The sequence below is a fragment of the Myxocyprinus asiaticus genome, chromosome 30, assembly GCF_019703515.2.
Source record: "Myxocyprinus asiaticus isolate MX2 ecotype Aquarium Trade chromosome 30, UBuf_Myxa_2, whole genome shotgun sequence".
Taxonomy (NCBI): domain Eukaryota; kingdom Metazoa; phylum Chordata; class Actinopteri; order Cypriniformes; family Catostomidae; genus Myxocyprinus; species Myxocyprinus asiaticus.
In genome coordinates this window covers 15,826,052-15,945,529 of record NC_059373.1, presented here as the reverse complement: position 1 = coordinate 15,945,529, position 119,478 = coordinate 15,826,052, and the positions used below count along the sequence as shown (strand labels likewise).

Sequence of the window (119,478 nt, the reverse complement as noted above, 5' to 3'; positions counted from 1 at the left end):
TAAACTCATGCAGCCTTATTAAATCTAATTCAATATAATCAGGTGATGTTATATAGACTGTTTGTGTTTGCCAACCTTATGTCCTGATAATTCTGGAAATGGGATAGATTGAGCAATGTGTTTGCCAAATCACTGTCATTGATCTGACATCCACCATGTTGACCTAGCTGTACCCATCTTCTAGTGTTCAGAAGATAGCACTTTGGGTAATGACTATAAACCAGCCCTAAATACTGATGCAGGCTCAAATCCCCTGTAAATCAATCCTACATTGAAATATAACCCTCACAGCACCCACATTTTATCTGTACTTAAAACCAAACCAAACCAGCACCTGTGTACCTTTCAACACTGTTTCACATATTGGAGATCTGTAGGGGCTCCATGAATTATTCAAAGCTTTGCTACTTAATAAAAAATGCCAAAGGGCCGAGTCTGTGCACGTGGCTGTTCTTGGGTAAGATCTATCTCTGCCCGACGTGTAACCTGACGCAGGCTCGTATCTCGGTACCACTATGACACAGCAGTGGTGGAAACTTTCTATCACACATCACTAGAGATGACTGTCTAATGTCAGGCATGATAATGGGAAGAAAATACCACTGGAAATTTATGAAGAATCAGGAGACATTGACGACTGATAACAATTGACAGGCGCATTACTGGATAATCTAATCTGTTATGTGGTGTCAAAAGTGCATGAAAGTCAAACTAAATGTGGAGTATAGATAATTAGCCACTCATGAGTTAATGAAACTTAAGAAAACTGATAGTTGTTGTAATGTCCAGGGTTCCCAGGCCTGAAAAATTAATGGAAATTTCTATCAATATTAATTTTCAATATACATTTGTGCAGTTATGCTTTGCTCAAAAATGGTCCAGAAATTGCTCTTTGAGTGCTATCTCACTCTCACTCTCTCTCTCTCTCTCTCTCTCTCTCTCTCTCTCTCTCTACAGTGTATATGTATATATATATATATATATATATATATATATATATATATATATATATATATATATATACACACACACAGGCAACAAAAAGTTTGGAATAATGTACAGATTTTGCTCTTATGGAAAGAAATTGGAACTTTTATTCACCAAAGTGGCATTCAGCTGATCATAATACATAGTCAGGACATTAATAACGTGAAAAATTACTATTACGATTTGAAAAAAAAATTCAGAACTTCTTAAACTACTTCAAAGAGTTCTCATCAAAAAATCCTCCACATGCAGCAATGACAGCTTTGCAGATCCTTGGCATACTAGCTGTCAGTTTGTCCAGATACTCAGATGACATTTCACCCCACGCTTCCTGTAGCACTTGCCATAGATGTGGCTGTTTTGTCAGGCACTTCTCACGCACTTTACAGTCTAGCTGATCCCACAAAAGCTTAATTGAGTTAAGATCCATAACACTCTTTTCCAATTATCTGTTGTCCAATATGCTTCTTTGCCCACTCTAACCATTTCTTTTTGTTTTTCTGTTTCAAAAGTTGCTTTTTCTTTGCAATTCTTCCCATAAGGCCTGCACCCCTGAGTCTTCTCTGTACTGTTGTTCATGAAACTGGTGTTGAGTGGGTAGAATTCAATGAAGCTGTCAGCTGAGGACATGTGAGGCGTCTATTTCTCAAACTAGAGGCTCTGATGTACTTATCCTCTTGTTCAGTTGTATATCTGGGCGTTCTACATCTCTTTCTGTCCTTGTTAGAGCCAGTTGTCCTTTGTCTTTGAAGACTGTAGTGTACACCTTTGTATGAAGGTTTTTTTTTTTTTTTTTTTTTGGTAATTTCAAGCATTGTATAGCCTTCATTCCTCTAAACAATGATTGACTGACAAGTTTCTAAAGAAAGCTGTCTTTTTTTTTGTGTGCAAGTTTTGACCTAATATTGAGCTTAAGACATGCCAGTCTATTGCACACTGTGCAACTCAAAAACAAACACAAAGACAATGTTAAACTTCATTTAACGAACTAAATAGCTTTCAACTGTGTTTGATATAATGGCAAGTGATTTTCTAGTATCAGATTAGCAATTTAGCATGATTACTCACGGATAATGTGTTGGAGTGATGACTGCAAGAAATGGGGCCTGTCTAGATTTGATCAAAAATGACTTTTTTCAAATAGTGATGATGCTGTTTTTTTACATTAGTAATGTCCTGACTATACTTTATGATCAGTTGAATGCCACTTTGGTGAATTAAAGTACCAATTTCCAGTAATCATCATGTAGGACTGGAAAAGTTATGAAAATGCTTTGTTCAAAAGAATCAGAATCAGAATGAGCTTGGTGACAGAAGCTTCCAGTGCAAGAGAATGCAACGTATGTACATACATACATATATACATACATATACATTTAAACATATATACATATAGTGACATAAAAAAAAAAATAAATAAAAAAAAAAAAATATATATATATATATATATATATATATATATATATATATATATATATATATATATATATAATACGATATAACAGATAAAAAAAAGTGAAATATACAATAGCACAATACTGTTGTTAGAATATTTTATATACAGATATACAGTTATGTGCAGGTGATGTAATGTATTGAAGACAGGCAACAGTTTGAAGAGGAAGTGTGCTGGGTGAATGGGGTGGGAAACTAACAAAAGTACCAAAAAATACCATGGTATTACCAAGTTTTTGACATGTTACCATGGTAATACCTTGATATTTTGGCCATAATGTTCTTTGAGGTCCCTTGAAGTACCATGTAAATAGCATTGTACATTTATCATTCAGTACCACGGACCATAGTACAGTCTATATCAAAAAGTACCATGGTATTACTTTTTTTAGACATGGTACTATGGTAAGACCATGTTTTTGGACATGTTCTACATTAGTCCCATGTTGTTCTCTTAAGTATCTTAAATGTAAATGTAAATACCATGGTACATAAAAATATAGTAATAATTCAGCATCATGGTACAGCACATATCAAGTACCATTGCATTTACATCTGACACCATCACTTTACCATGGTGCTACTACAATACTTTTTTGTTAGAGATACATTTTGATTCCATTTTTATTGTAGTTTGTTACTGTTTTATTACATATAATATAAAGTACTTTTAAATTGAAAGCTTAGCTGTAATATAAAAGGCCTTTTGAAATGCATTCAATGACAGATATTTCTGTTTTTGCTGTTTTCAGTATAAATTTATCAAGACTTCTTAGAAAGCTTCTAAATCAAGCTGGCTTGCTTCACCAAATCGTTCTCTGATTCATCTTTGCCAAATATGGAAGTCCCGGAAGCGTGCTGACCGGATGCTCAGTTGAATGACAGCTGGGAGAGCTGGGACACCTGCATAGCCGGTCCACATCTTGCTTTTTCTAAAGAAAGCGTGAGAAAAAGACCAGGATCCCATGTCAGAGGTGTGTGTGTGTGTGTGTGTGTGTGTGTGTGTGTGTGTGTGTGGGTGTGTGGGTGGGGGTACTCATTGAAACGTGCATGTTTTTTTGTCTGTGAAAACACGCATTCGCTGTGCTGGCATAAATGTATAACACCACTGACAACAAAGGTTACCAGCAAACTAGCACCATTTTGTGTTTTCTGTGGTGTGTTGTGTCAGAGGGTAGTGTGCGCTATCTTTTCGCTGGATCTGTCAGTTGTCATATCAGTGCGTCCAGGCGTGTGCTGCTCGCGAAATAGGCTACAAACACGGCTATTTATTTATTTATTTTTTTACTTTAGCTGTGTGAGACAGACTCACACACTAAAGTTTAAGATGCTGTCTTGTAACCTTGCATTTTAAGTGTTACAGTTTGAAATTTATGGTAAAGTTGATGTTAAAATAAGTAAGGGTTGGCACAGTCATAGTCCACCTAGCCTATATATGTTTCTAGATTTTAAAATGGTCTTTTCATTTTTTATAACTATTTATTGTTATTATTATTATTATTATTATTAATAATAATAATTATTGTTATTAATAGTAATAGTTTATATATATATACTATCAAACTTATATATATACAGGTGCATCTCAATAAATTAGAATGTCGTGGAAAAGTTCATTTATTTCAGTAATTCAACTCAAATTGTGAAACTCGTGTATTAAATAAATTCAATGCACACAGACTGAAGTAGTTTAAGTCTTTGGTTCTTTTAATTGTGATGATTTTGGCTCACATTTAACAAAAACCCACCAATTCACTATCTCAAAAAATTAGAATATGGTGACATGCCAATCAGCTAATCAACTCAAAACACCTGCAAAGGTTTCCTGAGCCTTCAAAATGGTCTCTCAGTTTGGTTCACTAGGCTACACAATCATGGGGAAGACTGCTGATCTGACAGTTGTCCAGAAGACAATCATTGACACCCTTCACAAGGAGGGTAAGCCACAAACATTCATTGTCAAAGAAGCTGGCTGTTCACAGAGTGCTGTATCCAAGCATGTTAACAGAAAGTTGAGTGGAAGGAAAAAGTGTGGAAGAAAAAGATGCACAACCAACCGAGAGAACCGCAGCCTTACGATTGTCAAGCAAAATCGATTCAAGAATTTGGGTGAACTTCACAAGGAATGGACTGAGGCTGGGGTCAAAGCATCAAGAGCCACCACACACAGACATGTCAAGGAATTTGGCTACAGTTGTCGTATTCCTCTTGTTAAGCCACTCCTGAACCACGGACAACGTCAGAGGCGTCTTACCTGGGCTAAGGAGAAGAAGAACTGGACTGTTGCCCAGTGTTCCAAAGTCCTCTTTTCAGATGAGAGCAAGTTTTGTATTTCATTTGGAAACCAAGGTCCTAGAGTCTGGAGGAAGGGTGGAGAAGCTCATAGCCCAAGTTGCTTGAAGTCCAGTGTTAAGTTTCCACAGTCTGTGATGATTTGGGGTGCAATGTCATCTGCTGGTGTTGGTCCATTGTGTTTTTTAAAACCAAAGTCACTGCACCCGTTTACCAAGAAATTTTGGAGCACTTCATGCTTCCTTCTGCTGACCAGCTTTTTAAAGATGCTGATTTCATTTTCCAGCAGGATTTGGCACCTGCCCACACTGCCAAAAGCACCAAAAGTTGGTTAAATGACCATGGTGTTGGTGTGATTGACTGGCCAGCAAACTCACCAGACCTGAACCCCATAGAGAATCTATGGGGTATTGTCAAGAGGAAAATGAGAAACAAGAGACCAAAAAATGCAGATGAGCTGAAGGCCACTGTCAAAGAAACCTGGGCTTCCATACCACCTCAGCAGTGCCACAAACTGATCACCTCCATGCCACGCCGAATTGAGGCAATAATTAAAGCAAAAGGAGCCCCTACCAAGTATTGAGTACATATACAGTAAATGAACATACTTTCCAGAAGGCCAACAATTCACTAAAAATGTTTTTTTTATTGGTCTTATGATGTATTCTAATTTTTTGAGATAGTGAATTGGTGGGTTTTTGTTAAATGTGAGCCAAAATCATCACAATTAAAAGAACCAAAGACTTAAACTACTTCAGTCTGTGTGCACTGAATTTATTTAATACACGAGTTTCACAATTTGAGTTGAATTACTGAAATAAATGAACTTTTCCACGACATTCTAATTTATTGAGATGCACCTGTATATATATATATATATACACACACAGTACTGTGCAAAAGTCTTATGCACATAAGATGCTTTGCAAAAACATTTGTCTTAAGATGGTTATTTATATTGTCAGCTTTAGTGTGTCAATAGGAAATATAAATGTTAGACTCCCAAACATTACTTTTTCAAATAGAATAGAATAGAAGAACAGGGATCCCTGCAACAGATGGCATGGTCCCCACAGAGCTCCCCACTGAATATTGAGTCAGTCTGAAATTACATGAAGAGACAGAAGCAATTAAGACGAAATAGATGAATGTGGTGAATCCTCCAAGAAGCTTGGAACATCCTATCTGCCAACAACCAAGAAAAACTGTGTCCAGGTGTAAGTAGGAGAATTGGTGCTGTTTTGAAGGCAAATGTGGTCACACCAAATATTGATTTAGCTTTTATTTATGTTTACTGGACTTTGTATGATGTTAATTGATCAATGAAAACAATTTATGGCATTATTTTTGAAGACATCCTCACTATGCAACATTTTCCCCAAGTGCCTAAAACTTTTGCACAGTACTTTTATATATATATATATATATATATATATATATATATATATATATATATATATATATATTAGTTTGATAGTTTTGACCAGGGTTGTAATGACCATTGTAAAATTTATATATTTATCTCCCCACTTATAAAAAAGAAAAAAAGAAAATTGTCATCATTTAGTCATATTGTTTCAAAGCCATATGACTTTCTTTCTTCTGTAGAACACAAAAGAAGGCTTTAGGCAGAATGTTGGGGACTGACAGCTTTCAGTCACCATTCATTTTTATTGTGTGGAAAAAAGAGCAGCGTCAACATTCTTCAACATTTCTCCTCTGGTGTTCCATGGAAGAAAGAAAGTCATAAAGGTTTAGAACCATCAGGATACAATTAGGTTTTACAGTGATTTCCATTGAAATTGTATTTGGGTCAGTGAGGTGATGCTAATTTTTTGGTCCAGATCTATTAAATTATTCAAAAATACATTAAAAATGCAATTTACACAAAACAATTACTTGAATAATACACCTCTTCTATGATGAGCAGATTTTCAATTTCTGAATTGAAAGTCATTTTGATATTTTTTTCAGCGGCTTAAACTAAAAAATGTTATGTGGTGTTAAAAAAAAAAGCTGCAGATCTTGAAAAAAGAAATGTTGGCATAAGTAGTGCAGAATAACCTTTTATTATTACTTCTTAAAAAATAAGAAGTGAAACAGTTGTTTTAAAATATGAATGCTTTTGCCCACCAAATCAAGTCATGCGGTTTAACCATCATGTAGGTGTATAGAATTGGCATCACCTCTTTTTGTTCAATTTCATCAAAGGGAGAATTAGATAGCTTTCAGAAAATTTCAGATATATATGGTTTAAAAAAAATTTTTTTTTTACAAACCAGGACTTGTTTAAATAATGAGATAAGATCTATGGGGAAATGTGATACCAATTTAATCAACATATTTATTGACATGTATAAAAACAAGGACAATAGGAAACTTGTCTTAAAATTATACTCAACTATTCAATCCATTAAGAAACATTCAACAAATAAGGTTAGATTAAAATGGGAGAAAGAATCTGGTCAAGCCATATTGGAGGAAGACTGGTTGAATATGTGTTCTGTACAGTCTACTTCTACCAGCTCGGGCCTTTGGAGAGAATTCTGTTGGCAGAATTTGATCAGATATTTTGTAAACCCTAAGTTAAAACCTGTTCAGACGGACAAGACGGGAAGGGGTCTATGTTGGAGGAAATGTGGGGAACAGTTGGCAGATCATTTTCATATATTTTGGAGCTGCCCAGCCATTCGGTCAAACTGGCAGGAGGTAATACAAGTAATACATAGCTTTTTGGTGATGGAATTGACTGCTCTTTCTCCACAATCTATTTGGGAAACTTTGCAGCTCACAAATATCTATTAAAGATATTATTAGCAGCCAGCAAGAAAGCTGTAACACGAAAATGGCTACAGACCGAGCCTCCAACAAAGACTGACTGGATGGATATTGTGACCAATGTTCAAAGCTTAGAGAGAATGACTTTTTCACTAAATCTACGGGTGGATAAATATTTGTGATACTGGGAAAAATGGATTGTGTTTACGACGTCATGAGATGTTTACTGACCCATTATTGTATGATCTGACATATATTTCCATTAAAAAACCTTATGTATGGATTCATAGGTGACCAAACGTTTGTTCTATTAAGTTCTGTTGTTTTTTTAAATGTAAATAAAAAGAAAAAAAAAAAAGTTTAAAACAACAACAACAACAACAACAACAACAACAACAACAACATGTAGGTAGCCATTTTGTTGGTTATGTTGACAAAAACCATTAAACAGAGTGGACCCCTTTAGACCCTCAAGACTGAGCATGGAGTTTGAAAACAAAATCTGATATTTTTGGACATTTTGGACATATTTTTGGACATTTTGGACAGTCACCCCCTCTACCATGTGTCTGGGTGAAGCATTGCACTGCATTAAGAAGCTGAGAATAGATATTCAGAAATAGATAAGAGTGCCAAGTAACTGTAGGGAGTTCTGCATCACACCTGGAATATTTGTTCAGTACAGTTGTGCTGCTTATATATAATGGCAGACTACTAACCACAAACATAACGGCGGGTTCACACATCCTCCGTGAGCGAGGAGTGAGTGGCGCGTTTTCATTTTGGCACACATATTGACCAGATTACACCATTCCCTCTGCAAGCGTGAGTCGCGAGGTGTCGTGTCCCAGAAGTGTTCCAGATGTGGCAGTGAGCGGATAGTTTCGGCGTTGAGCCTATTTTTACCGCCGCGGCTCACGCTGAGCTCAGTGGCTCTGGGTGCAGTACAACACTAAAATAATCAGGAGATTATTGAAAAGACACAAAAGCAAATCAAAATTATTCAAACCGAACCTATAGTACACTACAGTTTATATGTCTGCATGCAAGTAAACCTGATAAAATAACTTAATAAAGGAAAGAATTAATAAACTGCCAGACCTTTTGCCATTCTGTGTATATAGGTGTACACAACATTAACCAATCACATCCAAGTGTGCTGATAAAGATGAAGTGCACATGACTGCCCGCTGTTTTCCTTGAAGCAGCAATAACCTCAGCTTATTATGACCTTATTAAAGAAAAAAATTGGCATAGGACCCCATAGATAACTTTATTTTCTGCGCAGAGGCGCTGCTGTTTCTCGCAGAAGAGACACGGCCACTGTGAACGTCCAAAGCGACCGCCCGCTCACACCCCGCTCACGGAGGATGTGTGAACCCAGCGTAAGCTTCTGGGTTTATGTGTTAGCCTACATTTAAGTTTGACAAAGATAAAGTAAATGGGTCACTTTTTTTTTGTTTTACCCATTTTTACCTTATCATTTGACCTTAAAGACACCATGAAATGGCTTGACGAGAAGTTTTCTTTCTTTTGTTGACATATTTCCTATTGAAATAGGAAGCTGGGGCGGGACATTTCAAAGGCTCATTCCTATTTTTTAAAATAGACAATAGGCTTTAGGTACGTCACAGTCATTAACAATGATTTGTAACTTGCTGGTTGTTTGCAAGGGGAGGAACATTCTCATTTTAGAGAGGATTTGATTGGACAAAAATGTGTGTAGTGCAACGTTAGTCAACAATGTTTTGGATGACTCACAATCAAAAACATCAGTATTTTCCAAAAGAGAAAGTTTGTGAATTTAAAATGCGTAAATGTGCTAAAGGACATTTTTTTCTTTTCTTTTAGAAATACATTAGCATACATATTTAAAGTGAATAGACATGGACTAAAAGGTGCAAAAGTCCAATTATAAAGCTGTGTGTAAAGTGTGTAATTTTTGGAATTGCAAAAACAATGGCAAACCCTCATGACTTTTTTTCTTTTGTTGAAAACCCAAGGAGATTTTAGGCAGAATAACAGTTTCAGTCACCATTCAGTTTCATTGTATGGAAAAAAGATGCAATGAAAGTGAATGGTGACTGAGGCTGTCATTCAGTCTAACATCTATTTTGTGTTCCACGGAAGAAAGAAAGTCATTTGGGTCTGCAACAACATGAGGGTGAGTAATTGATGACAGAATTGTTTTGGGGTGAACTGTCCCTTTAAGGGAGTCGCTTCATTTATAGAATGCGGTTGTCAATGTCTGTCATATCTGAACTGTGAATGAACAGAACTGTATTTTGAACTCCAAACAGGACAGACAACAGTATTCTGCTGCTGTGTGAATGTGTCACAAGCTCAGGGCTTATTCTGCCTCTCTGATAACGCCAACTGAGGCCCAGGTTAGGCATTTGGCAGGGCCTAGAGAATTCTCCAGTCTATAGAGATAACAAGATGACGTGAGCATTTCCACACTGGGTAACTATTAATTACTGCTGACATGTGTCAGAGAGAGAGAGAGAGATGTTCTTTTAGTAGCTACATGTTAAATGCAGCTCTTTTGTTATCTGTGCTCTCTTCAATGTGCAGGTGAATGAATCAGTGCTTGCCTCCATGTGGTTGTGGTGTGCTGTTAGCTACTCAGTGCTATTGTATGATATTGTATTGTGTGATGGTGCTCAAATTATAATCCAGCTTGTCCAGTGTTGCTTGTAGGATGATGTGAGCTCTATAGACTTTCCTTGCACTCTGTTTGTCATAAACACAGGTAATGACTCAATTCATGATCTTAACTTAGATTTGATAAAATATGGGGTTCAAAAGTCTGAGTTCACTTGTGAAATTTTTTTCTTTACAAATCAGCATAAAAACTTTAGTTAAGAGTTGAACTGAAAAATGTTCATGAGTTTCAGAATTCCTTAGCATTTGGCTTTTATGGCAGCATGCACTCGAGCTGGCATGGACTCCATCAGGTTTTTGTGCAAAACCTGATGAGCCATGTGATCCCAACATGATTTGAGAATGTTCCATAGTGTTTCAATGGAAGCAAGCAAATCTGAGCTTTCATACTAGAGTTAACATGGTCAATTTTACAAATGTGTTTATTTGTTTAGTGACCTAGAAATGCAGAGTTTTTTCCATGAATTTTATATAATAATGTTCAGGTTTAAATTAGAATTTTGAATCGCAAATTTCCAATGTGGACTTTTGAATCGATAAAGGCAATGCACACTGTACTTCACATATTTCATGGTGCACACTGCTGGGTTGCATATTACAGACTCTTTACTTTCACTCTTTTTCTCTTTCACTTCATTTTAACCTGCCAATACTTTGAGTTGAAACCTTAATAATTAAGAAAGAATTGTACTGGGGATGAGAGCCAAGATTACCATTTCTCATTGAACAGAGACAAGGGCAGTTTTGAGAACAGCACCAGTTCATATGATCAGAGAGATGGTTCGATAGATGAGATTATTGTTCAGTTACATAAATCATATCGGGTTATTACATTCCATTCCTTTCCTGGCATAAGAAAGTCATTCATTACATTGTTTCTAAATATCTAGCTAATGAATGTACACTGGCAGCCAAAAGTTTGGAATAATGTACAGATTTTGCTGTTTCGGATGGAAATTGGTACTTTAATTCATCAAAGTGGCATTCAACTGATCACAAAGTATAGTAAGGACATTACTGATGTAAAAAACAGCACCATCACTATTTGAAAAAAAGTCAATTTTGATCAAATCTAGACAGGCCCCATTTCCAGCAGTCATCACTCTAACACCTTATCCTTGAGTAATCATGCTAAATTGCTAATTTGGTACTAGAAAATCACTTGCCATTATATCAAACACAGTTGAAAGCTATTTGGTTTGTTAAATGAAGCTTAACATTGTCTTTGTGTTTGTTTTTGAGTTGCCACAGTGTGCAATAGACTGGCATGTCTTAAGGTCAATATTAGGTCAAAAATGGCAAAAAATAAACAGCTTTCTGTAGAAACTCATCAGTCAATCATTGTTTTGAGGAATGAAGGCTATGCAATGCTTGAAATTGCCAAAAAACTGAAGATTTCATACAAAGGTGTACACTACAGTCTTCAAAGACAAAGGACAACTGGCACAAACAAGGACAGAAAGAGATGTGAAAGGCCAGATGTACAACTAAACAAGAGGATAAGTACATCAAAGTCTGAAGTTTGAGAAATAGACGCCTCACATGTTCTCTGCTGACAGCTTCATTAAATTCTACCCGCTCAACACCAGTTTCATGTACAACAGTACAGAGAAGACTCAGGGGCGCAGGCCTTTTGGGAAGAATTGCAAAGAAAAAGCCACTTTTGAAACAGAAAAACAAAAAGAAAATGTTAGAGTGGGCAAAGAAACACAGACACTGAACAACAGATAATTGGAAAAGAGTGTTATGGATCTTAACCCCATTGAGCTTTTGTGGGATCAGCTAGACTGTAAGGTGTGTGAGAAGTGCCCGACAAGACAGCCACATCTATGGCAAGTGCTACAGGAATTGTGGGGTGAAATGTCACCTGAGTATCTGGACAGCTGATAGCTAGAATTCCAAGGATCTGCAAAGCTGTCATTGCTGCTCGTGGAGGATTTTATGATGAGAACTCTTTGAAGTACAGTTGTGCTCAAAAGTTTGCATACCCTGGCAGAAATTGTCTTTTATTTAAGGATAGGGATCATATGAAGCCATTTATTATCACATAGTTGTTTGGCTCCTTTTTAAATCATAATGATAACAGAAATCACCCAAATGGCCCTGATCAAAAGTTTACATACCCTTGAATGTTTGGCCTTGTTACAGACACACAAGGTGACACACACTGGTTTAAATGGCAATTAAAGGTTAATTTCCCACACCTGTGGCTTTTTAAATTGCAATTAGTGTCTGTGTATAAATAGTCAATGAGTTTGTTAGCTCTCACGTGAATGCACTGAGCAGGCTAGATACTGAGCCATGGGGAGCAGAAAAGAACTGTTAAAAGACCTGCGTAACAAGGTAATGGAACTTTATAAAGATGGAAAAGGATGTAAAAAGATATCCAAATCCTTGAAAATGCCAGTCAGTACTGTTCAATCACTTATTAAGAAGTGGAAAATTCAGGGATCTCTTGATACCAAGCCAAGGTCAGGTAGACCAAGAAAGATTTCAGCCACAACTGCCAGAAGAATTGTTCGGGATACAAAGAAAAACCCACAGGTAATCTCAGGAGAAATACAGGCTGCTCTGGAAAAAGACGGTGTGGTTGTTTCAAGGAGCACAATATGACGATACTTGAACAAAAATGAGCTGCATGGTCGAGTTGCCAGAAAGAAGCCTTTACTGCGCCAATGCCACAAAAAAGCCTGGTTACAATATGCCCGACAACACCTTGACATGCCTCACAGCTTCTGGCACACTGTAATTTGGAGTGATGAGACCAAAATAGAGCTTTATGGTCAAAACCATAAGCGCTATGTTTGGAGAGGGGTCAACAAGGCCTATAGTGAAAATAATACCATCCCCACTGTGAAGCATGGTGGTGGCTCACTGATGTTTTGGGGGTGTGTGAGCTCTAAAGGCACGGGGAATCTTGTGAAAATTGATGGCAAGATGAATGCAGCATGTTATCAGAAAATACTGGCAGACAATTTGCATTCTTCTGCACGAAAGCTGCGCATGGGACGCCCTTTGACTTTCCAACATGACAATGACCCTAAGCACAAAGCCAAGTTGACCCTCCAGTGGTTACAGCAGAAAAAGGTGAAGGTTCTGGAGTGGCCATCACAGTCTCCTGACCTTAATATCATTGAGCCACTCTGGGGAGATCTCAAACGTGCGGTTCATGCAAGACGACCAAAGACTTTGCATGACCTGGAGGCATTTTGCCTAGACGAATGGGCAGCTATACCACCTGCAAGAATTTGGGGTCTCATAGACAACTATTACAAAAGGCTGCATGCTGTCATTGATGCTAAATGGGGCAATACACAGTATTAAGAACTAAGGGTATGCAGACTTTTGAACAGGGGTCATTTAATTTTTTTTCTTTGTTGCCATGTTTTGTTTTATGATTGTGCCATTCTGTTATAACCTACAGTTGAATATGAATCCCATAAGAAATAAAAGAAATGTGTTTTGCCTGCTCACTCATGTTTTCTTTAAAAATGGTACATATATTACCAATTCTCCAAGGGTATGCAAACCTTTGAGCACAACTGTAGTTTAAGAAGTTCTGAACATTTTTTTCAAATTGTAATAGTAATTTTTCACTTTATTAATGTCCTGACTATACATATTGATCAGTTGAATGGCACTTTGGTGAATAAAAGTACCAATTTCTTTCCATAAGAGCAAAATCTGTACATTATTCCAAACTTTTGGCCACCAGTGTACATGTTTTTGAATTAACTGCATATTTGATGTCTGTCAGATTTCATCTATTTGATTATAGAAATGTTAATCTATAAATTAAATGTTAATCCATCAAGCCCAGCAGTTCAGCGCAATTTCACCATTCAACAAGACTCGTCAACAATCACACCATCCAAGACAGCCAGAAATCTTGGGGTTGTGTTTGACGATCAGCTAAACTTCATGGACCACATCGCAAGGACTGCCCGATCGTGCAGATTTACTCTGTACAACATCAGGAAAATTAGGCCCTTCCTATCTGAGCATGCCACACAACTCCTTGTCCAGGCACTTGTGCTATCCAAGCTGGACTACTGCAATGGTCTTCTGGCAGGCCTTCCTGCATGTACAGTCAAACCTCTGCAATTAATCCAGAATGTAGCTGCACGATTGGTCTTCAACAAGCCCAAAAGAGTGCATGTCATGCCTCTATTCATCAAACTGCACTGGCTGCCACAAGCTGCTCGCATTAAGTTCAAGGCATTGATGCTTGCTTACAGAACAACCACCGGCTCTGCACACCACAATCTACACTCACTACTTCAGGTCTACGTGCCCTCCAGTAGTTTGCGTTTGGTGGGTGAACGGCGCCTCATAGTGCCATCTCAAAGAAGCAAAAAATGACTGTCCAGTAGTAACACGCTACATTTACTCTGTTACATTTACTTGAGTAACTTTCTGAAGAAAAAAAAATAATTACTTTTAGAATAGGTTTAAAAGTGGGTACTTTTTACTCTCACTCAAATAAATTTCAAATGATTTTTTTTTACTTTTACTTCTTTACAATGGGGTCATTACATTACTGGGTTTAATTTTAGTTAATGTGTAACTTATTGAGAGATTACTGAATGGGACTTTTACGACAGCGGATGTTCACACAGCTGGGCACGCTGTCACAGACTGTCACTCAAGTCATCAATACTGCAGCATCAAACTCTTCAAAGTGAAACACTTTCTTTGCTCTGCACAGTGAAAAAAAGAATAGTTTCGTCATGCAATGCCTTCATTTAACACCAAGACAAGCTGATATTTCAAGATTAAAATCTCAGCTTCAATTTAAGGCAGCACGCTGAGGTAAGTTTTGGCTCCAATGCTAACACGGGCTTTTTTGTGTAATGTGATGGTCATTTTCAGGGTAATAATGTGACTGGGCTCTTATGACATTAGTTTTTAAGTGTACATTTTTAAATCAGTGCAGCAATATATCAGCGTGCTGCGTCCCGCATGTCATGAGCAGTATTTACGCATTTACTGTAAACTACTGCAGCTACTTCGGGCAGATTAACTGTATAAATCCATGTAAACATCCAAGATAAGTGTAAATGCCTTTTGCTCTGCCGTTCGCATGATTGACGACTGGAGTGCGAACAGACAGCATTTCTGCACGTGCACAGTGAAGGGCACGAAGCACACGCGTGAGAGGTGCGGGCACGAGGCGATCGTATGGTGAAGAGAGTGGCTGTGTCCAAAAGCATTCACTCATTCACTATTTCCTATATAGTGAATGGCAGTGAGTGAACGAAATGAGTGAGTGAATTCGGACGCTGACGTATACACCGAGTGTCGGAGTTCTGGGGCTGTCGCAGAAACAACGTCACATATGCACTTTTAAAATACTTGGGCCTTACTTGTTATTCTTATTAAATAATATATTAATACAATAAATCTTCATTCTGTTTGTCATATATTTAATATATACTGTATGTTAATATAAAGAGTAAACACATTTTATCAAATAAAGAGTACATTTTAAAATGTATCTGTATGTTTTGCCTCTCTATATGTTATGTTATTTTAATCAAGTAATGTCATTTTGTCAAAATGTAATTTAATACATTCAGCATGAAATAAAACATTGCAGGAGTGAAGGAAGCAGTAAACTCCCAGCTTGTACGTCTTGCCTGTGGTGTATTGTGGGCAATTAACCGTCGTCGAGTGCACATCAAATGTACACTCGAAATTAGAGTGCATTGTGGGTAAGAATGAGTGAGCAAAAGTAGGGAACGAGTGGCTCACTCAGAATTCAGACACTCCTACAAAGTGGTGGACACTCGAAATAGTGCACTATATAGTGGATAGGGGGCGGTTTCAGACACAGCGAGTGTTCCACGACCGGGGTTGGTGCCCTACGCACTAGGCTGCATACTCTGCATTTAGAGAGCGGTGGTACTGCTGTACAGAACTAATGATCTAAATTCTTTCGACACTGAAAACTGTAACTACACTGAAATAAGAATTCACGCAGGATTTTAAAAGCTATGAAATAGCAAAAGTAGGTATTAATAAAGAATGATCTTGCTTTGGTGTATATTTCTGCATTATATATAATGTCCTTGTGGGACATTTTAACGTTTTCACCGTAATAAATACTAGAAATGTTTCCAAACCTCTCTTCGTATTGACAAATTCATCCAGATCTGACAAGAGCCTTTAAAGGGATAGTTCTATATAATAGTATAATAATAATAATTCTGTAATACATGTTAAATGTGTATCATGTAATGGAATATATGGGAGTTAACATCCATTATGTCATTTGTGAAAGTAACGAGTTGCTACTTGAGTACCCTTTTAATTGGATACTTTCTTACTCTTACTCAAGTAATTATTTATGTTAGTGCTTTTACTTCTACTTGAGTAATTTTTTTTTTTTTTAAAGTAATTGTACTTTTACTTGAGTACAGTTTTTGGCTACTCTACCCACCTCTGCTGTCCAGGACTTTCACTTCAACTGTTCCTCGCTGGTGGAATGACTTGCCAAACTCCACCTAAGCAGCTGGTTCTCTAATATACTTCAAAAAGTATGTAAAGACCCAAAATCTTTAGTGCACTGTCTTCTTATTTATTTATTTTATTTAAAAAAAAGAAAATAATCTTGTCCTCCTTGCTAGGTGTACTTCTCTAAACAGTTTTGAAACTTGTATTACAGCACTTGTGTTACTACTGTCTCCCTAGGATGATTCGCTTCTGTTCTCCTTATTTGTAAGTCGCTTTGGATGAAAGCGTCTGCTAAATTAATAAAATATAAATGTAAAAATGTAAATTAGCTCAGATACAGCATAGTGGCACTGTGACTGGGCAAAAAAGTTAGATTAAATGAATGATTGACATTGCCTCCCATTTTGGAGGACTTTTAGAACTTTAAATCTAGACTTTATAATTATTTGAACTCACGGACTGATTTTATGTAATTTTGATTAATAATGAAGCTTAAGGGAATCTTATAACTGAAACATTCAACCTCTCAGAGATGTTGACATTTCAAAGCATGCTTCGGACTTAAACATTTCAAAGATTTACTAGGAATATGCATTTAAAAAAAAAATTGTTACCAGGAATATGTATTTCGTAGCCAAATACAAATTGGAGCTTTAAAGGCCTGGCCACCATTCACTTGCATTGCATGGAACAACAGAGCTGAATTATTCTTCTTAAAATCTTAATTTGTGTTCTGCAGAGGAAAGAAAGTCATACACATCTGGGAAGGCATCAGGGTAAGTAAATGATTAGAGAATTTTCATTTTTGGGTGAACTATCCCTTTAAGGAATATAAACTATAAACAAAAGAAATGTCCTCTCACTTTCAACTGCTTTTATTTTCAGCAAACTTAACATGTGAAAATATGTGTATGAACATAAAAAGAATCAACAACTAAAACATAAACTGAACAAGTTACACAGACATGTGACTAATAGAATTGGAATAATGTGTTCCTGAACAAAGGGGGGGGGGTCAAAATCAAAAGTAACAGTCAGTATCTGGTGAGGCCACCAGCTGCATTAAGTACTGCAGTGCATCTCCTCCTCATAGACTGCACCAGATTTGCCAGTTCTTGCTGTGAGATGTTACCCCACTCTTTCACCAAGGCACTTGCAAGTTCCCAGACATTTCTGGAGGGAATGGCTCTAGCCCTCACCCTCCAATCCAACAGGTCCTAGACGTGCTCAATGGTTTTGAGATCCGGGCTCTTCGCTGGCCATGGCAGAACACTGACATTCTTGTCTTGCAGGAAATCATGCACAGAATGAGCAGTATGGCTGGTGGCATTGTCAGGATGAGCCTGCAGGAAGGGTACCACATGAGGGAGGAGGATGTCTTCCCTGTAACGCACAGCGTTGAGATTGCCTGCAATGACAACAAGCTCAGTCCGATGATGCTGTGACACACTACCCCAGACCATTACGGACCCTCCACCTCCAAATCGATCCCGCTCCATAGTAAAGGCCTCAGTGTAATGCTCATTCCTTCGACGATAAACGCAAGTCCGACCATCACCCTTGGTGAGACAAAACCGTGACTCGTCAGTGAAGAGCACTTTTTGCCAGTCCTGTCAGGTCCAGCAAAGATGGGTTTGTGCCCATAGGCGACGTTGTCTGGTAAGGACCTGCCTTACAACAGGCTTACAAGCCCTCAGTCCAGCCTCTTTCAGCCTATTGCAGACAGTCTGAGCACTGATGGAGGGATTGTTCGTTCCTGGTGTAACTCGGGCAGTTGTTGTTGCCATCCTGTACCTGTCCCACAGGTGTGATATTCGGATTTACCGATCCTGTGCAGGTGTTGTTACACGTGGTCTGCCACTGCGAGGATGATCAGCTGTCCTTCCTGGCTCCCTGTAGCGCTGTCTTAGGCGTCTCACAGTACGGACATTACAATTTATTGCCCTGGCCACATCTGCAGTACTCATGCCTCCATGCTGCATGCCTAAGGCACGTTCACACAGATGAGCAGGGACCCTGGGCATCTTTCTTTTGGTGTTTTTCAGAGTCAGTAGAAAGGTCCCTTTAGTGTCCTAAGTTTTTATAACTGTAATCTTAATTGCCTACTGTCTGTAAGCTGTTAGTGTCTTAACGACCGTTCCACAAGTGCATGTTCATTAATTGTTTATGGTTCATTGAACAAGCATGGAAAACATTGTTTAAACCCTTTACAATAAAGATCTGTAAAGTTATTTGTATTTTTACAAAATTATCTTTAAAATACAGTGTCCTGAAAAAGGGACCTTTCTTTTTTTTTGCTGAGTTTAGATTAAGAATTATCATTAAATAAATCCTTCACCCAAAAAGGAACATTTTGTCATTGTTTACTCACCCTAATTTTGTTCAAAATTCATATGACTTTCTTCTGTGGAGCACAAAAGGAGATATTAGGCAAAAGGACAGCCTCAGTCACCATTCACATTCAATGTATGGAAAATAGATGCAATGTAAGTGAATGGTGACTGAAGCTGTCATTCTCTTTCATTCTGCCTAACATCTCCTTTTGTGTTCCATGGAAGAAAAAACGTCATGTGGGTTTGAAACAAAATTAGGGTGTGTAAATCATGTTTGGTTGAACTATCCCTTTAAGTAAACAAAAAGTATTGTTTGCAAGTAAATATTTTTTTTTTTTAAACTTTACCTCACCTTCACCTTAAAGAATTCACTCAAAATTCAATAAAACTTTCTTTAAAAGTACTTTAAAACACTGTTGTGTTTGTGACCGTTACAGAAAACTAAAAGTGGAAACTGTTCTATTGAACTGGCTGATACTCAGGTCATGAAGTCCCAACAAATCTAACAGCTTTCATGGGCCATAACGCCCAATTAGCACAGACCAAGAGTTTGATCTCTCTGTTTTCACAGGACTGTTGCTATGGAAGCACTGGTTGAGCGACTGGAACAGGCTGTGATTCATCTGGAGGCCATGGCCGTCAAATTGCAGAACTATCCTGTGGGTTTGGTCAGTGGTGACATCACCAACATAATGAATGGAGGTACCTTAATACATTAATAAAAAGCAGAGATTGCAACCTTGAGTCTGTATCATTGGAAAAAATACAACAGTCAAAATGGATCATGTGCACCTTGTAAGCCAATCACATAATAACCCATGTGTCATTGAAACACTTGAGTTTAATGACAGTCAGTCACTGTTCGTGGATACCATAGAAATTAATTTGTAGTACTGTAAATGTTTTTTGAGCAGAGGTTGTAGTCTTCCTCTGAGGGAGGGTCTCTGACAAAAAGCTTTTCTCAATGGAATTATGGGATTTATGAAATAGAGCTAATAAGTTAATAATCACTAAGTGAAATCTAGAGCACACAAACATGGCAGCTGCTGCGATCTATTCTATATACTACAATACTATTTTATTTACTGTACAAGGCCTTTCCTGAAAAAATGGTGTTCTGGCCTTATTTAATGAATGAACTGAGAATTGTTTGTAACTGAACAGATTATCACAGGGAGAAGACCTGTGACATTTAGGAATTTCTTTCTTCATGAGAACAGAATTCTCTTAGAAGAAGAACAACATTAGCCTCTGGAAAATACCCACAGATAATTGCACATTTACTCTGAATATGGATGACTATTAAAGTGATTGTTCACCCAAAAATGAAAATTCTCTCATGATTTACTCACTCTCATGCCATCCCAGATGTGTATGACTTTCATTCTTCTGCAAAACATAAACAAAGATTTTAAAAAGAATATTTCAGATCTGTAGGTCCATACAATGCAAGTGAATTGTGACTAGAACTTTGAAGGTCCAAAAGTCAGTATAAAAGTAATCCATATGACTCCAGTGGTTAAATCCATATCTTCAGAAGCAATATGATAGGTGTGGGTGAGAAACAGATCAATGTTGAATACATTTTTTAACTACTCTTTCACTTTCACATTCAACCACCTACTGGTTGGGGCTGGTCAAAGCTGGAGATTGATAGTAAAAAAGGACTTGAATATTGATCTGATTCTCACCCACAAATACAGGGTTCCCACAGATCCTTAAAAAGTCCTAAAATGTCTTAAATTCCATTTTCCAAAGTTTAAGGTCATAAAAAGTCTTAAATATCTAAATGATACAACAAAAGACTTCTTAAATTCTTAAAAGGTCTTAAATTCAGGGGCGGAAAGACAGGAATCATGATATGACCTAATGTGATTATCAAACTTCAAAAGAATAAGATTTAATTAAATAGATCCATGTGCAACGTCCTTCAGAGTGAAAACGCGGCACTGTTGTATTTTCTCCAAGCACGCGGGGGCTTGTGAGTGTTTTCAGCTGTTGCAGAGCAGTTCACAATCATTAGGCTATATCGGAAATTTATGACAAACTATCACTAAAGAACTGTTGATGATGATGTAGTGTTGATGAAATATGACAATGTTTACTTTTAATTGTTTATATTGTAATAAACAGGCTTGGGGAGTAACAAATTACTTGTAAAGGAGTTAGGTAATTAGGATACAAAAAATAGGTAACTGTAATCCATTACAGTTACAGAAAAACCATCGTAATCAGATTACAGTTACATTTAAAAAAATTAGATTACTGTCAATATTACAAGTTTTCATTTCTGACAAAAGAAATGAAAAGTGAATTTTCCTGACATAAAGTGATACAGACAGCTGTTTGTTTAGAGTGAGAGATGGTTTAGATCTCTTCGGGTTCTCTCTCATGACTCACTTGAGTCAGGAGCGCAAATAACACCTCTCTCATATCAGCACTCTGCTCTTGAGGCAAACAGCTGCTTCATCCCGTTGGCCAGGGGCAGACTAGCCATAGGGAGAACCGGGACTTTTCCCGGTGGGCCGGCCACGAAACAGGGCCGAACGAGCAGCCCCCCCTCCCCCCCCCACAACTTTTTGAGTTTTTATTTCAAATCCAGGGCCGATTTCTCTTCCCAGTCTGCCCTTGGTGATGGCCACAGAAGAACATGCATTATTTTCTTGGAAATTTCAACATTATTCACTCTTTAAAAGAGAAAAGCGAAACGAAAATAGTTCTGTGGAATTTATGCCTTCCAGCTGTGAAGATGCTCTCATTATCCAAGGACCTGAGAATTTGAAGGTAATAAGAGCCACACAGAAATCACATTAGCTAGGTTAGCTAAAATTAGTTAATATTAAAATGTGTTAAAATGAGTTAGCATTAGTGCTCAAAGAAATCCGTGGCCCTCATCATTTGGCGGGAGCTTGAATAGCTGCCAGTACTGAAACGATTTGCACATCATTGCTGGTGCAGCATAGAAATTCCCTGGTTTGCATGGTTGCAAATGCAAACTCTACTATATTAGCAAGGACATCCTGTATGTTGTTCTGTTCCGTACTGAAGCGGAAAAAGTACCCCTCCCCCAGATGAACGGTACTTAAACCTACATCATTTAAGAAAAGAAGTTTTGAATACAACAACAATACAAAAATCAACTGAAAGAATACCCCATGAAAACCTGCTATGACTTTCTGTCCTTTTACACCTCTCATGATTTTGCATCCCTGATAAATATTAACAAATCCAAATTGTACACATAAATAACAGATTAACTGAAAATGTGTTTTAAGTTCTTAGGAAAGAAAGTTTATCTGATTTTGATAAATTATTGTTGAGAACAGTTCAAATGTCTGGGTGAGGGAGACATTCTGACAAATGTAACATGTTCAACACTTATAATAATTAGGAATAAGTAATTGAAAAGACTAAACTAAAAGTAAAAGTACACTAAAAGTTTAAATCTGTTTTGATCTATTCTTTAAAACTAGATTTTGTTTTCTTTTTGGAGTCAAAACGTTTTTTCCCCTTTAAAATCCTCCTAGAAAACATAGAAATCAGACATAAACTGTTAGCTGGTGATGTTTGACTTTGGATCATGAGCAAGCAGAGGAAAGACACTCTCCAGCATTTAAATATGACAGTAATAACGATGATGATGATGATAACGTGATCAACCTATTGAATACAGTCTGAAGTTAATGAATAGTGCAAATTACAATTGCCTATACACACTAACTGCAATACATGGTAGAATTACACTTTGCAGTGTTTTTGAATCTGAGGTATATCCTGTCAGATTTAGTTTAATGTTAACCAAGACATAAATCTTTTCTGATTATATTTGCTTTATGAGAAATTTTCTTTTTCTGTAGCAGACAGAGAACACCTAATTTCTTTAAAAATACTGAGTTGTTCTACATTAACAGCTCATTTTCTGTTCCCTTTCGATTTCAGTCACATATATCGCACCGCTGACGCTTATGGGAAAAATTCCTTTTCTCCTATTTCTGAACTCCTATTGGATCACGGCAATTCAGATGCAACTGAATTGAGCCAATGGCGTTTGTGGCCACTCAGCCAACGACAATGAGTGCGCGGCGCTCAGCTTTCTATATAAGCGGGTGGCATAACGCCATCAGTCAGAATTTATCTCCTTCACTCCTGGATTTCACCGGCAAATCGCACTTACCTGCAGTGGACGGCGCTTCCCTTCCAGAAGACGACCGTTGCCCTGCCGTGCTCCAGTGAACTAAAAGAGTTAAATATTTCCACACTAGCGCTGACTGGACCGTCTTTTTCAAGATGCCATTGCAAGTGCAGATGTGGGAAACCTGTTCCCACATCTGACGGCCACAAGAGCTGCGTGTTCTGTCTGGGCCGTGCCCACGCAGAAGCAGCGCTGGTCGAGGCTGAATGCCCACACTGCGAATCAATGTGCCTCAAAATGCTCCACGCTCAGATAGCGCTATTTAAGTGCAATGACCCGACCTCTCTCACGCCGTTGCCTCCCCTGTCCCTCGAAGACCTGGGGAACGACGATGCTCAAGTTGAGGATATGGAGCAAACAGTTTGTGAGGCTGTACCGCCAGCTCAGGTCCCGCATGCACCCACACCCCTTCTTCCCCCGTCCTGTTCACTAAAAGTCTTCGCCTGCCCGCCCGACGGCGCATTCGTCCTCATGCAGTTCGGCAGCGGTGAACATGGAGAAGAGGAGAATGACGATGCCGTATCTCTTACGGCTTCAGACACTGTCACCTCGTCCGCGTCAATGGAGGATGCTGCTCACCACCCCCCCCCCTTAGAGGCGGAGACCTTTCTTCGATGGTGGATGCAGAGCTTGTCCGCATTCTCACTTAGGCTATAGACGAGCTGAAGCTCGAATGGTCACCTCCGTTAGAGCCAAATTGTTCTCGGCTGGACGAGTGGTTCTTCAGTACAGCAGCTTTCACATTCGTCGACCGCAGAGACCAAATGGGATACGGCTCGCTTCCCCTGTTGAACAGGCGGTAGCAGCTCACTTATGTCCCTTGACTAAAAACTGGCCTGAGATCCCGCCCACTGCTCCCGTCTAAGCCATGCCAGCTTACTTTGACACTAGCGGGACGCACCTATAATACAGCTGGGCCAGCTGGTGCCGCCTTGCACACGATGGCAGTGCTCCAGGTCTGCCAGGCCAGAATTCTTAAAAAAATGGATGAATCCGGTCCCGTCCCGCCCTTGTTAAGAGAAGTTCGCGTTGCGACCGATTTGGCGCTAAGAGCAACAGAGGCCTCTGCCGGAGCAATTGGGCGCTCCATGGGAAATGTGGTCATCCTAGACCATCACCTTTGGCTGATGCTGACCGACATGCATTATGGGGACAAGTCGGCCCTCCTCGACGTGCCGGTATCCCCCGCTGGTCTCTTCGGCAACGCAGTGGAAGCCCTATCGGAGCGCTTCCAGACAGCCCAAAAACAGCAGCAGGCTATGAAGCATTTCATGTAAAAAGGAGGCAGTACCGCCTCTCAGCCCAGCCGTTCATGCTCCGCTTCAGTCCAGTCTCCTCAGGGTCCATCTGAGCCAGCCGTTCACCTGAAAATGCCTTGGCCAAAGCAACGCTATCCGCAGCCACCGCACAAAGGGCCCCACCCATCGGGAAAACCTTCCTCTAATCAGCCTCAGTGTTCCTGACGACTTCAGCAGCGTGAAGAGGAGTCCGCGTTGTTCACCACGGGAAAGTCCTGCCCCCAAGCAGACGTGCACAGAATCCCTGTTCTCTCCTCCCGCCATTCCTGTTCGGGAGATTGTTCACAATTACTTATGTGTGCCAACAAAGTTTATAAAAAATTTGCACTCTACACATCTTGCCGGCAGTGCGAAAAGAGAAAAATACACAAACACTCAAGAAAAGTGCTATGTTCCTCTTCACGCACCCACACACATCCCACAAACTGTCAGCCCCGCCCCTGGGCCGGGCACCATGTTAAGCTCTTCAGTGATCTCACTATCCCCACTGTCCGAGTGAATAAAAGCATGGGAATCCCTTCCCGGCATATCAAATTGGGTGTTAACAACTCTAAAGCACGGTTACACACTTCAGTTTGCGAGATGGCCGCCACGCTTCAATGGCATGATGCCGTCCACAATGTCATCTCAAAATGCTCACATTCTGCGTACAGAAATCAGCAGCCTGCTAGCAGTACAGGCAATAGACCCTGTCCAGCTAAGCAAGCGTCAAAAGGGCCTTTACAGCCGTTATTTTCTTGTCCCGAAGAAAGACGGCGGGTTGCGTCCAATTCTGGACCTAAGGCTTCTGAATCGCACACTGTCAAAGCGCCCGTTCAAAATGTTGACACAAAAGCAGATCATAGCACACATACATCAGAACAACTGGTTTGTCTCAATAGATCTGAAAGATGCCTATTTTCATATCCAGATCGTTCCTCATCACAGACGCTTCTTGAGGTTCACATTCGAGGAGACGGCATATCAATTCACAGTCCTGCCGTTCGGCCTTTCCCTCGCTCTGCGCACATTCACGAAATGTGTGGATTCAGCTTTAGCCCCTCTGAAAGCGGAGGGGCTGCGCATATTCAATCACCTAGATGACTGGCTCATTTTAGCACAGTCAGAGATTGTGGTGCACTCGCACAGGGACAGGTTGCTCGCGCATTTGAATACACTCAGTCTACAGGTCAATGTGAGGAAGAGCTCATTAATTCCCAGTCAGGAAATATCCTTCCTGGGGTTGCGTTTGAACTCCGTAACAATGCGCGCTTCGCTCTCGACCAATAGAATTCACTCAATATGCAACACGGCAGCAAGTTTCAAATTGGACAGGGCTCTGCCTCTTTCAGAAACTCCTCGGGCTTATGGCAGCCACAGCAATGGTCTGTTACACATGAGACCTCTGCAATGCTGGCTCAACCGCCAAGTTCCTCAACGGGCATGTCGCTACAGGCACATCGCGTTGTAGTCACCAACCACTGTCTATCTGCGATAGCACCATGGACAGCTCCGGGGTTTTACCGGCCCGGGGGTAACTTAGATCAGGTTTCCAGATAGCAAAGTAGTTACTACAGATGTGTCCAACATGGGCTGGGGCGCATTATGCGACGGCCGCCCAGCATTCGGGGAATGGACGAATGTAAAACAGACCTGGCACATCAACCACTTGGACATGTTGGCAGTTATTTTAGCCCTAAAAGCAGGTCAGAGGTGATGGGGCATCATATTCTGATTTGCACTGACAACAAGTCGGTAGTGGCATACATCAATCACCAGGGTGGTTTGCGATCTCTAGCAATGGTGACACTCGCACGACAGCTCTTCTACAGTACTACTGATTGCGCTGAGGTCAACTGTGGTTTCCAGAAATAGTGGAGCTCCTTTATGCGCATCCATGGGAAATCCCACTAAGACAAGATCTTCTTTCTCAGGCTCGTGGCTCGATTTGGCATCCGTGGCCGGAGTTATTGAATCTACATGTGTGGCCGTTGAGCAGGTCTTGTCGGATGACGAAGACCTCTCACAGGCAATAAAGAATAAAATTTTGCACGCTAGAGCCCCATCTACGAGATGGCTCTATGCCTACAAATGGAATGTGTTTGTAAAATGGTGCAAAACGTGACGTGACGATCCCGTTAATTGCCCTATTTCTGTCATTTTGGAATTTTTACAGGAGCACTAAGAGGCAGGTCTTACTCTATCTACACTAAAAGTATAAGTAGCCGCTATTTCGGCAAATCATGCAGCTGTAGGGGGCATGCCAGTAGGTAGACACTGTTTCGTGGTCAGCTTTCTAAGAGGCACGAGGCGATTGAATCCAACCCACCCAGCAACAATCCCTATATGGGACCTGGCCTTGGGGCTGAATGCGCTGACTAAAGCCCCCTTTGAACTATCGATCTGCGTTCTCTTTCCTTTAAAACAGCTCTCTTACTCGCCCTGGCATCCGTTAAGAGGGTGAGTGATCTGCAGGCATTCTCAATGCACAGCTCCTGTTTGGAATTCGGTCAGAGCGAATCTAGAGCCACACTGTGACCGAAAAAAGGTTATATTCCCAAAGTGCTCTCTACCCCCTTTAAGGCGCAGGTAGTCACTTCACAAGCATTTTACCCCCCTCCCTTCCAGTCGGAAGAGCAACGCTCCCTCCATACGCTCTGTCCAGTCAGAGCGCTACACACCTATGTGTCCTGCACGAGCCAATTCAGACAAACGGACCAGCTTTTTGTCTGTTTCGGAGGTCGCTCGAAAGGCATGCCAGTCTCAAAGCAGAGACTGTCACATTGGATTGTTGACGCTATAACATTGGCCCACTCAACGAGAGGTATGGCCACCACTTGGGCATGGGAAAATGGTGTTTCCATACAAGAAATCTGCCTGGCGGCGGGTTTTGCTTTGCCCAGCACCTTTGCACGATTTTACAACCTTGACATGCATTCGGTGGTTTCACAGATATTGTTTGTGCAGCAGCATTAATTCATTGTGTTCTAAGGTCCGCTTCGAGAACTCAGTGAATTCACTTCGCTCCCGGACCGCACGCGCCTGTTCTCTCCTAGGTCTGCTTAGCATTTTCTATTCAAAAATGCAATACTCGGCCCTTCATGATAAGCACCATCATATTTCGTTTATACTGCCTAATTACACTACATGCATTATCTCTTATGTCTCAGCTGTGCTTTAGACATTCGAATGTAAAGCGGTGCCGCACTCGGACCATACCGCTTATATTTACTGTGTTTCCCACACAAATACATTAATATACTTGTGTCTCGGTCACGCCTTAGACACTCAGTCTCTGGTTAAAAAATAGATATGTGCTGTGTTTCCCTTATTGGAACTCTGTTTCACTACCGGACTGTGCACCTGGCTGTGCTCTACTAGGTCTGCTTGGAGCTCTCTTAAAGGCAAAGCATCCTGCTACTGAGCGATGCGAATGTGCTTGTTATCTCGCCCCCTCAGAACTGTCAGGGCGAGGTTGATTTCTTATACGCTTCCTATAAGCTAAGCGTTGTATCTGTACAACACAATCTCATGTCCTGCCCCTTCTATACACTCGGGGTAGTTACAACGAGATTCACTCTTGAGTGTTACGTGTCCTTTGTCCAGTACCGCGGCGTGATCGTACACGTCCCATAAGCATCAGCGACGCGATGTAAGTGCCCGAAATCGAAAGGGAATGTCTCCGGTTATGTATGTAACCTCTTTTCCCTGAGATTTAGGGAACGAGACATCGTGTAGCTAGACGTGCTTTCGGACATCACTATCAGGCGGCTCAGCTGCCGCTTTCAGTCGATAAATTCTGACTGATGGCGTTATGCCGCCCACTTATGTAGAAAGCTGAGCACCGCATGCTCAATGTCATTGGCTGAGCGGGCGCGAACGCCATTGGCTCAATTCAGTTGCATCTGAATTGGCGTGATCTAATAGGAGTTCAGAAATTGGAGAAAAGGAGTTTTTCCCATAAGCGTCAGTAACGCGATGTCTCGTTCCCTACATCTCAGGGAACCAAGGTTACATACGTAACCGGAGACGTTTCTTTTCCTTAGATATAATAACAGATACAACACTACTTATAATATTACTCAAAAATGTTTTCAAGGCTTTACAGGTCATATTGATTTAATCTTGACTTTATTTACATATGTGCCCTTGTGGTAATCCAAAAGTAATGGAAGGTAATCTGATTACATTACTACAATATTGCTGTAATTGGATTACATTACTGATTACATTTATTGTTAAGTAATCTGTCTATAACAAATTACATAAAAAAAGTAACCCTCCCAACACTGGTAATACGTTGTGGATTATTGTAGGAGTGCACATTTTATATCCCATTTGTTTGAATGAGCAGTGAAGCACAAGCTTTTCAAAATAAGAATCTCTGGTGTATTTCAATGTTAAAGTGCCTTCCACACTATTAATCAAATATGCCCCCCCCCCCCCAACCATAAAGTGCATCTGGAATTTAATTACATTTGGACTCTTGTAGCCTCTGTCTGGCCCTCCCCATCACAGGAAGAAAAGAATAAGAACATTTAATATAGGCTACAATTTAACAAAAACTATTGCCAGATTAACTGGCTTTCTTTCAACATATTGAATCAGCACAATCCAGTATTGGTCGACCTCTAATTTGAATCTATTTATGTAATGGTACGTAAACCAATTATAATGTGATATATATGTGGAAAACATGCCTTGAGTATTTTGAACTTGCATATAGCCTACCCTGTTTTACCAATGAGCATTGTTAATGCCATGTTGATTGTGTGCCCCTGCCTGTTTAAGTAAGATTCTGTGATACATAATTTATTTTGAGATTGTGTTGGTTTGTTTTGGTATGGGGATACGGTATTAATTTTATTTGTTCAGGTCTTGAAATTCTTAAAAAGTCTTACATTTGATTTTAAAAACCCTGCAGCAACCCTGAACTATCATATTGCTTCAGAAGATATGGATTTAAACACTGGAGTATTATGGATTACTTTAATGCCTCCTTTATGTCATATTTGGAGCTTCAAAGTTCTGGTCACCAGTCACTTGCATTGTATGGACCTACAGAGCTGAGATATTCTTCAAAAATCTTCATTTGTTTTCTGCAGAAGAAAAAAAGTCATACACATCTGGGATGGCATGAGGGTGAGTAAGTGATGAGAGAATTTTCATTTTTGGGTGAACTATCCCTTTAATGCCGTTTTATAAATTCTTACACAACAAAGTGTTGTATGGGGGAGACTATTTGTGATTATTTTGGGGGTGCTAGCTGTCACACAGGGAAATTGTCAAAAGGGCTGTATCTCGGTATAACGATAAGTTGGAGTCAAAAGTCCAATACACAAATGTATTATTCTCTAGCAGGGGTTTTCAAGACATGAGTACATTTCATATGTCAGCCAAGTTGTCATTGTGTTTAAATTTACACAATGTATTTATTACAGTATTTGTTGGCCAAAACAATGGTTTGATTTTTTTGTTGTTTCATGTGTTGTTTTGCGTTTCATAATAGTTTTATCTTTTATATTTTGCTGAATAGCCTAGACACAAATCGACTTTCAAAAATAAACCTACCCTAAGAAATATTCACTGGAGTAAAAAGTGTGACAACTTACCCTATTCAGCAATGCCACAGTAGTACATTACTCCTTTGTGTTTCTCTCAGGTGAATCCGAGTGCATGGAGGCCTTCGACCAGTTGCTAAATGGGCCAGTGTCTGAATACATAAAGACCAGTACAGCTGTTGGTGGAGATGTGGCAAAACATGTAAGTGTGTGTACTTGTGAATTTATGTAGGGCTTTACCGGTTGTTTAGATCAGTGTTACTATCAGAAATAATTAATAATTATTTCTGTAGTTATTAATTAATATTTAAATTAATTAATTGGATCTAACTCATTAAAACCTCATATGGGACTCCAGTAAATGTAGTGTGCTATGTTTAGGAGCAAGTTTGGTTATTAGCAATAATTAATAATTATCAAAGATAATTACTAATTATTAAAATCAATAGAACATTGATGAGAATCAATGTTAGCTTTTTTAATCCTTTAAAATCAACAATTATCAAAGATAATCGTAAATTTTTAACATCGATGAAACATTAATTAAAATTAACACTAGCTTATTGATCATTCAAATTCAACAATCATCAAAGATAATTATCAATTATCAAAAATCAATAGAATATTAATAAGGATTAACATTGACGGGGCACCACCCTGGAATCAGGGACTAATAACCGAATATTAAAACAGTCTCAATATTAGATTGTTTTCTTAGGAAAATTGACATCCAAAGAATATCAATTTTCGGGAAAAAAACAATGAATGAAGGTTTGAATCTGAGCACTGACATCCCGTCAGCATGACACAGGCGTATGCAAAACAAACCAAAACACTTCTCTTTGTAATATAAACAAAGTTTATTTATGCAGTAATATCAATTAATAATTAATACAATGCAGTCAATAAACTTCCGACTTACAACTACAAACTAAACAATGACATGATTAGATATGGAAATAAAACTAATCCTATAACACATAAGGTGTGTGTGTGACAGTGTGTGTGTGTGTGTGTCAGTGTGGTTAGTGAGAGAGAGAGAGAGAGAGAGATTATTAAGTGACAGCCCGAAAGCTGATTTCGCGATAGCTGGAGAGAAAGCAGCCGTGTTCATCACTCAGAGACGCGGTTTTACGAGCGGGGCTCGTAAAAGTCCTGCGTTATTTGACTCTAATGGATGAACTCAGATTCTGTCTCACCCGCGATGGCGAAAATGCACAACAATCCAATTTGGTTGGACCACAATACAGCAAAACAAATTTGTGATAATTAATACCCTGAGTATTAATAATGAGCGGACATGGCGGTCTGTAAACTGTACAAGCAAAAACCTTGAAACACAAGAATAACACGCTATAATATTCTATCTCTGCCCAGACGTAACCTCTTACTTGAATCGCATGAGGACACAGGTAGAATGTGTTTTCCTCTGTCCTTTAACTTTGACCCGGTTCCTTGAGGCTCGGGTGATGACGGGAGGCCGTTTCCTTGCTCTGTCGGCGGGCGGTACGGCTGTTGATTCTCGGCGGGCTGGCGGAGAACTCAGAAATGTCGACTTGATTGAAGATGGAAGAGAAATCTTTAATGTCTTCACTTCTGTAGGCAAACGGATGAAGATGCGAATTGCTCGGCAGTCTCCTTCGGATCCGGTAGAGTGTTTGGTTGAACACAGAGTAATCTCAACTCGTCCAGCGAGATGGAGATTGTATGGCTACAGTTTCAAGTCGGACATTACTCCCTTGTGCCACGAGGTTGCACCGGAGAGCAGCAAAAGCTACGTCTTTATTCGGTGAACGAAGTCGCTGGAAGCAACTCTGGAAGCATTTCAGAATTATTTGAACTCCTGATGATGTCATGTTTGAGGGACGTTCTGTTGTGTGCCTCATCCAATAGGAGTTGAGAGATCGATCCTTTAGTGAGCAAGGCTTAATGGATTTGTAGTCTGTTTTGGACTCCCTTTGTTTGATTTTGGTGCGATTTTTATCAGTATAATTTACGACATGGAATGGGTGGGGGCTGAGTTAGGTTTTACAACTGTTAGGCCTGCCTTTGTCTTCTATCTGAATACATGAGGCCCAACATTCCCCCCTTTGTTCTGAAGAGTTGGTTGTTGTCCAGCATCTTTAGAGCAACTGAAGGGCCAAACAGTTCTTGTTGGTTCACAGTAACCTGTGGGTTACGCCATCCATGTATTCCTAATAGGAAAGAGAAATGGTTGCACAGTCCATACAGTTCATTAGAGTTCACAGAGGCTTTATCGTCTGGACAGAGATAGAGGCACATCTGGGCATAGAACTTCTAGCTAATTCTAAAACTACATTCATCACACATAAACATTTCAAGTTATTGGAAGGCACAGCATTAACCATAACACAATCCTTTGTTGTTCTTTGGTCATAACACAAAATCAAAGTAGAACCTGACATTGGTTACTAGGAACAAAATGTTAGAGGAAAGGAGGGTTAAAGGTTAAAAAGGCTTATCCTTGGAAATGATGGGGTTAACCTGTGGGATGGGCTCAGACTGGTGTGTAAAACACGGCTGTATGAGAAGTGAGTCCAGTCTGGCCTGTAGGTGTTGAATGTACCTATACATGGCGTGTGCAATAATTGCGATGATGATCCAACCACTAAGGAGGGCAACCAAACTGATAGGGTGTTCTCGGTAAGATGACGATCTGCTTATGTGACTATGAAATATAGTGGTCAAGCCAGTCGGTTTGAGACTGAACTTCACTAATTCCATCCCTTCAGCCTGAAGCTGCTGTTGAAGGGTGTCATCAATGGTGAGGCTGTGACCTCTAAATGCGTCCATGATCTCAATTTCTGCGTCATGTTTGTTGACGTTGAGATGATGGAGGACAATATCGTCAGTGTGCACGATGGCTCTTTGGGGAACCATCAAGAACACCGTTTGGTTTGGTAGCCTTAGTTTAGTGGCCTTAGCTTAGTGGCTGTATCATGGCAGTCGTATGACTTCGGTGGCTGGTCTGTTAACGAGCCAGCGACTGCCTGCTCGCTCTACCTTTATCTCTGTTCCTTCATCTTTGATGGACATGCTATCATGACACTTGTTCATGGAATTCGGCTCTTTGGCCGCAGAGGTAGTTAGTCACCTCTCTAACAAAGGGGTTGCATTTTGACAAACCCAATGAATGTACTTTGTCTTGGTACACATGTTTAGGTTAGAGATAAGGTAGAGCGAGGGGTCCTCATCATGGTAGGCAAGTGTTGGTGGTGTTTTGAGGTGAATGTGTGCATTACCTCTCTGAAAACCAACATTAAATACAGATTTTAGTCTATATATATTCTGCCTATGACGGTAGATTGAGGATAAATCCTATTTTGAGGCTCTGAGGATTTACATGGATTGGAATTTCAATGCCAAAACTATATGCCAAGTGTATCTGTGAAGGTTGCACAACGGAGATATTTGCAGATCTAAGGATTTGTTCGACAAGGTCTAGGGAGACCAGGTAAGCTGGAATCCTTCCACCACTCAGACTGTTGACTGAGGAGCTAATTTCCCTGAGGTCCTGCATTAGATCTCTAACGATACATGCATAAGTTGTTTTCTCTGACAAAATCCCTAAAGTGTGCAAAGTGTTATTGATAAGAACGGATTGCAAATTTACAGTGACTATAGTACCCTGAAGGGTTTTACCCAGGCCCTGTAATTGTTCTTATTGGAGTCATCGTCTCTGCTGGATTTTTGGACGATGGCGACATGTGTATCTGAAGCTGGCGAACTGTTTTCTGGACCAAGTGGTCTCGGTATGTCCACCTGAGCCCACATGTGTCCACGACAGCAGTCAATGAGCGGAGCCAATCGGTTCAGTAGGTCCTGGCCAACTAACAGTGGTTCTGTATTAATGGGACATATGTAAACAGGGTGTACTAGCGTCATCCCTTGAAAGGTGTCAATCCAGGCCTGTTTTATGATAGACGACCTATCTTGTGTGTAGCTTGTGATGCTTACGTTGCAGGTCTCGGTCTATAACGGTTTGCCAAGGGAGAGCTTTGCTCTAGCCACCTCTGCGAAGGTGTTGGAACCCATTAGACTATTTCGGAACTGGTGTCGAGTAGTGCGTGGGAGCGGAATGACCCATGTGTCAGGCGTTGCCCTTATGGTACAGATCGCCCAAGAAGGTCAGAAAAGGAGGGTGTGGCATGTTAGGAGTAACTGTTTTGGGGAGCAACTTGGACACTGTTCCCCTTTTCCTGACCTACAAAGTAAACTTTGGCGTTAACGAGAGGGGGTACATCGTCTAGTCATACTGACGAGGTTTCAGCGCCGTGTTCCTTTGAGGAGGTCGACGGACCTGGTGAACAACGGAGCACGTCAAGCTTAGTTACTAACTCAGTCAAGCGTCTCCTAATATCCTCCATTTCCTCTCTCAAATCTTGTTCTCTGAGGGGATTTGAAACCTTTCCTACCCACTCACCTTCTTGTTTGGGTTTTCGTTCGAAACGTGCATTTATTTTCAGCCGGCGAACGTTTTATTGTTTAGGCCTGGCATGACCCTGGGGGTGTGTCTGGTTACCACCCCCTGGTTCTGTTGCCTACCCTGCTGGCAGGGTGATCGGCGCCTCTGGGGTCCGGTTCTAGCATTCACCTTAACGTGAGGCATTTTGTTGCCTTCAAGCGCTAGGTCTGCATATGAGGCTTGGATCCCCAGGGCTCTGGCGTCGCCTTCATGCCCTCGGGCAGGGCGCACGCGTGTCTCCCATGCCAGTTGCGCGTACTTTCTGATTTCCTGCATGGTGGGGTTGCCCATTCTGCAGTGCATCGTGACGTCATATCGCACGCACTCGTGGAGGTTGTGAAGGAAAAGAGACTTGAAAGCTCGTTCCTCCTCTAGACCTGGTTCGTTACTTCCTTGGAAGTACGTGGTTCTCAGGCGTCTATAATACTCACGCGGAGGCTCGTGCCTCTTCTGGGTGATGGTGAAAGCAGCTATGGTAGCGGAGGCTTCGTGGATATACAGCGAATACTCCTCGTGTAGGGCTTTACACAGAGCCGAGTAGTGGTTTCGTGTACCAGTCGGTAGCGTTTCCATGAACGCATGGACACTCCTTACCGTGGTCTTCCATATTAGCTTGAGTTTTTCATGCGACGAAGCGTAAGGCAAGTCAATCAGGCAGTGCTCAATTTCCCTAAGATAATTGTCGATGTTTGAATCTCAATTACTTGGGTCAAAGCGTTCTATGTCCCCTGCGAGGGACTCGAGTTGTCGGATGCGCAAGCGTTGGTGTCGGTATGACCACGGGTTGTCCGAGTCATCCAAAACATTATAGTCACTCGGATCACTATAGCGATGAGGATGACTTCCTCCCCTTCGTGGTGGGGAAGGAGTCCAGTCGACGCATGGGGGTGGATCCCGGGTTGCGTACAGCTCCCTGGCTAATGGGATCTTTGAGCCGCTTACATCACTCTGGGCTTGAAAATAATTGTCCCCCCTTCGTGGTGTGGAATCAATCGGTTTGAAACGCAAGGTGGCGTGACTGAAAACTGACTGAGGAGGGCAACTATAAGGAGGGGCACCTGCATCCAACCAGCGGGCCGCTGGAGGATTTTGAAAGGTGTCTTGGAGGACGAAGTCAGAGACTGTAACACTAGGGGCAGCTTGGCTCCTAGCATGTGTCCCTGGGTTTCTCAGTGGCACATTCCTACGCGTATCGCTAAAAAGGGAGCCCTCTTCTATGTCAGATGTCGTGCGGTGCGTTTCAGCTGCACTTTCTGACTCTACTTTTAACTGGGAAGCTTGAAGCTGCCTGCGCAGGGTTTCGTTTTACTCCTGCATCTGGGCATTATCTTCCTGTGCCTGGACTTTCTCAGCTTGGGTGCACCTAATTTCTTGGTGCAGGCTGAGATTTTCCCTCTGCACCGCATTGTAGCTGCTCTGCAGCTGGGCGAGCTGGGCCTGGTGCTCGGCGGTTTGCAGTTGGGTTTTGCGGTGATGAAGAAGGAACATTTGGCCCACAAGGTCCAGGATTGTGCGCATTGGCTTCCCGACCGGGTTGTTGACATAATCAACTAGTTCCTGCAATGCTTCATCACAATGACTAACATTGTAGTCGTTAAGGTTATCCCTCTCCTCTATGGAGAGACGGAGGACAGCAGCAACTACATCTTGCAGTGCTGGGTCGACTAACCTCTGTGGAGCTTTAGCTCCAGTCACGCAGGGCGATTGGTGACTCATTTTACTGGGGCCGTAAAAATTCTTGTGATAGTGGCTCTGACAGCTTGTTGTTTTACAGTTGATATAATGCTAGCATAAAAGCACAGTTGAGAGGCTTCGACCTGTGGCTTACAGTCTACTGTTATGTAATGTGCAAATTTCACTGTGTTCTCTCTTTGGTGGACATCAATGAAGTGACTTGGCACCTCTCTGTAACATTTAGATGAAAGCGTTAGGAGTTAAATAACAACAACAGCAGGTTTTAAGCAGACTATAGTAAATTTACCAACCCCTAATTCACTCTTAAGAGCACTTTCACACCACACTGGCTTATGTCAAACAGAACCAAACTTTGAAGTAATGATTCAAATTATTACTTTGGATTCTTTTGCATACACGCTGTGACAGAACTGGCACATAGGATGCCTCACACGGGGCACCAATTATTATGTAGGGCTTTACCGGTTGTTTAGATCAGTGTTACTATCAGAAATAATTAATAATTATTTCTGTAGTTATTAATTAATATTTAAATTAATTAATTGGATCTAACTCATTAAAACCTCATATGGGACTCCAGTAAATGTAGTGTGCTATGTTTAGGAGCAAGTTTGGTTATTAGCAATAATTAATAATTATCAAAGATAATTACTAATTATTAAAATCAATAGAACATTGATGAGAATCAATGTTAGCTTTTTTTTAATCCTTTAAAATCAACAATTATCAAAGATAATCGTCAATTGTTAACATCGATGAAACATTAATTAAAATTAACACTAGCTTATTGATCATTCAAATTCAACAATCATCAAAGATAATTATCAATTATCAAAAAAAAAATAGAATATTAATAAGGATTAACATTGACGGGGCACTACCCTGGAATCAGGGACTAATAACCGAATATTAAAACAGTCTCAATATTAGATTGTTTTCTTAGGAAAATCGACATCCGAAGAATATCGATTTTCGGGAAGTAAACAATGAATGAAGGTTTGAATCCGAGCACTGACATCCCGTCAGCATGACACAGGTGTATGCAAAACAAACCAAAACACTTCTCTTTGTAATATAAACAAAGTTTATTTATGCAGTAATATCAATTAATAATTAATACAATGCAGTCAATAAATTTCCGACTTACAACTACAAACTAAACAATGACATGATTAGATATGGAAATAAAACTAATCCTATAACACATAAGGTGTGTGTGTGACAGTGTGTGTGTGTGTGTGTGTGTGTGTCAGTGTGGTTAGTGAGAGAGAGAGAGAGATTATTAAGTGACAGCCCGAAAGCTGATTTCGCGATAGCTGGAGAGAAAGCAGCCGTGTTCATCACTCAGAGATGCGGTTTTACGAGCGGGGCTTGTAAAAGTCCTGCGTTATTTGACTCTAATGGATGAACTCAGTTTCTGTCTCACCCGCGACGGCGAAAATGCACAACAATCCAATTTGGTTGGACCACAATACAGCAAAACAAATTCGTGATAATTAATACCCTGAGTATTAATAATGAGCGGACATGGAGGTCCGTAAACTGTACAAGCAAAAACCTTGAAACACAAGAATAACACGCTATAATATTCTATCTCTGCCCAGATGTAACCTCTTACTTGAATCGCATGAGGACACAGGTAGAATGTGTTTTCCTCCGTCCTTTAACTTTGACCCGGTTCCTTGAGGCTCGGGTGATGACGGGAGGCCGTTTCCTCGCTCTGTCGGTGGGCGGTACGGCTGTTGATTCTCGGCGGGCTGGCAGAGAACTCAGAAATGTCGACTTGATTGAAGATGGAAGAGAAATCTTTAATGTCTTCACTTCTGTAGGCAAACGGATGAAGATGCGAATTGCTCGGCGGTCTCCTTCGGATCCGGTAGAGTGTTTGGTTGAACACAGAGTAATCTCAACTCGTCCAGCGAGATGGAGATTGTATGGCTACAGTTTCAAGTCGGACATTACTCCCTTGTGCCACGAGTTTGCACCGGAGAGCAGCAAAAGCTACGTCTTTATTCGGTGAACGAAGTCGCTGGAAGCAACCTGGAAGCATTTCAGAATTATTTGAACTCCTGATGATGTCATGTTTGAGGGACGTTCTGTCGTGTGCCTCATCCAATAAGAGTTGAGAGATCGATCCTTTAGTGAGCAAGGCTTCATGGATTTGTAGTCTGTTTTGGACTCCCTTTGTTTGATTTTGGCGCGATTTTTTTCAGTATAATTTACGACATGGAATGTGTGGGGGCTGAGTTAGGTTTTACGACTGTTAGGCCTGCCTTTGTCTTCTATCTGAATACATGAGGCCCAACATATGTCAATGTATATTTTATAGAGAGATAGAAATGCAGATGGGGATTAGAAGAGAAGGTGTAGATGTAGTCAGTAGAAAACAAATAACAGTGCAGTCATTTTAATGAGAGCCCTTAGTTTATAGTACCAAATGACTACACATACTCACAGTAGCCCTACAGTACAGCAAACTCGCAACTGCTGCTTTCCAGGTTCACATAACTCTGCTATATTTGACAATTGACTTTGTGCTACTCTGCTACTACTATGACTTTGCTGCCTTGTTAAAGTGATATTCACCCATAAAAAGGAAATTCTGTCATCATTTAGTCACCCTTATGTTGCTCCAAACCCCAGATGACTTTCTTACATCAGTGGAACACAAAAGAAGATGTTATGCAGAATGTTAGCCTCAGTCACCATTCAGTTTTAATGTATGGAAAAAACATGCAATGAATATGAAAGGTGGCTAATTTTCTCAAGTAATCCTCACTGCGGATTGTAGCATGATTAATCCACTATGTAGTCGATTTCTGTGATGTATTGGATGATTTTAATGTGCACATGAGAGGCATATTATATCAGATTCTCTTTACAACTTGTTACACATATGATATTATTTAGTGTTATCAGTATAGCATTTAGCTTATTCGCAACTTTGTTTGACAGGCAGTGTTAGTGGCTAATGAAATGTTAGTAGTTTAACTATTGCTGCTAGACATCTGTGTCTGTATAAGCTTTAATGTTTAAATTCATCCATATAACAAATGTTATTTTCTCTCTGGCAGCTTCAAAGTTTGGTGCTCATTTAAATACTGCATATATACATTGTTTTGTATTTTATCTTCACGAGACTGCTCTGCTTGTGCCGTATTGTAATCAACCACTGCAGGATACATACTGTACATGTAAAGACAAACACGTTCTTTTTATTCTTTTCATCTCAAGTAAGTCATAGTTTACATGTATTGTCCATAATCCACCTATTATAGTTTAACCACTATTAAACGTCTTATACTCTGTCATGTATATAGCCTTTATTTGATTCATACATACACTGTATTGTTATTACATGCCTATGACTGCTTCCACACATCTATGATACAACTTATCTCTGTAAGACAAGAGAATAATTACAGTTGTGCTCAAAAGTTTGCATACCCTGACAGAAATTGTGAAATTTTGGCATTGATATTGAAAATATGACTGATCATGCAAAAAAACTGTCTTTTATTTAAGTATAGTGATCATATGAAGCCATTTATTGTCACATAGTTGTTTGGCTCCTTTTTAAATCATAATGGTAACAGAAATCACCCAAATGGCCCTGATCAAAAGTTTACATACCCTTGAATGTTTGGCCTTGTTACAGACACACAAGGTAACACACACAGGTTTAAATGGCAATTAAAGGTTAATTTCCCACACCTGTGGCTTTTTAAATTGCAATTAGTGTCTGTGTATAAATAGTCAATGAGTTTGTTAGCTCTCACGTGGATGCACTGAGCAGGCTAGATACTGAGCCATGGGGAGCAGAAAAGAACTGTTAAAAGACCTGCGTAACAAGGTAATGGAACTTTATAAAGATGGAAAAGGATATAAAAAGATATCCAAAGCCTTGAAAATGCCAGTCAGTACTGTTCAATCACTTATTAAGAAGTGGAAAATCCGGGGATCTCTTGATACCAAGCCAAGGTCAGGTAGACCAAGAAAGATTTCAGCCACAACTGCCAGAAGAATTGTTCGGGATACAAAGAAAAACCCACAGGTAACCTCAGGAGAAATACAGGCTGCTCTGGAAAAAGATGGTGTGGTTGTTTCAAGAAGCACAATACGACGATACTTGAACAAAAATGAGCTGCACGGTCGAGTTGCCAGAAAGAAGCCAATACCACAAAAAAACCCGGTTACATTATGCCCGTCAACACCTTGACACGCCTCACAGCTTCTGGCACATTGTAATTTGGAGCGACGAGACCAAAATAGAGCTTTATGGTCAAAACCATAAGTGCTATGTTTGGAGAGGGGTCAACAAGTATTGTGTATTCGTTATTTGCATGATCAGTCATATTTTCAAAATCAATGCCAAAATTCCACAATTTCTGCCAGGGTATGCAAACTTTTGAGCACAATTTTATATAGATAAATAGATATTTACTGATAGATATTTTCAGTCTCTAAACCATATATTTCAGACAGCACAACAAGGACAAATAAAAATGTGTGTAGTAGATTTTTATTTCCAAAATGAAGTTAAGATTTCAATTATAAATCAAATTAAAGAAGGAATAGGGCTGTATATGTTCTCAAAACAGAATCAAACAAATAATAATAATAAACAATACATACATATAATAGTCACCATCCATACCAAACAAATTCATTCAAAACAGGGACTAAAAATGAAATGATCTGGAAAAACAAGCCAACAAATAAGCCACTTACCTCACCAAAATAAATACAAATAAGCAATTAAATTGTTTTCCTTTGTGGTAGATTTATCAGCATAGAAATCATAACAAGCATACAGTTAATTAACAGTAAAGTATAAATTTAATTACAGATCTGCTTCTGAGTCAAAACCCGGCAGCATCAAATCTGTATTAATGCATCATATCTACAATAATTCAGTGAAGACTTGGAAACAATTGAGAAATGTACTTTTTACCTCTAATAAAGTTTTCCTTGTATCTGGATTAGCCATGCATGTACAATACATGTAGTAATTATACATACAGTAGTTGTTAAAAAGTTCTTCAGTCACAGAGTGCGACATCCACAATGGGCAATTAGGCAAAAAAATATGTGATTATGTGTATTTTTCATTTTTTCAGGCAACATGAAGTGGTGTAGTTCAAAAAATGTACTGTGATAAACTTTTTGGCCTTTAGTTTCATGAACAATTATCGGAATTAAATTAACCAGTTATACTGTAACGGTTACCAGCATTTAAAAATAACATTTTCACTCCGGAACAATTGAAAATCACATTGTTCCCATTTTTGGTTAAGTTCTACAAAAGTTTTGTTCATTTTTGGTTTTCGTTCCTTGAACCGTTTTTAGTCCCTAATTCAAAATAATCAGCAGTAATACCTCTTATATTCTTCAGAAATCTAAAATCCCTGATTATCAAAAGTTGTTAGTCCGCAATAATATACCAGTACAAAAAAAAGCATTTAAGGAAATGCAATCATTATTACATTCTCTCATTCTTTATTTACACATAACGCTACATAATGTACACGCTAAATAAAACATTTGCATTAAAAACATCCAGAATATCATGGCTTCAAACATTCTGCGCATTCTTATTAAAACACCCACTACGTCACAAACATCCACTATGTATTGGATTAAATCCACCACATCATCGTGCTACAGTCCGCAGCAAAGACAGGGAGGAATTTTAATATTCGGGTGAACTATCTATTTAAATCTGTTTGTATCAGAATAAAGGGGAAACAATATTAAATTCTATCAGTGAAGTCCATGGTTCTTGGGGACCAGGGTTCAAGTCCCCCTACCCCCCCCCCCCCCCCATTTCATGTCTCTCTTTTGACAGTCCTACAAAATAAATGTCAAGAAGCCTGAAAATAAAATGCATCTTTGATCATCTTTTAATTCATACTGTCCCAAAGACCCTGAACTGAAAGCTATTGGCCACCAACTCCATCAGAATTTTGTGTGGGGTGCAGCAGGCACTCCACATCAGTCCTCACAATTCATTATTTGTCTATGAGTGCTTCTGTCCTGTCTGTCCTAACACAAGGTACTTTTTGTGTTGACACTGGGATGACAGCCTGTAAACAAGGACTGAAATGTTAGGGTGTCTTTTTGACTGACAATACAAAATGACCTATATGTCTTACAGAACATTTCATGGCAAGTCGCTACCGATTGGTAACTAAAGAGCTGCTTTAGAAATGAGGCACTGGACAATGTACTTAGTGTACACAGAGGCACAGAGGGTCGTTCTAGTATGGAATGTAATATTATGAGAAGAGGGAGAGGGAAGGGGGGAATAAAGAGCAGAAATAAAGTGGGAGAGAGCGATGTATGTGTCCTCTTTGTTAACACTGGAATTCTCCTGTAGCTCTGTTAGTCACAGAGGAAACATTTCCCTTTTGGTCTAATAAGAGATGAAAAATGGCTTTATGGTCATGAGTGTGTCTTTGGCTCTGTGAAAACAGAGACTTTTTCCACAGAGACTCTTACTGTATGTGAGAGCTTATCATGTCCTATAGGCCTGTGTGCATGTGTTTTTGTGGTCTTGTTAGTCAATCCTTATTTGTTTATTGTTTGGGCCCCACAAGGAAACAGATTTACAGGGCTAAATCACATGTCACATGTAAAAAGGTGTTTGTAAAAGGTAGGGTTAGAATGTATGATAATATTCAAATTAATTTAAATATTAATATTCAGTTTTTTTAAATAGCTTAATTTAAAAATGATTTGTTTAATTTCTGTGCCACTGGCAGCACCAAGCAGCATTGCAAATAATTTATTAATAATATATGAATAAATATATGTATATACATTAAATAAACTACATTTATTATTTAATTTAATTTATTAATATATTAATTTATAATTTAATATTTTGTAACATTACAGCAAAAATATTAAATAAATTAAATTTTAATTAAAGTTTAATCATTTAAAAAAAAAATCTTTTTAATTTCGATTTTTTTTTTTACAAATATAGTAATTTTATTATTCTTTTAAATATTCTGTTTTCAAACCAGTTTCCCAAACACTTCTACCACCTCTTCCATACTATTGGTTGAGACAGAAGTTTACATGTTGGACTGCTCAAACAAACACCACAGTGAGCGCGTTTACATGCACATTCGTACACCAACTATGTCACGGTCCCGTCACTCTGTCAGTCTGGGTTTTTGTCTGACAGGACTGTGGCATTATCGTCCCATGTCCATCTTGTGTTTCGTTGTCTGTCTTTGTGTGGGCACACGGTTTCGGTTGTATTCCCTGCCGTGTGCTCTTCGGCCTGTCTTGTTTCATGTCAGGAGCACGGTGTCTGGATCCTGACTTCCTGTCTGGTTCGGTTTTGGTCTGTGTCGGGATCCGGACACTCATGCTCCATATCTGTCTATTATTGACATGGGTGCATCGCGTTTGTGTACTCTTGACAGCATGCTCTCGCGTCAATAGTTTGTCTGTCTCTCGCGAACACGGGTGCACCTCCCGTTGTGCGCCCGGGCCACGAGATGTCTTCATGTTTTGCTGGGGTTCGGTCACTTCGGTCTAAGGTGTCATTTGTGTGTGTGGCTGAACTCTCGCACAGGTGTCCTTCCTTGTTTTTGTCGCCTGTTGCGTGCAACGCGTGGTGTTTGCCTCGTGATGTACACTCAGGTTTCGTTTAGTGTGAGAATGCGTGGCATCGCTTTGTTTGTCATTGCTACGCATTCTCTCGTCTTGTTTGTTGGTTGGCATGGGCCTCCTTGTTTGCTTATTATTAGTTAATTTGCCTCACCTGTCCCCTGTTAACCCGTTTGATTTCTCCCTATATTTGTCTCTTTGTGTTTGCTGTCCGGGGCCAGTTCGTCTTGTTTCCAGTCTTGTGTGTCTTGTGTTTCCAGTCGATCTTCCTTGCAGTCCCAGTCCTGTTCGGTCCGGTCGGTCCTGATTCCCCGTTACCCTCTGCCTCAGCCCTGGATTATGTTTCCTTTGTTTTATCCCTTTCGGGTATTTTATGTTTATAGTTTTTCCCCCTTGTGGGAGTTTTGGTTTGATTTTTTTCCCTTTTTGTTTGTATTAATAAATTCATTTATTTTAACTCTGCGTTTAGGTCCTGAGCCTCTCTTATTCCTGACAAACTATGGTTAATTGTCACGTTTATGTGTTTTGTTCTTGTTTTCATGTCTTTTATTTTAAAGTTTAGTTCCTGTTCCTGTTCAGGTCATGTGGTTTCATGTCATGTGATTTCCTGTTTCCTCATGTGTTCCTGGTCATGTGATATCCTGTTCCCCTCCATGTTCATGTGTCTTGTTTTCATTGGTTCATTGTCTTATTATTAGTTCAGTCTTGTGATTGGTTGTCTTGTTTACTTGTTACCCATGTCTGTGTATTTAAGCCCTCATGTTTGCCATTGTCTCTTGTCAGGTGTTGTTAATGTAAAATTGTTTGTGTACGTCGTGTTATTGTTCCACCAAGCCAAGCCAAGCCAAGTCAAGTAAAGTCAAGTGTAGTCTAGTCTAGTTCATGTTTATGTTTTGTTTTTTAGTCAAGTTAAGTTCATATTTATGTTTAGTTCACGTTTGGATTTACGGTTTTTGGATTTCACTTATGTAAATAAACTGCACTTGTGTTCTTCACATCCTCATCATCTTGTTTTCATCCTCTTCAGCCTACCCCAACATTACATTAATAAGCCGAGGACGCATGTGGTCATGTAAATGCAATAAACGACATTCCTTTATCGATGTAACATCATACACGGCATAAGAATAAACTGATCGACATGGGAAGATTTTTGTCCATTATGGCTATTTTGTGTTGCATGTAAACCTTAACCGCCGTTCTTACTGGCATATCCAATTTATGCACGTGTTGTGCACATGCCTCTTACATTTTTACATCAAAAGCGGAGAATAATGTGATTAATTCAAATGTCACGTGAACATGGATTTCTTGCTTTGCCAGATTTTTTAGACAAGCTGATTTTTGGGCGTGATCAGCATATTGGTGTGTAGATAAACAGACTCAATATTTATACTCCTCAGGAGTCAACCTGCTGTACGAATGGCTTGTTTTAGTTGTCTCTGCACATAAAACTGGTATAGGAGAAAGTATTTTAACATCAAAAACACTTCACACAACAATGGAATTTCATGAAAGGTCAACATCCTTGAACTGTGCAGGTGTGGCAGCACATTCATTTAGTTTAATGCAATGATATGATTCCCATTATCAAATTCTTTTGATGAGCTCTAAAAACATCACATAAAAGATCCACCTTTCTTCTGCTTCACACCGCTGATCTGAAATGCTGTCCGATTCTTGCAGATCTGACCTTTTGAACCTGAAAGTGTGGGAATTACATAATTCCTGTAAAGTGTCTTTATCTCGAAAGGCAACATTCACCAATCTAGGTTTCGCATCAGTGCTGAAAGAGATGTTCTGGTAGAGTGGTTTATCTTTTATAGTCAGCTCCTTTTAAGGAAAAACAGACCTCTGGCTTTCCCTGTGTTGTGCAAGAGGAAGTCTTTTCCTAAATGTGGGATTTTCCTCAATGCGCCTATGTGAGTGTAAGCGACTAGTGCAGCAAAGGATTCCATTCTAAGAGCATTTACTAATGATGAATGTGGGAAAATTGTGATTAACAGGGTTCCCACGGTCATCGAAAACCTGGAATTCTCATATCCAGGCCTGGAAACGTCATGGAAATTTCAGGATACTTTTTTCTAGTTATGCTCGGCTCTAAAATATGTCATAACACTGCAGAAATAATTTACTGACTCAGCATTTTTGTCTTAATTTTCAGTAAAATATATAAATATTCTTAAAAAATATAAATTTACTTGAAGAAAAATGACAAGATTTTAAGTCTTGCTTTCACATAAACAAAAATGTTGTGTGTGTATGCTTACAAAAAAAAAACAAAACAAAAAAAAACATTATTTGCCAATAGGGTATGAAAAATATTAAAAAGAATTCAAAGGGAAAACAAGGTTATTTTACTTAATGATGTTAAAAATGTAAGTTCGGGAGGAGCTTGTTCATCTAGTCCTGCCAGTCATATCCCAAGTATATATAAGGAGTGGTGGTGGCGTAGTGGACTAAAGCAGTGAACTGGTAAGCAAAAGGTTGCTGGTTCAATCCCCACAGCCACCACCACTGTGTCCTTGAGCAAGGCACTTAACTCCAGGTTGCTCCAGGGGGATTGTCCCTGTAATAAGGGCACTGTAAGTCGCTTTGGATAACAGCGTTTGCCAAATGCATAAATGTAAATATATAAGCAGCTTCCCTTGCTCCAGTGTCAATTCTTCTGTCCCTCTGAGGCCAGCCTGTGGGAGGCCTCTCATACACAATTATCAAATGCTGTCACCACAGTGTTGCATATATTATTCTTGCAGGCCCGCTTTCTGCAGCTGTCACCGCAGAGACACTGAACAGCTCTTAACTTAGATTGCATGACAGGGGTTCTCCCCCCCACGTGTTGCTGCGTGGTAGCCTTCGTGGTTTTTGTTGCCGCTCCGGCCTCACACATGATTTTTGGCCACGGTAGTATCCACAGAAGACCATCTTTACCATGCTTCCGCTGAAGCCTTTTGTCTATGCTTCACCACAGCCGTGATGAGCAACTGCAAGACCCCTTCTTCTCCAGTGCATACATTCTATATGGTGCTCCCGGGGCTGGCCTGGGCATCTTAGAGCTCAAGCTCAGTTCAGCACTCATGATGTCATTTTGATTTGAAAGTTAATGTAATGTTTAGATATTTTAACTGAAAAAGAAGACAAAAAACTGATTAAGAAAGTTTTTCTTTTTTTTTTTTCAATACAGCTAGAAATTGCTCTTTGTGAGTGGAATGTCTACTGTATACAATTATTTAAAAAAAAAAGAAAATCTTATCAAGTAATCACGAACAACTGGAAAAGTCTGGAATATACTGTAAATTCTTTGGTCAAAAGGAATAGGAACCCTGGATTAATGTCACCCAAAGGCATTACTAGACCCATTTTAGGATGGCTTCAGCCCTCATAAAATTAATCTCAGCTCCTCTAAAAATCTGTGACTTTGCAATCAGCACATAAGTGTTTTAAACAGTTGCAGCCGCAGCACTGCACTTGTTTTAATCACAAGGCGCTTTGGTAGCTTTTCTTGCCTGTAAAGTCTGACTAAAGTGCGAGCCAATAGCATTGGAGTGTGGGCTGTGAAGGAGCATATCATTGGTTTGACCAACTGAACAAATACGCCCCATTTACTCATCCACTTCATGACTAAGCGAGGATCAGCATGCGTATTGGCATGTCACTCATTTAATTCGGTAATCTTGTTTAACAAGAAGAGAAAGGGGCTGAATTAATTAAGAGTAAAAGTGACTAATGATATTACAATGACATCAGGACATAATTAAACTCTGTAATTACTTTTAGGCTATGTCGTCATTTTTGTATATTCCTATAACCACTGCTAAAGTCTCTTAGTAGACACGCTGACTTGAAATTGGTTTAATGACTCAAAACACATAAAAGACTTTTATTTTATTCCAAGTGAATAAGTGAACAAACATTAACTAATCTTTTAGATATAATACCAGTATTTAACCAGGATTGTTCTATTGAAATTAAAACCTTTTCGAAATGATTTTCTCGTTTGAATGAATTCAAAAGACTCGAATCACGAGTTAATGACATACAGAGAACCATCATCTGCATTAATTCACTCCACTATAGATCAACCAAGCTAAATGTGATATTTATTGTAATAATAATTTTTTTGTGGTGTTTGGTATACATTTTAATCTACAGTTGTTGCGTAATTATTGATTTTCTATAATAAACATGTTTTTTTATTTTTTTATTTGTTAATTATTTGAATGGTCCTTTAAACAATTTCAGTTTTTCTTTTTTTTTTTTATAACTTTATAAGTGTGTTTAGAATTATTTTAGAAAATGACAATATTCTGAATGAATATTATCTGGCTATCTTGAATGGTGTAAACACAGTAAAAAAAGAAAAAAGAAAAAGACAAAACACTATCTATACTAAAGAGTGTAATACATTAAATGTGCACATCTAATAGTGTCATTGGGGGCTGAGCCCCCCTAAGATTGAAATCCTAGAATCACCCCTGATGAGACCTACCAACCTACTAACAATTACTGGTATTTGAAATGAGGTTTTTGATGGCACTTGAAATGGAACTCAACGCTCTGTTTTCACTGAATGAGAAATTAAACTTTGTAATATATATATATATATATATATATATATATATATATATATATATACATATATTTTTTTTTGTTTTTTTTTGTTTTTGTCTGACAGGCAGAAATGGTTAACAATGCCATGCAGGTCCAGCGTACCTTCCTTAAAATGGCCACCACACACCAGGAGCCAGCAAAGGTACAAACAAATCAAAGTGTTTCTCTGTGTTCGTCATTTATGATTACACTGGATGTTAACTTGCGAGGGTGTGTGATGTTTCATGGTTTCATGGACAAGAAGTCATCTGTACGTTGAGCACTGTTAACATATCTTACACTACAGAGTTTGACATATTTTAAGCACAGTTAAAACAATGTTTAGTTTATTAAAAGTGCCTGCTGTGAGAATCTCTTTATCAGATGACCCATATGAATCTGTCTGTGCAGTCTCTCAACAGAGCCATTATGTATCCACCTGAAAATGAAGTGTTAAAGAAAATGGTGATATACGTTCAGTGCTTTTCAACCTGCTATAATGCTCTTTTTCTTCTCCATACTATTCCGAGCCATGCGGTCAGCCATGCAACATTGGTCTCTGTTCACATAGGGATTACCTCTCCTGTTAAAAAATGCCAATGCGACACATTCCAAGTGCATTCACACAGTGGCCAGGGGGAAGTGCAGGGGGCCAGTGTGATGTCATTCCAGCAGACTTTGGTTCATTGTTGTCAGCTGGCCAAACAGGAAGACACTTGAAGGCTGCAGGCTATTGGAAGAGAGTAGGATGGAGGCTCAAGTACCCTTACAAAGTATTTAAAGGGCTAGTTCAGCCAGAAATAAAAATTCTGTCATCATTTGCTTAACCTCATATTGTTCCAATTGTCATTTGGATAATTTTTTTCTTCTGTGAAACACAAAAGTAAACATTTAGGAGAATGTCCAAGGTGTTATTTTCCATACAGTGAAAGTGAATAATGACCAAAGTAAACTCTAAAAAGGAGAAAAAAAAAAAAAAAAAGAAACATCACAAAAGTACCATAAAAGTAGCTCATATCACTCATATGCTATCTCCTGAAGCCCTAACAGAGCTTTGCATGTCGGAGACTAAGATTTAAAGTGATAGTTCACCCACAAATGAAAACTCTCTCATTATTTACTCACCCTCATACCATCCCAGATGTGTATGACTTTCTTTCTTTTGCAGCACACAAATGATGGTTTTTAGAAGAATGTTTCAGCTCTGTAGGTCCATAGGCAAGTGAATGGGTGCCAAAATGTTGATGCTCCAAAAAGCACATAAAGGCATCAAAAAAGTAATCAATATGACTCCAGTGATTTAATCCATATCTTCAGAAGTGATATGATAGGTGTGGGTGAGAAACAGTTAAATATTTAAGTCCTTTTTTGCTAGAGATTCTTTTCCCTGCCCAGTAGATGGCAATATGCATGAAAAATGTGAATCACCAAAAACACAAGAAGAAGAATGTGATAGTGAAAGTTAAAGTGGAGATTCACTGAGCAGGAAGGAGAATTTGTAGTAAAAAAGGACTTATTGATCTGTTCCTCACCCACACCTATCATATCGCTTCTGAAGACATTGATTTAACCACTGGAGTCTCATGGATTACTTTTATGCTGAGTTATGTGATTTTTTGAGCTTCAAAATTTTAGCATCCATTCTATTGCAAAAGAGCTGAGATATTCTTCTAAAAATCTTCAATTGTGTTCTGCAGATGAAAGAAAGTCATACACATCTGGGATGGCATGAGGGTGAGTAAATGATGAGAACATTTTCTTTCACTATTGCTTTTTTAACTGATTATTTGCTAAAAATGATGGGACTTTTATGTTACTATTTTATCCTTTTTGGACCTTGACAGCCTCTGGTGTATTGTAAAGAGCAGCTTCAAGTTCTGCTAAACATTTCCTTTTGCATTAATTAGAAAAAAGAAAATCACACGAATTTGGATGACATGACTCATGAGGGTGGGTAAATTATGTTTCGGGAGGTGAACTTTCCCTTTAAGGTATTTTTAGATTAGACCTTGTTTAATTTGAACATGGAACCACTATTTACTGCACTCAAGTGAGTTTTAAAGAGTAGAGGATAAAATATCTGATCTTTGTGTGACAGGCTTATGACCTTTGACAGAAAAACCCATGAGAGGATCCAGACATTTACAAAGTCTTACATTTACAAAATCCAGCCATCCTCAAAGAACACACACAGATACGCACACTCTCTCACCCCTCAATTTCGTTTTCTTATTGAAAGTTAGCTAGTTAGCTAAGGCAAGCATCACTATTATTATTTCTCATACTTGGTGTCAGGGATTTGATGTAAATCCCCATCTGTAAGTATTAAACTTCAGTGCATAACTCATCCTGCACTGTTTGTGTTATAGACATAGCTGATAAGTGATACCTCAAACTGTGTGACTTGTTGAGGAGAAGTTTACTATTATTTTAAATCTGAGTACACACTGCATGATTTTGGCCACAATTTTGCCTTCTGAGACAAATTTTGGGGATCATAAAAGATGTATCTTGGCACTAGTCAAAAATTCTTGGTAAATGCATCATTTACAGTTAAAAAAGAGCCATCCAACTCGCTGTTCTCCCGCATTTTTTTTTCTTTTTTTTTTTACTCAGCTCCTGAGGCATTGTGGGATAGTAAAGTGTCCATTCAATGTAAACTTTTAAATCTTGCCAGAAATAGTAGGTCATCTGTGTATTTTGTGCTTACTGTTTTATGAATACTGAGGATTCTGACATACTAATCCATTGGTATACTGTTTTTGGCACACTACAGTATATAGTAGGAAAATATGCATATTCGAATGTAGCTCCTGTCATGAGAAATGGCTTTTACCTAAGATCTCACTGGGATCGTATAGTACAGTCTGACAAGCAACAATCGTAAAGGACTGTAAAAGTCATACAGTGTGCATCCGGATTAAACAATCAGATTTTTGTGAGGCAGACGATTGAACAGCTGAAAAAAAAATCTATAGACTTATATTGAAGAAGGGAGCCTTGCCATATCCAGGGACCCATATATTAGAGATCTGGGGGTGAGCTCTTTTGACTTATGCCACTGGCAATGCCCTAGCAACCACTTAAAACACCTTAGCATCCACATAGCAACACCCTGGAAACCACAACACCCTAGTTTTGTGGCGGTGCACAGAAAATGTACAAATCTAGTTGTTTAATATAATTGTTTATTAAGGACAACCACCACTACCAAGGTCAGGGTATGGGGAGGAGGGAATTTCTCCAAACTGATTCCCACAAATCTGAATGAAAAACACTCAACCTGAATTAGAAATGCCAAAAAAAAAAGTCCAGTGACTATCTCTGTAGTATTCCAGTAGAGACAAACACACACACACACACACACACACACACACACACACACACACACACACACACACACCAGTTCAGTTCAGCTATAATTCTGAAATAAGTTTTTTTTTTCCTGTTCATGTATACTGTATACAGTTGAAGTCAGAAGTTAACATACAGGCTGAAGTCATTAAAACTCATTTTTTAACCACTCCACAGATTTCATATTAGCAACTATAGTTTTGGCTGGTCATTTAGGACATCTGCTTTGTGCATGACACAAGTAATTTTTCCAACAATTGTTTACAGACAGATTGTTTCACTTTTAATTGACTATATCACAATTCTAGTGGGTCAGAAGTTTACATACACCAAGTTAACTGTGCCTTTAAGCAGCTTGGAAAATTCCAGAAAATGATGTCAATTTTGCCCATAATGACCATTGTTATGTTTGGGGGAAAAAGGGTGAGGCTTGCAAGCTGAAGAACACATCCTAACCGTGAAGCATGGGGGTGGCAGCATCATGTTGTGGGGGTGCTTTGCTGCAGGAGGGACTGGTGCACTTCACAGAATAGATGGCATCATGAGGAAAGAAAATTATGTGGATATATTGATGCAACATCTCAAGACATCAGCCAGGAAGTTAAAGCTCGGTCACAAATGGGTCTTCCAAATGGACAATGACCCCAAGCATACCTCCAAAGTTGTGGCAAAATGGCTTAAACAAAGTCAAGGTATTGGAGTAGCCATCACAAAACCCTGACCTCAATCCGATAGTAAATTTGTAGACAGAACTGGAAAAGCATGTACGAGTAAGGAGGCCTACAAACCTGACTCAGTTACACCAGTTCTGTCTGGAGGAATGGGCCAAAATTCCAGCAACTTATTGTGAGACGCTTGTGGAAGGCTACCCAAAAGTTTGACTCAAGTTAAACAATTTAAAGGCAATGCTACCAAATACTAACAAAGTGTATGTAAACTTCTGACCCACTGGGAATGTGATGAAAGAAATAAAAGCTGAAATAAATCATTCTCTCTACTATTATTCTGACATTTCACATTCTTAAAATAAAGTAGTGATCCTAACTGACCTAAGACAGGGAATGTTTTCTATGATTAAACGTCAGGAATTATGAAAAACTGAGTTTAAATGTATTTGGCTAAGGTGTATGTAAACTTCTGACTTCAACTGTATATAAATATTGCCCACAAACATTCTCTCACTCACACACTCACACACACTATGTTTAGCCATTGTTCCCCTCCATCAGTAGGTGAAGTGTGTGAAGCTCCAAGGAGAGATGCTGGACAGCTGCCCTACACCTCTGTCTTTTCTCTCTCTCTCTGTATATGTGTGTGTGGGACTGAGCTTACATTCTGTGGCTTTTTAAGGGCATGTTCTATATTTGAGCTGGTGTGTGTCTGTAGCCCAGGTCATGTGATGGGCCTGTCGCTGGATGTGGAGTGTTTGTGAGGCCTGCAAATTTCAGCTGTTTCTCTCTAATTCCCCTTTTAATGCAGCAGTGCTCTGTCAAAATGTGCCTCACGTCACTTTGAGTCCGGTATTCTGTCATTTCTTTTTAAATGGTACTTACTGTGTATTTTGTTTATCTTGTGCATATGACACATAACATTTGTGGCAGGTGCATTGTCGTAGTGGTTTCAAGTTAAAACAACTGTGTGCTTAATGGAAGATTTCAACCAAAAATAAAAAATTCTCTCATTATTTACTCATCCTCATGCCATCTCAAACTTGAATGACTTTCTCTCTTCTGTGGAACACAAACAAAGATTTTATGAAGGATGAATGATTTGATGTTTTGTCTACAAAGTCAATGGGGTCCAAAACTTTCAAGCCCATAAAGGCAGCATAAAGGTATTCCATTGGATTAGAGTGGCTCAATCCTTGTCTTTTTAAGCAAGATGATAGTTTTGGGTGAAAACAAAGCAAACATTTCTTATTGACTATAAAGCGCATCCCTGCATTTGATGTATGCAAGTTTGCATGTTCCAAAAGTTTCCAAAAATGAAATCATATCGCTTCAGAAGAGTCGTATGTATTACTTTTATGCTGCCTTAATGTTCTTTTTGGAGCTTGAAAGTTTTGAACCCCATTGAATTACATTGTAAGGACAAAAAAAATCATTCAACCTTCAAAAAACCTTTGTGTGTTCTGCAGAAAAAAGAAAGTCTTTTGAGTTTGAGATGGCATTAGGGTAAATACTATTCCTTTACCCAAAAATTAAAAATTAAAATTTGTTCCAAACCTGTATGTCTTTCTTTCTTCCATAGAACACTAAAGGTGATTTTTTTTAAGAATATCCAGCTACTTTTTTCCATGTAATGAAAGTGAATGAGGACTGGGGCTGTCAAGCTCCTAAATGACAAAAATTAAGCAACACTCCCTAGCAACGCACCATTAAAATGTAATAAAAGCTGTATATATGATTCATACGCTATATTCCAAGTCATACAATAGCTTTGTGTGAGGAACATACAAAAGAAAATCATACAGGTTTGGAACCACCTAAAGATGAGTAAATAATGACAGCATGTTCATTTTTGGGTGAACTATTCTTTTAATGTGTGAATTAATTCTTCTGTGCAATCTCACTTTCTCTGTGTAATTCGTAATCTCCAGAGAAAGCTCTTAACTCTTGTCTGACTCCATTCATAGCTTGGAGATAGGCAGGCTATTTCTGTCCCGCTCTTCAACTGATCATGTTGGGAAGGGCAGTTCACAAAGATGCAGAAAAGGTACAGAGACCGTTACACTCTGGACAGCGTCTTAACAAGGGCATTAATGTCTGAGCAGTGGATGAAAGAGGTGCCTTTGTTTGCAGAAATGAAAATCATGCGCATGCTATTATGGGTGGAATTTATGTAAATATGTTTCTCTCTCTCTCTTACGCACCCTCCCTCATTCTCTTTTTATCACTTTGTTACATGCTCACAGATGCACACGCAAAAACTCACACCATGGCAACCACAACAATCTTCGGCAGTTTAACCTCATTGGTATCACTATAACCAAATTCATGAGTCACATTTTTAGTGACAAATTGAGTAAATATAGATGTAAAAATACACCATGTGGCAACATATCCTGTCTAAATACTCTCTGCCTGACCTGTTTATTTTTCTCTCACTTTTTATATGATTTTTTATGAGGTTGAAGTTAGGTCAAGGCATTAAGGCAATGGTCTCAAACTACTGACCTGCCCATAGGCCACATTTGGCCCCCAAGATAGTTTCATGCAACCTGGTCTCATAGGATCATGTTGCTATACCTACATTTTTGCAAAATAATTTTTACGTGGCTTGTTGTATGTATCGTGGCAGTTTCCTGATGAAATAAACACTTAAGGTGCTAAAACGGCAATGATTTTAATTCACTTTCACACAAATCACAAGTGAACGGAAGCACCTTGCTTGCTTCAGCAAATATGTTTTCATGTCGCATTTGCTTTTATGACACAATCAGTTGAAGTCAGTTTTGTTGATGTAAAACTCAAAAGAGCATTAACTTTAAAAACCTCATCTTTGCGGCCTGGGTAGCTCAACAAGTAAAGATGCTGACTACCACCCCTGGAGTCAAGAGTTCGAATCCAGGGCATGCTTAGTGACTCCAGCCAGGTCTCCTTAACAACCAAATTGGCCCGGTTGCTAGGGTGGGTTCAGTCACATGGGGTAACCTCCTCGTGGTCGCTATAATGTGGTTCTCGCTCTCGGTGGGGTGCGTGGTGAGTTGTGCGTGGATACTGCAGAGAATAGCGTGAAGCCTCCACACGCACTATGTCTCCGCGGTAATGCGCTCAACAAGCCACGTGATAAGATGTACAGATTGACGGTCTCAGACGCGGAGGCAACTGAGATTCATCCTCCGCCACTCAGATTGAGGCGAGTCACTCTGAGTCACTCTGCCACCACGAGGACTTAGAGCGCATTGGGAATTGGGCATTCCAAATTGGGGAGAAAAGGGATGAATAAATAAATAAATAAATAAAAACCTCATCTTTTTCATCTCACATTTGTTTTTGTTTTTATTACACTGTTGGTTAGATTTAGGGTTAAAGGAATAGTCCTGGTTTAATACAAGTTAAGATCAATCAGCAGTATTTGTGGCATAATGTTGATTACCACAAAAATTAATTTAAACTCATACTTCATTTTCTTAAAAAAAAAAAAAAAGCAAAAATCAAGGTAACAGTGAGGCACTTACAATGGAAGTGAATGTGCTGAATTTTTGAAGTTTTTAAATTGCCATTTTTACAGTCATTTTAGGGTTTTAGGGTTTGTTGACATAATATCCTTGTGGCAACGAAGTTGTAAAATTGGCTATAACTTTATCATACAGTAGTAAGTGATTTTATCATACTTAAATCATGTTTACATGCTTATTATTTATGTCTTGTGGCTATACTTTTGAAAAAGTGGGTATTTTAACGATCAAAAATTGGCCCCCATTCACTTCCTTTGTAAGTGACTCACTGTAACCCAGATTTTTGCTTTTTGTAAAGAAAAGGAGGGACGAGTTAAAATGAATTTTTGTGGTAATGAATATTGTACCACAAATGCTGTCGATTGAGCTTAACTCTGAATATTCCTTAAAGGTTTAGGGAAAGGGGTTGGTTTGGTAGTGGGGGTGGCCGGGTCCCCCACTTTTAGCCAACACCTCAACTGAACTTCGGCTGACATAAAAATATGCATTAATAGTAGTTTAGCCTGGGAATTGACTGATAAGGAGTGACTACTAGCTGCTTTGAATCATTTCTTTCCTGTTCTTGATAGATAATAATGATCAACACGATGTCTCGCTCAAACACTCTTTAGGTCAGGCTTCAGCAAATGCAAATAAGTGATGGATGCTTAAGTAACTCGTTTCGTAAAGTTTCGAAATTCGAATGAATCACTTGTTTTGAATCAATGCATCAGGGCCTGATTCACACTGCCCAAGTCAAGTGAGTTCACCTGCAGATGTCACCAGCAGTGCTTGAAGTGGGTGGATACTCACCGGTACGCGATACCTGCACTTCTCTTATTTAGTCAACAGAGTACCAGCAGTTTTTCTTGCGTACCACCACTTCTCAGTGTCTCCCGGTATGATGCAATTTCTTTATTTAATGTAATACAGTGGATGATTTGATGCGAACCACCAATTTATTTGACCAGATTCTGATAAAATTGTATCACAGTCTAAACACTGAGCGCTCTCTGCACAAAACTCAGCGGTGAGTTTAACAACACTCAGAAGCAAGTGTAACAGCATCAGCAGAGCGTATTTAAGCTTGTCTGGGCTTAGTTCAGTTACACTGCTCTTTAAAGTATGAACCAGCAACTTTTAGGAGAGCACATTTTATTGCGTCTTATTCAATCAAAATGAATTTATGCAAATTGCTTAGCTAGCAGGTGCAGTCAAAACTACAGACTTAGAAAATACTTCACAGCAACTTTACAGAAGTGATGCCAGCTCATATGCACAACCTTTTACAACAAAAGATAAATAAATGATGACAACCAAATCTTTAAAGAAAATACACATAAACATATGCTTTTATTCTGCATTCTTCAAGTGTTAAACGGGCGTCTCATCTGTTCATTGTCGTGCTTGTTAAAAGTGATAACATGAAGCATCATTAAACCTGCAAACATGCATATCATGATTTTTTTTTGTTCTATAATCAGACATGTGTCAGAGTTCTCAATCCCGAACATCATCAAATCAGTTTGTTTTCCACTTACCAATGATTATCTGCACAAATATCTGTCTCCTGCACAAATTCACCATATGTGCAGGACAAGAAAACGCTAATAGAGAATGGGAGGATAATAACCCTGCATTGTACATTTTTATGTTCAAAGTAAAGTTAATCAAAACCTACTGGTTATTTGAGGGTGTTAGGTCAAACTGTCATGATCCTGCTACTTTGGTCTCGTTTTATTTTTGTTGTGGCAGGAATGTGACAGTCTCAGCCGTCCATCTGTCTGGTTCCCATGTCTTGTGTGTTGTGAGTGCTCATGGCTGTGTTTGATTCTTCATCGCCATGTGCTCTTGTGTCTGTTTGGTTTGTGTTTGTCTTGCCATGTGCGTCCCCTCCTTGTTCCCTCATCACTCTCCCTCATTTAGTCCTTGCTATGTTAATTAGTTTCACCTGTTCCTCATGTGTGTTCCTTCTATATATTGTGCCCTCTTTCCTCATGTCTCTGCCAGATTGTTTTGTTTCGTCTCCCAGTCAGTTTGTTTATGTGAGCTGTTGTCATTTGGTCAGTTAATTTGTTTTACTTGTTCTATTTTGTCTTGTTTTTCAGTTTCTGTTTTCCATTTATCTAGTTTTGTTCTAGTTTTCTTTTTTTTTTCTCCATCGTGAGATCTTTTGTTTGCTGTTTTGTATTTTCAATAAATGCTCGATTTTGCCTTCCGCATCTTTGGGTCCTCCCTCAAATTCCAACGACACAATTTTGTTCTTTAGCCAGATCTTAAAAAGGAATTTATGTCTAGACCTTAAATATTAATTAAATACCCCTGACTATAATATAAACAAACACACATTATTAACAGTGTTTTGTTTTTCATGTTAACATGTTAGTTACAATAAAGTGAGAAAAATATGGAAAAATGTCTGGCCCCCACTGAGTTTTCAACTGGATATTCTTGCCTCTGAAGAAAATAGTAGAAGAGCCCTGCCCTATAACCCTCAAATTGTTTTATTTTTAAATAAACATACGTTGTAAACAAAAACGGTCTCAGAGTATCATTTACACAAAAATAAAATCAAATTTAATATTAACATGAGAGTACCTGCACTTTTTTTCTTCTACTTCAAGCACTGGTCACCAGTGTGTGACGTTTCAAGCGCTTTAACAAGCTGAATTATATACCAAAACAATTGATTCATTTGACTCAAAGCTCCAAAATGCTTTCCGATGTCCATCAAACAGTATCACACCTAACTCAAAGGAACACTAATCTCACCCAGGGTAACGAAAAAATAAACCCATGTCATAACATAAAATGACATAATTAACATTAAACTGAACTTAAAACAGAACTATAACCCCCAATAACTTTTAAATGTTAATTAATGTCACCCCCAAACAATCCCCATAACCCGCACAGATGTACCTCATTAATAAGCAAGTCCTCAAGCATTAACAACAACAGACATTAAATTATATTCCTGGTAAGGACTATAATTTGGTGTAGTTTTAGCATCTGATATTAATTTAACCCTTTCATACGTAACGTCACACATATGTGCCAGTTAATAACTGGGCCCCGCAGAGTAGCGTCACACATATGTTTTTCTGTAACAGCCAGTTACGTTACAAGCTGCCCGATTTAAATCGGCTTTCGTGCCAACACAGGCTGTGCTGGTTAAGCGTCTGCGATTTATATTCGCTCAAACAGTTACTCATACAGTCTTTTCAGGCATATAATACATTTGTTTTCTGAAACAGACAGCCAAACGATCACAAAAGCATCACGATAACAGTTTAAAACTTGTATACTCACAGTGAAAACATGCTGATTGAGCATGAATATCCGATGCACGCAGCCAAGTCTGTTCACATTAGCGCTTGACACACACACACACAAACACATACATGTTGGATCGGCTATCCTTATGAGGACTCTCAATAGACATAATGATTTTTATACTATACAAACTATAGATTCTATCCCTTAACCCTACCCCTAAACCTAACCCTCACAAAAAACGTTCTGCATTTTTATATTTTAAAAAAGAAACATCGTTTAGTATGTTTTTTAAGCAATTTGATTTATGGGGACACTAGAAATGTCCTCATAAACCACATTTATAGCAGAATACCCTTGTAACTACCTTGTAATTAACCTAAAAAAATGTCCTCGTAAACCACTTAAACCTGCCCACACACACACACACACACACACAATGTCTGAGATGTCAAACAGTGTATAGGCAAACCGGACTGCTGATATTATTTGTTCATTTGTGTTTTACAGCAATAAAAACGAAATAAATCAAACAAAAAAAGTACAACAGACATAACACATTTGTTCACGTTTACTATATTATATACAGTATTTTTTTATGACAAGAAAACAAAAATGTAAATAAGTAATTAAAAAAATTTTTTTTTTATAAATTACAAAAATACTCGTCTACCCTCTGTCCCCCTCTACTGGCTGTGCAGTGTCAAGTTTAAAAATAACTCATTCCAGGGGGCACTGCAGAGGAATTTAGACCCTACTCATGAAAAGGTTAAATAGGTAAACGTGCCATTTTGCCCTTTGCACCAAGAAAAGTGAAAAAATGCAGACGTCTGATCGATTCACTAATCTACAAAAGCCCAGATACCTGAATAAAAAAAAAAAGCCAGAAATGAATGAAAGTGGATGAGGGCGCGCTGACTTGCTGTTAATGCCATTCTATGTTGTTTGTAGACAGTTTGTTGAACAATAAGGAGATGTTCTGGTATACACAAGTCCAGATGTTAATGTAAGTAGTTATAACTTGCAATATATGATTTGTATGTCATAGAATGACCAGATACTCTTTTCACAATGTTATCAAGATAAACTGTTTGCACAGTTATCAAGTTTAACAAGTAAAATAACGGGTTTTATAACCTATGTGTGTTTCATGTTAGTGAAGGAAATTTGACTTAATTCACAGTAAGACAAGATTGATATCTCAGTCTTAAAGTCAACAGCATTAGACAAAATAGGATAATGAAGAAATGTTGCTTTGTATCCTATTATTGGGGATGAGGAAATAACTTTAACCCTTAACTCTTCATGTCACACAATGTCGAATGCAATATGCTGTTTTAAAAAAGGTATAAAACACAGGGCATTTTGTGCTTGTGTAACGTTGTTAAATGCAGACACAAACAATAAAACGACTGTCAGACGATTTAATAGACATAAAAAAGAGGGACTTATACACAAGAACACACAGCTGAACCAATACAGTGTTCCAGAAGTATCCGAAACCGAAGACAGCTGCTTCATCAAAGGTATGAACTGTGCAATGACAAGTGTATAGCCAGTCTCTCTCTGTGCCGGATGGCACGGAAACAGATTTGAATCTCTTAGTTTGATTACATCAACATTCGAACTGTTTATGTTGATAAATAACTAGTCAGTCAACGTGATTTGACAATGTTGGAAGCTGGTCTGGTATAAATTGGCCATATTCATTTTTTTTTTTTTTTTGTTATTTTTTTAATAAATTGGCCATATTGACTGCGGAACGTTGTTGTGATGATGTCACAACCAGCCCAGTTTGCTGCCCACCCCACTTCAAAACTCGTTCCGGCGCCAGTGTCTAAAACACAAATGTAAACGCACAATTTTAGCCTACTGTTGCTAATGACAACAAACAAGCCAACTTGCTGTCAAAGTTGTATGCAGCGCTAAGTTATATAAATAGTTATCTTGTTTTGGCCAAAATGTCTCTTTCCAAACCTAAAATGAGTAAAAGTTAAAAATAGCACTTTTGGTTTTGAATTTGTTGTAACTGTTCAACTGGCTCCGGTAAAGAACATCACCTGTTAGTGGTCCCATTTAGTTTGATCGAGAGCCTGGTATTAAGGTGATGGTAAAGCACATTACAAGCAAGAATGATTTTGTGCCCTTTCACTGCAGTCAAACATGGGTTTAGCCTTGGCCAGTGAGTCCTAGAGAGGTATTTTTAGTGCAGAGAAGCAAATCGTCCTCATTCTCCCACCAAGTTAAGGAAAAGAACTGAAACAGTGGACATGGCAACTGCTGGAACACAAGCATAAATACAAAAACGTTCATTTAACAAAGAAAACAGTGTGTTCCCTCCCACCCTTGTTCAGGGGTAAACTGTAAACATGAGGACAGTACAGGGCCTTACAAGGCAAGGGGGATCTCCCCATCATGAGCTGGAATGCTGAGTGGGAGGGAGGTGAAGCTCTCTGGACTTTTCTTTGGAAAATAAGGTCCCACTATTAAACGTCCACTCGGGAGCCTCTGGCTCGAATTCTCTGAGTGTTTTAATAAAGCAGGGCGAACTGTACAACATTACACAAAATCTTGTTTTGTTTGCCTTAATAAATGTGTTATGAAGAACGGATGCCTGCTGGGGATGCTGGGTTAGTCAAATTATTAAAGCAAGTTGATTGTATTATAACAACATGATGGATATTTCATGAGGATACTAGATGATAACTGTTGAAGATATTCTAATAGATCTCAGATCTATACAAATCTCATGGTTGAGCCATTGTTTAAAATGAAATAGCAGAATGGCGAATTACTGTATTCAAATATACATTTATTATTGGTGCTTGCATCACTATTATTATTGCCCATACTGTAAGAAAGGGGTTTTGCAAAATCCTTACCCTAAGTATTAAATGTCGGCATGTGACTCGTCATTCACCATTTTGTGCTGTGGACATGAGTGATACCTCAAATTGTGCAACTTATTGTGGAGAGATGTGGTATTAATTTTCCAAGCAATTGGACTTACTATTTTTGCTTGTCGGATGATAAAATTGGTGAAAACATCACCAGAAGCCAGACCGAGCCATACCTAAGGGACCGGAATATAATGAAGACATGGGAATGGGCTCTTTGAACACATTTTATGTAGAAATAAATACCATTTTATTTCATTAATTTTGTTCTTTTTATTAGCTATCAATTACTATATATGAAACACAGAAACAAAATTTGCAGTAATTGCCACATTCAGAGATGCAGTGTGTATGAATTTTTTTTTAAATGCCTCTAATTGATCCAAAAAGCATCTGGTTTGACTTATGCAATCTTTTATTTGTTTTGAGTCACTTAGGGCTTTGCACATTCAGAATTGGTCATGGCTTGTGCCTTATCATGCAGTCATCAGACAATGGTGAATTGATGAAAGCCCTCCATGGACTGAATGGACCACCAAACTGATATTTGATTTTTTATTTATTTTCTATTGTGTAAACTCTTTTGGAACCATACACATGGAGGTCTTCATACCATGGATGGCTGTATCTAATCTCTACAATGTGGAATTGGACCGAGAAAGATCTGGATTCTATCATTCTTTAGCGTTAAACTACCACTTGCTGTATTTTCTCTCAAGTTGTGTTTACATCCTTCTCAAAAGCTTTTCTTCTCATCGTCCGACACCGGCCCGCAGTCACGTAATTGATTAATATATATGCATTAGTATTCCAGTGCTTCAGCTGGAACAGAAATTGATGATACTTTTTTTTTTTTTTTCTATGGCTTTTGTTTCTCATGTCTTGCAGTATCAAAAACCAGGGCCTTAGGTGAAGGAGATGAATGATGCTGCAATGTTCTACACGAACAGAGTGCTGAAAGACTACAAAGACAAGTTCGTTTATTTATTTACACCAAATCAAAATCAAATCACTTTTATTGTCACACAACCATATACACAAGTGCAATAGTGGGTGAAAGTCTTGGGTGCAGTTCCGAGCAACATAGCAGTCGTGTCAGTGATAAGACATATACCAATTTACAATAAAAATCAGATTTACACAGCACAATTTACAAAACTAATATACACAATTACACACAACACAATATACAAATAATAATTTACAATGTACAGTATACAATACACACAGTATAGAATACACATACACATAATATAGAATACACATACAATAAAAATAGTATATAAAGTATATATAAAATATACAGAATATGCAATATACAAAATATACCAGGTTATGTTAATCTGATTTGTTAATGAGAAATTCCCCTGATAAAAATGTACTGTAGTGGTTACTATAGTACAGTGATAGGTAGTAGGTGGTATTACAGTGGTACTTTGCTAGACAACATGGTACTTAAAGGTGAAATTTGTTTCTGCAAAAATGAAAAAAAAAAAAAAAAAAAAAAATTCAAGCAGGTTTCTCAAACCTTCCGCATAGTGAATTTCCCTCACAATATTGTCATTCATGAAATGTTATATAATACAATTATATTCCCATACAAACATCATACTTGTTATTTGCTCATTTGAAATCATGTTACAGTTGAATGCTCCCTAATATTTCCTTCACCTGTCTCTGCTTACCCCAGTGACCCTTGTCATGAGTGGGTGCATTCCTATCTGTGCATCTGGACTGAACTGCAGACCTACATTAAGGAGCACCACACCACTGGACTCGTCTGGAACAAGACTGTGAGTGCGACTTTGAATTACCACATTAGTTTGGGCTAACCATAAGTTATCACTTGTTTGCTTTTCAAATTCATAAACAAATCTGCACTTTTCTACACTGTAAAAAGTGCTATGTGATATCGAAAAAAAAGCATGGGGGGAAAAAGTATGGTAACAAAATTACATAAAATATTTTTGAGTAGTTTTTATGCCTTACTTTTGAAAATGAAATCTCCTAAATAAAATCATTAAAAGTGACCCAAATTATTTACACATGATCATCTTAAATGAAAAAGGTGCATTCTTCCAATAATATTAAGACAAATTATAATATATATATACACTATATTGCCAAAAGTATTCGCTCACCCATCCAAATAATTGAATTCAGATGTTCCAATCATTTCCATGGCAACAGGTGTATAAAATGAAGCACCAAGGCATGCAGACTGCTTCTACAAACATTTGTGAAAGAATGGGCCGCTCTCAGGAGCTCAGTGAATTCCAGTGTGGTACTGTGAAGGATGCCACCTGTGCAACAAGTCCAGTCGTGAAATTTCCTCACTACTGAATATTCCACAGTCAACTGTCAGTGGTATTATAACAAAGTGGAAGCGATTGGGAATGACAGCAACTCAGCCACGAAGTGGTAGGCCACGTAAAATGACAGAGCGGGGTCAGCGGATGCTGAGGCGCATAGTGCGCAGAGGTCGCCAACTTGCTGCAGAGTCAATCGCTACAGAACTCCAAAGTCATGTGGCCTTCAGATTAGCTCAAGAACAGTGCGTAGAGAGCTTCATGGAATGGGTTTCCATGGCCGAGCAGCTGCATCCAAGCCATACATCACCAAGTGCAATGCAAAGCGTCGGATGCAGTGGTGTAAAGCACGCCGCCACTGGACTCTAGAGCAGTGGAGACGCGTTCTCTGGAGTGAGGAATCACGCTTCTCCATCTGGCAATCTGATGGACGAGTCTGGTTTTGGCGGTTGCCAGGAGAACGGTACTTGTCTGACTGCATTGTGCCAACTGTGAAGTTTGGTGGAGGGGGGATTATGGTGTGGGGTTGTTTTTCAGGAGCTGGGCTTGGCCCCTTAGTTCCAGTGAAAGGAACTCTGAATGCTTCAGCATACCAAGAGATTTTGGACAATTCCATGCTCCCAACTTTGTGGGAACAGTTTGGGGATGGCCCCTTCCTGTTATATATATATATATATATATATATATATATACATACGTGTAATGGGGTAAGGTGGGCAAGAGGTGGCGGGAACCAGTAGAACAGTCAAAGTAAACTTTAATGACATAAACTTAAACAACATAAAACAAAAATAAACACACACAGCATGGCTTCCTGAAACCCCCGGCATGACGTACTCCCCTCCCTTCCTGGACAGCTCACTCCTCCCCTGGCAGACTGCAGTGAGTCCTCCAACCCCTGGCGGATGGAACAGCTCCTCCCCTTTCTTGGCAGACGACAGCGGTTTCTCCAACTCTCGGTGGCCAGCAGGGACCCCTCCGTCCCCAGGCAGACGGCCACAGCTGCTCCCCTTTCAGGATGGCAGCGGTGAGGACTCTTCAACAGCGCATCCCTTCTCCTTCCCGGGTTTCGGCACCAATGTAATGGGGTAAGATGGGCAAGGTGGAGGCGGGAACCAGCAGAACAGTCAAAGTAAACTTTAATGACATAACCTTAAAACAACATAAAACAAACATAAACACACACACACAGCGCGGCCACGTGTGTGTGTGTCTCTCTCTCTCTCTAACTGGCGCCTCCGACTCGTCTTTATCTCCCTCCTGGCTGATTAGCCCTATTCAGCGCCAGGCGTATGTCCTCATGGCCCGGTCCCGCCCTCCTCTTCGTCACAATACAGTGTATGTATATATATATATATATATATATATATATATATATATATATATATATATATATAAATCATTAAAAAGCATTATAGAAGTTAGTGAATTCTTAAACACCTTACATTTTTTTATGCATTTATCTTCTATATCGTCCATGTTTTTTTTATTTTAACTATTGTTTCCTATGTATTTATACTTGAATAAAGAAACATACAACAAACAACAATACATATCTTGTACAATAAGCTTCTACTACAGAGGTGGCCTTTTTTGGTTCAGATATTTTGTTTCAGTTTCAAATTAGGGAAAGTTAAAACTGGAATAAAGCAAAGCGGATTTTCCTTTTTTAGTCATAAAGGGGCTGGTTGAATGCACAAAGAAATTAATCTCAGGTAATTAACAGCTTCACTGATGTGTTCAGCTGTCCAACCAGTGCCATTAGATTTATACCTGTCAGCTTTGAGAATTCTGCTTATCCAGTTTTCTCCTTTCCATTTGTGTGTTTTCTTTTACTGAATTCAGACAAACAATTTGTTGACTTATAGTATGCTATTTCAGAAGGTTATGGAAGTTTCAAGAAAAGTTTTAGAAAGAAAGTGGCACACCTCAGAGGATAACATAGACTCATACAGATATTTTTATAAAATGTATTTGAAACATAATATAGAAAATATTTTATTTAAACCTTCAAAATATAAAATAAATTATATATATATATATATATATATATATATATATATATATATATATATATATATATATATATATATATATATATACAACAGGCTGAATCACAGTCATGCTGATATATAGACACAACGTCACTCTTGCTTGTGTAATATTGCTTTCCAATGTTTATTTTATATTTTATTTTATAAAAGTATACATGTATTTGTATAAATATTTTTGGTATATTTTAATATAAAAAAATATAAAAAGTCCACAAACATTTACATATATATATATATATATATATATATATATATATATATATATATATATATATATATATATATATATATATGTTTTGCCATGTTGGGACACAAGTTTCTCTCAATTGTTTTAGTTTCTTAATGAAAATATTTGTACTGCTTTGCATCCGTTGTGTAAAGCTAACTCAGAACAAGGCCTTCGAGAGAATATACAGTTCCCCCCTAGTTCTGAGATGTTTCGGGATGTTAAATTCTGCCTGTCAGGGGGCAAAATAGTGTGTGTGTCTCGAACAGAAACCTGAGAGCCCTCACGAGCTGTGTGTCTGCTGTTCCTCCTGCTGTGAGTGTCTGAGTGTGTGGAGGACTGTATGGTGTGGACAGGTGGTCCTCAGGGTCTTTTTGCATGGGGGGTTTTAACCATAGAAATGTCCCCAACAAAAGCCTAGTGTCTCTCTGGCTTACACACCTGTTCTCACACACACTCCTCGTAATTTAACCTCTCCTCTCATGTATTCTACATTTTACCTTTTAGTAAACTTTGTTTATTTCTGTATATCCTTGCACATTAAATACATATCACACACAATCAAACTCCATGTTTCAGCATCACTCTTTGTTCTGCGTGATTCCCACATCCTTTAACAATTTGTTTAGGCCCCTGTGACTTTTCACCTTCTAACAAGACATTGACCTTTAGGGTCAGAGGTGGACTTCCCCAACTGTTAAACCCATGCTGAACATCAGCACAAGTATTGGGATTAGACGTGTGTGTGTGTGTGTTTGTACAAGACAGGAAAAGATGAGTGTGCAACAGTTGTTTAAGCCACTTTAAGTGTTGAAGTGGGGACCATGAGCAACTGTCAATGGCAGCTGTGCTGACAATGTGAAACAGGCTTAAGTGTGCAGTCAGAGTAACACAATAGCCAACTGTGCTATGCAGATCTGTTCTTTTACTTTGAATGTTGTTAAAAGAGATTTTCCCAGTTGTTCAGATAGTGCCAAAAACACATGGCTGAGATTAACTACTTTTCAGTACCAGATTAATAGAGAAAGACCCCGTTTACACCTGGTATTAAGATGCGTCACGGGTGATCTGATCACAAGTGGTCAGGTGAGACACATCGCTGTTTACACCTGGTCATTTAAATGCATCTCCTGTGACCACTTGTGATCGGATTTGGAGGCGAGGGTGGGACTCTGTTTCATGATGACATACATCAGTCACTATGTCAGTGTGTTACTGCATGACATTAAAGCGCAACAAAGTCAGAAAAAACAAAGAAAGCATGAAAAAATGGCACGCTTTTTCTCCCAGATGCAGCTGAAATTTTATCTAAACACAAAAGCAACATTTCAAGCAGAAATGTCGGTTATTTTAGTGGATTACCTGTATTAACCTGAGCTGCAGATGTTCGTGCTTCTCATAAGTGTCCCTGCATATTGATTTCAGACACACTGAAGAAAATCTGTGAAGTTCTCATGCTTGTGTATATATCCACCTTTTTTAATTTTCTGATCGGATGTTTTTTCCTTTTAAACAGCTTGTAACCGGCAAAGTTTAAACTCTTGTTTTAGCGCAGCGGTTGATTGACAGGTGAGGGGTGGTGCTTCGCTGCTGCCAGGATGCAAACAGGACGGATTAGCATTTACACATCAAATGCGATGCGTACTTATCAGTTTTTGACCACATTCGTGTGTGGGTTACGTGATCCAATCACGAATTGTTTTAGACCCCGTTTAGACCTGGATTTAGCACTGACCACATGTGATTGGATCACCAAAAACGCATCATTTACCAGGTGTAAACGGGGTCAACGTTTATCATAGAACACATATTGATAGTATTCATTCAACCAAAGCATTGTTCACTTAGCACAAACCATTCTGTTTTTAAAGAGACATTTCACAAAAGATTTTTATTGATATTTACGGTGATATTAAGAAATTCATAATACAGTAACAACCAAAGGTTGTAATAAATAAATGTAATAAAAAAAAAATAAAAAAAACATTTTTGAAATTGATGACTTGGACCAAATAATAAAGAAAAGCAGCCAGTAAGTGCCCAACATAGAAGGGAACTCCTTCAATACTGTTTAAAAAGCATCCCAGGGTGATACCTCAAGAAGTTGGTTGAGAAAATGTCAAGAGTACATGTCTGCAAATTCTAGGCAAAGGGTGACTACTTTGAAGATGCTAAAATATAACACAGTTTTGATTTATTTTGGATTTTGTTTTGTCACAACATAATTCCCATATTTCCATTTCTATTATTCCATAGTTTTGATGACTTCACTATTATTCTAAAATAAAAACCAAAAAAAAAAAAAAAAAAAAAAAATATATATATATATATATATATATATATATATATATATATATAATAAAGAATGAGTAAGTGTTTCAAAACTTTTGACCGGTAGTGTATGTATTTTCTCAGGCACTTACAGGGTCTAAATAGATGTACAACCTATAGAATTTCAGTAGTATACCTGAATGACAATAGCCATATCATACTGTTCATGTGTTACACTCGCTGTAGTTTACTTCCATGTTGTTTCTTCATCAAATAGAAATGTCAAATCAAGTCAATCACTGAAACAATCATGCCACTTTGAGTAACAAAAAACATGTATAATATGTATGTGTACATGCATATGGGATACTGATAATTTACCACCATTGTGCAAAAAATCTACATTATATAGTTGTAATTTGTAAATATGGCACTCATTTGTCTTGTAAAAAACAAAGAAATAGATAACCTGTAATAGCAAACTTAAATAGATATAAAATAAGCATATAAATATAATTTATAGAAGTGAACATATATATTTTGCAACACTATTACATATCTCAGGTCACTAAAGACCCTTTGCACTTTTGGTGATTAAACTATTTTATTTATTTATTTAGCCATTTTTTTATTGTTAGACCATTCATAAGAGAAAGAGGAATACTAAAAAAATGGATGAGGTAAAGGAGGTGGAATGATGTCCCAGGTCAGTAAAACCCGAGGTGTTCATTTAAGGGTTAATTTGTCTACAGACAATGTCCAACAGTATATGTACACGCATCACAGGAGATTTATGTCATTTTTTGTCATTTTGATCTGAAAGTAATGAAAATATTTCATTAAAAATATTATATGCACACAATATTTTTATATATACAAATTAAATGATATTTTCAAAATGTTTGCATAATTTTGGTCAAAGTACAGCGTGATTGGAAATGAAAAACTTTCTGCTCAGTGATATTTACCTTAATGTTTCTTTGTTTTGTCTCATATTTCATCTCAAGCATGCTCTTTATTGACACTTTTGTCGTTTTGGATAACAAGCACACTAACTTTTGAAAAAAAAGTTGGACAGTCGTAATTCAATTTTTTTTTTAAATGATAAATATTGAAATGGTTTGTTTAGTTCACTCTGTTTGTATAGATTATCATAGTTTTAAACGTAAAAAAAAAAAGTATTTAATATACTGTATGTATGAAATAAGGGATTTTCATAGTTTAATATTGAAAGTCTGGGTATGGGACAAGGCTAAACAATCAAATCTATACATAAAAGGCATTTGAAAAGTACAGAAAATAAATGGTGAAGGCCTAGTAAAAAGTTTTCATGTGACCTTCAAGTTGAAACCTGTTAGTTTTAATAAAAATCAACCCCTTCGTCATGAAGAAACTGTCACAAATTGTGTCAGGAATGAGGACCCAAAGGCAGGAATGAGGCAAAAAATAACAATTTATTAAATAAGTAATGCAAACAGGGGAAACAAAACACTCTCAAGGGAGAAAAAAACTAAAGAGAAAAAAAAACAAAGAACTTAAAACTGAAAAACAAATTACAAACCGAACTAGAGACAGAGCAACAAAACACTGACTGAACATGAGAACAAAATGATCCGACAAGCACAAGAGGAAAAGGAGCACAATATATACAAGTAGGACACATGAGGAACAGGTGAAGACAATTAACATAACAAGGACTACATGAGGGAAAGTGATGAGGGTAATGAGGAGGCAGAGCCAGGGAAGCACATGGCAGACAAACACAAAGCCATGTGCTAACACACGAGACTAAAACAGACACAAGTGCACATGATGATGAAGGACCAAACACAGCCATGTGCACTCACACAACACACAAGACTAACAGAAGAGCGCATGGCAAGAGGAGCGAAGCCACAAAAGACGAGACATGGAGCATGAGTGTCCGGATCCCGAACCAGAACAGAAACCGAACTAGGCCGAGTCAGGACCTAGACACCATGCTCCAAACATGAAAACACAAACACAGAACATGAGTGTCAGGATCCTGACACTACGGCCGCAGGCGAAGGGACAGGCTGGGCAGTAGCTGCAGCAGGCTCTGACCCCTCCTGGAATGCTGCAGCAGTCTCTGATGCAGGGACCCCTCTCCTCTTCCTCCCCCTTCTCCTCTTGTGGGTGGAAAGAGCAGTGGGCTCCTCTGCCTCCTGGCGGTCCGCAGTGGAAAGTGCAAGCTGGTCTTTGTCGGCTGCAGGAGGCTGGGCAGACTAGATGGTGACCGCTGGTGACTGAACAGAATCATTGACGGTCACAGGGGACTGGACAGGATCGTCAACGATCACAGGGGACTGGACAGGATTGTCAATGGTCATAGGGGACTGAACAGGATCGTCACAGTCACAGGGGACTGGACAGACTTTTTGACAGCCACGGGGAACTGGACAGACTTGTCGACAGCCACTGGGAACTGAATGGATTCGTCGACGACCACAGGGAACTGGACAGATTTGTCAACAGTCACTGGGAACTGGACAGACTCGTCGACAACCTCAGGGAACTGGACCGACTCGATGACCACAGGGAACTGGACAGGCTCGTCAAAAACCACAGGAAACAGGACAGGCTCGTTGACGGCCACAGGGAACTGGATGGACTCTTCGATGGCCACATTGAGTAGGACGGGCTCATCGACAGCCTCAGGGAACTGGACAGACTCAATGACTTCAGGGAACAAGACAGGGTTGTCAATGGCCTCAGAGAACTCAACGGGGAACGGCCTCCGCGGCCATGAATGCTGGCAGCAACTGGGGATCGGGCGCCTTACTCGGCTTCCGCTCTGAACATGAAAACACAAACACAGAACATGATCAGATCCTGACAGAAACACCCATCCCACAATTCAATGTGCCTGACTCGTCCTTCTATTTCGAGTGTAATGAATGAACTAAACCGACTACCAAAGTTAAAACATTTTTAATTTAATTTGTTTTAAAAATGCAAATAAAACCAACATTTTCAAATAACAAATGGTTGACTGTTTAAAGTTTTATAACAAAGGGTTGATTTCATTTAAATGAGCCTGATACAGTGGGTAAACTTTGGATTACTCAAGCATATGGTTTGAAGTAGGTGACCATTGCTGTTTCATTTTCGAACCAATATCATTTTAGAACTATCGTTGATGGAAGCAAAAAATGCATAATTACATGATTTTGTACATGCAACTTGTCAATATTTGTATCATGATACATGCTTCATCGATTTTTATCAACATTATCTTAATATTATCTTAATTAGCATGTCTGAAATTTAGAAGTGCCTATAGATATACAAACACAGGCATAAAAATGTGCAGGAGACTCATCAAGGTTAGGATCTTCAAAAAATAGTTATTATCTCACAAAAAGTGGATGGGATGAATGTAGAAATGTATTAAAGTTATAATACTTGCTATGCACCTGCTCATACCTACAGACTTGGCTAATTTACCCTGTCCTTGCATTGAAGCCATGTGGATCTATTATGTGCATTTGGCCTATAGGAGTACCAAGAACAGGCTCATGACCTGGTGATAGAAGAGACGGAGCTCAAACAGGTGGTTTATATCTTTGGTTGTAGCAGTTCCACACTCCAGATCAAAGGCAAAGTCAACTCCATTATTGTTGGTAAGAAGAGCACCTCTTAACACCAGCTGCTCCTATTCTGTAACGTTATCTTTTCCTTTATCCTAGCACTGCACACCATGGCTGGGTAACGTCTGCCTCTCTCTTCACAGATAACTGTAAGAAGCTTGGACTTGTGTTTGACAATGTTGTGGGCATTGCTGAAATCATCAACTCCAGAGACATTCAACTTCAGGTTAGAATATATGTAAATGTTTGTACATAACAAGTTACGGTCTGAAGTGTTTGTTCTGTGAGCAATCTGCACTCCAGGTTGTTACTGTAAAAGAGAATGTGTTAATGTAATGTATGTGCATAAGTAATGGCCACAGCTGCGAGAATTAATAAAGAATATCCTTGTCTACACAAGTCCAAATGTTAAATAGCATTGTGGCATTCATTTGTTGATCTGTTACCAATGTATGACAAAAGAGAATGATGTTTTACATGACATTGCTTTATAAAGAGCTCTTTAGCTGTGATGTCAATTTGTAAGCCAACCCAGAAGGCTAATCGGCATTAGTTCACTCTGGAATTTCCAATGGGTTTTTTAGAATAGCATTTTTTGAAATAAAAATAAGCAAAAATTTTAGTTGCTAACTAGTTTAGCAACAATTATCACAATGATTTGAGTTTACATTGATGAATCTGATAACCATTATTGTCCTTCAGTAGCAATTTGTCAGTGACTTACATTTTTAAAGCACACAACAATTTTAAATTCACATTTGAGGGATAACTGTGTGTAATTTATACACCCCCAAGTATTGGGAAAATGTCCTACCATTTCCATTAACAAGACTGAGGGGTGCCATGTCTACTTAAGCAAGGATTCACTTGACTGCGAGACTGTCTGTGCCAAGAGCTCTGAAATGAACATCATTGATCCTGAGGGAGAAGATGATTATGGAAGTGTATTTACACTGGCAATCTCATAAGAACGTAAGAACATGTTTAATTGTCAACTTGATCAATTTGATCTGCTTTATATTAATGTCCTAAGACCCCCGCAAGACTGTTGTGTGCATTTTCCATTTCCCTTTTTGATTTGTAACTAGTAGCACCTAATAAACAAGCAATAATAATAATAATAATAATAATTTATAGAGCAAATAGTTTTCCTAAAAATGTATGTCCATATATGTGGACAGTGGGGCTAAGTTGTGAAATTGTTTGTAATACCAAGCTATAAAAAGTTTTTTCATCAAATAATTTATTATGTGTGCAGGAATGTTGGTTATTCATGTTTTTGAAATGTTACAGACATTCTGATTAAAAGTAATGGCCAGCATCATCTAATCACTACCAACCATGTTAAAATAAACTTTTGCATTATTAAATTCTGAATCTATGTACTGATTATCATTGTCCCATGTCTGCCAAACATGTTGAGTGGTCCAAACATCATCTGCATGAAACTGAACTTTTGGTCAGATTTTAGGAGTGAATGCACTTAGCTGCATAGAAAGCTTTAGGATGCTCCCTTGTCCCTATTTAGTGAATGATTTAACCTTCTGTGTGCTGTCTGTCTGCACTGGTCTCAGAAAAGTTAGAAATGCACATTATTTTCCTCCTAAATCCATATAAAGCCTCTGAAAGCAAAATATTTCAGCTTTTGCATGAATACATTTATTTTCAATGTGAAAATGGATGGTAAACATATAAGAATGCATTTATTAATGTTAATGAATAGAACTGTATTGCACAGTGATAACAAAATGTGGTGGTGACCTAGTGGGCTAAAGCACATAACTGGTAATCTGAAGGTTGCTGGTTCGCTCCCCACAGCCACCACCATTGTGTCCTTGAGCAAGGCACTTAACTCCAGGTTGCTCTGGGGGTATTGTCCCTGTAATAAGTAGGTCTGTAAGTCACTTTGGATAAAAGAGTCTGCCAAATGCATAAATGTAAATGTAAAATGTCTGCCAAATGCATAAATGTAAACAAAATAAAACAATAACAAAATTTATATTAAAATGAAGTGAATTGACCCACAGATGTGTTCATGTTGAAAAATATGTTTTTTCAACTTTTGAGGGAACACGGTCCTAATTTCCACATATGTGGACTTCATCTTTATCAGCGCGCTGACGTGTGAAAAATGAACGGAGTTTTTAAAGCAGCAAATCAAACAAAACTACAGACTACAACCAAACAGGTTTCAATAAAAAAAGTAGAGGTTTCTTAATAGAGGCACTTTTGTTGGCGCTGCACATGTAGTAGTGCTTCCTGGAAATCAACGTCATGCTGTTATGTCATGTGATGCGGTGCGGCAAACATTTAACCCTTAAATGACATTGTAGAGTCTTGCAAACAGTTTTCAGTCAGCTTTATTTCATTTAAAGTATGCGTTGCATATAGTGAAGCCAAAATACAACGTCCACACGTTTGGACGTGGAGTCGCACAAGGTTAAAAGTGAAGTGTGTAATTTTTGCGCCACTAGCATCACCATATAAAATAATGAAAGGTTTCCTGAACACTTCCACCATCTTCTATTTGTTGACCAATCAGATAGCCCACCCAGAACTTCAGCCATTGTTTGAGCCAATGTTCCTGTGTTGGGATGGTCGAGATGCTTAAACAAACATGGAGCCACAGTATTTTAACATAAAAAACAACACCTCTAAAATGTGAGAGAAAAGCTGTCATTCGCTTTTAATATTGATATTATTGCTGAAGCATTGCTTGAAAATATTTTTCACATACATCTGACAAATATATTCATATGTAATCGACAGAGGGAGTTTCCCATTCCTGAGCAGTTTATAACGGTTTGGGACGGGTCCAGGCTGGTGACAGAGCCCATGAAGATTGCTGGTTGATTCCTCACCTCCTTCAGCTCATCTTCCTCCTACCCAGAACTCTTCATGCACTTTCACTGTATCACACTTAGCTAAGACTTAAGAACTTATATGTGGTTGTGAGAGTTGTTGGGTCAGACTATTAAAATGAAGAGCAAAATATTTACAAATTCTGTTTCCCCCACATCAAACTTTTCTTTTTCTTTTTTTTTACTTTTAACAAATCACTGTTCTTGGATATTTTTCACCTTTATGTTGTGCAAGTTGATGGCACCATTATGTGTTAATTTAAGTTGTTTGTTTTTTTAATTGTCTGAAATTTTTGTCCTTACCATTAAAGAGTACTTTGTGTTGATGGCATTAATTCTCAGTTAAATACATCATGGTTCTTTGCAGTAATACAATTACAATTTGATAAAGCACTAAGGGGGTGAATATATTTTATTAAAGGCACTGTATTTCCAAATGAATCCATTCGCTTATTTGATGGCGACTGTTTCTCAAACTTTAAGATTAAGATTAAGATTAAGTCTGGTTGCAGATTGAACAGAATTACAATTGTGATTTACTCACCTGTAGAGGTTATTTTTTTATTAGCTTAATTTGACAGGGAAACCAGTCATTTGTGTTTTGTGCCATCTGGTTTGACATTTCATATTGTTTACAGATCCCAGTTTCAGTTAATACGTATTTTAAAGTTTTTCACAATAAAGCATGTTAATATTTTAAATTAAATGTATTGGCATGATAAACTTGTATCTGCAGGCTTCAGACACAGACTAGGTGCAGTTGTGGGCAGAGGATAAACACAATCAAGACACTTTTTATTCTAAGAGTGTGATAAATGAATGAGTGCCTTTGTGGGTATTTTTTGTAAGATTTTATATTATTTTAATATAGTTTCAAAACCAGCATGCTTAATTTTGTCTCTTTACAATTTGTTCATTATCTCAGACCACACATTTCTGAAATGTCCACCTGATCTCCTGTAAGTCAGAATGATTTTTATTGACTGGCACCCCAGATGTCATTCAGTACCATCAGGACAGTAGCAACATTGTGCCATGTTGTAACAGAACAAATTAAATAAAGCTCATTATTAGGTAAAGCATGCAAACAAAGTACATTTGTTTCATAGATAATGTTTGCACTCTCACTTTCACAAATGTCTGTAAATTTACATGATGCTTTAAGTGTTCAACAGGAACGTCCTGAACATGTACTTCAGCTCATTTTGTATGTTTGCCAACATGTGTTAATATGTAGCATTCTTCGGTCCTTAAAAGGGAATAATTATGTTACATTTGTTTGGTCAGTGAACTGCCTCCATTTAACTAAACATAACTGAAATGCAATATACAGAGTACAATTTGTGTACACTGTATTAAATTGCATGCCTTAAATTGTACTTATTACCAAAGTATGTTCACATTACCATATTTGATCAAATAAAGTAACTGTAATCTCACTAGATTGTTATTTATTGATCTTTACACCTCAATATCCTCAATCTGAATAGACTGTTTAGTTGTCTTTCTACAAATGTAGAAGGAATTTGTCAAAATATGGCTCTTTAATGAAACAGTCATAGATTCATACCCTGACAGCAAATGAACTTGTAGACTTTAAACATAGAGCAGCAAAGGGAAAACAACAACTTGGCAAACAAGAACAGAATGTGAAGTATTTGCCTTGCGCCATGCAAGTACTTACTAAAGAGTAATATAATATATATTACTCAATGAAAATGCTTTTAACTCAAATATGAAAGGACAACTTGTATAAATGCTCACTAGTTTAATGTGACACATTCTACCTCAAAATACATATTCAATAAGTATTGAAAATTACTGTATTTCACCAAAGTGTGGAGAGAACAACAAGGCTGGGCAGCAGAAGAATTCCATGGAGTATTCTGCCATCTGGTGGCAAACAGGGCATTATATCTCGAGATGAATGGTGTTGGGTAAACTACTGCACTGTTACAAAACACATGAGATTTGACCTTCTTTACATTAAAAGTGAAGAAGTGTGTATTTCTTTCACAAATGTTTTTTCTGGGTTAATACATTTTTCTACATGTTTATTTATGTATTTAAAGGGATAGTTCACCCAAAAATGAAAATGCTCTCATCATTTACCCACCCTCATGTGATCCCAGATATGTATGACTTTCAACAAACAAAGATTTTTAGAAAAATATCTCAGCTCTGTAGGTCCATTCAATGTAATGAATGGTGACCAGAACATGGAAGCTCCAAAATGCACATAAAGGCAGCATAAAATAATCCATACGACTCCAATGGTTAAATCCATATCTTCAGAAGCAATATGATAAGAATGGGTGAAAAACAGATCAATATTTAAGTCCTGATTTGTATATGGTATTCTATGCATTTTGTTATTTTGGGCTGATTGAGAAACCATCCAGCCAATCACAGGTGAGTTTTATGAGCCGAAACAACCATAACGTAACAGGCCGTCAGTCAGACAGTCTAATCAATGCGGCTCTGTTCATTTCAAAGTTGCTTTCAACAATGCTCATTTATCCATGTTTTTTATTGCCATTGATGCCGATCGAAATGAATAATCTAGAGATGAGGAACACAGAAACGAGAGTTATTTATCGGCATATCATTCTTGACAATCCTTCTTTTAAGTACACATTGTTTGGAGTTTATATCAGCGCATGAGTCTTCATTAAGTTATGCTTTTTACATTATGTTTGTGAAGTAATAGTTTGATTGGCTGTTTTTGCCAATTTAAGCAGATTACTAGATCTGTGTTAAATATGTAAAGATATTTTTAATATCAGCTCGTTTTTTACCTCAGTGTTGGTGTGCAGTCGACAAACTGTAGGAAAAAAGATAGATCTGCTGTGTTCTTAGAACACTTGTGCATTTTACTGAAGTGAAAAGATATGTAGACACGCTTTTTTATACATGTAAAACGTAAGGACGTTAATTATAATTATTATAAGACTATTATTGTTGTCTTTTGATAAAGGTCATGCTCAGCAGCTCACAAACTGTAGGGAAATTATAGATTTGCTTTGTTCTTATAATGCTTAAAACCTTTACTAAAGTCTCTTTGTAGGTCTGTAGAAATACAAATATTAAAACACAATACTGTCAAAACACTCGAGCCACTTGGATACATTTAAATCCCACAATGAATAAGCACAGAGTAAAAAATAAAACTGGGCACATGCACAACTGCCATTATTGTAATTGATTAAATAATTTATTCAGGATCAGCTTGTGCTTAGTGTTTTACTGTCTTGTGTTAAAGATGCCCTTTATTTTTTAAGCTAATTTCACAAAATTTCACAACTATTTTGCAATACTTGAATCTTCAATATACTACAAATATTAAAAGTTAATAATACATATATATTAATACAATACTTATATCATATTTAAAATGTATATATAATGTAATATATAAATACTGCACTGTAAGTGTTGGGTTTATGCAAGCCACCTACTGACAGCTGTGTCTCCCCCACTTTTAAATCACTGCTACGCCCCTGGTTACTACAACATGTCACGCATTCAAGTGGGGGGGAAAAAATGCACAGTGAACAACGGAAAAAGCTGTTTTTCTGTAGTTATTCTGTGAATAAACATAAGTGAATAAACCTGCAATACCTATAAAAAAAAAGTCCACTTCGCAGACCACTCGATCTATTGGAACGCACCTTTAGTCATTACATGCTGTGTAAACACTGAAGACTTGGCATCCCAACCTTCCCAATAAAACGTACACAGACATACTCAACAACTACACTGTAAGATGCGCATAACATATCACTGTATTCTTTGGACGATAAAATCAATAAATATTACACTTTTTTCATTACTGTGATGTTATCATTAAAAAAGAAATAAACAATATTCTTTTCAAAAAGCAAAAGACGGCACGGGATAGTTGAGAAAACAGGATGTGACGGAATCTTCCGGCGACGTCAGCTTGCTTTCAACAGTGGGTGACGTCAATAAAAGGGTGAGTAAATTCTCTTGTTCCTTGTGCCTTTTCGCTTAAAAATACGTTTACTTTTTTAACGCTATATGCTTTCATAATCACATCCATGTTATATACTTATCTAAGGTGTGGATTAATCAGTGACAACAACGTCTCTTGTATAATTACAGCGAAATGAAAGTAGGAATCTTAGCTATCTGTGCTAGCATCGCTGTTTATATGTCAACAAATAAAACAAATCAGAACTAGATGTTTTATTACATATCCCAGTTTATATTAACCATTTGCATGGAATGGATTGCGTCGAACTGGTCATGAAACTTCTAAAATGTAATGTCGTAAATGTTTTCTCTCTAGAACATCTGTATTTCCTTAGTCCGTATTGGGCTATAGGCAACTGTTTTGATATACAGCCACTGTGTATCACATTTATTTGAGAACATTGGCCCGCGGCTAAACCAAAAATAATAGGTTGATTGTCTCCTTAAAATGGTTTTGTAGATACTCATCATGTTTCATGGAATACCTGCCTCTGGAGTGATGGGAGGAGGTGAGTGAGAGAATCTGCTGAAATCATAAGCATCTAAACAACTTATTCTTTCATGCCTGTCACATTCATTGTTATGACAGTTCTGCATTTTCTTGGCTCATGTCATATGTTTTTCTTTTTTTTTTTTTTTTTTTTGCTTTAACTTAATTAGCGCCTGCCAACAAACCAGAACTGTATGAGGTAAGGGTGTTACTAAAAATAATTGTGATCAGTTATAGTAATGACAGTTTTCTGACATCACTTCTCTTTAAATGATTCTCATTTGTCTTTTACAGGAAGTGAAATTGTACAAAAATGCCAGAGAAAGGGAAAAGTAAGTTATTCAGAGTTGACCAACGTCATATTAGGCAATAGAGATTGTATTCTGTGTCCAGGAATGTGGAGACTTAACCTCTTTAGCTATTATGAGCTTCTTAGTTTGTTTGTTTGTTATATTGATGTCACACTAAAGACAGTATAGAAGGACAATATAGGTGACAGTGTTGTCGCATTGCATTTGATTTCCTTGTTTACATTGTTTTGAAAGGTACGACAACATGGCAGAGTTATTTGCTGTGGTGAAGACACTTCAGGCCCTGGAGAAAGCCTACATTAAGGACTGCGTGACTCCCAATGAGTTAGTTGTGCCCTCATTTTGTACTATATGGCATGACTTATATCTATCCATGCAAAATTGAATAAATAATTGCTTTATTTTTTTTTTTTGCAGATACACAGGTGCTTGCTCAAGATTGCTGGTCCAGTATAAAGCTGCTTTCAAACAGGTCCAGGGATCAGATGTGGGCTCCATCGATGACTTTTGCCGGAAATATAGGGTACAACTTTGCTCAAATTTTCTTATTTTCAGTATCTCTATATTCAGTAAATTCAGTGTTTCTTTTTTACCTTGGGTCAGTAATCAGAATCAGAAAGAGCTTTATTGCCAAGTATGCTTCCACATTCAAGGAATTTTTCTTGGTGACAGAAGCTTCCAGTGCACAAACAATACAACAACAAGACAGAGATGATAATTTTTTTTGAATAAAAATAAAGCGCAAATAGAAATATAAGTAAATATAGAAATACACAATAAGACAAAAATATACATATAGTATGTACAAATAGTCTGTAATATACAGTGCAAGGGAATGTAATGCAGAAGAGGTAGGATATATTAAATAATATAACTGACTAAGCTGTGTATTGCATGTAATTATAGTATAGTTTTAACTGTTCAGGAGATGGATAGCCTGAGGGAAAAAAAACTGTTCCTGTGCCTGACGGTTCTGGTGCTTAGAGCTCTATAGCGTCAGCCAGAAGGCAACAGTTCAAAAAGGTATTGGGCTGGGTGAATGGGGTCCAGAGTGATTTTTCCAGCCCTTTTCCTCACTCTGGAAGTGTATAGTTCTTGAAGGGGGGGGCAGGGGGCAACCAATAATCCACTCAGCAGTCCGAACTGTCCTTTGTAGTCTTCTGATGTCTGATTTCATAGCTGAAGTTATTGAAGTGCAGAGGACAGTCTCAGTGACTGCTGAGTAGAACTGTATCAGCAGCGCCTGTGGCAGGTTGAATTTCCTCAACTGGCGAAGGAAGTACAACCTCTGCTGGGCCTTTTTCACAATGGAGTCAATGTGGGTCTCCCACTTCAGGTAATGTATTGGTCCATGACATTGTACATATTCAGGGGACATCTGTCTAAAAATTGGCTCATGGTGTCCTTAAGTTGTTATTAATTTATCATGTTTTATCATGCCATTTAGTTTGCTGCACTGTTTACAATTTTTTTTTCTTTCATATTTCTTGCTTTCTGTGTACATGGCAGCTCGACTGTCCACTGGCCATGGAGAGGATCAAAGAGGATCGACCAATCACCATCAAGGATGACAAGGGCAACTTGAATCGCTGCATTGCAGACATAGTATCTGTATGTTAACTTCTCGATGCAGAGAATCCTAGAATGAAAAATGTGCTTTATTTAATGCCTGAAAGCCCCTGTAGTATTGATTGAGCACAGAACATGTCTTTGGGTTCCAGCAGTTCCATTAAGTAGATTTATTTGATCAGACTAGAAGTCCTCCTTACACAATGCCAATATGTCATTTGTTACAGTGCTCCACAGTAGTACTAGACTGTATGGTGCATTGAGGAAGAAGTCTTGCTAAGATAAAGAGAGGCTACAAATTAAGTGGCTTAGCATTGATTCTGCTGCTGACTGGCAAGCTCTGCTCCTGTAACGACTGTTTTTCAAAGCTTGCTTGAATGCTTGCTTGTGAGCAAATCCATATTGACTGTTATACTGGTCTTGAACAGTGTAAAATGTTTTGTACAAAAAAAAAGTAATAAATGTTAAATAACATTTTAAATGTGTTTGTTTCTCCCATGCAGCTCTTTATCACAGTGATGGACAAGCTTCGACTCGAAATTCGTGCCATGGATGAGGTACTCATTTCACAGCTTGGGTTTATCAGCTTATTTAGTTTTAGACTGTATTATTTAGATATTGTTAACATCATTCTGATTGTAAGCTTTAAGTGATTCAGATGATTGTTTGATAGATCCAGCCTGACCTGAGAGAGCTGATGGAGACCATGAACAGGATGAGCAACATGCCCCCAGATTCAGAGGCCAAAGACAAAGTCAGCCTCTGGTAAGGCTAATCCAGATGTTTTGCATTTACATTTTTTGTTTAACGAGCATGCTGACAGTGTGCTTTAGCTCTTAGACAGTTTGTGCTTGGAGAAGTTACGTCTTTAAATCCATACCCTTTAAAACATTGTTGCTACAGCCACAAACGTGCAGGCAGACATCTTTGAATGTCGCATCACATCTCTTGCCATGTTGTCATTTTAAGACGGAGTATCAAGTTAAAAATAGATTCACTGTCTCAATACCCCTGCATTCTGTTCTACCCTATTGCGCTACATATAGCTGTTGATTGCAAGAAGGCACCTTATCTAAAGGCCGCATAAGAAACTCATTTGATCGGGGTTAGGCAATGCTGAAACAAGCCTAATCATACAGGGCTTCTTTAAAGGAATAGTTCATCCAAAAATGAAAATTCTCTCATTATGCACTTACCCTGATACCATCCCAGATGTGTATGACTGTCTTTCTTCAGCAGAACACAAATTAAGATTTTTAGAAAAATGTTAAAGCTCTGTAGGTCCTTGTAATGTAAGTAAACGGGTGCCATCAGGCTGCTGGCTGTTTGACGGTCCACAAGGCATATTTAGGCAGCATAAAAGTTATCCACACAACTGAAGCGAATCGATAGGTTGGTGTAAGAAACAAATCGATAATTAAAACTTTATTAACTTTTATTTTAAAATCGCTTCTTGCCAGCAGTCGACACATCAGTGACGTAAGCGCAATGGTGCGTTCGCGCGAGAAGTCGGAAGTGCACGCTTTTATACAACAGAGGAACGAATGTCACATGAGAGTTAGGTCTTTTCAAACAGCAGTCCAACGCTGTCCAGAAGCAACGATGTGAAGTTAAAAACGTTTTAACTATCGATTTGTTTCTTACACCAACTTATCGGTTGCATTATGAGGACCTACAGAGCTTCAGCATTTTTCTAAAAATCTTAATTTGTGTTCTGCTGAAGAATGACAGTCATACACATCTGGGATGGCACCAGGGTAAGTGAATAATGACAGAATTTTCATTTTTGGTTGAACTATTCCTTTAAGACTGATTAGTCGAGTAGTCACTCAGACAACCCACTGACTAGTTGATTTTGAAAACATATAGTCTTGCACATCCCTAATCATGTGTATTAAATAGGATTTGTGTCATTATTTGAGCTATCATGCATTTATACTTTTCATCTCTCTGAAGTATGGTATTTAGTCCTTGAGAATTTTTTTCTTGATTGAGCTGTATGTTGTCAGTCACAGAACAAGTGTGCACAGTATTCTTGCACTTTAATAAGACAGTGCTCACTGTCTTTTGGTTCTTCCTCACAGGTTAACCACACTAAGCAGCATGTCTGCATCCGATGAGCTTGATGACTCCCAGGTTCGCCAGATGCTATTTGACCTGGAGTCTGCCTACAATGCCTTTAATCGTTTCTTACACTCTTCTTAAACACTCATTCCTTCTCTGATCTCTTCTAGTTCCTTGTCACCAGCTTCCTCTCTTTTATCAAACATCTGTGTTTCTTTTTCCCTTTCATGCCCATAGGTTCTTGAGATTTCCATTTAGAAACTCAAGTCAGTGTACCGTTTACTCTGGCTGTTCTTGTCATGTCAGCTTTGTATAATTCTCTGATTTGTTCTCTTTGAAAAGTAGTCTATTTCTTAATAGTCTTTGAAAGAGTTCTCTAGCTCCTGATCATAAGGTTGGCTATAGCGAATGTATTTAGCCACCAAAGATGCAGAGAGAACATAGTGGAAAAACATCTCAAAGATTTTGGATATATTCTAGGGAAGAGATGCTGGCCTTTATTTATAAATATAATAAATGAACATATGAGATATTGTTTACACATCTCTTAAAGGAATATTCCAGATTCAATACAAGTTTAGCTCAATTGACAGCATTTTTGGCATAACATTGATTACCACAAAAATGTATTTTGAATTGCACTTCCTTTTCTTTAAAAAAAAAAAAAAAGCACAAATCTAGGATAGTGAGGCACTTACAATGGAAGTGAATGGGGCCAATTTTTGAAAGTTAAAATACTCTGTTTTTCAAAATTATAGCCACAAGACATAAACAATATGTGTGTAAACATGATTTTAGTGTGATAAAATCACTTACTAAACTTTTCTGTATAAAGTTATAGCCAATTTTACAACTTTGTTGCCATGACCATGGAATATCAACAAACCCTAAATTGACTGTAAAAAAATAAAAAAAAGACAATTTAAACTTTACATTTCAAATAATACATGAATTTTTAAAGAATAATTAATATGTCCTTTTATAAAATTATAAGCTTCACATTCCTGCCTTAAAACCCTCAAAATATTGGCCCCATTCACTTCCATTGTTAGTGCCTCACTGTAATCTCGATTTTTGCTTTTTTTAAAGAAAAGCGGTATGAGTTGAAATACACTTTTGTGATAATCAACATTATGCCACAAATGCTGTCGATTGAGCTGAACTTGTATTGAATCCGGGATATTCCTTTAGTATCATATCCAAGAACAAGATTTGACACTGTTGTCAGCTCTGAATGATATTTTAAACTGATAATATCCCTTTCTCAGCATTTTCCCATGTTTCTTTTTGTTTAAGTAGATTATTTTCCAGTTTTCAAATAAGACTAGTTTATTACATGTCATTTACAGTACACCAGAATTTATTGGGTGGTAAACTTGCCTTTTATAACAGAGAGCCTGTTTCATAACTTGGTGTGACTTCTATGGTTAATGGTGTTGGTTTATTTTATTTCATTATGTAATAAGTCATATTTATTCAGTGACCATTGTAAATAAAATAGTTTTGAAATAAACTATATAACACTCAAAATTAAAAATGTACCCTGCTCTGAGTGTGCTCTTTCTGTTTAGTTTTGTGGTAGCCTAATACTATTTACAATGAATTATTGGTGTAAATACTTATAATAAAACTGCCAAAGGCATCATTTATATCAAAGACACATCTGTATCGGCATTGTTTTTTCATCTTTATTGAAGCCAATCGATCAAGCAACAATACAAAAAGTAGCAAGTACCATATCCACATGGTTCCAAATTAAAGAAAATTACAGGTTGTAGATCTGAACTGATAAATATGTTATAATAAAAAAATGAATTATTATTGATAATCAGTTTTAAAGATTCTTTCAGGAGATTCATTTCTATTAAGAAAAGGGAATTTAGGTTGACAGCATTTTTATTTTATTTTTTAATCTGAATGTAATTGGTGTGCTCAATATAAAAGTTTATCATATAATCTTATTATTATGTCATAAAAAGGAATTCTATCTCAGGGTTGAACCTGCAGTGCACGACCTGTTGAACTTCTGTTGGTCTGAAGTCGGTGGAGAAAACACATTTTAACTGCGCAAACCTGACTATTGGTTGTTCGGCTGTTGTACAAAATGTCTGCGTTTTTTTTTCTTGGCGCAAGGTAAATCATTGCAAATGAAGCAAATGCGTCAGAATATGATTTTAATACACATTTGTTTGTTCTACAAATTACAAAGGATATGTTCCTCCCTACCTTTAATTTTATGAAGTAAAAATATACAGTATGTGTATGTTTTTTATAGTGTAACATCTGACATACAATATTGTTTATTTCAACCACCAGGAAAATAAATTTGCGCAAGTACAGGACAACACTGATGAGAGGTAGGCCTGGCAACCTGTCTGAAAAATATATGAAATAAATGTTCTTATTGGAAAATAACAGTGTGAAGTTTTAATAACCAATGATAAGACTTACATATATTTGAATCTTAGACTGGAGTGGGTTACTTTTAGATTATGGCTAAGCTTAATATGTTATTTACTGTAAAGATGTATTTCATAGTTATCCTTGGTCTAATGGCTGCAACTTGCACTGGTACTCAATGACTTTAAACATGCAACATTTTGCTATATTAAAAACATATGACTGACCTAATTTAGGAAATGTGTTGTCTGTGTTAGCTAGTCCGCAACAGTATACAGAGGTAAACTCAGCAAAAAAGAAACGTCCTCTCACTTTCAACTGCTTTTATTTTCAGCAAACTTAACATGTGTAAATATTTGTATGAACATAAGGATTCAACAACTAAGACATAAACTGAACAAGTTTCACAGACATGTGACTAACAGAAATTGAACAATGTGTCCCTGAACAAAGGGGGAGTCAAATTCAAAAGTAACTGTCAGTATCTGGTGTGGCCAACAGCTGCATTAAGTACTGCAGTGCATCTCCTCCTCATGGACTGCACCAGATTTGCCAGTTCTTGCTGTGAGATGTTACCCCACTCTTCCACCAAGGCACTTGCAAGTTCCCAGACATTTCTGGGGGAAATGGCCCTAGCACTCACCCTCCGATCCAACAGGTCCCAGACGTGCTCAATGGGATTGAGATCCGGGCTCTTCGCTGGCTATGGCAGAACACTGATATTCCTGTCTTGCAGGAAATCACGCACAGAACGAGCAGTATGGCTGGTGGCATTGTCATGCTGGAGTTTCATGTCAGGATGAGCCTGCAGGAAGGGTACCACATGAGGGAGAAGGATGTCTTCCCTGTAACGCACAGCGATGAGATTGCCTGCAATGACAACAAGCACAGTCTGATGATGCTGTCACACACCGCCCCAGACCATGACGGACCCTCCACCTCCAAATCGATCCTGCTCCAGAGTACAGGCCTCAGTGTAACGCTCATTCCTTCTACAATAAACGCAAGTCCGACAATCACTCCTGGTGAGACAAAACTGCGACTCGTCAGTGAAGAACACTTTTTGCCAGTCCTGTCTGGTCCAGCGAAGGTGGGTTTGTGCCCATAGGTAACACTGTTGCCGGTGATGTCTGGTAAGGACCTGCCTTACAACAGGCCTACAAGCCCTCGGTCCAGCCTCTCTCAGCCTATTGCGGACAGTCTGAGCACTGATGGAGGGATTGTGCTTTCCTAGTGTAACTCGAGCAGTTGTTGTTGCCATCCTGTACCTGTCCTGCAGGTGTGATATTCGGATGTACCAATCCTGTGCAGGTGTTGTTACACGTGGTCTGCCACTGCGAGGACGATCAACTGACCTTCCTGTCTCCCTGTAGTGCTGTCTTAGGCGTCTCACAGTACGGACATTGCAATTTATTGCCCTGGCCACATCTGCAGTCCTCATGCCTCCATGGGCATGACCCTGGGCATCTTTCTTTTGGTGTTTTTCAGAGTCTGTAGAAAGGTCTCTTCTTCTTCTTCATCTTGTTAATGGCCACTCACTCCTTAGGAGTATTACCGCCACTTACTGTATAGCTTACATGGGTGATGCATCTATATATATATATATATATATATGAGGATGTAATGCCCCACCCACCCCAGAGGATCAGAGCCCACGCTTCAGCTGGCGCTTTGTGTTCAGCTCCTCCAGCTTCCACACTGGGCTCCTCAACCTCCAGGATGGGCAGAAGCACCACAATCCCCATACATTATATCCTATGCTCTAGTCCTGTATTCTTTAAAAAGGTTAAAACAGCCCTATATGTCTGAGAATCTCTCAAACCCTTTCCCAAGAGGTCCATGACATTTACTGGTCTATCCTTTATATTATTAAAAAGACTACTACGTTGATCATCATATTTGTTACATTTAAAAAATACATGCTCTACTGTTTCTAAAACATCACATATACCATTTTCATGCTTCCCCATTATTGCAAGTGTTGAATTTAATCCTGTGTGTCATTACTTCTTCCTTTCTATACCTTCCATAAAATTGTTCTTTTCCTAATAATTTTGCAATATTATAATTCCATCTCCCTGTGCTGCTATTTTCCCACCGTTGTTGCCATAAATTTACTAGTTTCTTTTTAATCACTGATTTTACCTCACTTCTCCCCAGGGGTACTTTAATATCCACCAAGTTTTTCTTTAATGCTTTTTTTGCTAATTTATCAGCTATTTCATCCCAATGTGTGCCAGTATCCAACAATAGTACACTGTTATACCCTCTGCTTTCAATCTGTACAATAATGTATAGATTTCCATCAGTAGATCTTCTCTGTCAGTTCTTGTAGACTTTATGCTTTTAAGAGCTGACGACGAATCCAAACAAATTACAGTCCTAAATTGGCTTAGTCTGTTCAAACCATTGTAGCCCTACTATTATAGCAATTAACTCTCTAGAATATACAGACAATTTATCAGTTATTCTTAGACTTATTTTTGTTTTAAAACTCGGAATATATACTCCTATACCAACTTTTTGATTAAATGGATATTTAGATCCATCTGTAAACATCTGCATTAAAGAGTAAAATTTTTCTCTCATAAAAACATTGATTTCATTACTACTACTATACCCTACTTCTGCTTTTTCCCGGGCCTCTAATAATCTAATTTCAACAATAGGTTCAGGAAAGTTCCATACTGGCACACCATGTAATGGCATATTAGGGCAGATGACTTCATTCTCCAGACCACAATTCTTGACCCACTGTTCATACTTCCATCCAAAGCTATTTCCTCCATTATTTTTGTATTCCCAGCAATCTTTTAAAACTGTGCGTGTGCGATGATTGCTGTCACTTCCTTGCAAGTTAACCCAATACATCATAGCTAGTTTTTCCCTTCTTAAGTCTAATGGCATCTTCCCCATTTCAACCCTGATGGAATCTAAAGGGGTTGATCTTATTGCTCCACAACAAATTCTAAGTACTCTAGACTGTAAATTATCCAATTTCTTCAATTCTGATTTAGATCCAGCCCCATACACTGCACAGCCATGGTCTATACTAGAACGTATTAAGGCTTGATATACATGTAACAGTGAACTCTTGCTGGCTCCCCATTCATACTTGGCTATTGAAGACATGCAATTTATTATACCTTTACATTTGTTTTCAATTTTCTTAATATGTCTCTTCCATGTTAATTTCTCATCAAAGATTAATCCAAGATTACTCCAAGATACTTCTGTCACTCTTTCTAGTGGTTGATCATATAATTTCAGAATCATTTATTCCATTTTCTTTTTCTTTGTAAAAATCATATATTGAGTCTTTGGTACTGAAAATTTGAATCCCCAATCTATTAACCATTCTTCAACTTCACTTATTGTTTCTTGTATTCCTTTAACTACATTTCTTAAATTCCTACCTCTTTTCCATACTGCTCGATCATCAGCTTATAATGCCTTTCCAATATTTGGTTTAACTTTTTCAAATATATCATTAATCATTAAATTAAATTAAATTGGACTGATGACACTTCCTTGTGGAGTCCCATTCATAATATCATACGGTGATGACATTTCTTCCCCTATTCTTACCTGGAATGTACGTTCAAATAGGAAATCTCATATCCAGTTATACATTCTCCCCCCTATTCCAAGTTTATTTAGTTTAATTAAAAGTCCTTCCCTTCATAAAGTGTAGTATGCTTATTCAATATCAAAGAAAAATTCAACAAGATATTCTCTCATTATAAGTGCTTTTTTTGCATCATTTCAAATAATATCAGAGCATCCATTGTAGATCTCTTTTTCCTAAACCTCTCTGATCTGGTGATAATAGTTCTTTTTTCTCCAAAAAGTAATTCTACCTTCTTACTATCATTTTCTCCATTACTTTGCACAATGTAGATGTGAGTGCAATTGGTCTATAGCTGTTGGATTTTGTTGCATCTTTCCCTGTTTAACTATTGGTATCACTATTGCATTTTTCCAATCTTTGGGTAAAGTACCTTCATTCCATACATGATTATATAAATCCAATAATGCTTTAATGGCTATCTCTGGTAAGTTTTTTAACATACTGTAACTGACCATGTCTCACCCTGGTGTTGTATTCCTTGAAATGTTAATGGCTATTTTTAACTCAAAAGAATTAAAATCTTCATCCATATTGCTATCTACTCCTTGTTTTTTCATACGGACATTCTTATATATTTTGCTTATTTCTTGTCTTCTTTTTAAAAACTTATCATCCAAGTTTTCAATACTGTGGATTTTAGCAAAGGTTGTAGCTAAGACTTCTGCTTTTTCCTTATTTGTAATGGCCATTTCCCCTTTCTCTTCTATTACAGGGATCTGCTTATAGTTATTAATACCAGTCATTTTCCTAATCATTCTCCATACCACATGCATTTCAGTCTCTCTCCCAATTGTACTGCAGAACTCTTGCCGCACTTTTCTTTTTGCATTTTTAATTACCCTTCTTGCAATTGCCCTTTTCTTCTGATACTCTACAATTGTATCTTGAGTTATTAATCTTTTTAAAATTCGAAATGCCTTATTTCTTTCTCTAATTGCCACTGTGCATTCTTCTGACCACCATGGTACACTTTTCTTTTTCTTTCCATTATCTCTTATTAAAGGAATAGACTGTTTTCCTGTAAAGATAATTCCTTCTACTATTTTATTATATTTTTCCTCAACACTTCCTTCCAATTTCATATTACTGAAATTTTCTTCACACAACATATAAACTTCCTTCCATTTTGCCTGTTTATATCTCCACCTTACACATTGATTAATATTTTGCTTTTGTACTGCATTTTGAATTTCACATATTACTGGCCAATGATCACTGCCCATATTATCTTCATGCACAATGTTGCTGACATTATTTTGAGATCTAAACATAACGTGCTACCTCTTGTTATATCCATTCTTGTTGGCTTCCCATCATTCAAACAAACCAGTGTTCTTCTATAAATTCTTCTATTATTTCCCCATTATTATCAGTGTTTTTACTACCCCATTATGTGCATTAAAATCCCCACACATAATAATTTTGCCCTGTGTGTCACCCATCACCTATTTTAAAATAGTATTACTTATTTCTTTACATGGATTATACAAATGTGTATTATGTATGTATTCTGCATTACTATTTTTAAATATTCTTTTATATGCTATGCTTTCTTTAATAAATGTTGCACACCCTCCACCTTTCTCTGTCTTTCCTCTCTACTACATATCCATTGATCTTAAATTCCAAGGAGTTATTTATCCATGTCTCTTGGATACAAATAATGTCTGGTGTTTTTCCCATTTCTGTGATATGTTTTTTAAATTCTTGCCCATTTGCTATTAAGCTCCTGGCATTCCACTGTAATAGTAGGAAAGACATTATAGGAATATGTATTGTTACTCTGAGTCATGTCCAAAGCAACAGTTCCTTCTTTCGCTTTTAAAATCTCATAGACTTCTTCTGCTGAAATTCCTGGTAACTTTAGGAATTTATTAGCACATCCTACAATTATCTTTAACTTGTCCGACTTCCTTTCTGCTTGCGCTGTACCATTTACCACTGCACAAATAAATGCCACAAAATCAATTTTGTTCATCACAAACAGAACATCTGATTCATTTCTTGCAGGATTTACATTATTCTGGATGGAAGATTTCACATTGATTCCTTGCACGTTTATTCTATTTGTTTCTGCTATGCCTTTTATCTTACAGGTAGCTTCTGCATATGTTATATTTTGCACTGTCTTTATTTTTTGTATTTCCCAAGCTTCTTGTTGTATGGGGCATCCTGCATACAGAGCGCTATGGTCTCCCCCACAGTTACAACATTTGATCTCTGTTCCCTCCTTACACTTGCCATACTCATGTTCTCTTCCGCATTTTGCACAGCGCATTTTCCCTTTACAGGTATTTGAAGTGTGTCCCATGCGTTGGCATTTAAAACATCTCAAAGGAGGGGGTATATACTCTCGTACCAAGAAGCTTATAAATCCTAGCTTCACTTTTGTCGGTAGGGTATTTCCTTCAAATTGAATCAACATGCTCATGCTGTCACACATTTTATTGTCTTTCCACATCTGCAGTCTTCTAGCAGAAATGACTGTGCCACCACCATCCAAACTTCCTTTGATGTCATCCATACTTACGTTAAGATGTACTCCTGAAATGACCCCTCTAGTTTTATTGCCTATTTCTGTGCATACTACCTTTCCTCCTGCTAGTGTTTTCATTTTAAGAATCTTTTGCTTCTGCTTCTCGTCCTTGCATTTGATCTTTATTCTTCCGTTACTGAGACAGGATACAGCTGTCACTATTCCTGTCTCTTTCTCAATTGCTTTTGATAGTTTAACAGGATGCTTCTGTTGTTCTGATTGTTTAGCAAAAGTAACAATCACTTTGATTTATCTTTCTCCCATCTCCTTACCGGCTTCATTTCTTATTTCTCAGTGTATTAATTGTTTGCTCACAATCAGATCCATCACCCATGCTGCTTTCCTTTTTCCTTTTAGTATATCTTACTTCCTGGTAACCCATGTCGCTGTCCTTTTCTGCATATCGCGGCGCCGGTTTGTGGCCTGTTCTGCATAAAGCGGTGGCCCATTTCAGCTTATAGCAGCACATTCGGCTATGTTTCACGGCCGGTGTTCTGACAATCTGACCTACCTCTCAGAATGCGCAAGACGTTTTCTGGCTTGGAAATTGCATATCTGAAAACACATCCATAATTTTGAGCTACTTTACCTTTAAAATCACAAGTTTGGGTGAAAAATGTAAGTAAAATAAATTTTGCTGAATAATAATACAATTATATATAGTATTTTACAGTAAAAACGAATCTTTCCCAATAATTATAATAATTTCTGCATTGTCTGTGATACAAATATACGCAGTAGAAATTTGACCTACAACCTTTACGTAACTGAAGCGTACGTGTGTTCGAAAAAGGTATCTAAATATATTTTTTAAATACTCTAGAATGATATTTGAAATCTCCTCAAATGGAACTTTAGTTAACACAAATATCTTATAGAATTTTGTAACTGACAAGACATCATAAATTAAAAAACAACCACGTTTTTATGCTAGCGTAACATATGAAATTGGCTAGTAGTCTATGTGGTAATGTTAAATGAATTTTTATGGTCATAGACCAGCGTTTCCCAACACTACATTGGATGTCTCCTTAATCAAACACACCTGATTAATCTCATCAGCTCCTTAGTAGAACGAATGTGTAGAAATCACGAGAATCACTTTTCATGCTTTGTGTGCACATATTATATACATGAATATTCTGTATGTGGTTAGTGATTCGCGAAAGACAGGTTAGTTTCCATCTTTTTGCGGGGTATTAATGTATTCATTTAAAAGTAAAACCGTATAACAAACGGTTATATGTCTTAAGTGAATGTAAACAAGTGGGACAAATATTGGATATGCGTCTGCCAATGTCAAGTCAAATGTATTTGTATTGTGCTTTTCACAGTACACATTGTTTCAAAGCAGCTTTACAGAACTGAGTTTCCATTTTCTTAAAAATACATTTTTACTAAAGTTATTAGTGCCAATATCAATTAGCCATATGTCACATATTAGAATAAAATATTAGAAAGGTCTGAATAGATGTTTGCAATGTTTTAAGACTAACAGGTATTAACTGTAACATGAGATTAATAGTAAACAAGTGGGACAACAACAAAAAATGTAATATGTGTCAAAGGATTGGATTTGTGCATTAAGCCTAGCAGTGTAAATATAGCATTGTTGTTATGATTAGCTGAGTTCCTAACAGCACCTGCTAATTGCTAAAGTGTTACAGATGAAGAAATTAATAGTATTTTTGAAATGTGTTTAAAATGATGTACACACGCATGAGATTAAGACTAGTCATATCAGTGTTTTAAGATGATTTATACTGTTATTTTACTTTGTGCAGCAAGCACATCCATGAGCACTACCATGTTCAGATCAGGCCAGATCAGATCAAGTCTTCAAAAAACGTAATGCATCCACACCGTTAGGCTTCTAAGATCACTGAACGAAGAAGAACCAGTTACTTGATGCATCTTTAATTTGTTTGGCTATGCTTATTTTACTTGTTGAAAAGATAACTTGTAAGACAATTCTGCTTTGCCATCCGTCTGCTCATGAATCGTTTACTCTTTACGGCACTGTAATCATGGAGGGAAGACATGGAGAAGTTCTCAATCTACTCACTTTAAATAAGTTCCCTGCACAGTACAGCAAGTCAGAACGGCAAAATTTGAAGCGGTATGCTGCAAAGTTCAGAGTCACTGGTTAGTATGTCAGTAGTAAGTCAGTAGTTTTGTACCAAAAGTGGATTAAATTAGGTAAATCTCTGATATAATTTAGGCATTTTAATTTATGGTTGCAGATGGCATGCTACACTACGGAAGAAGAAAAGCAGTAAAGAGCAAGGAGGACTGCAGAATGTTGTTTGAAGAGTTCCACAGCATCCCTATTGGAGGCCACAGTGGAATTTTCAAAATGAGAAATGCACTGTGCCAGATATTGTTGGTCAGGGATGACAGTGGACATTGAGAAATGGGTAATTACCTATTATAAAACAAATAGTTCAGACTATATTATCTGATTTGTTGAGCCGTGTTACAAGTCATAGCAAAATGACTATAAACGCACATCTGTGACTGCACATTCTATATTAAAGGTGAACTAAGTAATTTTCCTTAATTAAAGTTTAACACGTTGAATTTGGACATACTACTTTTTTCACATACTGTTTTTCGCTTACTATGTAGGGAAATAGGCATAGGGTGGGGGACACATACAACATGTGTAGTGCTGGGGGTCCTCTATAAGAACAGGGTAGGGAAACAATGAGCAGAAGAATTATTTTTTCTGATCATTATTAAAAATATGTAACTAGACATTAGTGTCTTATCATACTGATGTTGTGTTATAAAAGCTATAAGCTCAGCGTTGTGCCTAAGAATGTCACGTACCCATGGTATCATCACTGTAACGCACAGCCTCTTGTGGTCTATTGTTTTAATATTTATTAAGGCTGTAGTTCATTCTGATGGGTATCTCAAGCTGACAGGATTTGCTACCCCTGTTTTTACATCATTTATTAAGGTGGTTTTAATATAAATAGTAGCTTATTCTGAGAAAGAAGCACATTTTTTTTAGTCAATATGACAGCTTGAACTACCGGTAGCACATCCTGAGCGGGTACGACAGGTTGTCAGAACACCGGCCCTTCGGGAAAAGTCCCGGTTCTCCCATTGGCCAGTCCACCCCTGCCATTCGGAGTAAATTCTAGAGACTGCTGTGTGTAAAAATCCCAGGAGATCAGCAGTTACAGAAATACTCAAACAGCCCGTCTGGCACCAACAGTCATCCATCTGATTATCTAATCAGCCAATCGTGTGGCAGCAGTGCATAAAATCAAGCAGATATAGGTCAGGAGCTTCAGTTAAAGTCACCATGAAATCAAAATTGACCATTATTATTTTTTTATGGAATGTTGCAGTGTTTATTATAAACGATTTATCCGTGCGCATCATTTAAAAAAAAAAAAAAAAAAAAGATATGTCCTCGTAATCTTCTATCAAAAACAGTAACGTGAGTGATGAGTTTCAATTCCTCCCCTCCAGCAACCTGCCACTCACATGAAACGATCGCAGCAATTAGCAAACGAAGACATGGTGGTAAGGTGTATTTTGGGTTGCTCCCCTCCCCAAACCCTCTTCCCTATCCCCAAAGTACCCTGGTTGCGTGGCCGCTGGCTCGAATTTTTTCACTTCGAAGGAGGAATCACGGAGAATTCGCGTTTGTGTGCGAGGCATTTTACCTAAGAATGCATCAAGAATTTTAGACAGTACGAAATGGGGTTCGTCAAACTTCTGCACTCCGCAGACACGGCTGTCCCATCTGTGTACACAGTTGGAACATCACAGAGTGTGAAGGTAAGTAAAACTAATTAATTAGCTTATTATAAATAATTATATAACGTTTTTAGGTAGAAATGCCATTGTAATGTTTTGTATGTTGTATCCGTCCGACAGCCACTTACACGGGATGTGGGTTGCCAATGTCCTGCCAAACCTTTGAGAAGCAGTGCAGTGCAAGTGGCTCGCTCCACTCCAAAGCCGAAAATACGGAGTAAAGGTAAAGATATATGTTACTAATTGTGTAGTTTTCGCATGTTCTAAATGTCTCTACAAAACACAATGGAACAGCCAGCTACACATAAAAAATATCCCAGCTGGCAATCTTCAGTTGTCAGCAGTGGTAACATTCAGTGGGGCATCATATATACAAGTTCACAAGGTTTGTGTTTTATTCTTTATATGTTGTTATGGGTCATAGTTCTGAAACATTTCTGCTTGTGCAGACAGTAATGTTGTTGCGATGTTTTGTAAGGTACTTTCAGCCCTGCATCTTGAATGTATGTGTCCCAGGACATTTTTTAACCATCAAAAGGCCTTCCTCTTGCCAACCATTTTGTGGCACTGGAGGTCTGAACAAAAAACAGTTTTGCAGACGGCAAAGCAATCTGGAAAGGCCATAGTTCTGGGTGGTGATATGAGAGCTGATTCACCAGGTTTGTGCTATTTTGGATTGATATTTTGCATTTAATTGTTCAATCTTGAAGCTAATATTCATGCTGTTTATAATAGACACTGATCTGAAAAATTTTGAGTGATTACAAAATTACATTTAGGTATCTTGTCGCTTATTCAACATTTTAAATTTGTACCACTAAAAACAACTTTTATTTCATTCTCTCCTAAAGGACACTGTGCAAAGTACAGTAGCTACACAATGATGAGCTTGGACGACAACAGGGTGGTGGACATACAGTTAGTACAGGTAAATAAAACTACCCTCTTCATATTATTGTCTGGTTTTGTTTTGTACCCTTCCACTGTCCAGCAGAAGAGACTGAATGTCCTATGGTCTTTTACGTTTTAAAACAAGCTTGTGGTTGTGTTGTCTTGAATTGCTAACATAAAATTATTTTCTTCTTTCAGAGTAATGAGGTAGGTGCAAGCCCTCGAATGGAACTTGAGGGTGTTTTGAGGAGCATCAACTTCTTAGAATCTGCAGGTTTGAAGATTGGTGCAATTGTCAATGATCACCATCCTTCAATTCGGAAGTACCTAAGGGAGCAGCGACCTGACATCTGGCATTATTTTGACACTTGGTATATATCTAAGGGTATGTCCTTCTCAGATTTAAAGAAATAGTTCACACAACAATGAAAATTCTCTCATTTACTCGCCCTCATGTCATCCAACATGTGTATGACTTTCTTCTGCAGAACACAATTGAAGGTTTTTGGAAGAATATTATAGCTCTGTAGGTCCATAAAATGCAAGCAAACAGCTACTAAACTTTGAAGGTCCAAGTGCACACACCTATCGTTTCGCTTCAGAAGACATTTAGTTGATTGACCGGCGCCATATATGGCCATATCGTGTCTTTTGGACCTTCAAAGTTTGGTAGCTGTTTACTTGCATTGTATGGACCTACAGTGCTGAAGTACTCTTCTAAAAATCTTCATTTGTGTTCAGCAGAAGAAAGTAAGTCAAACACAGCTGAGATGGCATGAGGGTGAGTAAATTATGAGAGAACTTTTATTTTAGGGTGAACTATTAACTACGAGGTCATTTAGCCAGGAGAAAACTACACTGCAAAGGTTTATAAATAGTTTTGATTGCACATTACTTCAAACTTGTTCCAAACTACAATTATGGTGACTTGACTGCATATTACTACAGTTACTTTGTGCAACATTATGATGTAATGGCAGAGATTTCAGTCAGGCCATCTAACAATTATTGCATGAAGTCAAAAGTTGAATGACATGCTTTAAACAAATTGTAAATGTTCTCTGTATTTGTTTTCCAAGGTCTCGCCCAGAAAATAGATGCTCTTAGAAAAGAACGAGATTGTGGAGAAGCGTGTTGTGAATTACCTCTACTGGTGCGGAGGCTCTTCAAAGACTGGAGAAGAAGCTGTGGCAAAGTGGAGGTCAATAACCAATCACGTGCAAAATGTGCATCATCACGACAGTAATTTATTCTGTGTTTGCACCTATCTACCTCTTGAGCAGCAAGCATGGCTGAAACCAAGTAAGAAGCTTAAGGTATTTCATCATTTTAAGCCACATGCCTAGAGCAAATCACACACTACACAATAAATTAGTATAAGTATGTATTTTTGTGTGACCGTAGTGTTACAGACTAAACAAAAATAGCTATATATCTCTCTGGTGAGCATTTTGCTTGATAGGACAATGTATTTAATTTAGGGCTGTTCATTTAATGCATTTATTCAGTGCTATTCAGGGCTCGACATTAATGCTCAATTTTTTTTTGTATATGCCCGGTCGGACAAGTAGCATGATTAAAACAACAAAACAACCTGTAGGGCTTAAACAATATGTTGACACAATTGACAACATTGGAAAAAATAAATAAAATTGGTCATTTGATCTCACGGTTCATAACATGAGATCATTCAACTCTAATCACGACTCTAAACCCACTGAGACACTTCATTCATCTGAGGCATGCACATGTACATATTATAGGCACAACATATATGTATAAATATTGGAATTATGTATTATTTATATTGAATTATCTTTATTAGAGAGGCTTTCTCAGCAAATAAGCTATATGCGATAAATTAGATTAATCGGCAGGTTGTGTAATTAATTCCATTAAACTTTTGAATCGATTGACATCCCTAATTTAATTAGTTATTAAAAGTTTTTCAGAATTTTTTTTTTACTGAGTACTTTGATTTTTGGATGGTAACACATCCTTCTGTCCTGTCTTTTTGTGTTAATCACTCACGCAGGCACTAAAGATTGTGAAAGATTTTGCGACCTGATGCTGCAAGAACGTCTCTTGAAGGACATTTCCAAACTGAGCCCTCACCACCAGACATCTTCAGTTGAAGGCTTTCGTAGCTTGATATTAAAATTAGAATGTGGCATTTCCATTTCTGGGAATGTTGAGCAGGTAAGACAATTGGGTTTCCGTGTCAATTTGAAAGAAACAGTCTTTCCTTGCAACTAGAAAATGAGTTACATTCTGCTAAAATATTTATCATTATAGATCACCCCAGAAATGAAAATTGTAATTTACTTACTGTCATGTAAAACAGAATTTCTTCTATGAGATGCCAACATGCATTTTTGGAAGAATGTTCAGTTCTGGTCACCATTCACTCTTCATTGTGAAAAGTGAATGGTGGCCCAAGGCCTACATTCTGCTGATTTGTCTTTCTCAAAGTAGTACAGTTGCAACATATTCTTAACCCAACAGATTTGGTCACATTTTCAGAAGACCCCTTGTAAATTCATAAAAGAACCAAAATGGATGAATGTTTTTTGTGACAAAGACATATGTGTTCCAATCATTCCATCACAAAAAAAATAAGAGTTGTAGAAATCATTGGAAACTCAAGACTGCCATGATATACATGTTCTTTGCAAGTGTATGTAAACTTTTGACCACTAATGTAGCTGACACCATCTTTAGTCAGCTGGAGGATCTCAGCGTGCTGCTTGAGTATTGGCATACTGCAGAGGCTAAGGACTGATGTCCCTGCACTAGGGAGCAGCTGAAGGAGTTGAATGAGGATCAGTGATACCGATGTTCAGAGCTCTTAAGGAGAAATGGCAGACTGCTCCACCAAGCTACAGGCCGTGATGGAGAGGCATCCATGTACTGAACTCTTCAAAGCTCTCCCAATCTTTGACCCGACCAAGGGATCCGGTTTAAAAACTGACATTAAGGACTATGCCCACGTTGTCCCTGCTTCAGGCCAGGTCTCTTCAGAGGAATGGCACCACTACAGCCATATGGACAAAAGTGATGCAGGAGAGGTGAGTCCAGTGGAGTGGTGGGCCGCAAGGCAAGACAGAAAATCAACACTCTGGCTGCATTTTATCTATATCTCCCCACTACTTCAATGGATGCAGAGAGGCTTTTTCTGACTATTCCGTGATTCTCACTCAGCACAGACGCAGCCTAACTGATGTCAATATTAAAATGATGCTGCTTGCCAAATTCAACACCTGAGATTCAACATGAGCTCTAATGCTAAATGACACCCTCATGCAGTCAGTTTGCTTGATAATTTTGTTCTATTATTGATTGATATAAAATATTTATATTCAGTGGTTTATTAATTGACTTACTATATTTTTGTATGCATATTCAGTTGCTCTATTGTTGATTGGTATTTAATTATTTATAACTGATTTATGTAAGTTTATTGAATTGTTGTTATTGAATATCTTGTTCAAATCTACAATAAAAAAAAAAAAAAAGCAACATTCTATTTTTCTGCCTTTTAGTGGATGAAATTTATGAGTGAGCTTTTTTACCAACAAGTTATGTTTTTCCTCATTCTAAGTGCTTTTTTATTTTACACCTTGTGTAATTTGATATATTTTCAGCTACCAATAAGAGTCTAGGACTTTCAACTCTAGTCAACAATTTTACCATTTAAATTCATTCCGCAGATTAAAAAAAAAAAAAAAAAAAAAAAACACACAAATCCAAAAAAAGTCTGCAAATTACGTCTGGTGATAGATGGAGGGAACTACAAGTAGCCTGGTAGCAATCCTAAATCACCTCTGTTCCAGCTGGGAGCATGGTATGTTTTAAAGATTACAATTATCATGACTTTGGTCAAGTATTCACAAAAATAAACTTTTCAGTGCACCTGCATGACATTTGATCTTTTTGTACAGTTCTTTCCCATGAATCTGTCAGAACTATTGTGAATCTTGGCTTTTTTAGAAAAAAATAAATATGGAACACAAACCTATGAATGACTGAAACTGTTACATGTTTACATTGAGCCTCTTTTTTGACTTGCCTTGTGTGTCTTCAGGGCATTACTTGTCAGACTGCTGGAGCCTGAAGGACTCAAGTTGGTTGACAATTAGCGATCTTCTTGTCAGCATTTTAACACGAGAGTGTAAACTTGAGTGCTCCTTTGGACCCAAGTGCCCTCCAATTTACAACATCCCAGAGTATCCCTCAGAAACAATAAGACAAAGAGGATTTGTCAAGTTTCTCCACTACCTCTCTCTCTGCCTCTTCTGCAGCTGATATATTACAGCAGCTCTGACTTCCTCTCACCAGGTTGGTGGACCAGTAAGTCATAGGTTCCATCTTCTCTATAAACATATTTGGCCCCTGCCAAAAGGTAGAAATTTAAAATGCCCTCCAATTCACGACAATCCTGGGGACCCCTCAGAAACACTGCTGGTCCACTCTCCCTGGCCTCCCTACCATACACTGACTTAGTCAGCTTCATTACCCACACCAACCACTATAACTCAGATTTCTTGAGTCCCTCATGCTCATTCTTCTTTGTTTCCTAGGACAACAGTTTGCTGACCATTTCTGCAACAGATGTTCCTTCAGCCAGACTGGAAGTCCCAGTGAGTCATAGGTCCCATCTTAATGTCTGTGCCAAACAACTCATGGTTTGTGGATCCTCCATGCTCACAATTCTTTGTTTCCTGCAAGAAAGAGAATGTAACAGTTTGTCCACCTCCATTCTTAGCCACTTGGATTGGAGAGGGTTGTCCCACTATTAGCCAGTCTTGAGCCAGCCTGGATAACTGCATGGCCTTTAGATCTCTCTTCTGACGAGCTGCAGGTGTATCTCATGCTGCTGATTGCCCCGACACAACTAGTTGCCAAGGGTGAAATTGATGAGTGCAACAGCACAAAATGTCCTTCAGATCTTTGAAGTGAACTCAGGCCTCCTTTTCCTCATGTAAGCCAAAGAAACAAATCACATCAAGAAACTGTGTACAAGATGATTATGTGAATCAGCTAATGATAATCAAATCATTCCTGGAGTCAGTGTACAATCGGTACCATATGTTGGGTTCTTCGACATAAATGGTTTAGGGGCCCCTTAAAATATTAAGTAATAATGTACAAATAAAAAACAAATAATTTTTTTGTGTGTGTCTTTTGTAATTCACACCATTTTGTGTTATGCACACAGAAGCCAACAATATCCAAAGCCTTATAGTTCAGAGGGCCAAAAACAGTTAACAAATGGAGTTTTAACATACTACCATTTTAAAAAACAAATATGAACATGCATAAACATGTAAAAAGCAATCAAGCAATAATAAAATACCTGTCCTACAAACAAAATAAAATTTTTAAACTGCTAACGCAAATAAGGTTTACAGCATGCACTGTAAAACCTGACGAGTTCAGTTAACTCACTTCAATTGAGGAAACCGATTGGCTTAACTCATTTAACTTGTACTGTGAACTTATTTAAATTGAGTTAACCACTTAATTTTAGGGTGCACTCAGTAATTTTTTTTCCTCATTAAAAAAGTTTAATTCCTAAAGACATTAATTGTAATTTTGCAACATATGTTGGAAATAATGACCACTCAGTGAAGACTCCAGTCATATCAGTAAAGTTATTAAAGCTGTTTTATTCTACATGAAGAGGGCCTGCACATGGGGGCTGCCATGTTAGAATCACATGGCAGCCATATACTAGCTTAATCTCAGTGACTACATCTACATGGACACCAGAAAGGCTTATTGCGAGAAAACGGTGTTCCTGTTTACATGCACTGTGTAAGCGCCATACTATTTTCTCCATTTACATGCGGCTCGGTCAGTAATCAGCTTTCTCCACAGCAACATACTTTTCCCGCAATGCTTGTGTAAATAACTCTTTCCACTGTGTTGACTTGTTGTTAGGCTCCAACCTATGATGTCTGCAGTGATGGGTACAAATACATGAAAATGTATTTAAAATAAAAATACCTCAGTTTAAATGTATCAAAATAAAATACCAAGTTGTGCAATGATCTGGGCAGCAGAAATGTTTTTCATTTAATAGTCTGTCATGATATGACATCTAATATGTCATACAAACATACTTGTTGACACCAAAGAGCAATAAGCTTCTCATCCAAATGCAGGTTCAGTCGGCTTTTGCAAGGTTATTTTTAAAAACTGACCAAAACTGGAAAATTTGCATTGTGGTTATTTTCGTCTGTCATTAGTTGCTTTTGCATTATTTCTGCATTGAAAAGTACCTGTTTTCACAGTCACTGAGCTCTCTCTCTCTCTTCCTGACTTTTCTAACAATACCAAAAAGTGATCGTGAAGATGAAGTAACTTTTCCTTGTGAAAATGTGTGATTGTTTATTTATCCAATCGAGGCTTGTGGTAGAACGCGTCCACATGCACCTTTCAGTGAGTAAAGAAATGCATCCAATAAAAACAGAATGCTGTGGCTCATTTTAGTGTATGAAAAAAGCTTGGTAACAGAATCTGGGTGCGATGAAAACATTCACTTCAGCTTGACGTCTTGTCCGTTCTTCAGTAAAAGCAGCTCATTGGTCACTTGTCGAGAACACAAGACCCCACCTCAGTGACAATAATTTTTTCAAATTATAGCTACTTCAATACTTTAATGGAAATTAAATAACAGTTGCCAGCAATTATTATATTTTTTGCAACAGGTAGAATCGACCATCACATCCTCGCCTTATCTTATTCAATATTTTCTTGCAGGAACGCAGAAAATTTGCTCACCCTATGCTAGATGGAGCCATCTGCAGCTCATGTGCATGAAAGTTGGGGTTGGGGGGCATGCCTGAACTAGCTGATACAGGAAATCAGCAGCCTAATAAAGAGGTTGACTGGCACAAAGTATTTTATGTATTTTGAAAATACACAAAACCAAACTTAAATGTATTTAGATACAAATTACAATTGATTTTTTCAAAGACTTTAAAATACAAAGTACAAAATAGCATTTTGTATTTCAAATATATGTATCTGAAATACTGCCCATCCCTGGATATTTGTTATCCCAATCTGTTCCACACACGCGCACTCTTCAAACACCCATCAGAATGCCGCTTATTCATTTACATGGCCACATTAAGCCGCGTTTTCCAAGAGAAACCTATGTGTGTTAAACCTTTTTCTCTTAATCCTTTAAAGGAATAGTTCACCCAAAAATGAAAACTCTCTCATTATTCACTTACCCTGATGCCATCCCAGATGTGTATGACTGTCTTTCTTCAGCAGAACACAAATTAAAATGTTTAGAAGATAGAGCTCTGTCAGGTCCTTATAATGGAAGTAAACGGGTGCCAGCAATTTGACGATCCAAATGTCACATTTAGGCAGCATAAAAGTAATCCACACAACTCCAGTTGATCAATGAATGTCTTCTGAAGCAAATCAATAAGTTTATGTAAGAAACAAGTTGATAATGAAAATGTTTTTAACTATAAAATGGCGCTTCCATCCAGGGCTCTGATGCTGTTTGAAATGGCTGGACTCTCGCATGACGTTCGTTCTTCTGTTGTAAATAAGCACCGCTTCTGTATTCTCGCATTAACTTGTCGACACGCATCATACATCAGCTGTGATGCGTCAACTGCTGGCAGGAAGCGCTTTTTAAAAGTTAATTACGTTTTAATTTTCGATTTATTTTTTACACAATCGTATCAGTTTGCTTCAGAAGACATTCACTGATCAACTGGAGTCGTGTGGATTACGTTTATGCTGCCTAAATGTGACTTTTAGACCATCAAAGTGCTGGCACCCATTTACTTGCATTATAAGGACCCAACAGAGCTCTATCTTCTTCTAAAAATCTTTATTTGTGTTCTGCTGAAAAAGGACAGTCATACACATCTGTGATGGCATCAGGGTAAGTGAATAATGAGAGAATTTTCATTTTTGGGTGAACTATTCTTTTAAACAGCGTAAGGAAATCAACGTTCTAGTTTACATTTCAGAATGCCGCTTTCTACTAAAACCCTGGAATAAACCATTTTCTTAAGTGCTTGTAAAAGTGGTCAGTAACTAGGGATGTGCGAGACTAGTTGACTACACGGTACAGCTGCTACTAGTCGACACTGAAAACAATAGTCGATTAAATGAAAAAAATACACAAGAATTGTTAAAATTAGTCATTTTAATGTTACGTCTAATTTTCTTTTTAAATAACACATTAAAATAAAACGTTTGAAAAAAATAATACATTATTTTTAAAAGTGTATCTGGAGCGGAAACGAAATCTTTTTATTTTACCTCAGATCTCTAATGAGTTTCAATAACGTCCATACATTTTCATGTATAAAAAAGCTTGTCTACATATCTATTCACTTCAGTAAAATGCATGTGTTCTAAGAACACAGCAGATCTACCTTTTTTCCTACAGTTTGTCGATTGCACGCCAACATATAGGTAAAAAAACAGGAGCTGATATTAAAAATAGCTTTACATATTTAACACAGATCTAGTAATCTGCTTAAATTAGCAAAAAGAACCAATATTACCTCACAAACATAATGTAAAAAGCATAACTCAATGAAGACTCATGCGCTGATATAAGCTCCACTTACAATGTGTGCTTAAATGAATGATTGTCCTTTGTTTTTTCTGCAGTGCATTTCACATAATGCTGCAAATCAAGAACGATATGCCGATAAATAACTCATTTGTGTGTTCCTCATCTCTAGATTATTCATTTCGATCAGCATCAATGCTGATAGTATTGACGCTGACTACCACCCCTGGAGTTCAAATCCAGGGTGTGCTGAGTGAATCCAGCCAGATCTCCTAAGCAACCAAATTGGCCCAGTTGCTAGGGAGGGTAGAGTCACATGGGGTAACCTCCTCATGGTCACGATTAGTGGTTCTCCCTCTCAGTGGGGCACATGTTTAATTGTGCGTGGATCGCGGAGTTTAGCATGAGCCTCCACATGCGGAGTCTCCGCGGTGTCATGCACAGCGAGCCACGTGATAAGATGTGCGGATTACCGGTCTCAGAAGCGGAGGCAACTGAGATTCGTCCTCCGCCACCCGGATTGAGGTGAGTAACCACGCCACCACGAGGACCTACTAAAGTAATGGGAATTGGGCATTCCAACACTGGGAGAAAAGGGGATAAAAAAAAAAATTGTAATAAAAAAACGTAACATCAATGCCGAAAGAAAACATGGATGAATAAGCATTGTTGAAAGCAACTTTGTAGAAATGAACGGAGCCACGTTGAGTAGACTGTCTGACTGACGGCCTACTACGTAAAGGTTGTTTCGGCTCATGAAACTCACCTTTGATTGGCTGGATGGTCGCTCAATCAGCCCAAAGTAAAAGAATGCAAAGAATACTCTATACAAATCCACCATTTGGACTCGTTATGGGTTTACCTTGGAAAAGTGCGTGGGACAAAAATCACATTTTTAAAGTGTGCGGTGGATGTGTCCCCCACGTCCCCTATGGATGCTACGCCCTTGCGGACGAGTCTAAATTAATTTTTGTGGTAATCAACATTATGCCACAAATGCTGTTGATTGATCTTAACTTGTATTGAATCCGGAATATTCCTTTAAGGCAGAACCACCCCAACAATACAATATCCCTATAAGTGCTCGGTAGAAGTGCTTAGGAATTGTAATCTGTTACTGATTACAAATGACATGACTAAAATTATATTCAGTTATATAATCTCTTAGATGACCATTTTTAGGTAATCTAATCTGATTACTATGGGATTGCATCTGACCTAACTCATGTTTATTTAATATCACATAAATTTGAGTAGGATAGTCTTGTACCATTTTGAGCAATTAAAATATGAGAATTTATTATGTGTTTGTGTTTAGCTATCTGTCTGTTAATTAATGAAATTTAAAAGGCACTTAAAGGGTCATGAAACAACACATTTTAACTGTTAATTTACACCATCAGAATACATATTTAGAAGATTTAACTTGCATTTCTTATTGGAGAGTTTCTAGGACAGGTTATCTGGGGCTTGTTTTACAAATGTGGTCTTACTCCAGCCATTTTGGCATTAAAAACACCATCCATGTGATAAAAAATAAATAAATAAAAAGAAACGTACATTTTTAAGCAGAGTACAATAGCAATTTGCAAAACTAAAACTGACTTTACAGTACTAATGCAATAGGTTTGGGCATTTATGTGTGGATTAGATTGTGAATATGAAATTAAGCATATTTGAGCATGCTTTTACACTGTGTCTCCTTAAAATTTATTTTTATAAAGTATTTAAGTGTTTCTATGATGCTTTTTATAAATCCAGTTGTCAAATGCTAAGTGAGAACGTTACATCTTCAGTTTAAACAGCAACCTGGCTAGTGTGCAATCCCACAGTCTCTCCCCCTCTCTTTCAAAAACACTCAAAACTTACAGAAAGTAGATCATAATCACATGGGAACCCAGATAGCAAAGTAACATTGATACAATGTAGATTTTTTTTCTTTTTTTTTTCTTCAAAACTTCATTTGGGTTGAGAAACTTCAGTGTTTAAAGTATGTTGGATCAACATTGAAATTTCGATGAAAGACAACAGCACAGATGGGTGGTAACACATTGAACTAATATGGATTTTTGGTTGATGAACACAAGATCATGTTTGCTTCTCAGTTCTCTAATTGATGCCTCCTCATTAGTGAGAAAACACAGGTGCATCCTATACAGAAGTTTTACCTAGATGGCAAGGTGCTGTTGATACAATGTTGATTTTTCAGTTTGGTTGTGATTGAAATTTCATTGTTAAATGTATGTTAGATCAACATTAAAATGTTGATGGAAGCCAACAGCACACATGGTTGGTGACAGTGACATTGATCTAACATTGATTTGTATTTGATGACCACAATATCATGTGTGCTTTTTAATAATCTAAAATGATGCTTTCTCATAAGTGAGAAAACACAGGTGCATCCTATACAGAAGTTTTGTTTGTTGAACCACCTGATGCACTCGCACAAATTCTCTGGCATGATTTCACATAATTGTGTTCATTGACCTTATTATTTTTCTGTCCCTTTGTTTTACTGGCTGTAAAATATTTAGGGATGTCAAGGAATGCTGGATCATAGGGGGAGTTATCGCAAAGGGGTGTCAGTCTTAACATCATGAGACATGTCCATTTGCATAATTTATTGCATGACCAATGCCAATATACATTAAACAGTCCATACTCCAACAAATACTGCAGACATCATAACAGAATGGTAGTATGGTTTATGGTGTTCATGTGGTTGTGACATTATCGCATCATTCACACTACTGTAGGATCCAAGTTGTAAGAACAAGAGGTTCTGTCATGTGGACAAAACAGACACTCACTTTTAAAGTTTGCTATATCATTAGCAGAAATGAGTTGCAGCTGTTGATAGTGGGTGGGGCTTCAATTAGAGTAGAAGATGTAGAACTACAAATAATGGTTTGATATTTGACTAATCTAGTAATCTTTAGAAAGAAGGTTAAACTTTTAGGTAATTAATGCAACTTTTAATCAACAGCTCTTACAAAAAACGTAGGCGATCTTACATTGATTTTCTCAGTAGAATGAGGCAGTAAATACATTACACTATTAAGTGAATCTAGAAAAAAAATATATATATATATATTTTCATAATTGTCTGTTGCCACACTGCACATTTTGGATTTCTTTTCTGACACCAATTCAGGTCATGGAGCCTCTACTAAAGAGATGAGTGGAATCTGGTGTGTTTGATAAGGGAGACATCTAAAATGTGCAGGACTTTGGGTCCCTAGGACCAGACTAGCCTGCAAGATCGATTGTCAAAAGTTACAATGCTGGTCTTTACAAACAAAAATTCTGTTCCACTGATCTTAATCTTACTGTTTTTTTCTTCTCTTTGATCTATTCTATTTTAGGTGCCTTGATTCATCAAATGTGTGTGCGACCAGTTCCTCTGGTGTCTCCAGCAACAACCTTTTTATTTTTAATGTTATTTATTTTGTGATGAAGACAAATAAACTCTACAGACCATGTGAAAGTGAATTTTATTTATATAATTGTTTTTCATCAAATGTCTTGAGTCTTTGCTGTTATTTCAATGTCGTTTCAACTCTAACGCAGGATGCAAAAGTGATCACATTCAAACATTGATTTTACATTGAAATTTTATTATTGTTTCAACATTAACTGAAGGTGCAAAGGTGATGCAGAATCAACATCAGATTGCAATGTTGATTCAATTACGTAAATACTGATTTTATGTGAAAATTTCAACATTGATTCAACAAAAGTGATGTAGAATCAACATTGCAGTGTAACGTTGATTCAGTGACATTAACATTTAATTTCTGTTGACATTTCAACATGGTGTCAACATTAAGGGTGCAAAAGTGATGTTGATCCAACATCAGATTGTAACAATGATTCAACAACATTACTATTGATTTCTTGATTTAACAATAGTGATGTAGAATCAACATCACACTGTAATGTTGATTCAATGACATTGGCATTGCTTTTTTGTTGAAATGTCAACATTGTTTCAACATTAACTGAGGGTGCAAAAGTGATATTGAACCAACATCACCTTGCAACAGTAATTCAATGCCATTAACGTTAACGCATCAATGTTGATTGTAGCATTGTGTAAATTAACTCTGAAGGTGAATACATGCCTTACTGGCTTCAGCTGTTTGTGAGAGGCTGTTTAGCACAGCTGGACTTATTTGCAGTCCTTGGAGAGCAAGACTGGACTCTACTTTGACACACGCACACACACACACAAGGCTGTAAATATGTTCAGACCAAAAGTGCCAAAATGTGACACTTAAACACACCAGCCGTTGAAGTGAGTTTCAGTAGGAATAATTTAATTAAAAGTCAAATTTACTCACCCATATGCCATTCCAAAACTGTGTGCCTTTACTTTCCCAAGGCACACTGGAGAATTTCTAAGAATATTTCATTATAATATTTTCCACACAATGACAGTTCACAGTGACCAAGGGCTGTCAAACTTAAACTCAACAAAATTATTGCTGTATGTAAAACATCTACTCTCCTTTCATGTTCTGCAGTATAAATAACAGCATGTGGGTTTGAAACAACATTGAGGAAGAGTTAATGATTTTCATTTTTGGTTGAATTATTCATTTATTATTAAATGATAGTCCTAATAGCTAGACAATACTTACTTTTGATTGTTAAAGATTTTGAGGATATTCTACTAGATTTTATTAATACATATGATAAATGAACATACAACTGACAGTTTACAAATCTCTTAATATCATATTAAAGAATAATGTTTGACACTGTTATGTCAGCTCTGAATGATATTTTAAACTGATTATATCCCTTTCCCAGACTTTATCTGTAGATACATTTTTATTTGATTTTTTTCAAAAGAAACCATTTTATTACATGTGATTCACAGGACTCTGGAATGTTTTGGTTGGTAAACTTGCCTTTTATAATAGAAAGCTTGATCCATAACTTGGCGTGCACTCTCGTCAGAATGGTGTTGGTTTATTTCACGTCATTATGTAATAAGTCATTTTTATTCAGTGACCATTGTAAATAAATAGTTTTGAAATAAACTACATAACAGTCAATAATAAACATTACCCGGCTCTGTTTGTGCTCTATCTGTTTTGTTAGTTTTGTGGTAGCTTAATATTATTTACATTGAATTATTGGTACAAATCCTTAGAATTGTCAAAGGCATCATATATATCAAATCTGTACCATCATTGTTTTTTTTTTTTTTTTTTTTTACATCTTTATTGAAGTTGCCAGTTCATCAAGCAACAATACAAACAGTAACAATTACCATATTCACATGGTTCCAAATTAAAGAAAATTACAGGTTGTAGATCTGAATTGAGATACAATAAATAATTAAATATAAATAATAAAATATTATACTATAATTAATATTTGTAAAAAATACTATAATGAAAATATACATTATAGATAATTTTACATTGTAAAGGGACAGACTTAAGACATAAAATTAGGGGATTTCCAATTAAAAGTTATCAGTATAAATGTATAAAGTTAATTTGAATTGATAATCAATTTTTCAGATTCTTTCAGGAGATCCATTTCTAAGAGATAATTTAGGTTGACAATTTGCAATTTTTGTTTTGTTTGTGGATGAAATATTTGCTGTGCACAGTATAAAATTTATCACATACTTTATCATCACAATCTTATTTGTGTAGGTACATACAGTATAATACATTTCAAGGACAAATCTTCCTAGGATCAAATAAGTAGGAACAAACACATTAAGAAAATAAATAAATTAAATCTTCATAATTTTCACCACAAAATGTACATTTATTATCAATATCTCTATATTTAGATAAAACTGCATTGGTTTGTATAGTAGGCTACCTGTCGTCATTCCGTTCGATTCTTGAGAGAGCGGTTATTATGACATCACAAACGGAATTCTAATTCAGGGATGAACCTGCAGTGCACGACCTGTGAAAATCCTGTGGGTCTGAAGTCGGTGGAGAAGTACATTGTTATTGCTCAAATCTGATTATTGGTTGATGATTTCTTTTTTTTTTCTTTTTTTTTTTTTTCTTGTTTGAAGTGTATTCTTCAGAATGTTCGGCTGTTGTCCAAAACGTGAGCATTTTTCTTGGTGCAAGGTAAATCAAAGCAAATCAAGCAAATACAGTATGTCAGAATATGATTTTAATACACATTTGTTTGTTTAGCAAATTACAAAGGATATGTACTTCTCTACCGTTAATTTTCTTAAGTAAAATGTGTTTTACTTCTTTATTCTAATATCTGCATAACGAATGACATAAAATCTTGTTTATTTCAACCCCCAGAAAAATAAAACAACACTAATACAGGACTACACTATAATTTTTTTTTTATAATAATTTTCTTTATTTATCACACATTATACATTTGCACATATACAGTGAAATTCTTCTTTTTCACATATCCCAGCTAGGCTGGGGTCAGAGTGCAGGGTCAGCCATGATACGGCGCCCCTGGAGCAGATAGGTTCAAGGGCCTTGCTCAAGGGCCCAACAGTGGCATCTTGGCAGTGATGGGGCTTGAACCCCCGACCTTCTGATCAATAACCCAGAGCCTTAACCGCTGAGCTACCACTGCCCCCGCTGAGCTACCACTGCCCCCCTTTACACTAAAGAGAGGTAATCCAGGCAACCTGTCTGAAATACTGTATCTGAAATGTATATAATGTTCTTACTGAAAAATAACAGTGTTCAATCTTAATAACCAAATGATAAGATTAATCTATTTGAGTCTTTGACTTTTTAAAGAATTTGTTTTACTTTTAGATTATGGCCAGGCATAATATGACAAATATTTTTGAAGTTAACTTAAAATTGACAGTTAACACAACTGTGTTTCATACTCATCTTATTTGTCAACATATTGTAATGGCTGCAACTTGCACTGTATTTACACAATGACTTCAAACACATGCGACATTTTGCTACATTAATGACCTAATTTAGGAACTGTGTTGTCTGTGTTAGTTACTCCACAACAGTATGCAGTGATATAATGTGTATCAATGTGTAACAGAACTCTGTTTTGCATGTTTTTAGTTGTATTTTGGTGCTTTCTGGCATTTATAGGCAGAGGGTGACTCCTGCGACTCAAAAGTATTTTGGTGAGACGGTGAAATGCTTCTTGAGAAGGTCTTCGAGGAAACTGTCAGCTGTGGCAGTCCCCAAAACCATCGATCATCAACCAGGTCATGACCATCGATAAAACCCCTCATCCAGCGCCACCAGCCCCTCTTTCTGACCACACTGGAGAGTGTCCGGTCTCGTCCTCTCCTGTCATGTGAGTGTGAAGCAATATAATTATCCCAAAATAGGAAATGTCAGGCTTAATCATTAGAATGACAGCTGATCCAAAGGATGTGTCAAAATGTTGAAAGGAAAAATTAAATAAAACTTAAACCTCTGTCATGGCTCTAAAGGAACTTTCTGGGTGATCTTTCTGAATTATTTTGTCCTCCAACATTCAAAATGCGTGACATACTTAATGTAGGGACTCCAGATCGTTTGTGTTTGCTAGTCTTCAACAGTATGCAGTGGCATGATGTGTATCAATGTGTAACTATGGTAGTGTGAGGATGTTGGCATATTTTAACTGTATTCGACTACGTCAATATGTTGATCAGCTTCTTTTGGAAATTTACAGACAGAGGGAGACTCCCGCAATTAAAAAGTCACTTATGGAGAAGCTGAGATGCTTCTGGAGTGCTTCGAGATAACTGGTCAAACCTGAATCGTTGAATACTAAGGAGGCCCCTACCATTGATCCAACCCCTCGTCAGGCGTCACCAGCCCCTCTGTCTGACATCAGCGCAGATTGTTTGGTCTCATCCTCATCTGGCATGTGAGTTTGAAGCAGCAAAATTATCATAATTGTAAATTCTTCAAATTGACTTGCACTGGGGTATTCACAATGCCAGAAGGTCCATTTGATCGTAGAGAAATGCATCACACAGGCAGATGTAGAGTGAATAAATAACATCCTTAAAGTAGTATCTCTCAATTGGACAAAACATGGCAAACAACATTTTCATACTTAATAGATCAGTAGTTACAATATTTAAATATTATAATACAATGTAATATATCAATTTTAATTCAACTTAATTTGACATATGGCTCCTAAGAATCAGACAGTGTGAGAGAAGTATTTAGATGAGTATTTTAAGTATTTTAAAGTATTAGTGTGTACAACATTTTGATACATATATATACTTTACATGCACACCACTACACTGATAACTACCAAAATTCACCATATTCAGAAAATCTGACTACGCATGTAAACTGTCACTGTGTTAACATGACACTTGAAATCATTTGGTTATTATTTTGATGTCAAAATGTAAAGAGGCATGCTCACAATACTTGCATATTGGAAAAACATTGGAAATCATTGCAACCCCTCATCGAGTGTCTCCAGCCCTCAGTTCAACGGCACAGCAGAGTGTTCTGGCTCAACCTCTCTTAGCCTGTGAGTTTGAAGCAATAAATGTATCCTAATATTGTTGAATTCATGCCTATGCAATGGATGCATCAAAATGCTAACAGGAAAATAAACATTTTAAACTTCGAATATAGCATTAAAGAAACTTTCTGAAATAAAAAAATATGTTTTAATAAACACTGTAGTCATTAAAATAGAGTCCTTCTGTACATCTTTCTACTTGTTTTTTCTCTTGTTCAGGGTTAATAAAAGTGGTAAGGCCAGTTCTGAGGAAATGAGGCCATCCTGCAGTACCGTCCCTCAGTTCAATGACAAAGAGCTGCTGAACAGAGGGTATGAGAACAAGTGCTAGAATTTTGACACAGACATACTGATGATGTATAAATAAAGTACAGCAAATATGAACTGTGTTTAATTGAGAATTTGTGTTGCAGATTGCCTAACCTGGGTCATACCTGTTCCGTGATCTCTGTCATGCAGTGTCTGTTCACACTAGAGCAGTTCTACCAGCTGCTGTCAGACATTTTAAAGGATGGCCACACATCAGCAGCATCCGTCAGGTAATGAGAGAGAATGTGTTTCATTGCACATGTGCATAGTTCATTGGGCTGGGCGACATACGTATATAAAATATTCATAATTATTTTGCTGCTATAAAATTAAGCAACCTTGTGAATATTGCTATGGTTTTAATGGCTCTATACTTGGACATTAAGTTTCCCAAAGACTGCAAGTCATTAGACTAGTTTCACGATCCTTCCTTGCCTGTGTTAGAAATGGTAAGTGATTCATTTCTGTGAATCAATTCAAATGGTCCTTTTCAATAAATAGATTCATAACTCTAATTCAATGATTGATCATGCATCATCACTTTAAAATTTTCCAAAAAACAAACAACAACTTTTAAACCAGTTCAGAGCAAATACATAAATATTGAGAGGCCGAAACATAATTTCCCTCAGCCCTAGTAGTTCACCAAAAAAATAGTTGTACGGTGGTCTGAATCAACGGTTTTTTTTTTTTTTTTTTTTTACTCAAAGGAGTCAAAAAACCCTCAGCTGGACTTTGTTGAGCAATATCTGTGTGTTTAATTATCTTTAATATCTAGCCTAAAATCTTTTTAGGCTCTTTGTAAAGCTGTGGTCCCTGAGACACAGCCCTGCCTGGATCAAGAAGGCTGTAGTACTGAAACATCTGGTAAAAGAAGCATCCACCATCAATCTTGATTTCAGGACTGACCTTCAAAATGTAAGAAAATGACACACTCGATACATTTTGAGAATGTATTGCAGCACTTTTATACAAATTGTACATTTTTTTATATGTTTGTACAGGATGCCCACAAGTTCTTGATTGGATTCTGCCTTTCACAATTCGCTGCCCTGAACACTTCAGGCCATGAGGTCTATTCATGCCCTGTTCAGGAGCACATGGAATTTGCGCTGACCTCGGTTATTACATGTCAAAGGTAACACCACATCTGTAAATCTCACACACGCGCAGGTTAAAAAACTTTATTCTAACTTTAACTTTAGGGCATGTGCCAAACTGGGTGCACTTAAAAAATATTTTGGCCTATTTTTAAGATTTAAGCATTTTTTTTCTAAGATTACTGAAGTAATTTTATTTGTATAGCGCTTTTCACAGTACATCGTTTCAACGCAGCTTTACAGAAAATAATTCCTTAAATTCTTAAATATCAAAAGTTTCCAATAAACAGCTTTTTAGAAAAGCATGCCTTTATGTCTTTAATCCCATTATGGCAAGTTTCTCTCTGTTTATTTACCAGCTGTTGTAACCAGGTGTGTATGGTAGAGTCCTACAATCACCTCACTCTTCATATATATATATATATTAGAATCATTTGTAATATCACTTATATAATACTCACTTATATACACATATGGCACATTTAGGATGTGAAGAAATGTAGCTGCAGTAACATGCAAACTTCTTGAAACAGTAGTATTGAAACATCCATTTATGTCCTCTATCCACGTATGTGTTTGTTTTAGGAAACAGAATTGGAAAGGAAGTGTGAATGTAAATGTGAACTTGCCACAAGGAGGATCAGAATTCACACACCTCCCAGGTAAAAACTCCACAGCAATAAAATCGAACAAGATTCAACATAGTTTTCCTTGACTAGTATTTCTCTAAAAAGCACATCATGAGCTTCCTGGAAATCCAACTTTTGGGGTCCAAAAGTCTGGGACCACTTGTGAAAATTTGCTATTTTTTTTTGTTTTTGTTTTTTCGCATTACAAAATGTATTGTCAGCATTACAATTTGAGTGAAATGTTGATTTATTTACATGAATATCAGAAATTCTTAGTTTTTGTGATGTACTCAAGTATGCAAAACATTAACCATGTTATCCCATTTTGATTTGAGAATATTGCAAAGAGCATCTTGGATGGAAATCTGACCTTTTGTAAAAAGTTAACACGGTCAAAATACTAAAACTTTCTTTCTAGTTTTAAATCAAATTTTGAATCCCAGATTTTCAGTCTGCATTTAAGGCTTTTATATGGCACTGTATGTCAAGATATTTCTACAAAACACTTATTGAACATTTCATTATCAGAAATGTCTGCATCTTATTTTTTTTTGTATTTATTTTTGTTGTTGTTTTACTTTTATTTTATTTTTGTCACGTTTAGAGTGTTAATACTGAATTTGTGCCGATTCACCGACACCTTGTAGAAGCAGCATGATCCAGCGATCATTCCTCCTCGACTAGAGCTCAGCAATGACCAATGGTGCGATTGCATCTCAGCCATCTCAAAGCTGTACTAGGGATATTTCTGAAACAACAGATCACATGCTGTATAGATTTGGTCCAAGCACACTTAAGACTATAACCATTGCCCCTCTTTCAAATTTATCTTTTCTAAAATCTTCTTGATGATGTGATTCAGGTGTGCTGCGGGTCCCAGTACAGAAACAGGCTCCTCATCGGAAGGGTGCACTAGCAAATTCTATGAAGGTACAGAATTTTCATAGAAAAAACATAGATTAAAACTAAACAGACAATCTTTAATTCAGATTTTACAGGTTATGTGTAATAATTGCCACAAAAAAAAATAAATAAAAAAACAAATATATATATATATATATATATATATAAACAAGATCAGATTTTAAGGATGCTAGTAGACTGATGATAACTTGATTTCTCCAAATCCTTGGTTCTAATCCAGGCGAGAGCAGTGCACAGGAGACTAGGGCCAACTCTGAAGAGATGGTGAGAATCAGAGGCAGAAACAGGGAGGCAGTTAGAGACAAATATAGAAATCACAAAATACACGATTATGACAGCTTTAAAGAATGAGGGAAAAAACATAGGTCCACCTCGGCTCCAGCTGGGTGCGTGGTATGTTTCAGAGATTATAATTATCGTTGACTCTGGTCAAGTATTTACAAGAAGAACCTTTTCAGTGCACCTGTATGAAATGTGATCTTTTGGGACAGTTATTTCCCATGAATCTGTCAGAAATATTGTGAATCTTGGCTTCTTTCAGAAAACATAAATATGAAACACAGGCCTTTGAATGACTGAAAGTGTAAAGTGTCTTTATTGAGGCTCTTTTTTTACTTATTGTGTCTTTCGCTCTTCAGGGCATTACATATCAGATTGCTGGAGCATGAATAACTGAAGTTGGCTGACGATTAGTGATCATCAAGTCAGCATTACAACACAAGAGAGTGTTGTAAAAGTTAGGCAGAAGTCTTCTACCAACAAGTATAAATTTGAGCGCTCCTGGACCCAAGTGCCCTCCAGTTTACACTGCCCCAGAATATCCCCCAAAAACACTCCTGGATCTTTCTCTCTCTGGTCCCCTGCAATATGCTGCCTCTGCCAGCTCCACCACCTCCACAGGTCCAATCTTCTCAATGACCTTATATGGCCCCTGCCAAGAGGCTTAAGTGCCTTTCAGTTCATGTAGCTCTGGGGCACCCCTCCAAAACTGCTGGACCCCTGTTACCAGCCTCTCTGCTATACACTGTCTCAGCCTGCTTCACCACCTCCACCTACTGACTTAGGGTTTGAGTGTCCCTGAGACTCAGCCTTCCATGTGTCTCGCGATGAAGAGAGTTTGTTGAAAAGAACAGTTTCTTCACCACCTCTCTCTCTGCCACTTCTGGTACCAGATACAGCTGCTCTGTCTTCAGCCAGCCAGGTGGTCCCGGTAATTATAGGTCCTGCCTTTTTTATGACCATACACGGTCCCTGCCAAGAGGCAAAACATTTAAGAGTCCTCCAATTATGTTGCCATGGCATCCTCTCCAAAACACTGCTGGACCTCTCTCCCTGCTGTACATTACCTCAGCAAGTTCCATTGGCTCCACCAACCAACTCAGGGTTTGTGGGTCCCTCATGCTCACACTTATTTGTTTAATGCAAGGAAGAGAATGTAACAGTTTCTCCACGACCACTCTCAACCACTTGGATTAGAGAGGGTTGTCCCACTATTAGCCTGTTTTGAGACAGCCTGGATAACTGCATGGCCTGTGAGTGAATTGTAACGTGGATCATACACCCAGTCAGAGAATTGCTGTGCTGCACAAACTGGAGATAAATCTTCTCTGCCTTCAAAGAGTCATCTGCTCAGTCATATGTGCCTCTCCTGTGAGAAACAGCACAATTATGCGGATCCACTTCCCAATCTCCCAGCCCTTGTCTCCAGCCATAACCTTAAAAATGTGTGAAGGTACGCCTCAACATCTTCCTGCTCATCAAGTTTAGTCACTAGCAAGTGGATGCACTGTTTTGTCTGGTAGCGTTGTGAGCACCACAGCATTCCCTCAGATGCGAATCACCTCACACTGTCTGCTCCAGATCACCAACCAGTTGCTCTGTGGTGTTAGGATTACTGATGATAACAACAGCACAAAATGTCCTCCAGACCCTAGAAGTGAACTCAGGTCTCCTTTTCCAACACAATGTCCTCCTGTAAGCCAAAGAAACATCTGAATCAGCTAATGACAATCAAATCACTTCTAAGTGTACAATCAGCAGCATACTGTATTTTGAGGCCCTAGGCACAGGACTATTTAGGTGCCCCCTAAACCATTTTAGTGGGGTAGTAATGTATAAATGTACACTCTAAAAAATTTTGGGTTATGTTTTCTAGCCAAACGCTGGGTTGAGCCGTTTGGGTCATTTTATTGGGTTATTTTCTCAGTGTTGGGTAGTTTTTGTGTAACCCAGTCGATGGGTTAGGGGCTATTTGAATCGCCTCAGGAGGGAGCGGTTTTCAGCTAGGACAAATTGTTGGATTTGTTTGGAGAACAAGGTTTGTATCAATGTTTTTTATCTATAAAACCATTACTGTACACTAGAAAATGCAAAATAGGACAGTTCACATGACATTAA

At 37.9% G+C, this 119,478-nt stretch overlaps 1 protein-coding gene and 1 pseudogene across 1 annotated transcript; both read left to right on the top strand.

Annotated features, from left to right (window-relative positions):
• Window positions 1-19,539: 19,539 nt before the first annotated feature.
• On the top strand, window positions 19,540-76,840 carry LOC127421648 (adenylyl cyclase-associated protein 2-like; annotated as a pseudogene).
• Window positions 76,841-79,317: 2,477 nt separating this feature from the next.
• LOC127420639 (vacuolar protein sorting-associated protein 28 homolog) lies at window positions 79,318-85,500 on the top strand. The gene is made up of 10 exons (XM_051663049.1): window positions 79,318-79,386; window positions 79,867-79,915; window positions 80,067-80,095; window positions 80,191-80,228; window positions 80,442-80,531; window positions 80,625-80,730; window positions 81,717-81,818; window positions 82,280-82,333; window positions 82,450-82,541; window positions 83,861-85,500. Exons 2-10 carry the CDS (start codon window positions 79,876-79,878, stop codon window positions 83,979-83,981), a joined length of 672 nt encoding a protein of 223 aa, XP_051519009.1. The 5' UTR covers window positions 79,318-79,386; window positions 79,867-79,875; the 3' UTR covers window positions 83,982-85,500.
• Window positions 85,501-119,478: the final 33,978 nt, after the last annotated feature.

What these genes read in the sequence shown, in the direction of transcription:
- LOC127420639 (XM_051663049.1), top strand. Translation starts at nt 79,876, where the DNA reads ATGTTTCATGGAATACCTGCCTCTGGAGTGATGGGAGGAG. An exon ending in ACAAACCAGAACTGTATGAG is followed by an intron (nt 80,096 to 80,190) that starts GTAAGGGTGTTA and finishes TGTCTTTTACAG; the next exon opens with GAAGTGAAATTGTACAAAAA. An exon ending in ACTTTTGCCGGAAATATAGG is followed by an intron (nt 80,731 to 81,716) that starts GTACAACTTTGC and finishes TGTACATGGCAG; the next exon opens with CTCGACTGTCCACTGGCCAT.